This window comes from Cupressus sempervirens, chromosome 8 (assembly GCF_028749045.1).
Source record: "Cupressus sempervirens isolate cs-2001-9-10 chromosome 8, ASM2874904v1, whole genome shotgun sequence".
NCBI classification, from domain to species: Eukaryota; Viridiplantae; Streptophyta; class Pinopsida; order Cupressales; family Cupressaceae; genus Cupressus; species Cupressus sempervirens.
The window spans coordinates 582,727,342-582,871,520 of NC_143125.1; the positions used below are offsets into that span (position 1 = coordinate 582,727,342).

General features: G+C 36.6%; 1 pseudogene; it reads right to left on the bottom strand.

Moving 5' to 3' along the window:
• Positions 1-28,122: 28,122 nt before the first annotated feature.
• On the bottom strand, positions 28,123-97,253 carry LOC149543772 (uncharacterized; annotated as a pseudogene).
• Between the last annotated feature and the right edge of the window lie 46,926 nt (positions 97,254-144,179).

A 144,179-nucleotide genomic window follows, 5' to 3' on the forward strand; every position in this document is an offset into this window, starting at 1 on the left:
GTGATTGCTTAGTAACCACTGACATTTGTCCAAAGGACTTGGTAGCAACTATAGAACTTGGTGACAACTGAAATACTTGGCAAACACTAATAGTTGTACAATAAGCTCGGTAGCTATGTACAATCTAAATAAGTGAGTGTCACTAATAACAAACTTGACTGATATGTCATCAATCTCCCTCTTTGGCATTAGTGACAAAAACACTTATTAGCCAAAATTAAATTCAAAAAGTTTCCTGAATACCTTGACTTTGTGATACTATCTCGATAGAGTATAATATTTTTGAGATTTTTCAAAATTGATTTTGTAAGCGATATATCTATACATGGTAAGGCTCCTTCATACAGTATATTATACAACTTCTTGCTATATACAATATATCTCTCTGTATGTAACATACTCCCCCATTGATTTTTCAACTTATTGCATAATCTCCCCCATAACATATGACTTTCTCTAGACATATCTTTTCTCCCCCTTTTTGACATTAATGCCAAAGATTTATTCTATTTATTTACATAGTAACCCCAAAATGAGATAGAAAATCTAAATGTACCTTGAGAATAATTTCCAAGGTGTTATCTCAATTGTCTTGTAGGATCTTGCATGTATGAAGTGCAATCTGAATTTATGCTAACAATTCTACCATGTGATCTGTAATGGAGAAATTATTGTCATGGGTGAGAGTTTTTGAGTGTGCAATATGTTTTTGTAGTGCATCCATGATGGAAAAAATCATATTTTGAATATCAATCAATGTGGATCTAATTCTTGCTTCTTGTCTAAGCAGTTATGCTTGCATATCTGACAAAAATCTTATTCTTTGAAAATGTGTAGAGCTTGAACTAGGTTCAAATTGTAGCTGTTGAGCACTAGCTTTCAAATCTTCATCTATTTTGGACAATTTATCCTTTATTTCTTTTGTAAATTCAGAAATATCACAAAGCTTGCCAAAGAGTGATGACACATTTGTACTTGAGATGTTTCTAAACTACCCAAAATTATATAAAGTTCCACTTGATAAATGGCTATCCGCTGAGCAATGTGCTCCAACACTTTATTATCAAACTTCTTCTCTACTTTTTGTACTAACTTATCTTTTCCTTCAGCGTCTTCATTGAATTTTTGTACTACCTCTACTAGCTGATACAAAATTGACTGAGAAGAGTCGACTTCAATACATATGGCCTTTGCCAAAATATTATTTGCATCTTCAATTATTTTTAATTACCTATCTCTCTCCTCTCTTAGTTTCTATTGTTTAGCCTTTTTCTAGAGGAGTTCACCAAATAATTGCATTTGGTCTGAGGTAAGTTTGGAAATTTTCCAGTTAGGTATAACAATTTCCTCATCTGGATCAATCTCTTCCTCTACCTCTTTACCTTTACTCAAAAAAATTGTGCTCAGTTGAACCTTAGGCTCAACTGTACTTACACTTATTTCTTTTGTACCTAGAATAGAAACAATTGTAGATATGCTAGGTCTAGTTGTGAAAATTGATACTGTGCTTATCGAGGGAATATTTATAGAAATACCTGAAGAGTCCAAAATTGGTGTACTCAAAACTAAAGTGCTCAAAGTTCTTAACTCGGTAGATGAAGGAAGAATCTATAGCTCGATAGATGAAGTGGAGGTCACTTCTATTAGTGATGTGTTGAGTTGAGTAGGAGCAAAGAGTGATTGGACGATTGGATTGGCACTAGTGGTCACAATCAAACTTTTTGGGTTTGTCTCTGCAAATGAAGTTGTTACTAGTTTGCTTGGAGAGTGAGGAAGTGAGGCGATAACTACTACAACTATCTTAACTGGATCAATCTCCTTATCATCTAGCTTTGCTTCCTTAGTAGCCTCTTGTCCTTGATCTTCTCCATCTTCTTCATTGTCAAAATGAGTTACTTCTTCAATATTCTCTTATTCACCTTTCTCCTTATCTTCTTCTTCATCATCATCCTTGACATTGACTAGAAAATCACTTGGTTCATGTAACAAGTAAATATTCTTCCAAGTTGCATTCCTTACAACATGCTCAATGTCCTTGATCAAAACTAGACAAGTATTAAACTTTAGATTCAAATTTTCTTCATTTTTCTTCAATGACTCTTTTACCTCAGCATCTGATATGCTTGGTAATAATTGCCTCAAAGTTTGCCCATACATGTCTTTGATAGTTTGCATGGCAAAATCCCATCTTGGCTTTATCTTTTCCAATAACTCATTAGGAATTTGAGAAGTGAACTGGTCTTGTGAGTATTTCCATTTACCCATCTTATCCATTACCAGGTCTTCAATCTGCTTTTGCTCCTCTATTGTCCTAATTTCATATTTTAACGATTTGAAATTTTTTATGCCTACTCTTACTTTCAGATCTTTAGTCTATCTTGGAAGGTGGGTGGAGGTTTTTGGAATACAATGTCTCCTCCTTCCTTGTTAGACTTCTTTCTTGAAGATTTCCTTGTAAAAACTATAGTGGATGGCTTGGCTGGCTTGGTAATAATTACTTTGCCTTTCTTTTTTAGGGGATCTTCTTCCTTAGATTCCACCTCCTTCTCTACTTCCACATCCTCTACTTCCTCATCCTCACCTTTACCCTCAGTTAACAAAAGGGTTGAACTAGATTTTAGTTTTGCAATACTTTTCTTCCCTTTGTTTACTACCTGAGGAAGCTTTATCTCAAGTTCAATCCTAGCCTTTGCTTCATCATATGTTCCAAAATATGCAGCCTTAGGATCAATTGGCTCATTGATAAGAGCTTCAATGATGTCTTTAGTTTCATCAATATTGACCTCATAACCAAGAGGTTTAACCCACACAATTGAAGGCTTAACTGTGTAAATGTATACTTTATCACAATCCACCATAAAACATATATCATCCTTATAATCTTCCACCAATTTCTTGGGGATTCTGAACCTATTGTTCATTTTCTCTTTGAATACATCAAAATAATTATCCATGATACTATTATAATTTTCACCCATCTCTGCAATATACTCATTTATCTGATAAAGCACAGGCACATCTTTTCTCCATACTACAATGCCTTTTGTAGCAAAAAATTTATGAACATAAAAGAATATACAAGTTAATAAGGAACCGAACTTATATGCGTTATTCTTGGAAGTTCTTATGCTTTCCATATTTTTGTTGAATTGTTTCAAAAATAGCTTGGCAAGGTCAAATGATAGGTTGTTCATTACCACCTTGTATGCCAAGTCCACAACTTCACATGACATACTATTTAACCTACTATAGCTATAAATCTTATGTGCAATAACATGAATACCAAACTTCAGTTCCATATCTGAAACATTGCTAATTTTCATTCCCCTTCCATCCTATTCTGTTAGGGTTTTCTTTTCCAACTTGGCCCGACCTAGGGTTTTTGTCATTTTGGCCTTGGCTAGAATTAGGAGGCTAGTGATTCAATGAATCATCTTCTTTGTTATTAACACTAGTTGCTCCAACCACAATTGACCATTATGCACCTTGCTTAGGATAAACCTAATCCATTTGACTTGAAATTCATGAGGCATGTAAGGGATATGTGTTAATCCTTTGGTTTCTAGGTGTTGGTGCTCAGGTTTCAAAACTTCATTAACCCACAGTTGACCTAGGGCATTATCCATTTCTAATTTTCCAATTTCTTGAATAACACACTTGAAATGAGTGCGAATATCATTAACTAGAAGTACCTTGAGAGGGATTCACAATTGCACTCCACTCAAATCTACCTAGTTTTGATGATCGTAGGAGTGATCTTGAAATCAGGTGCTTTCCACTCCACTCCACAAACCAACATGTCAAATCCTTGCTTAACTTTGCTATTGTTGGATGCCATCTTCACTCAGTAGGGTTTGAAGGAATTCAAAAACTATCGCTAGAAATTCACTCAAATCACTTGGAAGCTCTAAAGATCACTCTTTCACAATAGCACTCAAAATATCATGGTAAGAAATGACTTCAATTTCGTGCCTTTTGTTAAAAAAATTCCATAAATTCTCAATAAGAAGGTAGATTGACTGACATAACATTGACAAACTATCATCCACTACGCTTGCATTGAACACTCGATGAAGTCTTCGTGACTTGGTAACCATAAACATCTTTATCACTCCCGACCTTGCTCAGTAGAGTCTATGACCCAACCTCACTCAATAGAGAAGATAACTCGGTAGACACTTGCACTCGGTGATCCCTTTGTATCTAGATATTGATTTGGATCATTATGCTCTTTCCATCTGGAACTGTTTTGGATGTCTTTTTTGATAGCATAGTTCCAGTTTCTCCTTTGAGAACTTAAGCAGAAATGATAGTCACCCAATTCTTGAGTGACTTGATCATAATTAAACTTGGACTTGTATCCTCGGTAGACTTAGGAACCCATTGCTATCGCATATGCTTTCAGATGTTATTAGCTTTTACCTTTTCCTCATTTTCAATTCTACTAGTATTCATGCAGTTCTTGGCAAGATGACCAAGTTCTGTACAAATGCAACATCTTTTAGTAGTGTCTCTTTTCCTCATATGATGTTTTACATAGTTAATTCCAATGTGTCCAAATTCTCCACAATAATGACATTTGCACCAAGTGTTGTAGTCTCAACCAAATATTGCTTTCACAATTTGCTCTACTAGATTCGATACCTTAGTTTTGCATTCTGATGACTTTTGTCTATGTTTCTTACATTTGTGGAATTTGCCTTCAAATCTTGGTTTCTCTTTGTATTCATTCGCCTTATGACCATGTTGATTGCAATTGTAGCACTTTCCATTGAAAATCTATTTTTCCATTGCTCCAACATTTGTTTGATGTATGACCTATCTTACCACAATGATTGCAAGTAGGTTTTTGGTTCTTTTGAGCTCCTTACTTTGATGATTCTCCTTCTTCTATATATCCAGTTCATGCTTTTCCTTTTTGCCTATAAAGGTTTTTCTCATTCAATTGATTCACGTCTGCTTCGGATTTCATCATTTTTTCATTGACTTGCTTCTCAGATTTTAGATCATTTTGTAATCTTTCATTGATTTTCCATTTAGAGTTTAGATCATTCCTCATTCTTTCATTGATTTTCCTTTTAGAATTTAGATCATTCCTCATTCTTTCATTTTCAAATCTTAGGCTCATGATTTCCTCATTTGCATTGGAGAGCTGATCAATAAGGTTTGCTTGCTGAAGGGATTGGTTCTAAATTTCATTGTTCCTTCCATCTATCTCTTTTTTTAATCTTATTTTTATGTTCCATGACTTCACATAACCTTACTGCCTAAATTTCTTGCTCTCTTTTAAGTTTTCTTACTTCTTCTTATAGGGGTCCATTCTTTTCTAGGAGTTCTTTGATTCCTTCATTGGCTTCATCTAAATTGCTTGAATGAAGGTCTTCAATGTGGAGATGATTATTCATTTGAATTGCAAGTTCTTTTCTTCTTTTCAAGGATTAAGAGAGTTTCTCCTTTGCTTTCCTGAGGTGGGCAATGGCCATTTCTAAATCTAGCTTCTCATTATCAATAGCTTTTTCAAGTCTGAATATCTCCATAGCCTTGATCTTTGCTCAAGCTGTTAAGCTTTCTCATGAGAAACACAAAGCTTTGATACCAATTGTTGGAAATATTGAAGACTATGCTAAGTTACTGAGAGGGGAGGGGTGAAAAAGTAACTTCTAGAATTTTAGCAATTCCAACTCTTAATCCAACGATTCAATTAGCATATAATTGATCACATGTAAACTGATCTAATTACATGCATAAGAGACTAAAAACATGAGAGCATTCATAACATTGTGACACAAAGATTTGGTGACCTAGAAACCTTCCAAATAGAAAGTAAAACTGGGGTGGGGATGATACCCACAACTTTAGTACCACAGTATAAAGATAGCTTGTTAAAGCTTACATTGATCACTTCTAATGATCTACCCTGTTAGGAGCAATGAGGACTGCTAGGTCCATCTTGTGAAAGGATTTACAAACATACAATTAAGTATGCACTCGATAAAGAGATTTACAAAAGACTGTTAGGTCTACCTTGTGAAAGGATTTCACTGATCCACTTGTTAGGATGAAACAATAGATGGTCTTTGATCTGTAACTTGGTTTACTGAATGAGATTCCTTTAAGTATCAATCACCTTGCTATGATGGATGTCTTTCCTACTCCTTATACTGCTATAGCCTTTGTAATTCACTCCATCTTCTTTTTTGTAATTTTATTTGCATTTACATCTTCGCATTCTCATACATATACTTTGGATATGATATGATGCATTACATATATATCAATCCAATTATACAAATTACAAAGTCAGCCATAATACAAGTAACCACAAAAATTACAAAGTGGGCCCACATGAAGACACTCAGGTTCTAAAGACTGACTCGGTGAGGTCCTAATACTCAACATCACTATCAATGCTCGACACTGTCATGCACAAGTGGTAGATGTAGAAGCTTGGTTCATATTGATCACTTCCAAGTAGTCTCAAACTTGGTCTACACTAGTGACTCGGTAGATATTGTGAAACTCGTCATATAAATTGGGTCTCTTGAATTACATTGTATGACTCGGTAAACACTATCACTTTTGACTCGGTATAAACTAAGTCACTTGGTTAACACTGGGAAGCTCGGTTATGTACACTTGATTTGTGTCACACTCTAAACCATTCTATTCAAACGATTCCATGAGTTGGAATGCTTGGATGCCGACTTAGAGCTCCCTATCCACGGAGTGCAAAAGAGTATATTTCAAGAATAAGAAGGCTCTCAGATGAGCCTTAGAGCTACTCTTCTTGCTAGTAAACCATGCAATGAGAGGTTCCAAAGACAAGATGCAAGAATGCAAATGTCTCAAGGAGTTCTTCAAGAATGCAATGTAACTAAAGATTAAACTAGAATGAATATAAAAAGTGCAGCTATTCTAAGCATGGATGAGAATGTTACAATCCAAATATTAAGCTATGTGAGATAGATTATTGCAAAACAGAAGCTAAACTAACATGCAACATGAATCTAAGCTAAAATGCTATGGTATGAGAGAATGTAGACAAGAAATAGAAGTTCTCCACAAAGCTCCAAAGAAACCTATTAGAAAACCTGCAACATAACAATATTCAAAATGAGGATTGGATCCTTTGAGGGGGAAAGCTCTCTCCCTTTTAAAGATGTATGGACGGTGGAGATCAAGATGAAGATGGTGGATGATCAACGGTTGAATTCAAAAATAGAAGTGATCCATGTGCACACACAAGTCTACCAATAGAATATAAGTTGACTTGTCACATAAGACAAAAGTCCCACAAGCCTTTTCTTTTTAATTGTAAAATAGAAAAAGGACTTTATGTGTGCACTTTAAGTGGGTTAGAAGAATGGGGTGCTTTGTTTAATTAAAAGGGGACATGTTCTTTTAATCAAATAATGAACTTAGGATAACATAGTCAAACTATAGGTTATAATCAAATAAATTGATTATTAGCAATTTGGTCTAGATAAATGATTAAATTAATTTAGCCAAAATGCTGAGGAGGGGGCTAATAGTCTAGATGACCATTTTTAAGTGATTACATTAGCCCCTCTTTGACAAATGCGTGATTGATCTGGGAACACATTATGTCAAAGAAAATTGAAGCCAAGTAGGCAATGATAGATATAGATATCTGATTCCAAAGAATGAAATGCAGAAATAGATAGCAAGTCCTGAATGCACAGCCTAATAGTGGTAGTACTAAACATTAGGAAGATGATGTTAGGATCTGAAAAAAATTCTAACATCTAGCAAAGTGAATAGATCGAGAGCAAGTGATAAGATCAAACAAATGCTCCTAAGAAATAGATAGCTATAATAATCAGCAATAGAGTATTTCTGCCCCCTCGGGATCGAATCAAAATGAGGTAAGAGGAAGCAGAAACTAGCTAGACATGAGAAAATGAAGATATAGAAATGTCTGATATGACAGATAAATGATTAGAACCCAAGAATGACTATAAGAAACTGATGAAATGCCCCAGTTTGACTAGAGTTGACCTTGAAGGATATAGCATAAAAGTTAGGTCAAATCTAGTAGAAAGATGATTTAGATGTGAAAAGGTGACTAGAAGTAGATATGAAGCATAGAAATGATGAAGACATGAAGAAATGAAGATGCCCTAGTGATAATTCAAAGATTAGACCTTCTTAATATGTCTACAAAAAGATTAAGAGAGAGCTCTCCCCATATGCAAGAATGCAAGACTAAGCTAGAAAATGAACCTAAAATGCAAGCTAATATGAAAAGTGGTTTACCAACAAGAAGTGCATAACATTTAGACTCGTAATTTTATCATTGAGCATTTATTAGGGACATCATGAGATCATACAACCATCACTAGTATAACTATGAGGATATGAATATGATCGATATCAGATAGTTATGTGGAAATCCAATCTAAGCATCAGAGACATGTAAGTCAAGATAACTATGCGATTAGATTCTCTAAGTTTAATTTAGCAAGATTACACATGTATCAAGGCATAAGTGCTAGGATAAACCCCAAGTGCGATCTTGCGAAATAGTCAAGGATGATACATATATAAGTCAAAGTGTTGAATAGGACAAGCACGAATACTTACAACACTATAGACAAACAAAGTATACCCACAAGCAGAAATCAAGAAAACATGCCCCATGCCCCCAATCTTCTAGTCAATGACATCCTTGAAAGACTATTAGGGATGGAACATATAGTAAATAATTTGTCATAGACAACACACAAAGTAGATAAAGATCAGCATAGCTTAGTTGTTTAAGTGTTAAAGTGTGTGTGTGTAAGTCACTTGGCCATTTCTTCAAGACTTGATTCTAATAGTGAGAAATATTGCGACATCGGAGACCATAGGTAAACTATTTGAAAAGTGTTGAAAAACACTTGATGTCAAGGTGGGGAAAGTGTTGAGAAACATTATTTTGTGAGTTGTCAAAGAAACCCTAATGCACAAGAATACCTCAATAGGCTAAGTAACTATGCCCCCGAGAAAAAGACAAGAAACAATTCCAAGCCAGGAAATGTGTAGCGAAGTGGATGATTGAGATTGATAGACATAGGTGCGAGGATTTCAAATAGCGCCTGTTTCTAGGTTTTCACCACTTGACAGATTTTTTATTTTAGGACTTTTTTCAATTTTTTGTATTTTTTTATTTTTGATTTTTTTGGTGATACATCAAAGTGCCTATTGCTAGGTTTTCACTAAGAAGATCTTTTTTTCAAGACATTTTCTGATTTTTAGGATTTTTTTCAAGATCATATATGATTTTTTGAAATTTTTAGATTAATTTAGAGATCACTAGTTCTCAAGAAAGATCACATAATTTTCTTCCAATGTCTAGCAAGGTATAGGACACAATGGAGAAACAAGCCAATGGATAAGAAGAGATGGATAAGAAAGGAGTATGAAGCAAGTAAAAGTGATCCTCAAGGACTGACTCCTCAAGAGTACCCAAGCAAGGGAAAGAGGTGAAATAGTCATATGAAGCATGTTTTGGATAAGCAATGGAAGTAATGAGAAAGATAGCATGTAGGATAAGTGGTGAAGCCAACAAGTGAGATAGCATGAAGTGTGTAGTCCAAAAGAGTAGCCCTGTCAAAAAACCTATGAAAACCATGTTTCATTTATTATGATCAAGACCAAGGGGTCAACTAGATAGGATAGTAATGGGATAGAGCAATAAAAATAAAGCTCAAGATGGAGGCTATTAGGAAATGATAAAGCACAAATAGATAATCTCATGGATAAGATAGCCAATATGCAAAGATAGCTCAACATTGTCAAGATCAAAGAGAGAAGAGGGGATAGATGGATGATGGAAGAATTACGCATGATGCCTATTTGCCAAGTTTTCATCATGGTACTTATCCAAGGTACCACAAGAAGTAGTTTCCACCATAGGAGAAATTTATTTCTCTTTACTTTTGCTACCAAGGTACCACAAGATGTGGTTTTCACCAAGGCACATTTTCATTTTTTTTCTTTTTTCTTTTTTTTCTTTTTTTTCTTTTTTTTTGAATTTTTTGAATTTTTAGAAAGAGCTCAAGCTTTTTGAATGTAGATAGTGCTCCTATAGGAAAGATAAGTCATGATAAGCCAAGACCATAGAAAGGTATGCTCAAAGATGTTGATAGGGTGATGAAAGAGAAATGGTAGTAGCAAGAATATATTGAGGATAAGAGTTCATGTATAGAAAGTAAGTGTAAGCTTTAGAGGATTTCATGAGGGTAGTTGAAATATTGGACAAGATCAACATTGACACACACCTTGAAGGGTATTGGAATGATGGAGGAGTCATGGATGAAATAGCTTGAGATTTAGATGTATGAGGTGGTAGAAGAGATTTGGAAAAAAGTGGAGTGGAAAGCTTTGGAATATTTTTAGAAATATTTTTGGAAGAAGATGGAATGGAAGCCTTTGGAAGCTTGAATGTCAACTTTGAAGTATTTTCAATATTCAAGTCTTTTAAAAGAGACTTGGGAATCCATATAGCTTTAGATTTTCCTTTGGATACTTCAAAACACATTTCTTCAATAATGGGTTTAGGAACCCACATTTTCTTTGATTTAGCTTTTTTAATAGTGGACCTTTGTAGTCTCTTTTGTGCATTTTCCTTCTTAGCATTCACATGTCGATTAGATGGGACATAGTGATCTTCATTTTTCAATGGATTTTTATGTTTATTCTCACTTCCAAAGGACTTGGGATTTGTGGATGAATAAGGATGATATGACTGGTTTAGATGTATAGATGGTTGAAAAGTCATCAAGGATGAGTGTCTTTGTTGATCTTGAGGTATGACAAGAGAGCTAGGAGTGGAAAATGTAGGAGATGGAGGAACATAAGGCTCCAATATGGATGGAAGGTTTGAATGCTTTAGCTTAGATGGATAAGGACCAAGGATAGATTTAGAAGATGCAAAGGGATAGTGGGAAGGGATATCAACATCTTTAGAGTGAGCAACATGGTCAAAGCCATTAATAGACTCATGAGAACCTTTGATAGGAACAACATTTTTAATAGAAGCACTTGAAGCTTGAGCACAATTTTGAAGTGGATGTGGAGAAGTAGAACATGAGGGGATGCTTTGATCTTGACAAGTAGCTTTGGATAACATATGAAGAGAACTTTTCTCATAATTTTCATTAAGCTCAAGGGAGATAATGGAAGTGGTATCTTTGTCATACTTAGGAGGTGGAAAAGACATAGGATATGGAGGGGTAAAATTTTGAAGATGAAAGGGTGCTTGATCTTGATCTTTCTTGACATATATACCTTTTTCTTTTTTAGGGTCCTCTTGACATGGAGCTCCTTCTAAGGACAAGGGAGAATGAAGAGTGAATGGAGTAGTGCTTGGATTAGGCATAGTAGTGCATGAAGGTTGAGGATTTTTAGGATTAGTAGCATGGAAAAGGTTTGTAGCCGAGTGAAGGTTAGCTTGAGTTTCTTTTAGAGGTAGCCCTTGAGGATACACGTAGTCAATGTGGAAAGCATTAGGTTCTTTATTTGATGGAGGCATGTTGGAAAGCTTTGAAGTGTTGGGAGATGCATGAGTGTTGGAAGAAGGGTAATATGTAGTGGAGCCACTACTAGACATAGGTTCATCAACGTAATCTTGCTCAAGAGAAGTATCCTTAGCACATGAGTCACTAGAGATTCTAATAATTCCATTATCCATAAGATCTTGGATTTTATGTTTTAGTTCAATGCAATTTGAAGTACTATTCTCATTATGTTGATGATAAGCACAATAGATATCCAAGAATGGGTTTCCATATGAGCTAGACTTAGGTAACAAGATGATCTTATTGCCAAGAAGTTTTTGCAAAGTGCCATCATAAGAATCTTCCAAGGGAGCAAAAGTTCTATCAATATTATGTCTAGAGTCCTTTTTTTGTTTCTCAAGTGAATGGTATGCATCCATGTCTTCATCATTGTCTTGGTCAAAGATAGGTCCATCATGATATCTTGGAATAGGCTCAAAGTAGGTATCACTTGCTTGTTCTCTAAAGAGGTTTTTAGATCTAGAAGATGAAGACATTTGATGTCTTGAAGTAGAGCATGTAGACCTAGAAGAAGAGGATGACCTCAAAGAAGGTGACTCACATGCATGTAAAGACTTTAAGGAAGATTCATGTAGTGATGCAATCTTCTCCTCTAACCTTTTCTCAAGTTTAAACTTCATTTTTGTCATGCGCTTAGAGAGATGAAGGTAAGAAAGATCATTTGTCTCTTCTAGTTCTTTGTATTGCGCATATAGATCTTGAAACTCTTTAGTGGCATGGAGGATATCATGATCATCTAGATTCAGTTGAAGTTTGGTAGCACAAGGTTTAGATCCCATAGTTTTAGATGCAAAGCCAAGCATAAAATAGTCTAGAAGATAACTTGATGTTGAAACTATAGGAGGTAGAGTGTTCACTTGCCAAGATAGTAGAGAGAGATGAAAGTGACTTGTCAAACAATATGTCCAAAAAACTTACGACATGAATGACTCAAGTCAATAGCTAGGCAAGATGCCCAAATATCCAAATAGATAGAGCAAGAAAGGTGACAAGTGAACAACTCTCCAACCCAAGAGTGTAGTCAAGAAATCAAGGCAACCATTTCAACAAAAATATAACTAGCAAGTGGACATAGACCATGAAGATAGAAAGACCAAGAGCGCTAAGACCAAAGAGCCCCTTTAAGCATGTTCAAAAACTAGAGACATAGCAAATCAAAGTCAAATGATGAGACTCCCCTTAGCAAGAAACACAAGAAAAATGTTAAGACTTGATGCTTTGAGTTGGTTGACAAAGTTTGACAATAGTTGATAGCATAGCAAGTTTGATGTTCAAAAGAAATTTCTTTCCAAGCAAGATAGTGACACATGGAGTAGTCTTCAAACAATCAAGCAAGGGACAAAGAAACCTTGCATGATACAAGCATATCTGAGGTCTCAAAAGAATTCCCTAGAATTATCATCATGTGTATGTTCAAAAGATTTTCACAGGTATACCACATTTGAGAACACATCAAACAATATCTACCTAGAAGTCATGGTTCATTACTCAACAACTTGACCCACACTTGATGCTCCTTTGCCTCACACCAAGTGGTTTCTCACAAGAGATATTGGCTTTTTCATGGAAGTGCCATAAGCACAACCAAGGGAACACATATGGTGAGTGTAAAATCTTGGGGTGATCCGAGTAGTCCACTAGGATCGATCCTTGCACCAAGAAGTTGAGCGGTTAAAAAAGGTAGTTACTAACTTAGGGTGTTTAGATAGGGCTTCCATTCATAGTGTTCCTCTTGCTCCCAACTACGGGACACCTCACCTTGCGATGAGTAACCGATCTCGCGACCACAAGAGTACCTTAAGCATTCTTGCCTAGTGATCTCCCTATGGTCGAAATGCCATAAGTGATCACACTAGGCGAAGACAATCACTATGTCTACCAAGGTTTTGTGTCCTTGATAGCCTTGAGTTTATAGTGGGTTGGAAGAGCCACGTAATTTTCTTGTCCCCACTTGGGTCGTTCCTCTTAGATTGTCCAAGAGCAGGCCCTCTAAAGGATTCTAACTACACAAAAGTGGATCAACTTTCGGAAGTCAAGATTTCTAATTCACCACAAGGGTGAAGAGAATACTCTCCTAGTCCAATCATTTTCTTCCAAAACATGCTAGGAAGATTCAGTTGCCTCTTACTCTTGAAACCAAATGGTAAGTCAAGATTTCTGATTCACCACAAGGGTGAAGAGCATACTCTCCTATCACCAAAAGATCCCAATTGTAAGTTTTAATGTACCTAAAAATAAACAACTAGTATATGCCACACATGTAAAAGTAAAGAACAAGAAAAATTGAGTTTTTATGCATTAGGCAGCCCTGCAAACAATCGTTAGTAGCCCTTGTGCATTTGAAGCTTTGACATGCGTTCTTTTTATGCAATGTTTCAATTTTTTTCACAAGGATGACAACCTGCAATCACAACTTATTAGCACCACAAGTTAGTGTGAAATAACATAAAAAAATAAAATAAAAAGTGGTTAGTTGCCTCAAATATCTAAATTATCTTCCAATTAAGTGTATGCAAAGAAAGGGTAAACTAATCACAAATGCTCTCATTTTTACTCTTTGCTTTTGATCTAGTCAACAAGATTAGACTTTTTTGCTATTATTTATGATTCAAAAATAGAAATGAAAATAAGAGACCCCTACTAAAAATCAGAGATCTTTTTAAAAATGCAAGAAATTCAAAAAAATCTCTTTATTTGCTCCCTAGAGACCGATTTTGTCAAAACAGGCCAAATTTATCAAATCGAATTTTTGGTCCCTAATATGATCTCAAAAGTCAAAACACAAAGAGAGTACCCCTCTTAGAATTCAAAAAAATTTCTGAAAATATAATTTTTTTCAAAAAAGACACTGATTTGCGACCAAAAATGACTTTTTATGAAAAATAAAGAAAATATTATAACTCATGTAAATCATGTCAAAATTCTTTGAAAATTAGACTGAGACATGTTGGACACATATTAAACTTGTAAAAATAATTTTAGAACTAAACTCTAAGCGGTTTAAAAGATATGATCAAATTTTTAAACCAACTAGATTTTTGGCCTTCAAACTAATCTACTTATAGGTTGGCCTTAAAACCAAAGTGATAATTCTAAAAAAGCATTTGATTAGAACCAATATGCTGCTGTAAAAAATTAGAGATAAGAAATGAAAGCAAATAGAGCTAAAAATTTGATTCAAGCCTCACGGTGGGTGCCAAAAATGTACACTTGATTTGTGTCACACTCTAAACCATTCTATCCAAACGATTCCATGAGTTGGAATGCTTGGATGCCGTCTTAGAGCTCCCTATACATGGAGTGCAAAAGAGTATATTTCAAGAATAAGAAGGCTCTGAGATGAGCCTTAGAGCTACTCTTCTTGCTAGTAAACCATGCAATGGGAGGTTCCAAAGACAAGATGCAAGAATGCAAATGTCTCAAGGAGTTCCTCAAGAATGCAATGCAACTAAAGATTAAACTAAAATGAATATGAAAAGTGTAGCTATTTTAAGCATGGATGAGAATTTTACAATCCAAATATTAAGCTATGTGAGATAGATTATTGCAAAATAGAAGCTAAACTAACATGCAACATGAATCTAAGCTAAAATGCTATGGTATGAGAGAATGTAGACAAGAAATAGAAGTTCTCCACAAAGCTCCAAAGAAACCTATTAGAAAACCTGTAGCATAACAATATTCAAAATGAGGATTTGATCCTTTGAGGGGAAAAGCTCTCTCCCTTTTAAATATGTACGGACGGTGGAGATCAAGATGAAGATGGTGGATGATCAATGGTTGAATTTGAAAATAGAAGTGATCCATGTGCACACACAAGTCAACCAATAGAATATAAGTTGACTTGTCACATAAAACAAAAGTCTCACAAGCCTTTTCTTTTTAATTGTAAAATAGAAAAATGAATTTATGTGTGCACTTTAAGTGGGTTAGAAGAATGGGGTGCTTTGTTTAATTAAAAGGGGACATGTTCTTTTAATCAAATAATGAACTTAGGATAGCATAGTCAAACTATAGGTTATAATCAAATAAATTGATTATTAGCAATTTGGTCTAGATAAATGATTAAATTAATTTAGCCAAAATGCTGAGAAGGGGGCTAATAGTCTAGATGACCATTTTAAAGTGAATACAAGTTAACACTAGACTCACATGACATACATCACGAACTCGATGAACACTGCATAGCTCGGCTTGCATTGGTAAACTCGACATACACTGAGATGCACCGTTTACACTGTTGATCTTCACTAAAACTGTGACTACTTAGTAACCACTGAGATTTGTCCAAAGGACTTGGTAGCAATTGTAGAACTCGGTGACAGATAAAATACTTGGCAAACATTGATAGCTGTACAATAAGCTTAGTAGCTATATACAATCTGAATAAGTGAGTGTCACTAATAAAAAACTTGACTGATATGTCAATAGAGAGAAGAGAAAACTAATTATTATAAAAATAAGTTATCCTATAGAGATGAAAAAAATATTATAAAAGATGACATATGTAAATTGTTTTGAAAGTTAGAAGAGAAGAGGACATCCTTAGAACTAAAAGAAAGAGGTTCCATATTAATTAATGCATTACTGATGACATAAATTTTTGGGACTGGTGGGGGATGGTTTTTTGATGCCCCTACCTCTATCAATCATGAGGTTTATAAATATTTATTAAGGAAATTGTATTGCAGGTTTATCATGGTAGTGGGTCATTATTTGAGAGGAAAGGGAAACATCATGACCCTAATCTACCTAAGATGCATGTTGGCAAGCCATAGATGGAGCATGTTGGTGTTCATTATATTGTGAAGCAACATGTAGAGGTTGATACACTAGGAACCATTAGTGATCTAACTTAGAGTATCATTCTTTGTGACACTCCTTCAATTGAGGAAGATCCTTGTTGGTCTAGATGAGGTCATATTACCAGTAATGTTGATCTTTGTGCTCATTTGGCACTATCGACAAAGATGATGAAGATGATGTCCTAATGATCTTTGACTACCTCAATGTATATTTGGATTTTAAAAAGAAATTGTATAAGGTGTTCTAATGGCTTTAGTGAACTCAACTTTAGGAACATCAGCAACATTTTGGTTGAATTTAATACCTAGGTAAGTGCACCAAGTTGTGGTGCCAAAACGGGGGTATAAGTGGACACCTTTTTCCTGAAATCTGCAAATTTTGAACTTCAACAAGAATTTGAAGATAGTTACGCTCAAAATTTTAAGATATGACAAAAAAAAAAGTCGTAGTCCTTTTAATGAATTTTTTAACTAGACACATCCCAAAAACGTGAAATATATGTGTGCTCCCCCTAGAAATAATTGAAAACTAATCTAAAATTAAAAAGAAAAATTTTCAAAGTGTGTAGAATGGAGTCTAGTTTCTGAAAAACTAAGTTGTTGAAAAATTTGATGAACGAGCTAAAATCTATAGCCCAATTAGTACATGGTGGTTTTTGACAAAAAATGAACATACATTCAAAAGAAATTATAGATGAAAGGTTTGAAATAGTTCAAATTAAAAATAAATCATATGGTTAGATAGCTAACACAGAGACCTATAATGCTATGTAACCTGATCTTATCGATACCCAACCACGAAGAATCTTGAAGGGGAGCACACAAGAAAAAGCAATCATTTTTGGTATGTTTGTTGGAAAACACATCTCAAACCTATTTATAAACTCCAAACCTATGGGTTGGATCTCCAAGGCAAAACCAAGCCTTAGGCTTGGGTTTAATGCAAAGCTTTCAATAGTGTGTGCGCCCTATAGTGCGCACACGCTATTTAACTTTGTGTTAAGTAGCATGTACTCACTATAGTGCATATGTGCTATAGGGCACATGCACTATTAACACCTAAATTACAAAACAGAACTAGGTGGGGGGCAGGGGAATAGCTATGTGTGTGTGTGAGAAAGATAGAGAGAAAGTATGGGATGGGAGAGGGGAGAGAGTACAAGATGGGAGAGATAAAGTGAGAAAGAGTAAAGGTGGCAAAGAGAGTATAGGATGGGAGAGAGAGGAAGTGTGAGAGAGTAGGGGTGGTAGAGAGACTACAGGATGCAAGAGAGAGTAGGGGTGGCAGAGAAAGTATAGGATGCGAGAGAGAGTAGGGGTGGCAAAGAGAGAGTGCAAGATAGGGGAGAGAGGAAGTGTGAGAGAGTAGGGGTGGCAGAGAGAGTACAAGATGTGAGAGAGGGTAGGGGTGGCAGAGAGAGTATAGGATGCGAGAGAGTAGGTGTGAGAGAGAGTAGGGGTGGCAAAGAGAGAGTGTAGGATGGGGGAGAGAGATTAACAGTAGGGGATGGGAGAGAGAGGAAGTGTGAGAGAGAGTACAGGTTGGGAGAGAGAGATTGAGAGTAGGGGATGGGGGAGAGAGAGAATAGGCAGTGGGAGATGGAGTGGGAGAGGAAGAGTGAGAGAGAGGAGAATGGGAGTGCATGTGTGTGAAAGAGAGAGAGTATGGAATGGGAGAGGGGGAAGATAGGGTAGCTCGAGAGAGAGTAGGGGATGGAAGAGAGTGTAGGCGATGGGAGAGGGAGTGGGAGAGGGAGAGAGAGGGGGGATAGAAATGTGTGTAAGAGAGAAAGAGAGAGAGAGTAGGGGATAGGAGAGAGTGTGAAAATGTAAGAGAGAGTAGGGGGTAGCACAGAGAGAGTAGAGAGGGGGAGAGAGAGAGTGAGAGTGAAAGTGAGAGTGAGTAGGTGGTGGGAGAGGGAGTGGGAGAGGGAGAGCGAGTGAGAGAAAAAGTAGGGGATGGGAGAGGAGAGAGGGGGGATGGGTGTGTGCATGTGAAAGAGAGAGAGTAGGAAATGAGAGAGGGGAGAGAGAGATAGAGAGAGTAGGCAATGGCAGAGGGATGGGAGAGGGAGGGAGAGAGTGAGAGAGAGAGAGAGAGAGAGAGACATAGTAGGCGGTGGGAGAGGGAGTGTGAGGGAGAGAGAGGTGGAATGAAAGTGTGTAAGAGAGACAGAGTAGGGGATGGGAGAGAGTAGGCAATGGGAGAGGGACTATGAGAGAGAGAGAGGGGGGAATGGGAATGTGTATTTATTTACAAGAGAGATAGAGTAGGGGATGGGAGAGAGTGTGAGAGTTTGAGAGAGAGTAGGAGGTGGTAGAGAGAGCTCGTACGGGATGGGGGTGAGAGAGAGAGATTAGGGGATGGGAGAGAGTGTGAGAGTGTGACAAAGAGAGCTCGTATGGGATGGGAGAGAGAGAGAGTGAGATTCCAAGATGAAAGAGCGTGAGAGAGAGTAGGGGATGGGAGAGAGTGAGAGTAAGGGATGGGAGAGAGAGAGAGAGAGTAGAGAGGAAGAGAGAGAACTTGAGAGAGAGATAGTAGGCGGTAGGAGAGGGACTAGGAGAGGGAGAGGGAGAGAGATAAGGGGGATGGGAGTGTATGTGATAGATGTAGAGAGTAAGAGATTGGAGAGAAGAAGAGTGGGGGGATAATAGTGTATGTGTTTATGAAAGAGAGAGAGTAGGGGATGGGAGAGAGTGTGAGAGTAGGGGGTGGTAGAGAGAGAGTATGATGATGGGGTAGAGAAAGTAGCTGGGAGAGGGAGAGAGAGAGGAGGGATGGGAGTGTGTGTGTGTAAGAGAGATAGAGTAGGGGATCGGAGAGAGTGTGAGAGTGTGAGAGAGTAGGGGATGGGAGAGGAGAGAGAGAGTAGGGGATGGGGGAGAGAAAGCAGGCAATGGGAGAGGGAGTGGGAGAGGGAGAGAGAGGGGAGGGATGGGAGTGTGTGTGTAAGAGAGACAGAGTAGGGGACGGGGGAGAGAAAGTAGGCGGTGGGAGATGGAGTGGGAGAGGGAGAGAGAGGGGGGATGGGAGTGTGTGTGTAAGAGAGACAAAGTAGAGGATGGGAGAGAGTGTGAGAGTGAGTAGATGGTGGCAGAGAGAGCTCATACAATATGGGAGAGAGAGAGAGAGTAGAGAAGGAGAAAGAGAACTTGAGAGAGAGAGATAGTAGGTAGTAGGAGAGGGAGTGGGAGAGGGAGAGGGAGAGAGATAGGGGGGATGGGAGTGTGTGTGACAGATGTAGAGAGTAGGGGATGGGAGAGAAGAGAGTGGGGGGATACGAGTGAGTGTGTTTGTGAAAGAGAGAGAGTAGGGGATGGGAGAGAGTGTGAGAGTGTGAGAGAGAGTAGGGGTGGCAAAGAGAGAGTACGGCGATGGGGGAGAGAAAGTAGGCAGTGGGAGAGGGAGTGGGAGAGGGAGAGGGAGAGGGGGAATGGGAATGTGTGTAAGAGAGACAAAGTAGGGGATGGGAGAGATTAGGGGATGGGGGAGAGAAAGTAGGCAGTGGGAGAGGGAGTGGGAGAGGGAGAGAGAGAGGGGGTATGGGAGTGTGTGTGTAAGAGAGACAGAGTAGGGGATGGGAGAGAGTGTGAGAGTGAGTAGGTGGTTGCAGAGAGAGCTCATATGGGGATGGGAGAGAGAGAGTGTGAGATTAGGGGATGGGAGAGTGTGTGAGAGAGTAGGGGATGGGAGAGAGAGAGTGAGAGTAAGGGATGGGAGGGAGAGAGAGAGAGAGAGAGAGTAGAGAGGGAGAGAGAGAGAGATAGTAGGCGGTAGGAGAGAATGTGAGAGTGTGAGAGTAGGGGGTGGCAGAGAGAGAGTATGACGATGGGGAGAGAAAGTAGGTGGTGGGAGAGGGAAAGAGAGAGGGGGGATGGGAGAGAGTGAGAGAGAGTAAGGGATGGGAGAGAGTGTGAGAGAGTAGGGGATAGGGGAGAGAAAGTAGGCAGTGGGAGAGGGAGAGAGAGGGGGGGGATGGGAGTGTGTGTGTAAGAGAGACAGAGTAGGGGATGGGGGAGAGAAATTAGGTAGTGGGAGAGGGAGAGAGAGAGGGGGGGATGGGAGTGTGTGTGTAAGAGAGACAGAGTAGGTAGTGGTAGAGAGAGTTCGTACAAGATGGGGAGAGAGAGAGAGAGAGAGAGAGAGAGAGAGAGAGAGAGAGAGAGAGAGAGAGAGAGAGTAGAGAGTAGAGAGGGAGAGAGAGATAGTAGGCAATAGGAGAGGGAGAGGGAGAGAGAGAGTAGGAAGAGAGAGAGGGTAGGGGATGGGAGAGAGTAGGGAGGATGGGGAGTGATGTGTTTTCACATAGTGCGTATGCACTATGTGAAATCACCTAAAAACGGTCAAAAAACAAATTTGGGGCCCATTTCATCCATTTTCTGCTTTTGATCTATTATGCACTCTATTATTCCATTAGTACGCAAAGTAGAATGCATGGAACAAAAAAGTTCATGGTGCATTGAAAACTCCACATTATAAATGCAACAAGTACTTCAAATATTAAGAGGTACACAAAAAAAATGGCTTCAAGGCTTCAAGATTCCTTTGTGATATTTGTAGTATTAGATGTTTCTCGCACAAAAACTTGAACAACATTGTTTGAATCTCCTCCAAATGATTATTAGGGTGTTAGGTGTAGTCTCAAATGACAATTCTCAATTTCAAGACATCCTTCACATTTGGTGACACTCTTGAGTTAGATTGCCAAGAAAATTGAATTTGATCCTTCATAGCATTAATAAGTTTCATATCACAATGTGAAAGTCATACATAAAAATAAAGTTTTATGTATTTAATATCATACATAAACATATCTAATTTAATGTCATACATGCACGTACCTAATTTAATGTCATACACGAACATATCGAATTTAATGTCATACATGAACAAACATATAATATAAAATGATAACCAATAATGTCATGTACATTAACAAACACATAATATATTATGATAACCAATAATGTCGTATATGAACAAACATATCATATATTAACCAATAATGTCATAAGTCGAATAATGTTATACATCAAATATAGAATGTCATATACATCAAATGTGTATCAAATATGTCCATTGATGCCTATATATATACATGTCTAGATCAACTATATCTTTTCCTTCCCACGAGGGGAAGGAAAAAAGTCTCTCGACGTCCTCTGCCGTCGTGTTGATGGAGATGGTGGAGATGATGGGGTCCTCCTAACATGCTCACTTGACCTCTTGTTGAGGCTCTTCTCCAACTCCAACTGATACAAAGAAAGTAGATATGAATCAATATTTATTATACGTTGAAATCAAATATATGTACACACAAAATCAATTATTTTCTTACCGCCATCAAATAGTCACTCTATAAGTCCACCTCGAATGCTCATGGCTGATCAGGCATGACAAGACCCTACAACAATTCAATAAATATAATCACTTATAAATAACATTAGAAATTTTGAGACTAACTATTATAAACAACAACTAAAATGAAGAAAATTCTTTCATAGCTTCGTCAATGGCTATGAGCTAGCCATAGCTGCGGCCACTCCACTATCAATAGAATGTCGCAGATGAGGAGGTGTGTCTGACATCATGAGCTACATGTCATACAATACACATTACATCTAACATAAAACATGAAATAAATATAATCAAATGAATTAAATTAACATGAAACAACTGTACCTATGTGAAGCTCGTACGATGTCTATTCTCCGAGTCCATAGTAAAGGTTGAGGGTCCTGTGGAGAACTGATGCACATGCATAATTTTTTTTGTCAATCCTTAATATGATTACATAATAAATATATGTATTAATTAAAATGATTAAATCGATACATACCTCTGGACTCGTGGAAGGGACAAAAAATGGGCCTGGAGGATCGTTGCTAGGCCCAACAACACTTTGACCCTGAATTTTGAACAATGTCAATAGATGCAAATTAATTAATGATTCACTATACATATGAAATGTGATCAAATTAGTAAATTATAATTGTAATTTACCTGTGTGTCAATGCCAAATGTTTCGTTCAGGAACTGATCGCTAACAAGCCCATCATTCGCACCATCTCCAGCATGAGTGCCAAATGTGCATAGGGATCTGCATGAAGTGCACATGTGACCACAATGCATAGAAGGCTCCCCCTCAACTAATGAGCTCATGGAATGGATGAGGGTTTGCGTCAAAGCATTAATTGTCCCTAGAGCGCTGGCCTCTACATGTTCCTTCACAACTGAAGGAATAGTCACATGCTCACGTTGTGGCTTGACCACAGGTGCCCTAACTACATTAGGGTCACGATGTGCGATGTGCTCCCGGCCTCTCAAATGATGACCCCCCACCTCTACCCTAGGAGTCTAATATATCAAAATAATTGGGGATCTCCCCAAGGACAAACTCACAATATAATTTCTTCAAAAAATACATGGGGACCTCGTGATTGTTCCAAGGAGGGGCATCAAAAACCATCCACCATCTATCCCAAAAATTATTTCTAATAGCATCGTGTACGCACCAATAGATGGGGAATCATTTAGTACCCTCTCTATTAGTATTTTGCTCACCGGGTTTTCTAAATAATGCACATATACTACCTTTTGGTATTTCTTTTTTTTTAACATCTTCATATGACAATTTATTTGCATAAAATCTTTTTTGTTCATCCCTCTCAACCCGTCAAATATCTAACTGACCAATAACTGAGGCTATTTGGGTGTTAATGGATTCAAGGGATGATGCCAATTGAGCCCTCATTGGATTGGTTTGTCCGAATTCTTTCAACCAAGCAATGAGTCTTTCTAATTCAATTTTGCCTCTCACTATTTCATTTATTATATTTTCTTGTGTGCCTGGCGGAGGTCTTGCAATTGGTTTGGGTTGTGGAATTTTTTGTTCTTCTTGAGGGTTTTGGTTTTGAGGTTCTTGTGGATTTTTCAATTGATTATGGACATTTCCTGATAAAAAATCAATTGAAATCCAAATAAATAAACAAATCTAAATGAAATTTGTAAAACCTACAAAACAATATTAAAAACCTAAAAAACAATATGAAAAACATATCAAGTAATGCAAAGTTAGGTTTATATCACTTATGGCGTTGTTGTGGGTGCGCTTGTGGTCTTGGAATTCATCGACGAGAAGGCATTTTGGCAAATGATGGTGAAAATGTTAAGTTTTCAACTAGCGTACGCGCTGCTCACTATAGGAGTAAAACAAAATACTGATGAAAATGATGGGCTATGGGTCTGCAGCCCATCATATATACTTTTTTTGTTTTGGTAATAGCACGTACACGCTATGGCTCAGGTTACCCAAGCCATAGCGCGTGCACGTTATAGCGCGCACGCACTATTTAAAATAGGAAAAAAAAACTACTTGTCACCTTTTTGGCACCACAACTTGGGGCATATGCCCACCTTCAACCGAAGATGATGTGCCTTAAAAGTGAGATGTGAAAGATTGATTATCATCAATTGCTTATGTTGATGGTGTGCCTTCAATATGACATGAAGATTTACGTACACCGTCAGACATAGAACATGATGTAATGGTTTGACTCCAATATTAGATGATGGTGTTCAACATGATATGACAGTGTGACTTGAACTTGAGAAATCATAGATAAATTTTCGCATTTCAATTATCTTGTTGAATGTAGGAATCTCATTCATCATCTTTATCTTTCTAATTTTAATTCTCTATTTCTTTCTATTGATGGTTCATATACGTCATCTAAAGACAGTTCTTCATCAATGGAGCACAATTTTTTTTCACAAAATAGTCTCATCCTAGATCCCTTTTATTTTCCAAATCTCTCTCATGTTCTTCCTAGTGTTAAATGTTTTATTTTTTCCCTTAGTATTATGATGATTTTTTCATATCAAACCATTTAAACATACCAATTATAATTCAAATAGATAATACAACTTGTGGTATTATAATTTCAATATATTACAACATCTCAAATTAGAAATTAAAATTCTAACATGTCAAATTAGAATAGAAAAGACTCTTTACTCACATTTTCCATTTGAAAAAGATAACACTTATCTCAATTGATCAACTTGGATGATGAATAAATGGATTTCCCATAGCAACATAGTTTAGCACTGAAAAGAATGGTGAACAATGATAGAATATTGTGCTTTGTGATCTCCAACACTATGAGAAGTGAGTTTTTGTCTAATATATTGCACAAAAAAAATAGTAAAACATAGAATGTGGACATTCTTTGATAGTAAACTAACTTTATTAATTTTTTGTATTTGAAATAGTGTGATTGCACTATAGAAAAATCATGCTATAGAGCTTGATCAAACTCTCTCTCTCTCTCTCTCTCTCTCTCTCTCTCTCTCTCTCTCTCACACACACACACACACACACACACACACACACACACACACACACACACACACCAACCCCCCCGCAACCCACCCAACCATTTGGAAGTAGTGCTATTAGAATCTAGATGGAAAAAATATTGTTGAAATTTTATTTTGTATTTTCCTTTTTCTTTGAAGCATAAGAATAAAATGTATCATTTCTTTGGTATTTATCAAGAAATGGAATTATGTCATTATTTCATTATTGGCGGAGGAAAATGATTCTAGGTTTGTTATCTTGTTTGAGGAGTGTTAGTTCAATATATTTAGGGGGTGTATGTAATAAAAAAGATACAAGCATAAATTTTGACATTTTGTTTTATTGGAGTAACCAAACTATTTTCTCTATCATTCTCGCCATCAAGATGAATCACATTACTATTAATAAATCTTGTATTTGACGTTTGAATAGCATAAAATATATGTAATGTGTTTGTTAACTTTATGAAATTGTAGGGAAAAAAACACTCATTATAGCTCCTAGATAGCCTTTTAGAGAAATAAAATAGATTGATGGAATTAAGTTTGATCAAATTATTGGGAAGGTTTAAGAAGAACAATCACCTTTGTAAGATTTGTAAATTATTTAGGATCTCAATATTTAAACAATACAAAATTAGATGTGGAAGATATTTGACTGGAGCAAGATTTATATTCTTTCTTGATATTTCTATTTTTTTGTTGGCATTTGGAAGTGTTGGACGATATAGGGGAGCCCTCATAATTCTAACAATTAAATTCTATTATTGAAGCTCAAGATTTTTGATATACAAACCCAAATTCTACCATATAAATATTGGAAGCTAATTCCATACTCATTAAGAGACTCTATGTGTCTTGTATTATATTTACTAAATTGGTTAGTTATGTCTAAGTCCATACGAACTCATAAATGTGGTACAAAAGTGTTGGTTAGCTTGTCAACACAATGGATCAAAGTATGAGTTAGGGACTATAGGTATATAAGGGAATAGTCCTTAGGATTCATAAGAACATGAATAATTTAGATAGGACTTTATCTTCATATTTAACATCTAGACATGTATCATTATAAACCACTTTTTCCACAATTTAACTCAAAAATAGATAAAATAAAGTCAATGGGCCACAGGTGTGTAACAATTTCACATTCAAACATTTACAATGTGAAGATTTGAATGTAATAGAGTTAGAATTGCAATTCTGTTTTTGAATTTACAAAGTTATTTCACTTGTATATTGAGGGTTTAGAATCACATGAGAAGCATGTCTAGAATGAAGGATGTCTAAAAAGAGTAAGAGTTAACATATTTATAGTTAGACAGAGTTATTAAATGATGACAAGGAGGAATGATAGAAGAAATATTAGCAGAAAATGTATATAAATATGAGTATCTCAAACCATATTTAAACTAAAAACTCTACTTCGGAGATAAGTCATCATATTGAATACCATCATTAATTTTACACATGATATATACATCTATAAAAACAATTATTAAACTTGTTTTGACCAAACATGTACATCATATATTTCGACTTCTTTGAATATTATCGAATAATTTATATGCTGGAATATATCTACAATATTCTATAATATCAGAATTACTAAGAATGTGTGATAATATTTTGCATAAATGTCTACTAGTATCGTTGCATCTACCCCTCACAATATTTCTCCATCCTCTATGTTTGCTTTTTGTTCATAACCTACTCCCGTTACATGACAAAGCTTCAGCATATCTATGTAATTATAAATACTGTAGTCAGCATGTTCCATCATATTACTTTGAAGGATTTCCACGAAACTGTTTGCTTGTTTTGTTAATGACTCAAATTTGGCACATCCTCCAACCCTAACATGGAATTAAATAATTTTCAGAGATGTTTTTATCAAACAATTGGGATGCCTTATGTACTTACACTTTGTACCTACAATTGCTGCATGCACGTGAAGCAGGGCATTTGCAGCTACAAGATCTGAGGGTAATCATACTCTGTTTCGTTGCTCCCATTTTCGGACAGGCTGCGCAAAGTATAGCAAAGTTCGGCATTTATACCTGACAATTAAATCCGGTACAAACATTTTAAATGATTTCATTTTGGACAAGAGCATTTTGTGCATATCTTGCAGTCCACGCATTCCATGAAGCCATATTTATGTGAAGAATCAGATCGAGCAGATCGGTTTCCTTGACTTGCCTTTGCTTCCACATTTTTCAGAAATGCCTACCAAAATATTTCCAACTGATATTTGAAAATAATCGTCTTTCTATTCTGGTTCGATAGAGGCCTATATTCTATTTAGAAACTCCCATTGTCATTGCTATAAAACAATTATTGGGTCAGAATGTGAAGCAACAGATAATTTATCTGAACATTCCATCCGTTTGATGTCAGGCGAGAATAGATGGAATACAAAATTAACAGCGACCTGCTAAGAAACAGACACTGACGGCATTAACGGGCCCACATCCACCACCTCAGCAGTCAATCCAGCTTCGAGTGTGCCGGTTAAGCCCGGCCATTTACGAGAGGTTCTTTAAGAAGTCGTTCCGGGCCCTTGGAGATACATCATGGGGTATTTAGTGAGTGAGATTTATGATCATTGATGAAGTATGAAGCAATCACAGATGCTATTGACAACATTTCTGTTAGCCCAATCTCAGGTTTGTTGGCTACTCTTTCTCGCACTAAGATTGCGGGCAAGAAAGGATGGATGAAAAAGTCTTGGAATCTATTCGAAAGTAATAAAAGTAAGAACAATATGGAGGCTCTCTGGACCTATCTGGGTGCTAATGAAGATCTGTTTTGTCCAAATCAAATGTCAAAGAATATTAGTGTTATGAAAATAGATAAAATGTTAAAAGGTCCTGGATCTTCTGGCGAATTCTAATGGTTCATAAAGAATCCATTAGAAATCAAGTCTTGCTGAGTGCAAGGCTCCAACTACAGATCTGAACCCTCTATCAATGATGTTACATTTGATAATTAGTAGTTAAATAAAGAGGTAGAGATTGAAGCAGCAACTGTGTAAAACTACTTTTCTAATTGTTTAATCTAATCGGTATAATAAATAATAAATTTATTAGCAACGTAATGCATTATACTAACAATTAGAAGTAAGTGCTGAGAAATATTTGTAATTAAAATATGTATATTCTTTCTCAAAATTCTAGTCTTATATATAGATAGTTTCTTCTAGAAGAGATTCACATACATAGTTTGAAGATGCAAATGATGCCGCTACAATGCTCTTCTTCTACAATATTCAATGTGATTTGCCACAAGTTTTGCAAGGTCTTCCTACTACTACAAAATCTAGATTTAGAAATGCATCTCCAGTTGTATTGTTCATGAAGTAGAAGCACTATCTTGAGCTGAGATCTATGATTTGGCTTTGGGTAACCTTTTCACTCCTGGAAAACAAATCAGAAAAGCTAACAACAACTTCATCCACCATGTTGACATATCTTCTTCACCATGCTTTCCTTGCACAAACAAGAGCAAACAATCCCCAAAATCCAACGGCAAAGGAAGCCATACAGCTAACATACCAATACCAGGAATCCTCTGTTCCCTCTTCAGCTTCATCATTCTCAATTTTTACAGCTGGAATGATGCTCACTGATCTTGGGCATCTGTTACCAAGTGGAAAGCAACAAAGGCAGGGGTCTCCATAGAAATAAGCAGCATTGAATGTGAAGAACTGACCATCCGTTGGAAGCTTGCCACAAAGCTTGTTGTTGGAGACGATTAAAATAACTAAGAAGTGAAGAAGTTGCAGCTCGACTGGAATCTTGCCTTCCAGTTTATTGTAGGAAAGGTCTAATGACTCCACTTACTCTAGCATTTCCAATGTAAGGGGAATTTCTCCACTAAGATTGTTCCTGGAGATTTTGAGGATATGTAAAGCATTAAGTGCACCAATTGTTGAAGGAATGATACCTGACAGCTGATTTCCAGAAAGGTCAATGCATGTTACAAGTAACAAAATGGAATCCACATATACCAACTTGGTTTCTTTGTTGGTGACTGAGATCTCTTCCTTGTAATAAGTAGGTGTGCCATTTTTAGATTCTACTGTTGAGCTTCCAACTTCAGCCATTCCTGTGGCTAACTTCTCTATCTCCGATGGGATGAATCCAGTCAAACTGTTTTGTGACAAATCTAAAACATGAAGATGACTGAGATTGGCCAATTGAGGTGGAATAGATCCTGTAAACATGTTTTTCCTCAATACAAGTATCATCAACAGAGACAATTTTGATAGCCAAGTTGGCAACTCTCCAGACAAGAAAATAGTTCCAGCATCTAAGATCTATAAATTAAAACAGTTTTAAAGACTCTGTGGCAATTTTCCCCTTAGCATGTTGTCATGCAAATGCAGCGTCTGTGTTAGATTGTGGTGACTGATCAGGAAAGTACTGTACATACTTCATAAATAGTGGGGTTCAGGGCATCGCCCCGAAAAAAAATTTTTTTGGAAGTAGCCGACATGGTAGCCGACATATTATGGCCGACATATGGCCAACATGTTATAACCCTAAAGCGGTTTAATACTTGTATAAAAAGGGCTTAGGGTTGGGTATTTTTTATGTGTGGTGATACGAAATTGGTTCTTGCGGCGGTATTGAGCTGTAAGGGATTACGGATTGTAATCAGGTTGTAATCACTGGATTGTAATAAGATCGGACTTGCTGTTTGGTGGACGTAGCCCAAGGATTGGGTGAACCACGTTAAATCTTGGTGCCTTGTGTTCATTTCTGTTTGTTCTATTATTTTTGTTATTGGTTATATTTGCATGTAGTTTTTATTTCTGTCCGTGGTTTATCCTAACAATCTGGAGTTGGTATAGCCTTCCCATTGTGGATGGTATCTCCCCTTCCAAACCAGTATTTGCCAGGTTCAATCTTGTTAAAACTGAACAATTGGTTATGCTGGATGGTATCTTACTAGATAATCTATTATTTGAGAGATCTAAAACCAGAATTCTAGGAATGAGCACGCCAATTTGGCCTGGGATAACTCTGGTGAAGCCATTGTGAGAAAGGTCCAAAACTTGCAGGGACGAGAGTTGAGAAGATCCATAATGCAATAAGAGGCACATAGGCTGATAAGGAAAAGTTAATAAAAAGGTTCTCTACTCTTAGGGAGATTTTGTCACCTAAGATCAGCATTTTGTAGAGGCAATTGAAGGAGTGCCTTGCAACAAAGGCCTCCTATGATAAGGCAAGGGAAGAGGACCACTCAACCTGTTATTACTCAGATCTAGGGTTAACAACGTTACATTCAAAATTGGAGGAAGATGACCTTGTAAGTTATTGTATGATAAATTAAGATAGTTGCTAGTTTTTGTGAGAAATATTAAAACATCAAACTCACAACCTAACCCTAAAAATCTGCTCCACAAAAACTATTACCGAGTGATAAATTTTGCTCAATAACCAAAAGAAAATAGGTGGCAGGAGGGGTTACCGAGTGAGCTCGGTAAACACACAATTCGGTAACCAAAGGATACCGAGTGAGCTCGGTAAATGAAGAGCTCACAACTCGGTAACCAAAGAGGGTGTGATTACCAAGTGAACTCGGTAGGCAAAGCGATTATCGAGTGAACTCGGTAGCCACAGGAGAGTGGAGCTCGGTAGATGAAGACACCCAGTGAACTTGGTAGACACTACAAAGAGGAGGCTGGTAGATGAAGGCACTGATTGATTTCGGTAATGACTATAAAATTAAAACTCAAGCTAAAGAGAAAACCGAGTGACAGACTTCCAACGTGAATGATTTCACCATTAAAACTAGAGACCCAAAGCTTGAAATATTCAACAATAAACTTCACAAATACAATGAACAAGAAGCAATGGAATCACGTATGCCTGCTTACTTACTATTCAACTTGGATTCAAAATATTACAAATCTAGGAGCATTCGGCTTCAACCAAAAAACCCTAAAGTAACCCTAAACTTATAAAACTTCAAACTTTAAACTTCAAACTTGCAGCTCTAATGGCTGCATACAATAACACCTACAGCAATCATTGCTTCAACAGGATATATGAAACAATAAAACATTCAACTTACAAAATGACAGGAAGAAGCACGTGCAACTGCAAGCATGCTAACGATTCCTTCTGCCTTTGCAACAAACTGATCTGCTGATCACCTTTTGTTTTCTTTCTCTACTCTACAACTTCTCTGCTTTGCTGAACTCTCTTTGTCTCAACTGACTCTAGGTCGAATGAATCTAATCATTCCTTTTGTCTTCAGCAAAATTATTTTCCCTCTCATTTTTTATTTCAAAATCTCACCTGCCTGAAATAAATTTTTTGAACGTTCAGGGTAGTAGGTGGGCATTTGGCTCCAAGGAGAAACAACCAACCACAATTAATATTTCAACACTCCCCCTTTATCCCAAGCCAAAAAAACAAGGATCACTACTGATCCAAATCAACTACACCAAGACACTCTCTTAGGAGTACAAAAGTCCTAATGCCTAATGGCTTGGTAAAAATGTCTGCTAGCTGCTGCTTAGACTTATAAAATTCTATTTTGATATCCCCATTTTCCACCAACTCCCTGATGAAGTGATATCTGGTCTCTATATGTTTGCTTCTCCCATGGAAGACTAGATTCTTGGACAATGCAATTGATGAGATGTTGTCACAATAAATTGTGGTTCCATCCTCTTGCCTTTCATTCAAATCTGTCAAGATTCTCCTCTACCAAATAGCCTAACATGTTGTTGGATTTGCTGCTATATATGAAACATATATTCGAAAGTGCTCTTCCTATCATCTAAGCTTCCAGCCCAATCACTATTTGTGTAACCAACCAACTTGAATTCATCATTTGTAGTATACAAAATCTCAAATCCCTTGGTACCTTTCACATACCTTAGGATCTTTTTTTTCGCTTGCCAATGGGAATCTTTTGGTGTTTCCATAAATCTGGAAATCAAACTTACTGCATGCATTAGGTCTGGCCGAGTTGTAGTCAAATACATTAGACTTCCAACCATACTCTTGTATAGTGTTGGATCCACTCTCTTGCTAGAGTCTTCCTTGCTCAACTTCAGACCTACTGTTGTTGGTGTGGGGGTTGCTTTACTGTTTTGCATTTTGAATCTCTCCAAGATCTACCCTGCATACTTTTCTTGAGAGATGAGGATGCCATCATGCATTTGTTTTACTTCTATGCCTAGAAAGTATTTCAAGAGACCAAGGTCTATCATTTCAAATTCACTTTCCATGACCTCTTTGAACTCACCAATTAGAGCCTTGTCATTACTAGTAAAAATTAAATCATCTACATACAAGACAACAATCAACACATTACCATTTGTTGTCTTGATGTAGAGAGTAGGCTCACCATTGCTTTTGCTAAAGCCATTGCTCATCAAATATGATTCAATCCTATTGTACCATGCCCATGGAGCTTGCGTGAGCCCATAAAGAGCTCTCTTCAACCTATATACTTTATTCTCTTCACCTGCAACTTCATAACCAGGTGGCTGCTCCACATATACTTCTTCCTTCAATACACCATTTAGGAAGGCGAACTTCACATCCATTTGGTATACCTTCCATTTATGCTAAGCTGTAATTGCTATGACAGCACACACGGTTTCCATTCTTGCAACTAGGGCATAGGTCTCATAATAGTATCTACCATACTGTTGTTTGTAGCTCTTGACTACCAGCCTTGCCTTATGTCTATCAATTTTTCCTTCAGCATTGCATTTGGTCTTGTAGACCCATTTCACTCCAATCATTTGCTTCTTGGGAGGCAAATTAGTTAGCTCCCATGTTTCATTTCTTTCTATAGCATCTATTTCCTCATCCATGGCCTTACACCATTTCTTCTCCTTAATAGCTTCTTCAAAATAAATTGGATCACTATGAGAAAATAATGCAAAATTAACACTCTCATCATAATCTTCATACCTTTCATCTTGGTATATCTCCCTAAGACTCTTGGTCTTTCTTGGTAACAGGGAGGAGAGTGTGGGATTAGAATCTTCACTATTGTTGCTTGGCCTTGACACTCGGTCATGCCTAGAGGAGCTCGGTAATGACTGAGGCTGCTTACCTTTCCTTCTATTTGCTCCTTCTTCTTGCTGTTCATCAACATCCTCTTCACTCATAATTGGCACTTTACTTAAAGTGCTTGGTGATTCATCAATTTGTCCATACCAAGACTGATTTTCAAGAAATTCCACATCTCTTGAAAGCATCATCTTGTTGTTCAATGGGTCATACAATCTATATTCCTTTGACTCTGGGTTGTACCCTGTGAAAATGCATTTCACACCTTTATCATCTAATTTTTGCCTTTTCTCTTTAGGCACATGTGCATATGCTACACATCCAAACACCCTTAGGTGTTCAACTTTCCATCTTCTTCGTGACCATGCTTCCATTGGAATTCTGTCACGAATAGCCTTTGTAGGACACCTATTAATTAGGTAAACTGTTGTTGCCACAACCTCTCCCCAAAATTCAGTTGGGAGACCTTTCTCTTTCATCATGCTCCTTGCCATTTCAACAATGGTCTTGTTCTTTCTTTCAGCCACTCCATTCTGTTGTGGTGTATAGCTGGCTGTGAGCTCCTCCTTTATGCCATGAATCCTGCAAAAATTTACAAAAGAATTGGAGGTATACTCCCTCCTCTATCTGATCTAAGGACCTTGATATAATGTCCACATTCTCTTTCAGCCTGGGCTTTAAATTCTACAAATTTATCAAATGCTTCAGATTTGTTCTTTAAGAAATACACCCATGTTCTACGATTGAAATCATCAATGAATGTCATGAAATAAGTACTCCCCCCAATGGAAGTAACTTGCGTAGGACCGACTAGGTCAGTATGTACTAACTCTAATGGAAATCTAGCCCTCCTAGAATTTCCAGAATTAAAAGGAAGCCTATGTTGCTTACCCAAAATACAAGCCTCACACTTGTCACATGAATTTCCTATTCATGGCAAACCTTCTACCATTCTTTTATTTGACAAAAAATTTAAACCAGCATAGCCAAGATGACCATACCTGAGGTGCCATAGCCATGAGGGGTCTTTAGTCACACTCCTTAGAGCTGATTGTGTGGGAGGTGCAGCACTAACTTGAGATGAGAAACATGTGTCAATCCTCAAGAGAAATATTCTATTTTTTGTCATTTGAACTGCTGCAAGTAGGTTCTTGCTCCCATCCTTTTCTTAAATGATACACATGTCATTCTCCATCAGCACTTTGTATCCATTTTGAATGAGCTGACCAATGCTCATCAAATTGTGCTTCATACCAGGGGCGAAATACACATTTTGTAATTCCCTCTTCTCACCTTTCTTGGTACGGACCATAATAGATCCTTTGCCCACAACTGGTAGGGTTCCATTGTTACCCATCTTAATTTCTGATTTGAAACTCTTGTCAATGAATGAAAAAAAGGTTTCATTACCACTCATGTGGTTGCTACATCCACTGTCGAGTTACCAAACCTCAGGGCTTCCTTCTTCACCAACATTACACATGATGAAGGCAGCAGCATTGGGTCCACTTCCCATATTCACATCAGCCACATTTGCTTGTCCTAATTGATCATTCAGCTTCTTCCAGCATTCATTTGCATAATTCCCATATTTATGACAGTAGTAGCATTTTACATTACTCTTATTTGAGTTGTAGTTTTTCTTACCTCCTCTTGAAGTATTTTGTGAGCCACTTGCTCCATTTGCTCTTCCTGAGCTTTCTGCTACAACATTTCTTTGTCCTCCATTACCTCGGCCTCTGCCTCTGGAGTTTCTACCTCAGCCATTCCTTCCTCTCCCTCTTCCTCTTGGATTTGACTGAGCCTTGAAAGCTTTCTCTTGGGAAGAAGAAGATGTGGATCTATTGATCCTATGCTCATGGGTTTGAAGTGTACCCATTAACTCATCCATTGTCAAAACAGTGAGGTCTTTTGTCTCTTTTATGGTCATGACCAAATTGTCATATTTATGAGGTAAACTCCTCAATATCTTTTCCACTATCCTCTACTCTTGATAGTCTTCTCCATTTGACTTCAGCTGGTTAATCACATTGGAGGTCCTTGAACTAAAGTCTGCAACTAATTCATTCTCCTTCATCTGAAGGTTCTCAAACTCCTCCTTACATTCTGTAGCTTTACAATATTGACTTTATCAGTCCCCTTGAAGTTTGTCTCAAGGATATCCCATGCTTCCTTTGCATAATTTACTGCTGCAATCTTTGGGAATACTATCTCTGTCATTGCTGCTTCAATCAAACTTAATGCCTTAGCATCCTTCCTCCTTGACTCTTTCAAATGAGTCTTCTGTGCATTTGTGAGGGCAGCATACTGAGTTGGATCAATTACATCATTGAATCCATTGACCACAAACTCCCACAAATCATTTGTAACCATAATGGTCTTCATCTTCTTTGCAAATGTATCATAATTTTGTCCATTAAATGATGGTGGTTGTTGCCATATCTTTCCTGCATCTCCTGCCATGATAAATATCCCAGAAAACAAATTCCCTAACTCACTGTGGATGTGGGGCCTCAAAGCTTTGATACCATGTGAGAAATATTAAAACATCAAACTCACAACCTAACCCTAAAAATATGCTCGACAAAAACTATTACCGAGTGATAAATTTTGCTCGGTAACCAAAAGAAAATAGGTGGCAGGAGAAGTTACCGAGTGAGCTCGGTAAACACACAACTCGGTAACCAAGGATATCGAGTGAGCTCGATAAATGAAGAGCTCACAACTCGGTAACCAAAGAGGGTGTGATTATTGAGTGAACTCTGTAGCCAAAGTGATTACTGAGTAAACTCGATAGCCACAGGAGAGTAGAGCTCGGTAGATGAAGACACCGAGTGAACTTGGTAGACACTACAGAGAGGAGCCCGGTAGATGAAAGCACTAATTGAACTCGGTAATGACTATAAAATTAAAACTCAAGCTAAAGAGAAAACCAAGTGACAAACTTCCAACGTGAATGATTTCACCATTAAAACCAGAGACCCAAAGCTTGAAATATTCAACAATAAACTTCACAAATACAATGAACAAGAAGCAATGGAATCACATATGCCTGCTTACTTACTATTCAACTTGGATTCAAAATATTACAAATCTGGGAGCATTCGGCTTCAACCAGAAAACCCTAAAGTAACCCTAAACTTATAAAATTTCAAAATTTAAACTTCAAACTTGTAGCTCTAATGGCTACATACAATAACACCTAGAGCAATCACTACTTCAATAGGATGTATGAAACAATAAAACATTCAACTTACAAAATGACAGGAAGAAGCACGTGCGACTGCAAGCACAACAATGATTCCTTTTGTCTCTACAACAAACTGATCTGCTGGTCACCTTTTTATTTCTTTCTCTACTCTGCAACTTCTCTACTTTGTTGAACTCTCTCTGTCTCAACTGACTCTAGATCGAATGAATCTAATCATTCCTTTTGTCTTCAGCAAAATTATTTTCCCTCTCATTTTCGATTTCAAAATCTCACCTGCCCGTAATAATTTTTTTGAATGTTCAGGGTAGTAGTTGGGCATTTGGCTCCAGGGAGAAATAACCAACCATAATTAATATTCCAACAGTTTTGAGATCCCAAAGCCAGGATGGAATGCTTCCAACAAGACTATTGTTAGAGAGATCCAAACCCAGTAACCTATGTTGTGTTGAGAGAAATATAGGGATGGAACCTCTAATGTTACATGAAGCCAAACCTAATACTTTAAAGTGGATTTTGGGTACCCAATGAGGATTGAGATAAACAGTCAAGTGATTGTAGGATAAATAAAGGCGAACAAGGTCAGAGGAATTGTTAAAAACTTGAAGAGAGAAATTGCCTTGTAGACTGTTAGAATTGAGATCAATCAATTGTATGTGAGAGAGATGTCCTAAAGACATAGGAATGGCACCATTTAACTAATTAGATTGCAGATAAAGTTTAACGAGTGGTGTATATCCATCAAACCAGTAACGTATGTTGCCAATCAATTGATTGTAGGACAGATCCAGAGTTGTCAACATAGAAAGCCAATGAAATGAGGGAGGAATTTGTCTTGTCAGAAAGTTATTCCAGAGTATGAGTTTCTCAAGGAGAGTCGGATTGCCATCAGAGGCAGGAATGGGCCCATTAATTTTTGTTCCTACAACCGTAAGAAGTGTGAGCAAGGATAAATTTCCAATGTAAGGCGGTATATTTCCTCTTATATTCCACCCTGACAAAGTAAAGAGAGTGAGACGTGACCACCCGCTGCCTAAAATTTTATTGATATCTCCACTTAGGAATTCATTGTGAGCCATTCGCAAGTATGTCAAATGAGGCAAAGTTGAGAGAGTGAGGGGGAATGGACCACTCAAATTGTAGCTATCAAAACTAAGTGATTCTAAACTAGTCATGTTTCCTAACCACGCAGGAAGCAGTGATGAAAAGTTGTTGCCATGAAAGTCAAGATACATGTGTGAGGGATGTGAGGTTAAGAATAGTAGTGGGAATTGGGCCTGAAATTTGGCAGTTACTCATGTCAAGGATTCACAAATTATGAAGTGCAAAGATGTAATTCCCCAAGTCTTTACCACTACTATTTAGGGTCATATACTTCACTGACAAATATTGTAAATTTGGTAGACTCTGCGCCCACTCTAAACTCGACCAACATTTGCATTCATTCTTCTCTATCATGGAAATATTCAAATATTGGAGGTTGGAGAGATTCCCCAGCTGCAATGGAATCTCACCTTCAAAATAATTGTTTCCCATGCCGAGATGCTTGAGTTCTCTGAGTGTTGATATACCTGGATCTAAAACACCAGCAAAGTAATGAAACTATAATCTCTTTGAGTGTGCACTAAAGTTATTGTGTACAACTTTTGAAAGACTGAATTGAGTAAATATTTGCAACATAAATTCTTTGAATTGAGTTAATTTCATCATGGGAATGATAAAATTAAGGAGATTAGAGTATCCCAATTGTTAATAACATGATTTCCTTTAAGAGAAGAAGTGTGGATCCCAAAAAATTTAGGGCTAAAGATTAATCTCTGTTAGTCAGCTACGAAATCATTTCAAATATCCCATCTTTTTTAAGCTAAATGTTTGACCTCATAATCATATTGATGTGAAAATCTAATGATTTTAAATAGAATCTATTTTTAACATTAATTTGTCCAAAAAACCTCAAAATACCTGCAAGTATAACACCAGTGAGAGCATTGGAGCTCATATCCAGATATTCCAATTTCTTTAACTTGAACAAAGGAGTGAGAGTGTGAGTTGATGTTTTTTTAACGATCAAATTTGAGAGGTGCAATTGGGTGACATGAGATGTGAGATTGCTGCATTTAACTCCATTCCATTCACAACATTTAAACCCCTTCCATGAGGCCCTGTTTGGTTGGGGAAGATGAATTTCTCTCATAACCAGGTTATCTCATAACCAGGTTTTCAAAAACCTGGTTATGTATTTTAGGAAGATAGTTGGACCGTTTGGCTGACACAGAAGATGAATTTTCAAATCCATATTCTGCGTTTCGTTGCCAATTTAGAAATTAGAATTGGAACGGAATATGACTGGGAATATCTTTTTCTTGCGTTTGGTTGTTCATTTTCGAATTGGAATTGGAATTTGATGTAAATTTTTTTAATCTTATTTTATTAGTGAAACACAAGGATTATAATGAGTAAAGTATTAATATTTATGATTTAATTTATTTATAATTAGACTACATTATTATTATTTTTTATTCTTGAATATTCACAGTTTTATTTTGTTAGTCAAGAATAAATAAAATGATTATTATTTTTATTTTAATTCTATTTATTAGCAAAGAAAAGTATAAAAAATCATACTTGCAATCATTTGTACAAAGTTATTTTTTGTCCCATTGTTGGAAATTGTGATCATATATATTATATATTTTTGAAAAATTATGTAAGACAAATTTATTGTCAAATTGAATTTATTGTCAAGTTCATCTGAACTTCATAATTGTCCAACTCAAACTCAAACTCAAACCTTGTGACTTAGTTGCTAAATATGTGTGTGTTTCTATCCTCCCTCTATCCCTCCCTGTGTTTGTGTTCATCCACGTGATTTGGCAGAAGGATTGGACACAATAAATGTTGTTTATGCAGATGAATTATTGCCTACACTATATGAGAATTCTCGCATCTCTCAGGACCAGTTGCCGACACAAAGATGGATTGTGAGGCGTGTTGTGGCTCTTGGTCAATATCTTCAGAATCCATTGGTCATGGTTGCAACATTATGTAGTCCTGGCAAAGAAATATTATTGTTGAAGCTTCATTCACTGGAACATTTCCTTACTCCAGATGAAAAGTATGAAGCTGTTGAGCAGGTAATGGTTACAACAACCAACTGTAGAGGCTATGAAGCAACTTGTCTTTATAAATGCTATTGGTTTTTTTAAGGGTTAGAGGGACTGGACAAGTAGCGTCTGAAAACCATGTTATGGATCCATTGGATGATACTAGAATTCATCCAGAGTCATATGAACTTCCCAAGAAAATGGCTAAGGATGTATATTGTGAAGAAGTTGGACATGATATAGATGATATGGATGAGGAAACACAAGAAATGGTTGTTGAGCATGTCAAAAAATATCTTGATCTGTTACATGCCCTTGATATTGATGAACATGCTAGAAGTGTGGAGCAACAGACATCCAATAAAAAGCAGGAAACCCTTGTTGACATAAAGAGTGAATTGTTACATGGATTTAAGGATTTGAGATAGCCATATAAAGAGCCATCCCAGGATGAGGAATTTTATCTGTTGATTGGAGAAAATGAAGAGACCTTGTCAGTGGAAAAAATTGTCCAAGCAATAGCCCGCAGACTCCAAAATCATCGTATAATTTGTGATCTGGAATCAAGCTTGACAAGAATAATATTGAAAGAGGAGCTTTCTGATGATCTAGATATAGATCCTATAGAAAAAATTGCCAAAGGCAGCATCCTTCCCTGTTGGGTGAAAACTATGACAAAAGTGAAGTACCTAGTTGAGTTAACTTGCAAAGGGAGTTCACTGAAGAATGATAACTATCAAGGTGAATAGGATAAGGATAAGGAGGTTAAGGATCCATATTTTGTGAAAGAGGATTCCATTTTACGAAGTGAACAAGAGAATGAAACCATTAAGTCCCTAGCAGATAAAGAGCCAGGGGAGAGTATTATCCATCCAAGCTTGAAAGGGCCTACTCACTTGATTCTAACATTGAAAATATTCAATGGAGTTTATGCACACAAGGATATTGTGGAGGGAGGAAAAGACCAAAAGGATTTTGCTAGCTATCTTCGACTTGGAAAATGCTTTCAATTGGGGAGGAGACATTTGAAGATCTTGATGAGGTCATAGATAGATATATATTCAAGAGAGCATAGGGTATGTGCAGGATCATGGTGTGCCAAAAAGTGGCGATGTGAAAAAAATAGAGTTTGAAGATGCCTAAAAGCGTTTCAAATCCCGCTCTGACTTTTTTTCACCTATCCAGGAACCAAACTTGGAAGGTAAGGCCGAGCCTTATCGGATATCCGATTTGACATCGGATATTCGATAATTAGAGTAATAATATTATAGCAATATTATTATTATAATAATTATTATTATAATATAATAGTATGATATATTATTTAATAATATTATTATTATTTAATATGATATATTATTTAATATTAATATTTAATACATGATATTATTATTATTTAATATAATATTATTATTATATTAAATAATAATATTATTAATAATATTATTATTGAATATAATAATAATATTATTAAATAATATTAATAATAATATTATTATTATTATTATTTAATATAATATTATTATAATATTATAATCGTATAATATTATACTATAATAATAATATTATAATGTATTATATTATAATAATATAATATAATATTTAATATATTATAATTTATAGTAATGTAATATAATATATATATATAAGATATAATATAATAATAAAAAGTAATATATTATAATATTATATATAATAAAAAAGTATAATATATTATAAATTATAATATTATTATATAATATAATATTTTATATTATAAAATATAGTAAATTAATATAATATATATAAAATATAATATAAAAATATATAAAATGTAATATAATGTAATATATATTATATGTTATATGTTATATATTATATGTTATATTATATATTATATATTATATGTTATTGCGGCCATATCAGATATCCAATGTTATATCGGATATCCAATATAATATTGGATATCCGATACCTGTGCATAGGATAAAATAAAATCACAGACCCGCGGGCCCTCATTTCACATTAATTTGGGGCCAGTATTACCATTATCCATTGGATATCAGATACAAGATCGAATATCAAATATTCAGGTATGTTTTTTTTTTCCCAGTCATTTTTAACCTAAATTCAATAGATTTTAGGATGATTTTGTTTGTTTTAGTTGAATCTAGGGTTTTTTTGACAAAAATGGTTGAAATTTAGATTTTTTTTAAATATATATTATGTTTTGCAATTCAATAGGAATGGTTGATCAGAATGATGACACAGAGGCACAGAATAATATTCCTTGTAACCCACCACCAAATGATCCAATACCCCCACAAAATCATCCACCAAATGATCCTCTACCTCCTCAAAACCCTCCTCGAATCAAGGATTTGATAAATGAAAATCTCATCGAGTTGAGAGGTTTGCATAGAACATATAATAATGTACCTGCACTGGCTCCTATGTTATCCACGTTCAACACCATAGTGGATAACATTGAAACCCTTACGAACCAACAAAATACTGCTCTTCGTTGGTGTGATGAAATGCATCAGATGTTTGATGATGGTTTGGATTATGATGAGGTTGCGGCCCTCAACATAACCAAAGATGATTTGGCTAGCCTTTTTGCTAACCCGAAAATGGGTATACCGGTTGACCCAAAAAAATCCAAACTATCGATTAAGTGGTGTACAAATGACGCCATACGTGCAAATTTTTGGGATCGTTGGTGGATGGTCTTTGATATCCCTCCACATGGCAATTTAGACATACCATTTTATTTCCTTAGAAAATTATATGCAGAATTTGTGTTGAAACTTAAAGTGAACTATTGGACCATGAAGCCCAACATGGGCTTAGGACTAGGAGCTCCTCAGGATAGACCCTCTTCCCACCGGAAGAAACTTGGCTCTTTTGTCCCCCCCACTGATATCTCCCCCACTCCTCGAGTGCAGCATCCAAATATTATGGCAGAGGCTATCTCTCAGACCATCAGAGTCATTCATAGGCTGAGTAGCCTAATGATATCTCAGGTTAGGTCAGTCATGCCTCCTCGTGTTGATGATGTTGGTGCCAGTTCATCATCGACTAGCTCATCACATGTTTGTGTGCCTCACACTTGCATTACATACAAGAATATTTTCCTGGGTCCCAAAGGTGATCTTCTTGAGTATCATTTTGTATTAGACAAGGATACACCAGACACACGTGCAGAGGCTACATACCCTGATGCAAGAGAGGAGGGGAATGGAGAGGCATGGACTCCTTCGGTGTCAGTACGTGTATACATTTTTTTGTTATGACATATGCGATTTAAAGTTAATTTTTATAATAGAGTAATTTTAATTTTTAAGCCATACTGACTTTTACATGTATGTGATCTTCATTCATGTTTAGTTGATGACCGAGGAGGAGCTCAGACAGATAGACGATGCTACACTCTCGGCTATTTCATTTGGCCTTGAGACATCTACGGTACATTATGTTGTGTTTGCATTTTTTTTTCTATTTGATATTGTAGCATATATGGTTTCTAATCTTTCTTTTATCTTGCAGATACCACCTGCCCCGGTGGGACAAAGTGCGGGGGATGAGCCAGCATGCACTGACAAAGGAAAGGTAATTAGATGTTTTCTATTTGATTAAATATCGATGCATTCTTGTAAAATGTTTGTGGTAATCCCATTTAATTACATTCTTTATTGTATATAGGGTGTGGCTATTGGCGATGAGCCTGTACAGATTCGGCGTCCTAGATCATTAGGGATTTCCATTCACACAGAGAGCCCCATTGTATGTATAAGTATCATTTATTGTTTATTTTTCTTATTGATGCAGAGGAAAGTATGATTGTTGTTCTGTACAATTTCTATGATTTTTTCCATAGCAATAATGATTCATGTCTTGCATATGTTCATTACAACTTAAATAGGCTTATATGCACCTGTCCAACCGACCAAGTTGGTTACAAAGGTTTATTTAATCAAACAAATACCAAATTACTACTTTCCCTCCAAAACTAATATGACCGTTTGAATTTGAAATTCAAATTTCAAACTATAGTTTTTATGCATTCCCTAACTTTATAAACTATTCCATTGACTCAAAATTGGTCATATGGATTTATTAAATGCAACTAAGTATGAAACTATCCTAAGACTACCCTATATGGCTCTTTTGGCCATTTTACATCATGTTGCCCTGAGGTCCTTACTAGGACTTTTATGACTTTTGTCTTTCAAAGTACATTATTGGTTTTAATATATCCCAATTAACAATCAATGATGTCTTTGATCCTCTATCTTCATCTGGTACCAAGGCTCTCTTAGATGATTTAATAGGTGCCCCTGCACCAAACACCCCACCTTCAAAGCAACTCTTGTCCCAAGAGTTAAGGGGTACTATCTTCTTTCCTCCCATCCTTCTAGAGGGATGTTTGCAACTTTGCACTTGCAATGTATTACCCTGCACACCTGCATACAAATCATTAGGAACAAAAAGCATTTGATCCTTGTTACCAGTCATGGTAACCTTACTGCCTGTTGATTGTGAATAGTCATGTTTTATCCTTGACAAAGGCTGAATAACTTGTTGTCTGAGGTCATGCTGACCCTGTCTCTTATCCTCCATGGATATGTTCACTTCTTTGTTCACTCTTGTCACCAAAGGACACCATACTATTCCTATCATCACTCCTTTTGTTGTCACTATCTACTTGTAAGCAAAATTCTGAGTTTTGTCTTGAACAATCTCATCCTTCATAACCAAAAGAGATGGCTTCAGTGGCAGATCTGTCATATCATGTTTACTCTCTCTCTTCTCCTGCAAGTCCACAAACTCTTTCTTGCCAAAACAAATAACTCTTTCCTCATCATGACCAGTCAAAGGATTTAGCTTAAACTTCACACCATCTTTGTGTACTATATAAATATTTGATAAGCCAAAATGAATAGTGTTCCTTGAGGCTTGCAAAGGCCTTCCAAGGATTACATGGTAGCATGTCATTAGAATGACATCATGTTAGAATTAATAAACTTTACTTGGTTGTATTTATTTATTTATTGGGATAAACCAAGGTATCCCTTATGTATTATTTATTCGTCCTCTAGTCCACATGTAAAGGACATGTCATTCTTGTCCTATTGTCCACTTCTGAGGACAACTCATTTTTTTATTTCCTTTAATAAAGAAAATAGATATTCCTCTTTAAGAGGAACTTGACACTTTGCACATAGCTTTTATAAATGTGGCATTCATAGAAATGGGAGTTACACATGAAAAGACATGCAACTCCTTTCTCATCTCTTTAAAAAAGGTGCTTTTGTCTCTCATTTTCATCTAGTCTCCATTATTCACATCAAGTTTTTGATGCTATTGTAAATGAGCTATTTTGCTCCATTTCTTCTCTCTCTCTCTCACATTCTTAGGCTTTTGCCTCGTTCATAATACTCACAAGGGGTTTTCTTTACTTTCCCCTTATCAAATCTTTGTCTCTTGTGTTGCTTCCTCTTTGGTATTGCTCCATTGATCTTGTATCATTTGTATGGTAAAACTCTTTTTGCTCTCTTGGATTAAATCTATTATTTCATGCTATTTCATTTTATTATATTTTATCATTTCAATCACTTTTTCTTACATGGTATCAGAGCTACTAGTCCTTCTTTTAAGCTTGTGTGAAGGGTTCATTAGAAGAGCTTGATATTGTGAAGATCTTGAAGTTTGAAATATTGAAAGTCTTATCTTATTCTTTTGCAGATTTTCTTCTTTCTTATTTATTCTAACCTCCTTTAGAAGGCTTGCCGCCAAAGGATTCTTTATTTTTGATTTTTTTTATTGTATCTAACCCTATTTCTATTGCAGGTTTTTTAAGTTTTTTGAAATTCAATTTTTTTTTTCTATTTTTTGTTTTAGAAAGGAAAGTACAGTAGTTCGTATTTTTCTTATATCTCATAATCTATGATCTGGGTTTGGTTGAAATTTTAACAGCATTTAGAAGACATAAAAATGAAAAAATTCTTTAAATTTTATTTGTATCAGAATAGTATTGCAAAATTTATTGTACTAAATGTACAATATTATTTGTTTTTCAAGTTTTAAGATAGCAGTTCGTATTTTTATGATATCTCTCAATCCGTGATCTGGCTTTGGCTGAAATTTAAACAGCATTTAGAAGACATAAAAATGAAAAAAATCCTTTAAATTTTATTGAAAATAGAGTTAAATTAAAAAATTTATCGCTCTCTGTGTGTAACATGTTTTTTCAATTTTTCAAATTTTTATTTTTCCTGTTTCTTCAATCTAACCATTGGTTTTGCAGGGAACATTTTAGTTTTTAATTTTGACTCTCTAAATCTCTTAATAATTATTTAACATTCTTGTGGATAATAAGTCTCACTTTTTTATTTCAAATCTATTATTTAAATTTTAAACGTAATTTTTAAAATCATGTCAACTTTAATTCCAGAAATCAAGTTAAATAACTCAAACTATCATGCTTGAAAAACTCATCTTTCGTTTATATTTCGTTTTAAGCATATTTTAGATGTTACTGCTGACCCTTCTGTAGTTCCTGGTACCTCAGCTACACAAGATGAAAAAATGCATGGAATACTAAAAATAAGGAAGCCTTTGGCCTCATTGGTATATCTCTTAACCTAGATTTATATGTTCTAATTTCTCATTGCACTAATGCCCATGAAGCTTGGAATATTTTAAAGCAAACGTATGACAGGCCATCTGAATCATGCAAGATTCAATTGCAAGACAATTTGGAAGACTTGAGGTATATTGATTTCAAATTCATGGATGAATTTTTACTTAAATTTGATTATATTAAAAGTCAACTAATTGGATTAGCTGTTACTCTCACTGATATTAGATTAATTACCATTATTTTAAAAAAATGTCTTCCTAGACAATTTCAACAATTTATTACTAATGTTCATTCTCAACTTGTTGTTCCTACTTTGTCTACTCAATTAACTTATAGTATTTTTTAAAATTTGTTACGTCAAGAAGCTAAGTTGTTACAATTTGGTACTCTTAGATCTAATGAACATGCTTTTGTGTCTAAAAGTCAAAATTAGAATTTCAAATCTTCTAATAATGATTTTCCCAATACTTATAATAATAATAATCACAATAATCATCCAAATACTCATCGTAATAATACTCATCCTAATCAATCTAACAAAAAACCTCACTGTACTTATTGTGGGAAAGATGGTCATGTAACTAATAATTGTTTTAAAAAATAAAAAGATAAGCAACTTATGAATAACAATAATCAAAACTCTCATCCATCTCGTCATGCTTTTACTATTAGTTACAATGTTCCTAAAAATTTAGAATGGATTATTGATATTGGTGCATCTCAACATGTTACTTTTTATAAAGAAGTGTTTGATTCTTTAAAACTCGATCCTTCTAATATTTCAATTCAATTAGCTGATAATCATAGTTGCAAAGTTGAAGGATTTAATAATGTTAGTATTCCAAATGAAAAATTACATGATGTCCTTTATGTTCCTGAGTTGAAATACAATCTTCTTTCTATTGTAAAATTATGTCAAAATTACAAAGTTGAGTTTCATAGGGACATGTGCTCTGTTATTGATCTTAACACTAATGAAGTTGTTGCTAAGGCTAAGTTAGGTGATGATAACTTATTTAAATTTTTTGGGTTCACCTCTTGTAGACTCTCTTTGCACAAAGATATTTCTTTTAATATGAAGCATGAAAGGCTCACTCATTTGAAAAATGAGCATATCTTATCTAATATGATTGACAATTTACCTCCTATTGCTCCATCTAAGATTGCATGCACTAGGTGCATGAGTGAAAAAATACAAAATATCAAAGGTTATCAAGCTTATAAACCTATTACTAACAAAGTGCACATAGCACGAAATATTTGTCTTGCAGGAAATGGTGTGCATGATTCTTCTAATGCTCAAAATGAACAAATTCATGAAAGCAGAATTATGTTAGTAGAGGACCAACCTCCTTCTCTAAACCCTACTCCTCATATATCTACCTTTATTCCTCCTATTCTTTCTTACAATGGTAATGGTAATGATGCATTTATAGATCACGGTAATAATGCTAATATTGATAATGCTAATAATGCTAATGTTGAAACAAATGATGCATTCATACATCACGACTCTTCCTCTAGTGATAAATTTGTTAAAAGAAAAAATAAATGGTTTCAAAAAGTACTTAGTAAAAGAGATCAATTTTTAGAATGGGTGGACTTCAACCTAGGAGGATTAATTACTGCAAATATTGTTTGATGATAATAATTCTTTTTCATCATCTTTGGCATTTCTCTTTAGTATGTTGCCTAGAAATTATGTTCTATATATGATCTTAATTTTATTTGCATGATTTCATACCATGATAGTTTAGGTATATTTATTCATGTGTATATATGGGAGCCCACATATATATCCTGATAAATATACAAATTATTGTGTCTCTTGTGACTTATCAAATATGAGTGCATTCTTTATTTCACATAGGTAAATTTATTTTATTTATTCTTTGAGATTATGAGTTATTATACACTATTTCTTTCAATATTTATTTTGTTCTACTGATTGGCACATAAGTACTGTTTATGCTTTTCTAGCATCATTCTATTGCCATATTGGCACTTTATGATTAATACCATTTATTATTGGAGTTTCCCTCCAATTTTAGTTAAATTTGACCCATGTTGAAAGCATTTTACTCTTATTTGAAGGCAATTAATTGTTAATACTCATACTCCTCCCCTTTGATATCTTTGAAAACATGTCATATAATGTTATGTATACTTCTTTGCTTAAATCATGAGTCATGCAGGTTATGGATTGATCACCCATTAACTTGCAGTAAAATGACTTATTAGTGGACTGTCTATATCCACGTGATTGTAGCATTGTTGATGTTGGATTCATTAGCTAGCCTTTTTTGTGGTTTTTTCTTGAGAGTTTTGATAACATATTTGTTCTTTGCAGTATATGATTTATCTTGATTTCTTTGCGGTACCAAGTTACACTTATATTTACTCTATGAGAATTTACTTATACATAAAAAGTTTCTAACTTGAATATAAGATGAAATTATCTTTGTGGATAGTTGCCTTTGTTTCTATGTTTCAAGTAATCCATCAAGGCACATACAAGATATCATTATTCGTTGTACAGATCCTATGCCACATGAATCCACTTGAAGATGTAACACACTTGAAAAATTATCCACTTCTCTTGGCTCTTCAATGATGTACCCATGATAATAAGAGGCTTCTTTCACAATGAAGATATTTCAAAAAATCAAGTTGTAATATTGTAAATTAGTTTTGACAACATCTCTTCAAGTAAAGATTAAAGGGGGGTGTTAGAATTAATAATCTTTCCTTGGTTGTATTTATTTATTTATTGGGATAAACCAAGGTATCCCTTATGTATTATTTATTTTTCCTCTAGTCCACATGTAAAGGACATGTCATTCTTGTCCTATTGTCCACTTTTGAGGACAACTCATTTTTGTATTTCCTTTAATAAGGAAAATAGATATTCCTCCTTAAGAGGAACTTGACACTTTACACACACCTTTTATGAATGTGGCATTCATAGAAATGGGAGTTACACATGCAAAGACATGCAACTCCTTTCTCATATCTTTAAAAGAGGTGCTTCTCTCTCTCATTTTCATCTAGTCTCCATTATTCACATCAAGTTTTTGATGCTATTGTAAATGAGCTATTTTGCTCCATTTCTTCTCTCTCACACATTCTTAGGCTTTTGCCTCATTCATAATACTCACAAGGGGTTTTCTTTGCTTTTCTCTTATCAAATCTTTGTCTCTTGTGTTGCTTCCTCTTTGGTATTGCTCCATTGATCTTGTATCATTTGTATGGTAAAACTCTTCTTGCTCTCTTGGATTAAATCTATTTCATTTTATTATATTTTATCATTTCAATCACTTTTTCATACACATCACATATAACTTGATTTTTATATTCTCCTATAGAGAAATCCACTATTGCTTGCTCCCTTACAACAATATTTTGTGCATCATTGACCCAAGGTGCCCTATATGGTCTATCAATAGGATACTTCTTCAATCCTAGTTTATTTACCATTTCATAAGACACTAAATTATCAAAGAAACCAGAGTCTATTATCATCTTACAAATCTTACCATGGCTCATGCAATTTGTCCTGAAAATGGATGGTCTGGTCTCCTTTTGCTGCTGCATTTGTGGTCCTCTTCTCACCATCAAAGATTCTCCTTTAAGTTTAGGGTCTGCATTATCGTACTTCTTTTCTTCCTCTTCTCCTTGGGTCAAGGTGACTCTCCTCTCCTCCTTCCTGAAATCCACACCTTTCTCAGGGCACTTGTAGGATTGATTGCTTACTCCTCCACATGTGAAGCATTTACCTGTGAAAACACTATTACCTCTTCCACTTCCAAATCTTCCTCCCCTGAAACTTCCTCTTGTCTCAAATGTAATCTCTTTTCCTTTATCTTTTTCTTGATTGTTTGAAGTCTCACACTGACTTCTTACACCTCTTCCTCTCATTTTTCCACCTCCTCTCTAATTTGCTTGCCTCTCATTCTTTCTTTTCAACTTCTCCTTTGCCCGGATTGCCAACTGAAAACATTCTCCAAGTGTCCTTGGTACATTCAATCCTATTTCATCTTGAATATTGTACTTGAGGCCATTAATGTATCTAGCCATCTTCTCATCTTCATCTTCCAGTTCTCCCCTAATACTCAAGGTATGGAATTGCTGAGTATAGGACATGACATCCATATCCCTCTATTTCAAATTGTTCCTTCTTATCTTTATTTGGATTGCTAAATCAGATGGCAAGAATTGATTTCTCACCATGGTCTTCATTCTCTCCCAATCTAAAATCTTATTCAATCCCCTTTTGATGCAGAGTCTGCAGCAACTACCTTTCACAAGCCAATAAATGGTTGTCACAATCCAACTTAGGATTCTAGGACTTCTCACAAGTCCTCTTACCCACTTCGGGTATACTCAACCTCCAAGCCAAACAAGGAAATCCCACTTCAAAAGCCTCACCAACTATCACCAGAAATGGAGACAATCATGGACATACTATTCCAACCCAAAATCATCAATTTGTTTGGTTCCACCAAACTCTCAACACACCTTTGCACTTCTAGGCCTACAAACCTTGTAGCCTTCCAATTAGCTTCTTTGCACTTTTCTCCCAATATCCCTTAATAGCATAGGGACTTCTCCATAGGTCCAAACACCCTTCTTGGCACCTACTAAGAATCCAAAAGATTTTGGGCTGATCTTGCTCCAGCACCCTCCAAACTGCTTCTTGGTACCTAGGCCTAGTTGATCAAGTTAGGCTAGAGCTTCAAGGAAGAATGGGCAAGGTGGGTTCCCAAGACCCAAAACACTGAAGGCAATCTCCAACACACTCAATGCATCCAACTCCAGCACTCAAACTGATTAGAAGTGCCTACAACCATGACTGTCACCAATTACCTTGCAAAAACTGGTCAAGCACATGGGCTTGCTTGACCTAGGGCCGACTTGGAAAAATATTTTCCCTTCTCTCCAAGCCTCCAACCTCTGGAATTATGTTTCCTAGTCTCCTAACTTGCATATCCCTTAGTTTCAAAGGGTACCACCAATGGGAATGCAAGTTAGGGATGCATTTGTGGAAGGGTCTAGGAAATAAGGCTTTTCAGACTACCTTCTACTAAAATGCAAATAACTTTTAAACCCCAACTCCTTTTTGAGTAAAACCAAAACCAAAAGTTTCCTAACTCACCCCTACAACTATTTCATACACTTAGCAATCATAAAAGTTCTGTATAGATCCGTACCAGCGTAACAGTCGAGTGATTACCAGTAAATTTCCATAAAATTGAAGTTTTTATTGTTTTTTCTCCAAACCACCGTACACTCTGATCTCCCCCTTTCAACTGAGATCACATATGACATATATAAAGGTCTACATGACTGTTGGAACAACCATATAGGTGTTCCCAACCATAAAACAAACAAACAACCACTTTTTCCTAATACTATTTAGACTCTAAATACCCTATTCTAAGGCCTTTTGGTCCCATGGAGTCACTTGGTTTATAACCACACCAAAATTCTCATGGGCCTTACATGTGCCTTTATTACAAAACATAGACCAACTTGTAAAATATGGATCAAACCTTTATTCTAACTTCCTAATCTACTTGAATCCTCGCTTTCATGGAGTGGCAAGTTGTCCGACAACATAGATACTTGTTCCCCCCTGCCACATAGGTTAGGTGCCCTACACCACCTTTCCTCTCTCTCATTCTAAACACTAGTCCACCAAGTGAGTGATGTTCTTCTCAGTCCTTCTTTTGCTACTTTTACCTTCTTATCTGCCTCTATGTCTTCAAGATCAAAGTAGTTCTCAAAGGCCTCTATCCACCCTAACACTTCTTCACTATCCATTTTACCCTGGTATATTGGAAAATCAATATGGTTCTTCCCACCATTACCTTGTACTGCCTTAATGATTCTCATAAATCTCCTTTCTTCAGGATCATTTTTTGTCTCATGCTCTTGCCTTGCATTACCAACCTCTTCTTCTTCATGGTTCTCTCCATGATTTCTTCCTCTAACCTCTTCTCCTCTAGGTTCTTGCCTTTCCTTTTCTAAGGATTCTATCCTTGCAATAAGCTGCAGCCTCTCTCTTCTCATATGTCTTTCTTCCCTCACTCTAGATGCTTCAAGTTCTCTCCTCTCTCTTTTCTCTCTTGCCAACTCTTCTCTCAATTCTTCAAGTTCTCTAGCCATTTGATTTTTAGGAGGCATTTTTACAACAATTTTTCTTCCTTCCCAAGGGCCAACTCACTGATTCTCTGTCTTTCCTCACCAAGAAATCTCTGGACACCACTTATGTACCTTTCAACTCTGGGACACACAAGGAGGAATTAGACACTCCAAGGCTTCAACAAAGGGACCAGCACACTAAGGATGACAAAGACTCCTATGATGACAAAACCTACAACTTATCTACTCCCAAAAGAGCTTGTTGATTCTCTAATACCATTTGATGCAGAGGATGGAGTATCTAACCAAAAACTTGCAAATTCAAGCACAATATGGACCCAACCCCTATGTTTCAATGGTGTTGCCAAATGCACACAATGCCACCAAAGACTCCAAACTTGGATTTACATTCACCAAGTGTTTCCTCCACCTCTAAAAACCTTTAAAAACTTCAACCAACATGTTTCTAAGGTTTCCAAACCCACAAATCTTCAGTAGATACAAAAGAGACCAGTTTTTCCCTTTACTAGGCTATTCTCTTCTTTGGATCAACAGACCCTATTTTTTTTCTTTTTTCTCCCAAACTTTCCAAAACACAAAGAAAATAAACTATCTTTTCAGATACCCTTTTTTTATTTTTATAACATATCCAAAAATTAGATATCACTCCTTTAGAAAGATTGTATGAAACAGGGCAGTTTGTCTCAGAATTGGGCCTAATTAGACCACTTCTACAAAGCAAGTACCCTTCAAACTTGCAATCCGACTTAATCCTTTTTAGTAGTCTCTATTAATGATCTAAATCAAATTATTTTCAAGATTATAGCTCTTGATCACACTCCTAAACATCCAAACTTCAAAACCCTCCTTAAAATGGCTTAAAAACCAAGGCCTGCTTGTTCAAACCCCAAAACTCAATTCTAGAACTTCTCCTTCAGCATTCACAATGCATTTACATATCTAAGATGATATTACCACTCATTCCAATATTAGAAAGCACTTACAAAACAAAGGATTCTTCAAGTTGCTCTTGAAAACCACACACTTTCATTCAATTTTTTGAGACAGTCCGTACAAATCTGACCCTCCAGGCTGTAGAATCACAATTTATAAGTTTCAAGGGATGGTTAGTAACCCCCTCAACCACCTCCAATCAGTTTCATTTGTTGACTCTTCATAAAATTTAAATTATGGAGTTTCCCTCCAAAAAACACATAACCGTTACTATTCAAATTTTTAACTATTAAACTATGCTTTTAATGGGCTTATTGAACGTTTTGACTTGTCTAGTGACAAGATATGATCATGACAACCTAGATGAACCTATCAAATGACTCATCTACCATATGAAATACTAAAATCCTATCTCATGCCCAATTACAACTTTTTTCCACATATGAGTCCAACATTATAACTTTTTATGCTTCCATGAGCCATAATTGTTGCAAGGATTGCCCAATTGACTTCAAGAGATGCTCCATGACCTCTGTAATGCCTTGGATCTTCAATGTTCCCTTGATAAGCATGGGATGCTCCTGCATCACTTATCTTCATAAATAAATTCAAAACTAATTTCCGTGAAATTAACAACTACTATTTTGTATCTCATAGGAGACTCCTATTGCACATGAGGTTCGACGGGAGAGTTATGTAAATTTGATGATGCAGCCACTCTCTCCTCAGGCGGAGCCTACAATAGTAAGTTTTAGTTTGAATTTATGATTAAATATGTTATAAATTTAGCATTGATGAGTTATAATGTTATAGTTTAAATTGTAGATTGATGTGACAAACATATTTGAACATATACAGCCCACAATCAGCGAGGTACCATCATTGTCGATGGTATACGAGAGGACTCCTAACCGGCGCAGGAGGTCGACAAGAGAGGTATTTATTATGAAATTTTGATAGTATAAATCTTCATTACAAAAAATATCATTATGCATTTGAGTAATTCAATGTTAGATATAAAGAATCATATAAATTTAGTAGTCTAACTTTTGATTTTCCTTTTTTTTTTATGTAAGAGGCATCTGATCCACCTAGTGCAGCGAAGAGGCTGCATTTTGATCATCCACCAACACCCTAGGATAATATAGTTGTCGTAGGATGCATCATGAGACATTTTGAGATGGCATATGCCACATTGTATATAGAAACATTGATATTATACACATTCTGATGACATGATCAGCTTATTTTGTATATGGATCTATGTATTTTGATATATATTTGAGTACTTTGTCTATGGATACATGATCTTTGATATATATTTGTGTAAAATTTTGTCTATGGATACATGTATTTTGATATATATTTTTGTCATTTATGTGCACAATGATATACATATTAATTTAGTATGTAGTAATGTTCAATTTATCGTGGATCATGTGTATTGTTCATGTTTATGGAATATCATTAGTTTTGATTATGTTTGTTATATTCGATTCAAATGCAATAATTTTTGAATAACATTTTAACAACCTTCATTATCAAATTTGGATGCAATGTATAATTTGAAGTGCTATCATAACATAAACACACTTGTTAACATCCTACACAAGGTTCAGATAACCCCAAATCTGATTTTAAACTCCACCTTCAACCTTGAAACTAACTCTTGTCTTCAAATCTAATCTCAACATAGTTAATGACTCCACTCCTCAACCATGGTTTATATTCTAAATGACCAAGTCATTCATAGATTCATAATCTTTGATAACTAGCACTTCACTTTGTTACTATCCTCATACTACAACTTTTCAATTTCAACAAAACCTCAAAATATATCAACTTAAGAGACTTGATTGGACAGTTCATCGATAGCCCTCATGAGCTCCTAATTATTTTAAGCCTCAACATCACCGTCTTGTAGCATTCAACGGTTCATCAATAGCCCTCACAAGCTCCAAGTTATGACCCTCGAAAGATCGACCTCGAAATGTACTTAGAGCACCTTGGAGACTCCTCGGTACGGGGTGCCTACGGATGATGGATGGTCTCTATGGCTGGAACAAGGGTGTCACAAGGGTTCACCTGCCCACCTAGAGCTAATGGCGCTGATGATTCAATGCTAAGATCAGCGGTTTCAAAGTTACGTTGTGGTGCACCTATGAACTGAGGCACATTGCGAGTTTTGGCATCGAGCGAGATCATTGTGCCAAATCCAAATGGAATGTGATCTCTCAAAAATGAGATAGGTTATTTTAGGCCTTAGCATCTTCGTCTTGTAGCATTCAATAGTTCAACAATAGCCCTCACGAGCTCTGAGTTATGACCCTCGAAAGATCGACCTCGAAACGCGCTTAGAGCACCTTGGAGACTCCTCGGTACGCCCACAGATGATGGATGGTCTCTGTGGCTGGAACAAGGGTGTCACTAGGGTTCACCTGCCCACCCAAAGCTAATGGCACTGATGATTCGAACGGTTCTAGCCATTAGAAGTTAGATTTTGAAAAGTTGTCAAGAAAACTGCAAAAGTTGCTAAGCAACTTTTTGCAATTTTTGCAATTTTTGCACTAAGACAAGTTTTATTACAAATTTGTTTGCAAATGGACTCTAAAAACTCCTAGGGACCCTAAAATGTTCTAAAAATCCAGACTTACCTAAAAAACATGGAATTTATCAAAAATCCACTTTATTGGACAAATTGATAGCCAAGGCTTATAGTTGCACAATGGGCTCTTATGTCCATTACAAATGTGGATGGTCACAGGGAGATCATTAGATCTATCCCTAGACCTTATTACATCAAGACAAGAAAAATTATTAGGTGCTTTGCACTAGTGTTCCATGTATTGATGTGATAAAAAAGTGCATAGAATGGTTAGTGATTGTGCATACCTCATGTATGTGTTACTTGATTTATTTATTTTGGATGAGATTTGGTTGGTATGTGATCGATTAACAAGCTTTCTAGTGTAGAGGATAGGGTGATGGACCCAAGTAACCACCCAAAATGAGCAAGATTGTGGTTGTGTTCCTAGTGACCCTTCTAGGTCTTGATAGGCAAATCCCACAAACAGTCAACTCTAGGATGTTTTTAGGCTTTAATAGGTTTTTTCTAGCCTATCTAACATGTTCCAAACATCATCTTCAAGTTTCAACACCTCTGGAGCAAAAATGCATAGCAAGCCAAAATGTTGTCAATGATAATTTTCAATTTCTATAACAGCAGCAAGGTAAATTGGCAGATATCTGTTGATTTTCCCAAGTGACTCTCTGAACCAATGACCTTTTCAAGTACCCTTTATCCTTATACAAAACATATGTCAAGATTGGATGGCTTCCTTTGGCAAAAATCAAAGTTTCTTCACAATGACCCTATCTTTAATAATGAAACAACTAGAGCATTTACAAAGCAACATATAGCAATACTTAATGTATGGACTTCAAACTTTGTATAGGCTCATCAAATGCCTTCAATTAGATGATTGCACAATCAATTTCAGTCTATGGCTTCATTAGCCCCAAAAGCCCCAAATCATGCATTCAAAACCCTTGTTTCTAGGGTATGCTCAATCTCCCAAGTATAATGCCTTACTTGACCAATTCAAGTTATAGACCTCTATGTTTTAACACCATAAACAAGATTCAACTCTCAAATCCTACCCTCATTAAGGAAAATCATTCCCACTATGACTGTCCCCTCAATTTCCCTCTTATTTTCACTATGTTAGGGCTTGGTGGCCACCTTTTATTGTAGTTAGATGATGAATTCATGGGTAGAAATATTTATCCATGTTAGAGATAGTCTATACAATGATAAGGTATAGGTCGTACCAACACAAATGAGCCATAGGGGTAGATTAGAGATAGTTTCTTATTTAGATGCATTTAATTTGTGTACAACTAATCCATGGGATGGAACCTATAGTGCTAACATGTCTGACTAACCCTTAATATGCAAGATGAATGAAGATCTATAGGTTAAAGTGAAGAATATGCAAGTTTGAGAGGTGAAAGGATTGATTTGGGTACCTAAATGAGTGCTAACTGATACACAAACGTACATTTGGTTGAATGAGGTATACTTTTTATTTGATAACCTTTGAAGATAAGTTGAATGAATGGTGAATCCTGAAGATAGCACAATGGAAGAAAGGATCAAGCCAACTCCTACACAACCTTCAAGGAGATAGGAGAACTAGATACCGAACTAGGGTACACACACAAAACAAAATAAGATACACACAAGAATATACACAAACCAAGAAATGCCATTTTCATTCCCAAGCCTCACAATGACCTACAATTGTCAATAATGGACTGCTTCAACAAAACAACAATAAAAACCATTTTATCAAGCTTGCACAATAGACCACTCTAAGGGCCCAATAAATAGAGTGAAGGTGTGGCAAACTCAAGTGGAGAAGCCAACAAATCACCAAGTATCATGCCTTCACAAGGCTTCAAATTCCAAAAAAACAATGCCATGCCTTCACAAGGCTTCAAGATGCACATAAAATTCTTTTCACAAATTCTCCCCTTATCACCCCAAGTGTCAAATAAGTTGTGGTACATGGAGACCATACTTCATTCTTTTTCCCTCTTCCCTCCAAGGGAAGAGACTCTACACTTATGGGATGGCCCAACTAGCACCTTCACTCATAAGGCCACTACTTCCCTCCCAAGCGTGAGTGATGCCTTGAACACCCATAAAAACACACAAAGAAGAAAACAACACCCATAACAATCGACAAGAATAAAAAAACCACAACAACACATAAGGAAAAATGATGAGAAACAAATGTCATCCAAACTACCCATTATAGGAAAGCAACAACATTTACAATACCAATTTTGCAGTAAGAACATCAGTTACACAACATGAGAAGAGAACCAACCTTGGTCCAAGTTATGGAAAGATGGTTGATGAAGAGCTCCCTTCCAATTCTCCAAAATTCTTTAACTCCTAAGCTTGTCTCCCAGATCTTCCAATTCTCCAAAATTCTTTAACTCCTAAGCTTGTCTCCCAAAGTTGGAGAGTGGGCAATGATTTTTCCAACCATGGAGAAAACCCCTAAAAGAGATCCACACATTTCCTATAATCCTCTTGGTGAAAGTGTGAGATCTCATTGGTCACTCTTCCCAAACCCTTACAACTTCTAAGTTTAGAAACTAGAAAAATGGCTTTATAAAGGAAAAAGTCTTTGCACAAAAATGAAAGGTTGTCTAACCAAGGTCATGCTTCCAAAAGTTGATTTTCATCCATCTTGGAAAACCAACTTTAGGGAGGCCTCTCAAGTCAACTAAGGGTTATCCTGTTGTTAAAATTGACCCTTATCGTAGGTATACCAAGCAGGCTTGGTAAAACAGGCCTAACTTAGCCCTAGGTGCTCATATGACCCTCCGAAAACCCAGCTAAAAATTACATACAAATTTCTAGATATTTGACCCATCCTAAGGCTCTCTAACCAAGTGGAGATCATATGGGAAGTCTAATAGGATAATATGGTCAAGGTAGGGTTCACATTTTCTTTTGGTGGACATGTCACACATACACATCACATATGTCCAGTGGTACCACAATTACACATTACAACACACATGGCATTGTCCACCTAGGAGTTACACATTTACAACTAATAATTAACAACTACACTAATTCAACAATACATGTAAGAATAAGACACTATTAAAAATGAGGTCTTGTCTCTCAATATACACAACCTTGGCTAACTATTTCACTTAAGTTTGGTTCTAATTCTCCAAATTTAATTCCATGGGTTTCCCTGCACAACTCAACTCAAGTATTAGTAGTCCAAGAAGTTCTATATAAACTCTTCGATACTTTCTCAAGATGACTTATAGCATTTTAGGTGCACATTTTTCCAACAAGACAAGGAATTGTGCATGAGATTCTCCTTTTTCACTGGTGATGCCATGAGAATTGTTCACATGTCTGAGCAAAGTGACCTTGCTCATACCAAAATGGGAGAGTCATGTGAATAAATAGATGAAAAATTTAAGAACTCAAGCGGAGGATTTAGGGAGTGTGTGTAGCATGTAAAAAATTTCAAGGTTTCCCTATTTATGAAGGACATGAATATGGTTTTTGGGTGAGAATTTTGATAAGTTTTTTCTAGTAGGAGTGAAAATTCCGGTCACTCTTTCATCTGGGTTTTCTCTCCTTTTCTTTTCCTCCATCTAGATACCCTACTTTATGATTTCAAGATTGTTTATTCCTTTGAATTTTAGTATAGAATATGATATGCCTCTTTTTTGGTGCTAATCATGAGCCCAATGGATTTTAGTATCCAGTAACTATTTAGGTTGGATACAAAGTAAGGTGAACATAAACTTGTAAAAGTCAATTATCCAGTAAAATCCTCATATCCTTTGCTATGCATCTCTGTCAAGATAGTCAAATTCATAAAATAGTAAAACATTGTAATTTAACAATCAACAACTAATTTTATCATATCACGGCTAACATAATGGTTCACTTGAAAAATTAAAAATCATACATAGTTTCAACCATGGAACCACTTCTTGACCTAATACAATTTGCATCTACTATTTTATTAATGCTTATTTCATGTCCTAGAAACCATATGCATATAGCATGTATATATATGATGGTAAACATCAAGTAGCAGATCTTAGCATTTTCTCACCACCTCTATTTTATCAATTCATAACTCACCCAATAGAATAAATTAACACCGTTCTAAGGAATTCCCACCTGAACTTACATGTACATGTAAGTGACTATTGAGTATCAATGTCTAATAACATTTTAGCATAAACATTTGCATTAAATACCTTCACAAACTTTCATGTTTCATCAACACATGACCCATAGTTCATTTTCACAAAATAAATTCCACATAATTTACCTATAAGATGAGTATATAACACCCGTCATAACATAATTTCCAATTCAAGATAGAGTCAAAGCTCAAATTGCATTCTCATAGGACCCAAAACACTACAAAAGGTTTCTAGACTTACCTTCCACAAGTACGACCCAAAACCACATGCACCCAATTCAATGCAAATATGACAACCTCCCTCAAAATGGGCATAATGAGGATTTTGTTGTTAGGAGTTACAATTTTTATTGCAAATTTGCTTGTAAATGGATTCCACAAATGCCTAGGGACCCTACTATTGTTATAAAGACCTAGATCACCTAGAAAACATAGAGATAACAAAAAATCCACTTTATTGGACCAATTGATGCCCAAGGCTTATAGTTGCACCATGAGGTCTTGTATCCATTACAAAAGTAAAAATAATAAGTAAAATATACAATGGAAACCTCACACCATAAAAAGTAATGAAATGCATTGATAAGACTTGTAGTAAAAGGCTTACATGTACTTGTAATCATAAAATCACTTTTTCTTTCAATGCCTCATTGCAAATGAGTGTTCAAACTTATTGACACATTCCCCAAATTATTTTTTAAGAAATCAAGTATTCTAATTGTTCATCTGTTTCCTAGATTTTTCTTATTTGATTAGTTTGATAAAAATAGTTTTAATAATCATAATGTCAGCTCTATGTCAAATAAGAAAAAAGCCAAACTTGTAATAAGATATCTACAAGAAATTATCTTTCATATAGTTATAAATGCTCTTAAAATTGTCCTTATAGCCTTGTATCACATGCAAATATGATTTGCAAGAACTTGTTCAATATCTTCCTCTTATAATTCCTTACAAAGAACCTACCAAAATACAAATTAGAATGTGCAACTAATTTAACCTATCTTTTTCATTATTACAAAAACCATATACAAAAAAAGTTCACATTTTACATCATAATACATCATAAATCTTAGGAATTTTCCCCAATACCACCCCCCCACTCTTCATGATGTACCTACATTCCAATGTCATAAAAAAATTAGTAACTTATTGTATTAAACAAGATAATCATCAGTTCATTGAATCATTATGAAGAAAATAACATAAGAAGTAAATATACCTAGTTGAGTGTTCCAATAGGGTCCTCTCTCTGTTTTAGGGTCTCCAGTAGGGCTTCATGATCAACATTAGCAATAGTAAAAAGTTCTTTTACTTTTGGTCTTCCTTGATGCTTCAAAAACTTTACATTTGTTGCTATAATAAGATGTGAATATATGAGAATTATTTTGTGCTTCTGATAGTCTTCGAATGTAGGAATTTTGTTCCTTCAAACTATGTATGTTCGTAGCCATGTTCTAGTGACAACCACTGAACCAGTAGGATATGTGAATCCATCATCATCTGTGATTGGTTATGCAAGTTTTTTTTTACCTCTTACACAACGTGCTAACCAATAATCAGATTTCTCATCATTCCCTTGTAGTGAAACCAATGCAAAGACATGTCATGGCTGAAGTAGATATGATAGATGGTTATGCTCAAGTGAACTTTCCATGTCATCATTTTTTATAGAGGATATGATAGACAATGGAGTAAGATAATGTGGAGCCCATGTGTCCACCCACTCACTTGAGTCACAGTGATCCCAATCACACTAAAAACAACTAGGACAAAAGCAAGCTAGCTATCATGTCCAAATGGTTCATGTACTAGAATCAGAGCTCCGAAATGAATGCATTTTTGATGAGTCTCTCACTATACCACAATCTAATCTATCAGCTATGGACCCTTCCTCAACCAACCAAAAGAACCTGTGTACCACTGAATCAAGAGTCTCCCCCTGTGATAATGCTAAACTACACCAATCAACAATGCTACAAGCATCAAGAAGCTCTACTGCTAAAATCTTCAGTTGCTCCTTGACTAGAGCTCTCTTCACACATGCCTCCGCTCCAACATGTTCCCCTTTTCCATGGCCAGACTCAAAAAAACTCCAAATATGAGGCATCCCTCTCTACGTGCATCCTACACAACCAATAAAACATGCGAGCATTCTTGAATTGACCTGTACAGTTATTTGACCAAATGATATGTCTATCCATAGAAATTGCATGCTCATGTAAGAAATCAAAATAATTTTCAAAAAAATGTTGCACAAACTCGTGAGAGTGAGATCTATCATCACTCATATAAAAATGATACTCTCTAATAATCTTTTGATTATCTTCTGCACTATCAGGGGCATGTCTATATGTTATGTGAACAAAAATAGCTATCTAAATAGAGTTGTAATACTAAGATTGTGTCTCATTTTGAGGTTGTAATGTGTAGTTCTCAGAAAAATCAACAACTGATATAATAGTGCCAATGGAAAAAGTCTCCTTGTACATTCTAGATTGTTCATCCAACCACTGAGACCTGTGACTATGTCTTGCATACTTGTAAAAAAGATGTGCCTTGAAATCTTCAATAAAACTAGCCACACTAATATCTTTTCCAACCAATTCACATCTAGAGCTCTCACCTCCACTCTTCAATGTGTAATTCACCGTTTCATATACCTTTTTTTTCACTATTTTCTTTCCAAGATCTTGTTCGTACCTCTCATGGAAACATGTGTCAAACTTGGATAAGCCACCACATTCTGAACACTTTTCATTTAAGAAAGCATTTCTATAAAAGAAACAACCATCAACTCTACGACATAAAAGTTGATCTAGCAAGTCTTTTGATGATTTTTGAAGCTCGCTAGCACCACAATCTTTCAACATTTCTTTACTATGCAAAGTAGAATGGATGGAGCGTAATAGTTCATAGTGCATAGAAAACTCAACATGATATTTGCAACAACATGTATTTCAAATTTTGAGTGGCACACAATAAAATGGCTTAAAAGATTCAAAATCCCTTTGTGATATATGAAGACTTGGATGACTCTCTCTAAATTGTTTGAACAACATATTTTGAGTTACCTCCAAATAGTGTTTAGGATGTGGCGTGCGGTCTCTGATGCCAATTCTCAACTTTAACACGTCTTTAGCATTGGGTGATACTCGTGAGTTAGAGTGCCAAATTTTATAATTTCTTCCTTCACATCATCAGATAGCTTCTTATCAAAACGTGGAATTCTCCCACCAAATGCCCATGTTTCATTTTGAAGAAGATCGTCAATTTTCTCTCGTCGACTAAGTGCTCTTCTCAAAGTAGTACGATTTAGATTCAAATCAATACAAGTTTGTCTCATATATCTACCCTTTTTCAAATGATGACTTACCATCGAGGTTGTAATAACCCTTCGAGTAGCTCTGTTATCCTTCTCCCTATTATTTTTCCCAATGCTATTGAGAGCACTGAAAAGATTCTTCACAATAATGGTATTTCTTTCCAACTTTTTATTGACACGAATCTTCAATTTGGAAAGAATAGGTCTCATCTTTTGCATCTTTAATAAGTGCATGAAAATCTAACATTGCTCTACCACTGTCTTGTTGCCGAAAAACATTTGATATAGTCTTGAAGCCCATAACCGAATGGTTCTTTCTAATTTTTTCCCTTCCAAACTAGTAATAATCATTTCATCATTTTCAATTATCCATTTTGGTGTTTTAGAACCTTTATGTCAATTATATTTAGGAGATATGTAACGTTCTTGTGCATTAAGTTCTTGTGCATTGTCATGTTTGACATGATCAATTATGCAATTTGGATTATGACTTGGTAGCATTTCATCTTCAAAATTTTCATTCTCTAAATTTTCAATTTCGGCATTATCATTTTCAATAGGTACATTTTCATTCCCCATTTATACATACTCATTATCTGAGTATTTGATTTCACCTTCGACTAATTCATCGTCAACTTCACTGTTATTTAGCATACCTTATCTTTTTCTTCGGTGTTCCATTTTGTCTCTTTCCCTATATGCCGCAATGTCTTCATTGGATATCTTCCTTTTGCGTTTATCCTTTTGACAACTATTGCTCCCCATTGAGATGAAAAATTTGAACACCTAAGGTTATATTTTCAAATTTTTTTCAATTGGTTCTGCCCCAAAATGCACTTTTTTGCAAAACCCATGAAAAAAGAATAGAAAAAGTGATGTTGTCGGGTCTGCAAGGACAGGAATATGTTGGAAACTGGTGCTAGGGAAAATCAAATATTTGATTTGAAATCAGATATCTCATTTAAAATCGAATATCCGATCCTTTCCAATGAGATTTAAAGGGAAAATAGCCTTTGTTATATTAGTATTAATATTAGAAAAATAATTAGAGGGAAACCGACTTTGGTTTATTAATATTAATATATAGTATACATATTATTATTATACCTATAATAGTATTCTTATTATTACTATAGATATAATAGTATTAATAATTAGTGTTTATTTATATTATTATTATTATTATTATGCTACAATAGTATTAATATATATATTAATACTATGCCATAATAATATTAATATATATATATATATATATTATTATAGCTATAATAGTATTATTATTATTACTATAGATACAATAGTATTAATAGTATATAAAAATCTCATTATTTAATGGGTCGTGGGGAGTCATAGATCACCCTATAGCCCCCTTTGACTCATATAAACGATTCGAATATGTCTTAGGGGTCTTAGGACCCCTAGGGACATATGTTGTCGTTTAATAGGTCAAAAGGGGCCATAGGGTGACCTATGACCGCCTTTGACCCATATTACCCATTCAAATATGTCCCTAGGGGTATGTCGTCACTTAATGAAAAATGACCCTACGGGTCCTAGGACCCCTAGGGACATATGTCATCATTTAATGGGTCAAAGAGGATTATAGGTCACCCTATGACCCCCTTTGACCCATATGACCCATTCGAATATGTCCCTAGGGGTCCTACGACCCCTATGGACATATGTCCTCATTTAATGGGTCAAAGGGGGTCATAGGTCACCCTATGACCCCTTTTGACCCATATGATGCATTCGAAAATGTTCCTAAGGGTCCTAGGACCCCTAGGGACATATGTCATCATTTAATGGGTCAAAAGGGGATCATAGGCTGACCTATGAGTGCCTTTGACCCATATTACCCATCTAAATATGTCCCTAGGGGTCCTAGGACCCCTAGAGACATATGTCATCATTTAATGAGTCAAAGGGGGTCATAGGCCACCTTATGACCCCCTTTGACCCATATGACCCATTTGAATATGTCTGTAGGGGTCCTAGGACCCCTAGGGACATATGTCATCATTTAATGGGTCAAAGAGGGTCATAGGTCACCCTATGACCCCCTTTGACCCATATTACCCATTTGAATATGTCCCTAGAGGTCCTAAGACCCCCTATGACCCCCTTTCACCCATATGAATAATTCGAATATGTCCCTAGGGGACTTAGGAGCCCTAGGGACATATGTCATCATTTATTGACTCAAAAGGGGCCATAGGGTGACCTATGAATGCCTTTGACCCATATTACCCATTCAAATATGTCTCGAGGGGTCCTAGGACCCCTGGAGGCATATGTCATGGTTTAATAAGTCAAAGAGGGTCATAAGTCACCTATGACCCCCTTTGACCCATATGAACGATTTGAATATGTCCATAGGGGTTCTAGGACCCCTAGAGACATATATTGTCATTTAATGGGTCAAAAGGGGTCATGGGTCACCTATGACCTCCTTTGACCAATATGAACAATTTGAATATGTCATTGTTTAATGGGTCAAAGGGACCCATATTACCCATTCGAATATGTCTCTAGGGGTTCTAGGACCCTTAGAGACATTTGTCGTCATTTTATGGGTCAAAGAGGGTCATAGTTCACCCTATGACCCCCTTTGACTCATATTACCCATTTGAATATGTCCCCAGGGGTCCTAGGACCCTTAGAGACATATGCCATCATTTAATGGGTCAAAGGGACCTATGACCCCTTTTGACCCATATTACCCATTCAAATATGTCCCTAGGGGTCCTAGGACCCCTAGGGACATATGTTGTCATTTAATGGATCAAAGAGGGTCATAGGTCACCTTATGACCCCTTTTGACCCATATGACCTATTTAAATATTTCCTTAGGGGTCGTAGGACCCTTAGGAACATATGTCATCATTTAATGGGTCAAAGAGGGTCATAGGTCAACCTATTACGCCTTTTGACCCATATGACCCATTCGAATATGTCCCTAGGGGTCCTAGGACCCCTATAGACATTTGTCGCCATTTAATGGGTCAAAGGGTGTCATAGGTCATCCTATGACCCCTTTTGACGCATATGACCCATTCGAATATGTCCCTAGGGGTCCTAGGACCCCTAGTGACATATGTCATCATTTAATAAGTCAAATAGGGTCATAGGTCACCCTATGACCCCCTTTGACCCATATGACCCATTCGAATATGTTTGTAGGGACATATGTCATCATTTAATGGGTCAAACAGAGTCATAGCTCACCCTATGACCCCCTTTAACCCATATGACCCATTCGAATATGTCCCTAGGGGTCCTAAGACTGCTACGGACATATGTCATCATTTAATGGGTCAAAAGGGGTCATAGGTCACCTTATGACCCCCTTTGACCCATATGACCCATTCGAATATGTCCTTAGGGGTCCTAGGACCCCTAAGGACATATGTCATCATTTAATAGGTCAAAGAGTGTCATAGGTCACCCTATCACCCCCTTTGACCCATATTACTCATTCAAATATGTCCCTAGGGGTCCTTGGACCTCTAGCGACATATGTCATCGTTTAATGGGTCAAAAGGTGTCATAGGTCACCCTATGACCCCCTTTGATTCGTATGAACGATTTGAATATGTCCCTAGAGGTCCTAGGACCCCTAGGGACATATGTCATCATTTAATGGGTCAAAGGGGGTCATAGGGTGACCTATGCCCACCTTTGACCCATATTACCCATCCAAATATGTCCCTAGGGGTCTTAGGATCCCTAACGACATATGTTGTCGTTTAATGAGTCAAAGGGTGTCATAGGTCACTTATGACCCCCTTTGACCAATATTACCCATTCAAATATGTTCTTAGGGGTCTTAGGACCCCAAGCGACATATGTCATCGTTTAATAGGTCAAAAGGTGTCATAGGTCACCCTATGACCCCCTTTGACCCATTAAACATGACATATGTCCCTAGGGGTCCTAAAACTGCTACGAACATATGTCATCGTTTAATGGGTCAAAGGCGATCATAAGGTGACCTATGATCCCCTTTGACCAATATTACCCATTCAAATATGTCCCTAGGGGTCCTCAAATATGTCCCTACGGGTCCTAGGAACCCTAGGGACATATGTCATCGTTTAATGGGTCAAAGGGGGTTATGGGTCATCTTGTGACCCCCTTTGACCCATATTACCCATTCGAATATGTCCTTAGGGGTCTTAGGACCCTTAGGGACATATTCAAATCGTTCATATTACCCATTCAAATATGTCCCTAAGGGTCCTTGGACCCCTAGCGACATATGTCATCATTTAATGGGTCAAAGGGTGTCATAAGTCACCCAATGACCCGCTTTGACCAATATGAACGATTCGAATATGTCCCTAGGGGTCCTAGGACCCCTAGGGACATATGTTGTCATTTAATAGGTCAAAGGGAGTCATAGGGTGACCTATGACCGCCTTTGACTAATATTACCCATCCAAATATGTTCTTAGAGGTCCTTGGACCCCTAGAGACATATGTGATCGTTTAATGGGTCAAAGAGTGTCATAGGTTACTTATGACCCCCTTTGACCCATGTGAACGATTCGAATATCTCCCTAAGGGTCCTAGGACCCCTAGCGACATATGTCATCATTTAATGGGTCAAAGGGGTTCATAGGTCACCTATGACCCCCTTTGACTCATATGAACGATTCGAATATGTCCCTAGGGGTCCTTGGACCCCTAGAGACATATGTCATTATTTAATGGGTCAAAGGGACCTATGACCCCTTTTGACTCATATGACCCATTCGAATATGTCCCTAGGGGTCTTAGGACCCCTAGGGATATATGTCATCATTTAATGAGTCAAAAAAGATCATAGGGTGACCTATGACCCCCTTTGACCCATATTACCCATTTGAATATGTCCTTAAGGGTCCTAAGAACCCTATGGACATATGTTGTCATTTAATGGGTCAAAGGGGACCCATATGAACGATTCGAATATGTCCCTAGGGGTCCTAGGACCTCTAAGGACATATGTCATTATATAATAAATCAAAGGGGGTCAAAAGGGGTCATAGGTCACCCTGTGACCCCTTTTGACCCATATTACCCATTCAAATATGTCCTTAGGGGTCCTAGGACCCTTAGGGATATATGTCATCGTTTAATGGGTCAAATGGACCTATGACCCCCTTTGACCAATATTACCTATTCAAATATGTCCCTAAGGGTCCTAAGAGCCCTAGAGACATATGTCGTCATTTAATGGGTCAAAAGGTGTCACAGGTCACCCTATGACCCCCTTTGACCCATATGAACTATTCGAATATCTCCATAGGGGTCCTGGGACCCTTAGAGACATATGTCCTCATGTATTGGGTCAAAAGGGGTCATACGATGACCTATTATCGCCTTTGATCCATATTACGCATTCAAATATGTCCCTATGGGTCCTAGACCCCTAGAGACATATGTCATCGTTTAATGGGTCAAAGGGAGTCATAGGTCACCTATCACCCCCTTTGACTCATATGAACGATTCAAATATGTCCCTAGGGGTTCTAGGACCCCTAGAGACATATGTTGTCATTTAATGAGTCAAAGGGGGTCATAGGTCACTTATGACCCCTTTTGACCCATATGAACGATTCAAATATGTCCCTAGTGGTCTTAGGACCCTTAGATACATATTTCATCGTTTAATGGGTCAAAGGGGGTCATAGGTCACGCTTTGACCCCCTTTGACCCATATGACCCATTCGAATATGTCCCTAGGGGTCCTAGGACCCCTAGGGACATATGTCGTCATTTAATGGGTCAAAATTTCTCATAGGTCACCCTATGACACCCTTTGACCCATATTACCCATTTGAATATGTCCTTAGGGCTCTTAGAAACTTTAGGGACATATGTCATCATTTAATGGGTCAAAAGGGGTCATAGGATGACCTATGACCCCCTTTCATCCATTAAAGGATGACATATGTCTTTAGGGGTCTTAGGACCAATAGAAAAATAAATTTTAATAGCGTCTATGAGGCCAAGCAACCTATGGGACCATATGCATGTTCTTTCCCATGTTATCCCGCTTGCCATGCATTTGCACCAAGATACTAGCTACCTTATGTGGGACATATTTGAATCATTCATATGGGTCAAAGGGGGTCATCGGTCACCCTATGGCCCCCTTTGACTGATATAAATGATTTGAATATGTCCATAGGGGTCCTAAGACCCCTAGGGACATATGTCATCGCTTAGTGGCTCAAAGGGGGTCATAGGTCACCCTATGACTCCCTTTGACCTATATTACCCATTCGAATATTTCTCTAGGGGTCGTAGGACCCCTAGGGACATATGTCGTCATTTAATGGATCAAAAGGGGTCATAGGTCACCTTATGACCCCCTTTGACGCATATGACCCATTCGAATATGTCCCTAGGGGTCCTAAGACCCCTAGAGACATATGTCGTCATTTAATGGGTCAAAGGGGGTCATAGGTCACCCTATGACCCCTTTTGACCCATATGACCCATTCGAATATGTCCCTATGTGTCCTAGGACCCTTAGGAATATATGTCATCATTTAATGGGTCAAAGGCGGTCATAGGTCACCCTATGACTCTCTTTGACCCATATTACCCATTCAAATATGTCCCTAGGGGTCTTAGGACCCCTAGCGACATATGTCATCATTTAATGGGTCAAAGGGGGTCATAGAGTGACCTATGACTGTCTTTGACCCATATTACCCATCCAAATATGTCCCTAAGGGTCCTAGTACCCCTAGCAACATATGTCATCATTTAATGGGTCAAAGGGGGTCATAGGTCACCTATGACTACTTTTGACCCATATTACCCATTCAAATATGTCTCTAGGGGTCTTAGTACTCCCATAGACATATGCCATCGTTTAATGAGTCAAATGGTGTCATAAGTCACCCTATGACACCCTATGACCTGTATGAACGATTCAAATATGTCTTTAGGAGTCTTAGGACCCATAGGGACATATGTCATCGTTTAATGGGTAAAAAGGGGTCATAGGGTGACCTATGACTACCTTTGACCCATATCATCCATTCAAATATGTCCTTAAGGGTCCTAGGACCCCTAAGGACATATGTCATCATTTAATGGGTCAAAGACCTATGACCCACTTTGACCCATATGACCCATTCAAATATGTCCGTAGGGGTCCTAGGACCCCTAGGGACATATGTCGTCATTTAATGGGTCAAAAAGACCTATGACCCCCTTTGATCCATATGACCCATTCGAATATGTCCCTAGGGATTTGAGGACCCCTAGCGACATATGTCATCGTTTAATGGGTCAAAGGGTGTTATAGGTCACCCTATGACCCCCTCTAACCTATATGAATGATTCGAATATGTCCTTAGGGGTCCTAGGACCCTTAGGAACATATGTCATCATTTAATGGGTCAAAGGGGGTCATAGGGTGACTTATGACTGCCTTTGACCCATATTACCTATTCAAATATGTCCTTAGGGGTCCTAGGACCCTTAGGGACATATGTCATCATTTAATGGGTCAAAGGGGGTCATAGGTCATATTATGACCTCCTTTGACCCACTCGAATATGTTCTTAGGGGTCCTAGGACCCCTAGAGATATATGTCATCATTTAATAGGTCAAAGAGGGTCATAGACCACCTTATGACTCATTTTTATCCATATGACCCATTTGAATATGTCCCTAGGGATCCTATGCCCCTAGGGACATATGTCGTCATTCAATGGGTCAAAAGGGGTCATAGGTCACACTATGACCCCCTTTGATCTATATGACCCATTCGAATATGTCTCTAGGGGTCCAAGGACCCATAGGGACATATGTCATCATTTAATGGGTCAAAGAGGGTCATAGGTCACCTTATGACCCATTTTCACTCATATTACCCATTTGAATATGTCCCTAAGGGTCCTAAGACCCCTAGGGACATATGTCATTATTTAATGGGTCAAAGGGGGTCATAAGTCACCCTATGACCCCCTTTGACCCATATTACCCATTCAAATATGTCCCTAGGGGCCCTCAAATATGTCCCTAAGGGTCCTGGGACCCCAAGGGACATATGTCATCGTTTAATGGGTCAAATGGGGTCATAGGTCACCCTGTGACCCCCTTTGACCCATATTATCCATTCGAATATGTCCCTAGGGGTCCTAGGACCCCTAGGGACGTACTCGAATCATTCATATATGTCAAAGTGTGTCATAGGTCACCCTATGACCCCCTTTGACCCATATTACCCATTCAAATATGTCCCTAGGGGTCCGAGGACCCCTAGCAACATATGCCATCGTTTAATGGGTCAAAGGGTGTCATAGGTCACTATATGACCCCCTTTGACTCATATGAATGATTCGAATATGTCCCTAGGGGTCTTAGGACCCCTAGGGACATATGTCATCATTTAATGGGTCAAAGGGGGTCATAGGGTGACCTATGACTGCCTTTGACCCATATTACCTATCGAAATGTCTTTAGCGGTCCTAGGACCCCTAGAGACATATGTCGTCGTTTAATAGGTCAAAGGGTGTCATAGGTCACCTATGACCCCCTTGGACCCATATGAACGATTCGAATATGTCCCTAGGGGTCTTAGGACCCCTAGCGACATATGTCATCATTTAATGTGTCAAAGGGGGTCATAGGTCACCTATGACCCCCTTTGACCCATATGAACGATTCGAAAAGGTCCCTAGGAGTCCTAGGACCCCTAGCAACGTATGTTATCATTTAATGGGTTAAAGTGACCTATGATCTCCTTTGATCCATATTACCCATTCGAATATGTCTCTAGGGGTTTTAGGACCTCTAGGGACATATGTCATCATTTAATGGGTCAAAGACGATCATAGGTGACCCTATGACCCCCTTTGACCCATATTACCCATTTGAATATGTCCCTAAGGGTCCTAAGTCCCCTAGGGACATATGTTGTCATTTAATGGGTCAAAGGAGGTCATAGGTCACCCTATGACCCTCTTTGACCCATATGAACGATTCGAATATGTCCCTAGGAACAAATGTCATCATTTAATGGGTCAAAGGGGGTCATAGGTCACCCTGGGACCCCCTTTAACCCATATTACTCATTCGAATATATCCCTAGGACCCCTAGGGACATATGTCATTGTGTAATGGGTCAAAGGGGGTCATAGGTCACCCTATGACCCCCTTTGACCTATATTACTCATTCAAATATGTCTCTAGGGGTTTTAGGACCCCCAGAGACATATGTTGTCGTTTAATGGGTCAGAGGGTGTCATAGGTGACCCTATGACCCCCTTGGACCTATATGAACGATTTGACTATGTCTCTAGGGGTCCTAAGACCCCTAGGGACATATGTCATTATTTATTGGGTCAAAGGGGGTCATAGGGTGACCTATGACCACCTTTGACCCATATTACCCATTCAAATATTTTTCTAGAGGTCTTGGGACCCCTAGAGACATATGTCATCATTTAATGGGTCAAAAGCGGTCATAGGTCACCTATGACCCCCTTTGTCCCATATGAACGATTCGAATATGTCCCTAAGGGTTCTAAGACCCTTAAAGACATATGTTGTCATTTAATGGGTCAAAGGGGGTCATAGGTGACCTATGACCCCCTTTGACCCATATTACCCATTTCAATATGTCCCTAGGGGTCTTAGGACCCTTAAGGACATATGTCGTCATTTAATGGGTCAAAGGGGGTCATAAGGTGACCTATGACCCCCCTTGACCCATATGAACGATTCTTAGGACCCCTAGAGACATATGTCATCTTTTAATGGGTCAAAGGGGGTCATAGGTCACCCTATGGCTCCCTTTGACCCATATGAATAATTCGAATATGTCTTTAGGGGCCTTAGGGACATATGTCATTGTTTAATGGGTCAAAGGGGGTCATAAGTCTCCTTATGACCCCCTTTGACCTATATTACCCATTCGAATATGTCTCTAGGGCTTCTAGGACCCCTAGAGACATATGTCATCGTTTAATAGGTCAAATAGGGTCATAGGTCACCCTATGACCCCCTTTGACCCATATTATCGATTCGAATATGTCCCTAGGGGTCCTAGGACCCTTAGGGACATATGTTGTCATTTAATGGGTCGAAGGGATCTATGACCTTTTTTGACCCATATTACCCATTCGAATATGTCCCTAGGGGTCCTAGGACCCCTAGAGACATATGTCATCATTTAATGGGTCAAAAGGGGTCATAAGTCACCCTATGACCCCCTTTGACCAATATGAACGATTCAAATATGTCCCTTAGGGTCCTAGGACCTATAGGGACATATGTCGTCATTTAATGGGTCAAAAGGGGTCATAGGTCACCCTATGACCCCCTTTGACCCATATTAACCATTGTAATATGTCCCTAGGACCCCTAGGAACATATGTTATCGTTTAATGGGTCAAAGGGGGTCAATGGTTGACTTATGACCCCCTTTGACTCATATATATTAATAACATACATATTAATATTATATCTTATATCTTTACATTACGTTATTATATATATATCTATATATATATATATATATATATATATATATATTAAAATACATCTTTACATAGTAATATAAGTGAAATAATTTATAAATCATAAGCTATAACGTTTAAACCCAATTTTTCCTTTGAAATGGGTTGGGATTTGAAATTTTCCACCCGAAGCATATCGGATATCGGATTTGAAATCAGATATCTGATTTGGAATCGGATATCCAATTAGGCTTGGTATTTACCAAGCCTATCCGGTCAACCCAAAAGACGTGTTTGAAGAGGGTTTTAGTGATACTCAGACTTTGAGTAGCCATCTGACAATGTTATTTTGATCGAAATTGAATGAAACGAAAAGAGTTTTGTAATATCGCTCTTTAGATTCCATCAATAGAATTTTTGTCAAATTCTGAGTTTGATTTCTGTCAAATTCTGAGTTTGATAAGTATTTATTAGTTAATTATCAATGAAGATTATTGAAAAGTGTTGATTGACATACTAATTGAAAAATAGCTATAACTTTTAAATGGTATAACATTTTTTAAATCTAAAAGTTGTCACATTTTATACTTTTCCTAGTATAAGAACAAAAAATAATAATTTAAAATTGGTAAAATTTTCTATTAGGGGTGGTCAGACACGAGACTTTTTTTTTCCAAAAAAATTTTGGTAGAAAATTCATATTTAATTATTTATTTGGAATAAAAATACCGAAAAATATGCATCACATCCGGGTATGAGTCTACTTTTCATATCTATAATTATACTAAAAAAATATTATGATTTGATTTTGATTAAGGTGGTTAGACATACACCTACTTTTTATTTTTGCCTTGAAATTTTTTTAGTATTGCATTAAAATTCAAACTTTTGACCAATTAATTATTTTTTTCTCCTAATAAGGCCTAGTAGTTTAGAAACTACATTCAATTTCCTACAGATTATTTTCTTACAACTTTTTGATATAAAGTCCATAATCACTTCAAAATTATGTGTCAAGTTTACATAAACCTGATTTGCTGATTTTTCACTACCACTTAAGGCCAAAGTTTGGTACACCATGATCCTGCACATACCCGATAAGATATTTCAATATTCTGTTCTACTGTTTGGTGAGTAATAATACACACATCAACAGATACCTTTCTACAGATGCAAGAACACACAAGCTCCTCTCTCTCTCTCTCTCCCTCCCTCCCTCCCTCCCTCCCTCCCTTCCCCCTTCCTATCCTACACTCTTTGCCCATCTATGTATCTCTCTCTTTTAATAAATTTATTAAGTTAGTTAATTATTCAACAAAATATGCAACTAAAATTTTATGTGAAATATTATATGGAAAAAATATACCATTTTACATTCACATACATTAAACATTTGATGATAACTTTAACAAGAAAAATGATGCTTTGTCAATAATTGCTCTTAAAAAATGTGGAATTTTGGCTACATAGATTTTACATGCGATTTTAAAAAAAAGATCATGAAAATCATTAATCATATAAATCATATTTTAACATCATGAAATTTTGATAATGAATTTCACATAATTACTACAATATGAAAACTTGCTAACTAGATCACATATCCATGAACAATATGAAAACTTGCTAACTTGATAGAACAATATCCATGATCTGAATGGTGGTGTGAAAACACACCGTTAAATATGAAAACACTAAGAAATCCACAATGTATGCCCTTATGCCCCACATTCAACGGAAACCCTCTCATGCTGCTCAATCTTCCCATTACTGTATGTATTGTTAGATGGTCAATCCTGCATATATGAACTAAACATGCTTGAAAAATTAAAACTTGATTTTTTTTTAATGGAATACACCAAGGAGTGGCATCAAAAATATTGACCGTTTACAAACACAGTAAACAATCATCAGATAGCTCATTTTTTATCAGCATGTGTGGTCTTGTACTATCAGAAAATCAAGAGCAATAAAAAAAAACAAGAGAAAGAGACTTTATCAATACCATTGACAATCTTGTCAAGAAGCACGTACATAGGAAACCAAATTGTGGAAAAAAAAAACAAGAAATTTAAAAAATATCCAAGCAAATTAGGAATATACATATAACATGGGACAAAATCATGACTGTACAATCATCTACCAGAAATCTTCAATACTTTTGATAATCTTGTCAACGAGAACATACATAGAAAATCAAATAGGAACAAAAAGACAAAAAATAAAAACATATGCAAGCAAATTAGGACTATAGATATAACATAGGACAGAATCATGAACTATACAATCATCTAGCAAATCACATTTCTATATGCTTTCAAGTTCTACAATTGAGCATTCATCATTTGCCACTCCTTGTGTATTCCATGTATGTATGGTTCAAATATAACTCTAATTAACAATGCAATGAACAACTATACCAAACATTTACGAAATCATAAACTACGTGTTGTGAGAGATCAATGCAATATCATTAAACAAAGCCAACTAACCATCTAGAATTATTTCGCATGCCAATTGTGATGTCCCCTTCTAGCTAGAGACATCACTTTAGCTGGTGATTAGCCTATCAGAGACCCTCGTAGGCTAATAAGATTGGATAGAGGGTCACCTTGGTGTGGAGATCCTCCAAGGACCAGAGCAGAGTACTCTTCTGGGTTGCCAGAGTTTGTTTATGATGAGTTTTCCTTTGAGTTTGGCTTGGTCAGGGTATTTTTAGCAGTTTTGGAGTTATAAAGATAGACCCCTGCTATTTTTAGAAAAGGGGTATGGTCATATGCAGTTCTATCATGTTAGCTCCCAGTCCAAACGACATTCAAAAATGTTGAGTAATAATGGAGATATTAATGTTTATTTAGTTAAAATAAACATTATTGGTTTTGAGCCTATATTGTTAAGTTATAATATATAACTTAAGTGAGGGTCATGATATCATAAAAGGGGCCATTGTTTCAATTAATTGTGGGTCCAAGCTTATGGAAAAATTAAAAGGGGTTTTCTAAGTTTTAATGTAATAACATTTTTTATGTTATTATTATATCTTTTATCCCACATTGAGCGTGGAGAGTCATTCTGGAGTTGAGGAGTCCTTATAAACAAACCTTGTCTTCCTTCAAGAGGAGGTTATGAGAATTGCTTAAAAACTTTGCCTTGTGAAATTTCTTGAAGTTGTGGCAACAAGGGTTTCTACAAGTTTAAGAAGAATTCAGACTGTGGAGAACGTAGTATCTTCAGAGTTGATGCAATTTGAGGGTGTGAAATATCACTTGAATTTTGCCTGTGAGTTGACTTCATTCTGGAGTCAATATTGTGTTTCAGTAGGGAAAAAGTGGATGAATCTGTTTACAGGTTGGAAGGGGTTATAACAGCAGCTACAGTGCTGTGAACAGTATAGCACTACAGTGAATTAAAAATCAGAGATTTAATATTGTGATTTTTGATAGGCGCTGCCCAAGGAGGAAGCAACCAGCAGCATGGTTGCGTATCGGAGACAAAAATCAAGTTTTTTTTCAACTATTAATGATAATGTTTTTAATGTATGCTTCCAGCAATAAGTATTGTACAAACATTAGGAGCCATCTGAATAAATGAATTTGATTAGCATTATAATCAGATTTGAGTTATAATTTGAGGTAGATTAGTTTTCAATATTTGTATTTTCTTCTCATCAACTCAAAAACCCAAAAATAGCTTAAAACATTCAAAAACAAACCAAAAGCGATTATTACACCCAGGAAAACAAACAGTGATCAGCATAGAGCCTATTTGGGGTTCTTACATTGGTATCAGAGCCTTATTCCTGCCATCCTGAGGGTTTGGGGAGTCATATGCAGCCACCGAAAATTGGACCACACAGGTACCATACTCGTAGGAGAGCTCTGATTGAAAGAGAACAGTTACAGGAAATAGGAAATATGGAAGAGAGGCATGATGGTAGTCCACTTAGAAATAGGAGGAATAATGATGATCAGGATACCAGAGAATTCTACCGTGCTATGGTTATAGGGCAGCAGCAGATGGCACAGGCATTACAGGCACTCACTACTATGGTAGAAAGGATGAACCCACCTGTTAGACAAAATGGGGAGCCGGGAGAACAGGGAGATAACAGGAGTGCTACAGGTAATCAGAGACCACAACGGACCCATTCCAGAATAGCTGATAGGCCTACACGCCCTACATTTGTTCCGGAGGAGCCAGAAGAAGCTCCGGTAGAGGAGGCGACAGGAGACCCCATATTCGCAGATGCACTCATGGCTGCAAATGATGAATGGGAATTATTAGCTCCACAGGTTTGGGAGAGGATGACCTTTGAACACTTTGTAAATTAGAGGAGAGAGCATTACAGGTCACTCAGACAAGATAGGAGGCCTAGAGGTCAAAATAGTGAGCTGAAGAGGGCTACAGGCAAGCTTACTATGCCTACATTTGATGGGAGTGGTAAGATGACAGCTCAAGCTTGGATTCATAAGCTTGACACATTTTTGGCACTGAGGCCAATGACAGAGATTGAAGCTATCAAATATGCCACCTTGCATTTGGAGGGAATAGCACATGATTGGTGGTACCGTGGTATGGTAACACTTCAGCATAACCAAGTGACAGAATACCAAGACTTCGTGGATAGGTTGGTTGAAAGATTTAACAAGAAAGATCCAGAGATTTACTTCCGAGACTTAGCATAGCTGAAACAAACAGGCAACTTGGAGTATTTCATTGGTGAATTTCAGCGGTTGGCAGTCATGGTGCCAAACATTTCAGAGCATAGATTGATAGTTCTTTTCATTGAGGGCCTATCCGAACCACTGAGAGGTTGGATAAAGGCATTTGATCCTATTTCTTTACAGGAAGCGATGAGAAAGGCAAGAAGTATGGAACATGCAGTCCCAACAAACAAATTTCAGTCCAAAGGAGCATCTTCTAGTAAGGATAACAAACCATTTTATAAAAAACCAGAGAGGATTGATTTTAAAATTGATTCTAAAGATAAAACTCCAGCACCTTTTGACAGGGAAACATTAAACGATTTGAGGAAGAAAAAATTATGTTTCTACTGTAAGGGACCCTATGATGCAAACCATGATTGTCCTCTTAGGCCAAAGGGAAAAGCTAACAGAGTTATGTGGGCATACTATGTAATGTCCCCATTTTAGCAGTTGACCAAGTGTGTGCGCGTTAGCCTTGTTCTACATGGTCCCGAGGGCTAACGAAGGGTTTAATGGGATCTTGGAGTGTTTTGGCCTAGTCATTTCCAGTTTGGGCCAAAACGAAGTTGATTTACTTAGTTTCAGGCATACTTACTATTTTTAGTAAGTCGACAGGACACAGTGTATGTCAATTTTTGTGATTGGACTCTATACTCCTCGGTGAGAGCTTTTCGATGAGCTATCACTCGCATTATTCGGAGTCCGATTGCTAATACATTTTAATGCCTGAAGTTTTATTAAAGTAACGTCTAATTTAATTGTAAAATATTAAAGTGTTACTTTAATATATATTTTATGGTGATGTGTACCCAAGGGAGACATAAGGGGTATTTTAATATATGTTTTATATTACACATATTTTATCCCACATTGCCCATATGAGTTGAGGGGACCTATGGGAATAGAATAAAAGGAAGCATTTGTGGCTTCATTAGACAGGTTGAATATGAGAAGAAATTGGTGTGTGAGTTGCAGCTTTGTTTTCGGCATTTGAGGATGTCTATCCTCTCTTGTAACATTCTAGACGTCATTCCCTTGGGGTTTGGCCTTTGGAATTCTTTCTTATTGGCTTCATTATCAGGTAGTTTAGTTGCATTTCCGGCTACAGGCAGATTTGATATTTTGCTCATATCTTCTTCACTACTTGTCCGACGCTTATGCGGCTTGGAGGGAATGGTATTATGAAGGTAGTGGACTGATTGGAGGATAAAGTATTGTAGCAGCAAGTTCGTAAGCATGGGCTAGAGTATTATGACAATATTGCTGAAGTAATTAGTGAGTTGATAAATCTGCTATGTATTTGATTTTATGAATTCTGAAAATAACATTTTATTAGCAGCAGTTCATTTCCACTTTGCATATCATTGTAGTTGCTTTCTTGTTTATGTTGTATGATACCAATTCCATGCACGAAACACAACAAACAATAAATGTTTGATTTCCGGAATTATAAGGGGTTTAAAACATTAAACAAAGAAATAAGAAGCTGAATGCAAACTGTTTGACATAATTCCTTTCAGCAATTTGGTTTAGTTTTTTGGGACATCCAGGGGTGCCCATTACAGTGGTATCAGAGCTTCCTTGCAAAGTCTTTCATAAAGTTATAACCGGTGGGTGCCCATTACAGTGGTATCAGAGCTATAAGTCCTGCCATCCTGTGGAGGTCTTATAGGGAATTTGGAACAGCCGGATAGAGGGAAAAAGTAAGTAAAAAAAACACAGGCTAAGCATTTATGTTTGAGCATGCGACAGGGGTCTTATAATTTCCGCGATACCAGAGCAAGACAAAATAGGATTTCAGACTTGCAAAGCAAACAGTCTAGTACATCCGTGCAGGGGGACATTGAATTCAACCATACAGACACAGAGGAGATATTCTGTGATCAGGACAATAATATGGGTGATCGAGATGACAGGAATACAAGATTAGGCGGAGGCAGAAATGCTGGTCCAGATCAAGGGGAGGTACTGTTCTGACAGTTACTGGATACATTAGAGCAGGGGCAGCGTATGCAGCAGGAGCAGAATAGGCGAATGGACATGATATTGCAGCTCATGGCTAGACTGATGGGTGTCAATATTAATCTAGGTGATGCCAACAACAGAAACAATAACAACGAGGGAAACAATAACAACGGGGGAAACAATAACCATGAAGGCCAAGGCAACAACAATGGTCCTGAGAATAACATTAATGGTAATAATGGACACGGAAACAATGGGAATGAGGCTGATAACTTTAGACACGTTGCACGCCCAGCATGGACTGTGAGCTCGAGACCTCTTCTACCCACCTTTCCACCCAGAGATCCGGTTTGTAAACGAACCGTAGATTACCGAGTTACAGGATCAGTTCAGGAGGGACTGGGAGGCTAGTGGACCAGAGTTTCAGGCGGATATTTCTCTTAGAGATTATATGGAGTTGAGGATGAGACACATGCCTAAAGCAGGAGGGAGGAATCAAAACTTTGAGCTGAGGAAGAAAGTTGGAAAACTTTCTTTACCTTATTATGATGCTTCAGGGAAGATGACTACACGAGCTTGGGTGCAGAAGGTAGATACATACTTGCAGCTTAATCCTATGCCTGAGGAGGAGGCTATCAAGTATGCGGCTATGCACTTGGATGGTGTTGCACATGAATGGTGGCATCATGGCATGGTGACTTTGGGGCATAATCAGATTACATCTTATGAGGAATTCACTGAAACATTGATTGGGAGATTTGACACTAAGGATCCCGAGTTACATTTCAAGGAGCTAGCACAGTTAAAACAGTCAGGTTCTGTGGATGCTTACATTGCTGAGTTTCAGCGCTTGTCTGTACTTGTTACTAATATCTCTCCTAGGAGATTGGTGGTGTTATTTTGTGATGGTCTTGCTGATCCATTACGAGGTTGGGTGAAGGGACATGATCCACTCACATTAGCTGAAGCAACTAAAAAGGCACGAGATTTAGCCCCTTCGGTATACAAAGGAAAAAACCATTCAACAGATTCTTCCTACCGCAAGGACAAAGACAAAAAATCATTTCAGAAAGAGTACAGCAAACCCAAAGAAGGATCAAAAGGACTAGACAATGAAACCTTGAATGAACTTCGAAAGAAGAAGCTGTGCTTCCATTGTAGAGAGCCTTGGGACTTATCTCATAAATGTTCTCTCAAGGCTAAGGCAAATCAAATGGAGTATTTTTCAGCAGAAGAGTCAGAGTCAGAAGGGGAGGATCAACACTCCGATTCAGATGAGGGTAACACTATAGAGGAGAGCAACATTCCTAAGGATGATAGATCGTTGGCACGCTTGACAGGGGCCCAAAAGGCAATCACATTTAAGGTCAGGGGTACTATCCAGGGGCAGAAAGTGATATCTCTTATTGACACTGGGGCTACACATAACTTCATAGATGCACAGTTGGTAGCCAGGAGAGGGTTACAGACAGAGGAGCATGATGGGTTTAGAGTCATGGTGGCTAACGGTGATAAGTTATTATGCACTCGGAAGATATCTAATCTTCGCATCAGGTTTGGAGATGGCTACGAGTTGGAAGATGAGTTCTATGTTGTGGACATGGGAGATTATGATGTCATCCTCGGCATGACATGGATGGCTTCACTAGTTGAGTTCACACTCAATCTAGCGAAATTGGAGATGAGATTCCAGCATGAGGGGAGAACTGTGGTACTTAGAGGGCTTTCAGATGGAGGTTGCAGAATAGTGTCCTTGAGGAGAATGCAGAGACTTTTTCGTCATGATGACATAGAGTGGGCGGCAGAGTGCCACATTATGCCAACTTCACCAGAGCCACAAGAAAAGAGTCATCCACTAGATGTCCAAAAGATACTTGATAGACACGCTAAAGTATTTAGCAATATTCCTCATGGGGTTCCTCCTGACAGAGGGATGGAACATGTTATTGAGCTCGAGGAGGGAGCCAAACTAGTTATGATTACTCCATATCATCATCCTAAGAAACACAAGGATGAGATAGAGAAGGCGATTAAGGATTTGTTGGAGATAGGGCATATCAGGCCCAGTAAGAGCCCTTTTGCTTCAGCAGTAGTATTGGTAAAGAAGAAGGATGGGACAATGTGCATGTGCATCGATTACAGGGCACTGAATAAGAAAACAATTAAAAACAGGTATCCCATTCCTAGGATTGATGAGCTGATTGATGAGTTGCATGGGGCATGCTTCTTCACCAAAATTGATTTGCGATCCGGATACCATCAGATCAGGATGAGAGCAAAGGACATTGAGAAAACAGCCTTCCGATGTCACTATGGCCACTTTGAGTTCATGGTTATGCCATTTGTTCTAACCAATGCACCTGCTACATTTCAAAGTTGTATGAACCAGGTATTCAGGAAGCAGCTGAGGAGATTTGTCTTGATCTTCTTTGATGACATCTTGGTCTTCAGTAAGACCTGGGAGGAGCACTTACATCATCTGGAGGAGGTGTTATCTATTCTGGAGAGAGAGTCATTGTATGCCAAGGAATCTAAATGTGAGTTTGGCATGACTGAGCTCCTTTACCTGGGGCATATCATTAGTGCAGATGGCATTCGGGTTGATCCCGAAAAGATTAGAGCTATTGTAGAGTGGCCTACTCCCACAAACCTTACACAGCTTAAGGGATTCTTTGGTTTATGTGGTTTTTATAGAAGGTTTGTTAAGGGATTCTCACAGATTGCTACACCCTTGACAGATCTTACCAGGAAAGGAGCCTTCGTGTGGACAGGGGCAGCACAGAGGTGTTTTGAGCATTTCAAGCAGGTAATGTCTTCATGTCCAGTTCTAGCTCTACCGGATTTCACAAAGCCTTTTGAGCTTCATTGTGATGCATCAGATGATGGGATTGGAGCAGTATTGATGCAAGAGAAGCATCCCATTGCATTCGAGAGTAGGAAGCTCCGAGGAGTTGAGAAATGTTATTCTGTCTATGACCGGGAGATGTTGGCCATAATGCATGCATTGGCCAAATTTTGATCATATTTGGTAGGTGGACGTTTTTTGATCAAGACTGATCACAACAGTATTAAATACTTCATGAGCCAGCGTGATCTTAATGATTGGCAACAAAAATGGGTGACTAAATTGCAGGCTTATGACTTTGACATAGAGTTTGTCAAAGGTAAGAAAAATGTGGTGGCTGATGCCTTATCTCGGAGACCTCACTTATGTGCTCTGGCAGAGATTTCAGGAGATTGGAGAGATCAGATTATAGCAGAGTATGTCGGAGATGCTTGGGCTTCTGGATTGATTTCAGGTACCATACAGGATGATCGCTATGAGGTGATAGATGGATTGATCAGAGTTCAGGACAGGGTTTATTTGATTCCGTCATCACATTTGAGAGAGGCGATATTGAAGGCATTTCATGATGCACCCACAGCAGGACATCCGGGGGTCTTCAAGACCTACAGGCAGATCCGAGAGCAGTTTTCATGGAAAGGGCTCAAGGATGATGTTCAGAGGTATGTCAGGGAGTGTATGGTTTGTCAACAGAATAAGGGAGAACACACATTTCCTGCAGGTTTATTACAGCCCTTGCCCATTCCCGATAGGAAATGGGAAAGTATTTCGATGGACTTCATCACTGGTTTACCACGAGTGCAGGGAAGGGATTGCATCTATGTGGTGGTGGACCGCTTGATGAAGTTTTCTCACTTCTTTGCTATTCCGTCCACTTACATAGCAGCACAGGTGGCAGATCTTTTCTTTAAAGAGATATTCAGGTTACATGGGCTGCCCAGATTCATTGTCAGCGATCGGGATAGTAAGTTTATGAGTGTTTTTTAGCAAGAGTTGTTTAGGTTGTGTGGTATAGATCTTACACCTAGCACTAGTTATCATCCGCAAACAGATGGGCAAACAGAGATTGTGAATAAATGGGCGAAAGGATATTTGAGGAACTATGTAACTACACAACAAAAGGCTTGGATCAGATGGTTGCATATGGGAGAGTATTGTTATAACACCACTTATCATATGTCCATCAAGATGACTCCTTTCATGGCACTCTATGGTTATGAAGCACCTAGCTTCGTGGATTTAGTTTTGGGGGACAGTAGAGTGCCCAAAGCCAAAAAATTATTGCAGGATAGTCAGGACATCCTGAAAGTGCTCAAAGAGAATATACAACAGGCCCAGAATCAATAGAAATTTTATGCTGATCAGCACCGAATAGAGCGTAGCTTCGAGGTAGGGGATATGGTTTACTTGAGGCTACAACCATATAGATAGTCATCGCTCAAGAAGAGCGGAGCTAAAAAGTTGAAACCTAGATTTTATGGTCCCTACACGGTGATTCGCAAAGTGGGCAAAGTCGCCTATGAGCTTGAGCTTCCAGAGGGCAATCGAGTGCACAATGTGTTTCATGTGTCTAGGCTTAAGAAAGCCATTGGTCAGAGTGTAGTGCCTTCTGTAGATTTACCCCCTTTGGATGAGGAGGGGAAGCTTGTGTTAGTACCTGAGGCTATTGTGGATACCAGAGAGAGGAAGCTTAGAAACAGGATAGTGAAGGAGTATTTGGTCAAATGGAAAGACTTGCCGGAGGAAGATTCTACATGGGAGAGTGAGCAGGTTATTCAGCAGGCTGGACTGAGGTTGCTTCAGGACAAGCAATTTCAAGGGGGGCAGACTGTAATGTCCCCATTTTAGCAGTTGACCAAGTGTGTGCGCGTTAGCCTTGTTCTACATGGTCCCGAGGGCTAACGAAGGGTTTAATGGGATCTTGGAGTGTTTTGGCCTAGTCATTTCCAGTTTGGGCCAAAACGAAGTTGATTTACTTAGTTTCAGGCATACTTACTATTTTTAGTAAGTCGGCAGGACACAGTGCAGGTCAATTTTGGTGATTGGACTCGATACTCCTCGGTGAGAGCTTTCCGATGAGCTATCACTCGCATTATTCGGAGTCCGATTGCTAATACATTTTAATGCCTGAAGTTTTATTAAAGTAACATCTAATTTAATTGTAAAATATTAAAGTGTTACTTTAATATATATTTTATGGTGATGTGTACCCAAGGGAGACATAAGGGGTATTTTAATATATGTTTTATATTACACATCTTTTATCCCACATTGCCCATATGAGTTGAGGGGACCCGTGGGAATAGAATAAAAGGAAGCATTTGTGGCTTCATTAGACAGGTTGAATATGAGTAGAAATTGGTATGTGAGTTGCAGCTTTGTTTTCGGCATTTGAGGATGTCTATCCTCTCTTGTAACATTCTAGACATCATTCCCTTGGGGTTTGGCCTTTGGAATTCTTTCTTATTGGCTTCATTATCAGGCAGTTTAGTTGCATTTTCGGCTACAGGCAGATTTGATATTTTGCTCATATCTTCTTCACTACTTGTCCGACGCTTATGCCGCTTGGAGGGAATGGTATTATGAAGGTAGTGGACTGATTGGAGGACAAAGTATTGTAGCAGCAAGTTCATAAGCATGGGCTGGAGTATTATGACAATATTGCTGAAGTAATTAGTGAGTTGATAAATCTGCTATGTATTTGATTTTATGAATTCTGAAAATAACATTTTATTAGCAGCAGTTCATTTCCACTTTGCATATCATTGTAGTTGCTTTCTTGTTTATGTTGTATGATACCAATTCCATGCACGAAACACAACAAACAATAAATGTTTGATTTCCGAAATTATAAGGGGTTTAAAACATTAAACGAAGAAATAAGAAGTTGAATGCAAACTGTTTGACATAATTCCTTTCAGCAATTTGGTTTAGTTTTTTGGGACATCCAGGGGTGCCCATTACAGTGGTATCAGAGCTTCCTTGCAAAGTCTTTCATAAAGTTATAACCGGTGGGTGCCCATTACATACTATGAAGAATCAGAATCAGATAATTCAGATCAACAGTCTGATATAGAGGAAATAGATGGTGAAAAAGAGGAAGACAAGGCTGAAAACTTATCTAAAATGGAGTCCAAGGATGGGGAAGGAGATGGGAAACTTAGGGAAGCTCGTCTCACTAGTATTAAGCAAGAAGGGTCATTCCGGATGAGAGGAGTACTCGCTGGACAGCGAGTCATAACCTTGGTTGATACATGTGCCACTCATAATTTCATTGATGCTAGGATGGTGGAGAAGCGTGGCATACAAACAAAGGAGTTTGGGGGAATTAGAGTGAGGGTAGCGAATGGCTATGTCCTCAAATGTGATCGTAGGATCACTGGACTCCCATTGAAAGTTAATAATTATGACTTTAAGGCAGATTTTTATGTTGTACCTATGGGAGATACAGATATAGTTCTTGGGATGAGTTGGTTGCACGATATTGGTGAGTTCACTCTTAACCTCAAGGAGATGGAGATGAGGTTTAAAGTGAATGGGAAGACACATATTCTTAAGGCAATCAGGGACAGTGATCTCAGGATGGTCTCTTTTCATAGAATGGCTAGATTGATTCGACATGATTAGGTAGAGTGGGCAGCAGAGTGCATGTTGATGCCATCACAAGAGGGACAACATAAGATTGAATATCCTCTTGATATTCAAGAGCTTAGAGTTAAACACTCTATAGTGTTCAGTGACATTCCACCAGGTAGACCACCAGATAGACGTATTGAGCACATCATTGAGTTAGAGGAGGGGGCTAAGCCCATCATGATTACACCTTACAGGCATCCGAAGAGGTTGAAGGATGAAATTGAGAAAACCATAAAGGAGTTACTTGCTATGGGCCACATTAGACCAAGTAAGTCTCCTTTTGCTTCTTTAGTGGTGTTAGTAAAGAAGAAGGATGGGACATTGAGGATGTGCATTGATTACAGAGTGCTTAATAGGAAGACGATTAAAAATAGATACCCCATTCCTAGGATCGATGAGTTGATAGATGAGCTTCATGGAGCTTGCTTCTTCTCAAAGATAGATTTGAGATCAGGTTATCACCAGATCAGAGTTAGAGAGCAGGATATCGAGAAGATAGCCTTTAGATGTCATTGTGGCCATTTTGAGTTTGTAGTTATGCCATTTGGGCTAACTAACGCACCTGCTACTTTTTAGGCAACAATGAATAGGGTTTTCCATCCTCAGTTGAGGAGATTTGTACTTGTCTTCTTCGATGATATCTTGGTATATAGTAGATCTTGGGAGGAGCACTTGGTTCACCTGGACACGGTGCTGGGTATATTAGACAGAGAATCCTTGTATGCAAAGGAGTCGAAGTGTGATTTGGGCATGACAGAGTTGTTGTACTTGGGTCACATCATCAGTGTAGAGGGCGTGTGCATGGTTCCTAAAAAGATTCGTGCCATTGTGGAGTGGCCTTCACCGGTGAACCTTACACAGTTGAGGGGCTTTCTAGGACTATGTGGTTTCTACAGAAGGTTTGTGGATGGATATTCCAGGCATGCGGCACCCTTGACAGATTTGATGAGAAAGGGAGCTTTCTTGTGGACTCTTGAAGCACAGGAGTGTTTTGAGAAATTTAAGGGGTTGATGACTTCTTGTCCAGTGTTAGCATTACCAGATTTCAGCAAACCTTTTGAGCTACATTGTGATGCTTTCAGAGAGGGCATTGGAGCGGTGCTTATGTAGGAGAAGCACCCTATTGCTTATGAGAGCAGGAAATTGAGAGGGCCAGAGCGGAGCTTCAGCATATATGATAAGGAGATGTTAGCCATTATGCATGCTTTGGCCAAATTCAGGCAATATTTGGTAGGTAGCAAATTTTGTATCAAAACCGACCATAATAGCCTAAGACACTTTTTGGGGCAGCGAGATCTCAATGATAGGCAGCAAAAGTGGGTGAGCAAGTTACAGTCCTATGACTTTGACATTACATATTTTAAGGGGACACAGAATGTAGTTGTTGATGCCTTATCACGTAGGCCCCATTTGAGCTTACTGACAGACATATCGGAGGATTGGAGACACTTGATCCTTACAGAGTATGCAAAGGACACTTGGGCAGTTGGATTCATAGATGGGACTATTCAGGACAACAGATACACCCTTGTGAATGAGCTCATCATTTACAAAGGATGAATATTTTTGGTCCTAGGATCAGTAGTGAGGAGGGTGGTTTTGAAATCTTTTCATGATTCACCTATGGTAGGATATCCTGGTTTCTACAAGACATACCGACAAATTGGAGAGCGATTCACATGGAAAGGGCTCAAAGCAGAGGTACTTCAATATGTTAGGGAGTGTCCCACTTGCCAGCAGAATAAGCAAGAACACTCCTATCCAACCGGTTTACTTCAGCCACTTCCGATTCCTGATAGGAAGTGGGAGTGTTTGTCTATGGACTTCATCACAAGACTACCTAGAGCCCAAGGCAGAGACTGCATATATGTGGTTGTGGATCGCCTTACGAAGTTTGTACACTTCTTTCCGATCACTGCTACATACACTGCTACACAAGTGGCAGAGTTGTTCTTCAAAGAGATATTCAGATTACATGGCTTACCTCAGAGCATTATAAGTGACAGAGACAGCAGGTTTATGAGTCACTTTTGGCAGGAGCTATTCAGGTTGTGTGCGACAGATCTCACTCCGAGTACTAGCTACCACCCTCAGACAGATGGTCAAACAGAGATAGTAAACAAATGGGTGGAGGGATATCTCAAAAATTATATAGCAGGGCAATAGAGGGCATGGGTAAAGTGGATTTATCTTTGTGAGTATTGCTACAATACCACTTATCACATGTCTATTCAGATGTCACCCTTTATGGCCCTGTATGGGTATGAGGCACCCAATTTTATGGATCTGCTTTTGAGTGATAGTAGAGTGCCCAGTGTAGGTGATTTTTTACAGGAGATTCAAGACCTTGTTAAGACTCTCAAGGATAATCTAACTAAGGCACAAAATCAGCAAAAGCAGTATGCAAATCAGAAGAGGACTGAGTGGACTTTTGAGGTTGGAGACATGGTGTATCTTATGTTGTAGCCTTACCGTCAATCCACTCTCAAGAAGAGTGGTGCCGAGAAACTCAAGCCACGATACTATGGTCCATTTAGGATTATCAGGAAAGTGGGAGAGGTGGCTTATGAGTTAGACTTGCCGGCGGAGAGCAAGGTGCACAATGTTTTTCATGTGTCACGCCTCAAAAAGGCGCTAGGGCATCATATTGTGCCTTCTACAGTACTACCACCCCTGGATGATGAGGGAAAACTAGTTTTGATACCAGAGGCTATCATTGATTTTAGAGAGAGGAACTTGAGGAAACATACCATCCGAGAATATTTGGTGAAGTGGAAGGATTTGCCGATAGAGGATGCTACTTGGGAGAGCGAGGAGATTTTACAGCATCCAGAGTTGAGATTGCTTGAGGACAAGAAATTTCAAGGAGGGCAGACTGTGATGTCCCCTTATAGCTAGAGACATCACTTTAGCTGGTGATTAGCCTATCAGAGACCCTCGTAGGCTAATAAGATTGGATAGAGGGTCACCTTGGTGTGGAGATCCTCCAAGGACCAGAGCAGAGTACTCTTCTGGGTTGCCAGAGTTTTTTTATGATGAGTTTTCCTTTGAGTTTGGCTTGGTCAGGGTATTTTTAGCAGTTTTGGAGTTATAAAGATAGACCCCTGCTATTTTTAGAAAAGGGGTATGGTCATATGCAGTTCTATCATGTTAGCTCCCAGTCCAAACGACATTCAAAAATGTTGAGTAATAATGGAGATATTAATGTTTATTTAGTTAAAATAAACATTATTGGTTTTGAGCCTATATTGTTAAGTTATAATATATAACTTAAGTGAGGGTCATGATATCATAAAAGGGGCCATCGTTTCAATTAATTGTGGGTCCAAGCTTATGGAAAAATTAAAAGGGGTTTTCTAAGTTTTAATGTAATAACATTTTTTATGTTATTATTATATCTTTTATCCCACATTGAGCATGGAGACTCATTCTGGAGTTGAGGAGTCCTTATAAACAAACCTTGTCTTCCTTCAAGAGGAGGTTATGAGAATTGCTTAAAAACTTTGCCTTGTGAAATTTCTTGAAGTTGTGGCAACAAGGGTTTCTACAAGTTTAAGAAGAATTCAGACTGTGGAGAACATAGTATCTTTAGAGTTGATGCAATTTGAGGGTGTGAAATATCACTTGAATTTTGCCTGTGAGTTGACTTCATTCTGGAGTCAATATTGTGTTTCAGTAGGGAAAAAGTGGATGAATTTGTTTACAGGTTGGAAGGGGTTATAACAGCAGCTACAATGCTGTGAATAGTACAGCGCTACAGTGAATTAAAAATCAGAGATTTAATATTGTGGTTTTTGATAGGCGCTGCCCAAAGAGGAAGCAACCAGCAGCGTGGTTGCGTATCGGAGACAAAAATCAAGTTTTTTTTTCAACTATTAATGATAATGTTTTTAATGTATGCTTCCAGCAATAAGTATTGTACAAACATTAGGAGCCATCTGAATAAATGAATTTGATTAGCATTATAATCAGATTTCAGTTATAATTTGAGGTAGATTAGTTTTCAGTATTTGTATTTTATTTTCATCAACTCAAAAACCCAAAAACAGCTTAAAACATTCAAAAACAAACCAAAAACAATTATTACACCCAGGGAAACAAACAGTGATCAGCATAGAGCCTATTTGGGGTTCTTACACCAATCGTGTGAATGCCAATGAAATGAACAACTAAACTATGTATTGACCAATGCCAATCATGCCAATGAAATGAATGACTAAACTATGCATAGATCAAGTATGTATACATATGCACATACATGTATGTACATACATACGCACATACATACATATGTACATACATGTGTACATACATACGGATGTACATACATACATACGCACATACATACATACATACACACATACATGCATGCTTAGCAAAATAGTAAAAATGTGCTCAGTAATGATTTCCAATATAGTGTTGTAACAGATCAATGCAATACCATTAAACAAAGCCAACTAACCATCTAGAATTATTTCACATGCCAATCGTGTGAATGCCAATGAAATGAACAACTAAACTATGTATTGACCAATGTCAATCATGTCAATGAAATGAATGACTAAACTATGCATAGATCAAGTATGTATACATACATACATACATGTGTGTACATACATACGCACATACATACATACACACACACACATACATACATACATGCTTAGCAAAATAGTAAAAATGTGCTCAGTAATGAGTTCCAGTATAGTTTTGTGAGAGATCAATGCAATGCATAGATCAAGTATGTATACATACGTACATACATGTGTGTACATACATATGCACATACATACATACATATGTATGTACGTACATACATGTGTGTACATACATACTGTTTGTTTCAAATCTATTTAGAAAAATAGTCAATATGTGCTCACTAATGAATTCCAATATAGTGTTGTGATAGATCAATACCAGTGAAATGGACAACTAAACTTTGTAACAGTTTCTTGCCAGTAATGAGTTCTAGCATAGTGCTATGAGAGATGAATGAAATACCATATAAATAGAGCCAAGTCATAAACTATGTACACAGATCAATGACAATCATGGCTTTTATCTAGACATAATCAATATGTGCTCAATAATGAAATTTACAAGTATATCACTAGCTTTTATCTATACATAGCTGACCTATACATAGTTTATCATGGTTCTATTTCTATCTGCTATCTCCTTAGCATAGTCAATAGATGTGGTAACTATTTGTTTCAAATATATGTAGCAAAATAGTCAATATGTGCTCACTAATAAATTCTAGTATGGTGCTGTGAGAGATCAATACTAGTGAAATGAACAACTAAACTTTGTAACAATGTCTAGCTGTTTGTGTCAAATTTGTTTAGCAAAATAGTCAATATGTGCTCAATAATGAATTCCAGTATGTGCTCATGTGATTACCTATATATATCATAGTGCCAATCATAATAGCAAAACATGGCAATCATGCTTTTATCTATACATAGTTGACCTATACATAGTTTATCATGGTTCAAATCTGTTTAGCAAAACAATCCAATATATGATGTAACAATTTGTTTATAATCTGTTTAACAAAATAGTAAATATATGCTCACTAATGACTTCTAGTATAGTGCTGTGAGAGATCAATGCAATACCATTAATCAAAGTGAATCATGCCAATGAAATGAACAACTAAACTATGGATATATTAAGTATGTATAGATCCATGCAAAATCATTTAGCATACTTATGAGGTCATAAACTATGTACAGATCAATGCAATACCATTAAACGCAACCAACCCATAAACTATGTATGGATACATGGAAGATCAACGAAAATCATGGCTTTTATATATACATAGTTGACATATACATAGTTCATCATGGTTCAACTCTGTTTAGCAAAACAGTCCAATACATGCTATAACAGTTTGTTTAGAATCTGTTTAACAAAATGGTAAATATATGCTCACTAATGATTTCTAGTATAGTGTTGTGAGAGATCAATGCAATACCATTAATCAAAGTGAATCATGCCAATGAAATGAACTAAACTATGGATATATCAAGTATGTATAGATCCATGCAAAATCATTCAACATACTTATGAGGTCATAAACTATGTACAGATCAAGGCAATACCATTAAATGCAGCCAACTCATAAACTATATATGGATACATGGAAGATCAATGACAATCATGGATTTTATCTATACATAGTTGACATATACATAGTTTATCATGGTTCAAATCTGTTTAGCAAAATAGTCCAATACATGCTGTAACAGTTTGTTTAGAATCTGTTTAACAAAATAGTAAATATATGCTCACTAATGACTTCCAGTATAGTGATGTGAGAGATCAATGCAATAACATTAATCAAAGTGAATCATGCCAATGAAATGAACAACTAAACTATGGATATATCAAGTATGTATAAATCCATGCAAAATCATTCAACATACTTATGAGGTCATAAACTATGTACAGATCGATGCAATACCATTAAATGCAGCCAAATCATAAACTATGTATGGATACATGGAAGATCAATGACAATCATGGCTTTTATCTATACATAGTTTATCATGGTTCAAATCTGTTTAGCAAAACAGTCCAATACATGTTGTAACTGTTTGTTTAGAATCTGTTTAACAAAATAGTAAATATATGCTCACTAATGACTTCCAGTATAGTGTTGTGAGAGATCACTAATTAAATAGTCAAAATGTGCTCAATAATGAGTTCCAATATAGTGATGTGAGATCAATATAGTTTCAGTTTAGTGCTATTAGAGATTAATGCAAAACCATTGAATAGAGTAATCATGCAACATAAGTCATTACAATCTAGTCAGTAGCTGAAATAGCTAAATGGTACCAAATGTCATTGCAATCCACTCCACTCTCTCCGCCTCATCCATCATCAAGAACCATTTGGCTCTTTCACATTGAAGCACAAAGGTATCATGTGCTTTCACAAAAATTGCTCGACTCAGTTCAGGGACAGCTTTGAGAGCAATATATGCAGCACTCAAAATATTATCATCTTCAGATTTATCCACTTTTACAATCTGAGGCTTATCGAGGCCATCTTTCAGTTCCTTCATAGTTTTGCATATCACATCCAATGATGTAGACAAAGATGTCTTCTTCCTCTTTCCCCTTCTTGATGATGATGGTGGAGGAGTCCCTCTAGCACTTGCACTCGACTGATTGGAATGATATAACTCTTCATCAATATATGGTTGGTTGTCAAGAGGTGTACCACAATTGGTAACATCCTCATCAAGAAGGTTAAATGCATCGTTCATAGGGTGCCCTTCTTCAGCATCAAGGGACGTTGTAGATGTGAACCCTTCAGTAATGTCATTACCGACAATTACAGCCAACTCATTGAAATATTGGAAAGGTGACCTCTTATACATTTTTGCATTTTTGAATTCTCTCCTCTACATGTAAGCATTAATAGATGGATTACATTGTAAGTTTTTCATTATTAAAATAAGAAGGGAAAATTTCTTCAATGAAAAGAGTACAAAGATCATCCTACCTTCAAAAGGTCATCCCACACTGAATCCTCAGCATCCACAGTTTGAGTTTCTTCATTCCAAGCTAACCCACTTGTATTTTTCAAATCCTTCATTACTTTATAATCTACTTTCCATGTTTTCAGCTTATTCTTAAAATGATCTCGTGGCAGATTGAAGTTCATCACTACATTGAATGTCCTCTATATTGCAGTCCACGCCTCTTTTTTAAACCCACCTTCACCTTTTCGTCCGAGATGGACATGTTCGAGGAGCAAGTCTAGAAACTTGCATTCCATTGATTTTGTCCACATTTTCTTCCTTGAAGAAGAAGATTTGTTTCTCACAGTGAGGGATCCATCTATATCACTCAAAGTAATGGGAGAACACATCTAGTTCACATGATCAGATCCGTACATGCTCATCATGAGCTCGGTATATGCCATTGTGTACTCCTTCCTGTATTTCATTTAAATTTGAAGGTGAAAATCTTTAACTATCAATTTGTAATACGTCATAATGGAATGAGGCTAACATATTGAATAGGTAAACGTATTATGATTTAAAGTAATCATACAACTAAAATTAAAAGTTATTTCTCTTTAAATTTAAATGGAATGCAACAATTAGTAACATAAAAAAAATAGGATTTTCAACTAATTCGTTGTTCTCTTCTTACTAGTAGGTTTATGATCTTCATCATTTGGTACTCCTTGCTATATTTCATTTAAAATTGAAGACGAGAAACTTTAAATATCATTTTTTAATACATCCTAATGCAATGAGGCTAACATTTAATAAACTTGAAAGCATTTAATTGAAGATGATACATATTTTAAGCAATAATTGATGATAACACATCAACATCAAAAAAACTACCAGCAAGACAAAATGGTGATATCAATGGCAAGTAAATAGTCATGAGCCCCATTATGAAGCATGTTATTGTACTTTCTCAATGCAAAGATGTATAATAATTGTGCTTTCTTGCATTTAAAACAATGTAATCTATATTTCAAGTTGGATTGTGTATTGCAGATATGATCAACAATTTTTGTACATAATGTAGGTGTGAAATTGAAAGTTAATATTCTTTTTATTTAATTAGAATGTGGCAAGGACTGATATCAGAATAAAGAAATCACACACCATCATTGTATATGCATACATCAATTTAATCATATAAAGCAATTGCCTTCTAATAAATCATTTATTCTCGAGATCTATAATCTTCCCACATCCTATTTGCTATATCTTCTCGAAATTGGGCCCACTCATTTCTATCCTCCTAAGACAACCCATATGTCTCAAGCAATGGTACCTCTATCCCATCACGATCATCTTCCTCTTCAATAGCTTCTTCCAATGGAAGGCCATCCTCTATCATAATGAAATTGTGAAGTATGCAACATGCTAAAACAATATAGGATTGTGTCATGATATCATAAGACGTTGCATGTCTTAAGATTGGAAAACACTACTTTAGAATACCAAATGTACGTTCTATTCCATTTCTAAGAGAGGAGTTTCGATGGTTGAACAACTCATGTGCAAATTTTATTGGGTTTTCTCTTGACCACTCTTTCAAGTGGTAGCATGTACACCGATAAGGAGCGAGAAATCCAAGTGCATTTGGATATCCAACATCCACGAGATAATATTTTCCTACATAAAGAAAGTATATTGTCAATACTTGAACCATTTAGCATAACCTTGAGTATATTAAAATGTGATTTGGCTTACCAGGGGGAACTACAAGTGGATCTGATTTGGATAGAGTTGAGGCTAGAGTATGACTATCTGCAGTAGAGCTTTCCCAACCAACAAGGCAATATTGAAACTTACAATCAAAGGAGAAAACACCCATAACATTTTGTGATAGGTTCCCTTTTCTATCACGATATTTACCCTGTATGTCGACATCGAATCACACTGGAATATGGGTTCCGTAGATGGCTCCAATGCAATCCTGTGGGATATGATACACTGATCAAATGCATGCTCAAGTAATAATAAGATAAGGACAACATTCTAGACAATAAACTTGTAATGATGTGTGATTTACCTTGAAGAATGGTTCAAAAAAATCCTTCCCACTAATTTTGGGAGGAGTGCTTGGACCAGGTGGTATGAAGTAATCTTTGTGAAGGGCTAAGACAACCATCAAAACCTTGTGGAAGTACTGACTGACTGTCTCTCCTGAGTGCCCAAAGTTATGGGCAATCTTGCGATTCCTTAGATTGTGCCCAAGGGTGTGGAAGAACATCACTAGTTGTTCCTCTAACTTCAAGTGGATCGTATCTCACAAGCTTCCTTTCAACCTCAAAATATGAGCTAGAGAAAATAAGGCTGCCCTACTCATCCGAATCTGATCATGACAATCCACCTCATTCGAATGAATAATGTCTCTACAAAAGGAATTTCCTTTTCTTATTCATTTACCCATTTGACTGCCTTCTCGGGCTACTAGTACTTTGGCTATGCCAACAAAAGCAAAATGAATTATGAGAATGCGGGTGTATGTGGTCTTCCTAACTATGCTTCCTTGGACCTCTATACTCTCCATAGGATCCATCAGTGACCTAAAAGGTGGACACTTTAAACACTATCAGTTATGAGCTATCAACTATCAACTATCAAGATACAACATGATTATTTGCTAGCCTCATTGCATTAAGAATTCAATTATTTATTCAAATACAACAAGGAGTACCAACTACTGAGGATCATAAGCCCATAACGAACAAATTACAATAATGTGTCATTCTACTCCATGTAATCTATCTATACCAATGAAAGCATAATACTGATTCCATTTGTCTATATGTATACACACATATATGTGTATATGTATGTGCACACACATGTATGTATGCATGTACGTACACACACACATGTATGCATGTATGTACGTACACACACATGTATGTATGCTCAACCCCCTTCCATGAAGGAAATAAACCCCCAACCCCAGCATTGAAGCTCAGCAGAATAAGCCTTTCCTGAGGTAGGCATTGAATATTGTTACAGTTGCAACATATGATAGCACTGCTCCAGCTCATCAAAAGCAACACCCATCTGTATTTCTCCATCCTAACAATTTCCAATCAGCTGCCAAATATAACAAACATTGAATGAAAGGAATGATAAAATAAGATAATTTCAAATGTAGAAACTACACCATACAAGAAAACAGAAGACTGAAATCGGGCTCTACATCGACCAACAAGAGATGGGAGTTTAAAATGGGATTGCAATGTTTTGGAAATACATGAGTACTGAAAATTCCAAGAAAATGACAAGGTGGCAATTATTTTCCAACATGAACAAAAAGCCTTCTTGATGGTAAGCAAATAAAGAAAATTACTTTATCCAACTGTATTAAAATTGAGCATTATTTTCAAAAGCAAAGAACCGGATTCAAATTAAAGAATGTGGACAGGTTCAATACAAATTTAGTGTGGAGGCCCCCCGACAAGAAAAATACACATGAAGAACCATTTGGAGGTCTCCTAAATACTTTAGGCTCCTAAAAATCCATTGAGAATTAAATCACTCAACATTTCACTGATTTGAAGTTTGGCATACAACCGTCAAATGATTTATAAGGCATTTTATTGTCTCAATTGATTTCTTGGTCTTAATTGCTTTAAGAGTTATCCAAGATTCCCCACGCAAGAGCACATGATTGCAATAAGTGAAAATTTCTATTAGTTGGGCCCCAATTTAAACACAAGTTTGACACTCTTTCTTCCTTTCCACTAGAATTTGATGTGATGAGTTCAATTTTACTTTGGTCAAGGTCAAGCCTATCAATCTTCGACCTTTAGGATTGCATCTACAGTCATTTCAACTACATGATCGTTTGTGATGTTGCACATGTTTCCCAATGGAATTAGAGATTCCCCTGAAATTTTGTTCAAACTTTTTCAATAGCATATTGTTATCTTTTTTCATTGATGATTATAATAATTGACTAGAGAGGGACCTGAAGTCCCAACAATTCAATGAGATGGACAGAATGGAAGAAATTTGCAGAACTCATGCACCTTCTCATCAACTTAGCCAACTTTTCTAATTACCGGTTGGCATGTTGCATCTCCATAGCCATGCAAACATCTAAACAACAAATAAGAAAAGTTAAGGGAAAGAGTTAGTAGTTTAGGAACGCGGCTATCCTCCTTACAAATTGCATCATTGACTAAATTTCAATAAAATGAAAACAAAATGAAATTTTATAAAAAATTGAACATTTGATTTTCATGATTTTGATCAACAAAATTTTTGAGTCTAAAAAAGAGTCATGTTTGACTTTAGCATTCTAATTTTGAGCTTCTAAAATAAATCTGATATGGCAATATAAATTATTACTCATATTTGTGAAAATGATGCTATATGATTGATTATTTTTTAGAATTAAAATGGATGGATAAAACTATATTGTTATTATTATTATTGTGCATATATAATTTATAATGTATATGAAACTTAAACAACTTGTACTTCCTATGACACCTTAATGTGAGAAATTGATTAAAAATAAGTGCCTCCAAGAATATCTCTAAGTATTATATATAATCATCATTTAACAACAAAGTTCATCTCAAAATTCTGAAGACTAGTTAAAATTTAGAAAATACTTTGAAATTATATATATGAAAAGAGTTAAAAATGGAGAAATAGGTAATGTGTATAATGCAAATATATAGAAAATTGTTAAAGTAATTAATGCTAAATAATTTGATATCAATAATTATTATTTTATTCTATTAAAACAAAATCTAAAATTTAAAGTTTAATTAGATATTTTCATTTAGAAAAAGTGTGAGTATGTGAAAATGATGATACTAATAATTATTTATTTTATTTATTATAAGTAATCTTGATGTTTATCAAAGAAATTAAATAATAATATTAAATTATTTTATTATTTTTTATTTTTTATATTATATAAATCTTTAATATCATTAAAAAATATTTTTATATAAATATATTAAATAAAAAATATAATATAACTTTATCTAATGTAATAAATAATAACTACTATAATAGTTATAATACAACATAGAGTAATTGTTAAAAAAAATGTAATGTCATATATAGTATTTTTGTAACTCCCCACTAAAAATTAAAAAGGGCAGCATAACAATTAAAGGAAAAAATATTTTTAAAAAATTCAACATTGAAATGAATCACATAAATTCAAATATTATTTCATCTAACAAGTATGCATAGATACATGTCCACTTTCACAAATTTTAAGTATTCATTATATCAAGCTTTTACATATATATTTTAAATTTGTATCCTCAAGGAGTTTAACCTATACACATCAAGGTAATAACATAGTCATGATACATCGACATGAAGCTACACAAATAGATATGAAGAATTGTTGAAACACATATGACTACACGAACAAGAAGTTGCATGAGGAAGCATGTATAGTGAAACATTAACATACAAGGCTCTCAAACAACTTAAAAAATACTTAATGGATGAAATATTTTTCACCCAACCATGTGGAACCTTGTGACCCACTCTCTAGAGATAGGAGATAACACAAGGCCCCACACCAAGCTCAAACACATACAAGGAAACATCATAAGTAATCCCATCCAATAAGAGAAACACAAGGGTAGCCAACATAGTACTAGAGAACCAACACAAAAATCTCCTATACAAGAGGTGAATCTAAAACAAATACAAGGGTACTACTCTCCAGACCTAGTACCTAGGGGGGCACCATGTAGAAATGATCACCTCATTGAGCCAAGCGTCTCTTTTCCAGATCAATGCCTCATAGATGACCAGACATTCTCAAATCATCCTCATAAAGGAGCACATGCATACTCTAGGCATGGGTGAGGTACCATTATCTTTTATTAATGTAGAATCCCAAACCCAGTTAATTTTAATTAGTTATCACTTGATTAAAAATCCACAATGGGTTACCCAAGATTAACCACTTTGGGCTTTGACCCCCACTACGAGCCACCTTTGACACTATGTATGTATAAAAACCCTCTTATGTGTTAAGAATATAGCTTCATCGGATTGAAGCATTCATATCATGAATAATGATAAATGCATATTTAAGTGTGATGTCACACACACACACACACATATATTAATATCTATCATTGTATACTATAAATGTCCTTAACTAATCTGTATCAACAAAGTTAATAAATTGACATTTCACATTGGTTGTAATTAAGAGGAGTCATGATTATGAATGGGTGTGACTCCCCGTGGCAAGTGCCATGAAGGAAGTCACAACCATTCATAATCATGACCCCCTAGCGTTATACTTATATCTCTAATTGTTGTAGGAGAATAAAATCAATAACCAAGGCAATGTATATTCTTTAGCAGTCATTGATATATCCTTCCTTCAGTTTGAATAATCTACACTTTAAGTATGTCCTTCATCAATTCTCTATAATAGTAGAGAAATCATATAAACATTCGATCCACATTATCAGCAAGGAAAGGAAATGTGTAAAAGAATCACAAAAGACATTGCTAATTGTTCTTCAAATGTACAAATTTATCCTCTAGAAAAGATCCACAATTAACATGGCATCAGAGCTTAACTAGAGAAAATCAAAATTCAGAATTGTTCTTTGCCTTATAGAAATCAAACTCTATCCAAATCAAAATGGTGAATGGAATCAAAGTAGAAGATCAATTGGAAGGGGCTACAAACTTCTCCTCGTTGAAAATTTGAATTATAGGCTTACTTGAAGAACACAAATTGGAGTCTTTTATAGAAAAAGACATTAAGATGCCTAAAGAAGAATTAGAAAAAATAACTTGGAAAACATGAAATAATAAAGCTAAGAAGATCATAATTGATGATGTAAGAGATCACATACTTCCATCCATAGCAAGATTGAAAATACCATATGAAATGTTTAAAACTATAAAAGACACTTTTGAAATAAACAATGCAAGAAAAATACTATCATTAAAACATCAACTCTTGAATATAAAAATAAATGTAAAGGAGATTCAATGAAAATTTATTTTTTAAGAATCGTTGAGATAAGAGACCAACCTGCCACTATTGGAAACAATACAAATTACGCAGAACTTACGCTAATTTCTCTAAGAGGCCTACCTATATCATGGGAACCTTTCATTCAATGTGTAAGTCATCTCTCTCTTCCAAAGTTTGATCAACTCAAGAATGAATGCATTCAAGAAGAATCTTGGTTAATCTCTAGAAGAACCTACACAAATCAAGAAAGGAATATTCAAGCCTTACATACCAACAACAAAGGGAAGAAGACGAAATTCAAATCTAAGAGATGAAATAATTCTCAATACCACAAAGAAAAGAATCTATCCAAAGTTCAATGCTATCGATGTGATAAATTTGGTCACATCTAAAGGGATTGTCTTGAAAAAAGGAAAATTCAAGCTACCATATTAGAATCTCATGAAGTGGAAAATCATCTATTCTATGTAGCCTTGTCAAGTGAATTATATTCAAGTAATAATATTCGGATAATAAATAGTGGACCTTCAAGACACATAACTAGATTCAGAAATTGGTTTGAAACATTCAAAGAGTATTGCATAGAAGAAGTCACAATTGGAGATAACTCCACTCATCTAGTAAAAGGAATTGGGACTTGTTTCTTACAACTAAAATCAGGAGAGACTCTTTTACTAAAAGATGTATTATTTATACTAGGGACAAAAAGAAACCTAATTTCTATTGCTGGCCTAGCAGACCAAGGATATCGTGTCTCTTTCAATGAGGATAAAGTATTACTATGGACCTAAAATTCCAATATTAAGAATGCCATCAACATAGGATCAAGAATGGAAGCTTGTAAAAATTAAACATTAAATAAAAATATCAAGCACTAAATCATGCAGTCCATGATAATTCAAATGAACTTTGGCATAGAAGATTAGGACACTTTGGCTTTAGTGCTCTTCCTACTATAGGGAAAATCTCTACAGGTATACCTAATCTCAAAACTGATCATATTAGCATTTTTAAAGGGTGTTCTCTAGTAAAAAATAAGAAAGGATACTTTTCTTTAAGTAGAAACAAGTTAAAATTTGCACTAGAACTTGTACACATTGATTTGTGTGGACCCATGTCAACACCTTCACTCAGGGGGTTATTGTACCATGCAACCTTCATTGATGATTACTCTAGGAAATCTTGGATATACTTCCTAAAATTTAAAGAATTTAATGATGTCTTAAAAAAATTAAAAGAGTTTAAAGCCCTAATGGAAAACCACATTGGAAAGAAAATAAAAACATTAAGATCAGATAACGTAGATGAATACACATCTAACATCTTTAAAGAATTTTGTATTTCTATATGGATTAAGAGGGGGACTACAATACCTTATTATCCTAAACAAAATGGGGTTATAGAAAGAAAATGTAGAACTATTATAGAAGCAAAAAAAGGCACGATTCATGATCAAAATATCCCTTTGTCTTTTTGGGCTAAAGTAGCAAGTACAACAGTTTACATTCAAAATAGAAGCCTACTTGTAACATTACAAAACATAACTCCTGAAGAAGCCTTCACAAGAATCAAACCACATCTTAGTCTTCTAATAATTTTTGGTTGTCCAATCTACAATCACATTTTGAAAGAGAAAAGGTCTAAACTTGAACCTTCCAAAAAGAAAGGAATATTTTTCGGCTACAATGAAACAACTAAGGGATATATAGTATATATTCCAAGACAATAGTTTGTTGAAATCAGTACGGATTTTTAGTTTGATGAAGAAATCACTTTCAAAACATCCTTAAACAAAGAAGATGAGGAAGTTGAGAATTAGAGAAATTTCATTATATAGGATAATTATAATACTTAGAATTAGAGGGAGAATGCTATAGAAGATAATTCAATTGGAAATCTGAGGGAGAGCCTTTCCAAAGACAGAGACACACCTACATCTAACATTGAGAATGATGACATTTTAAATCATAGGAAAAAACCACTATGAGAAAGGAAAATGATTGAAGAAAACAATGTGGAACCAAACAAGGTCTCTAAAGAAAATAAGAAAACAAGAAATCAAAATTTCTATGTTTCTTTATTGCCAGAACTCACAAAAACATAACCAACTAATGTAGAGGAAGCCTTAAAATATCAAGCATGGAAAGACACAATGGTAGAGGAATATCAATCTATTCTAAAGAATAATGTCTGGGATATTGTTCCTAGACCTAAAGATAAATCAGTCATATCCTCAAAATGGTTGTTTAAAATCAAGTACGCACTTGAAGGAAGCATTGAAAAATACAAAGAAATATTTTTTGCAAGAGGTTTTTCTCAAAAGGCCAAAATTGATTAGGAAGAAACTTTCACTCTACTTGCATGTTGTACCTTAGTAAGAATGATAATTGCCACTGTTACATCCAAAGGATAGAAAATACATCAAATGGATGTAAAGATAGCCTTCTTAAATGATATCATTAAAGAAGAAGTATATATAGAAAAACCAGAAGGATTCATGACACATGATCAAAAACATTATGTATGTAAACTAAAGAAAGCTCTCTATGGGTTGAAGCAAGCTCCTAAGGCTTCAACTCCAAGGGCTTCGTATGAGAGAATAGACAACTATCTTCTCAAATTGGGTTACTCCAAGAATGAAGCTGTTTTGAATATATACTTCAAAATATCTAATAATGACATGTTGATACTCATTCTTTATGGGGTATGTGCACCAAGTTGTGGTGCCAAAAAGGTGAGACCATTTTTTTTTTTCTAATTTTCAATAGCATGTACACGCTATAGTGCATATGCACTTTTAAAAAAACCCAATTTTTATAAATGGGCCGCATACCCACAACCCATTCATTTTAACCTTTTTTTGCTACTTCTCCTTGCTAAAGTGCATATGTAGATTACATTCAAAAAAAATTTCTACCACCTGCCTTGCCAATATGCCTCCTCGCCATCGAAGATCGAGATCACGAGCACGCCGTATGTTATCTATCTTTCTTTTTGCCTTGTTTGATATGTTTTCTATATTATTTTGTAGGTTTTTTTCAATTTTTTAAAATTTTTTTTATTTATTTAGATTTCAATTGATTTCTTATCAAGAAATATCAACAATGAACTATTAAATCCCCAAGAAGGTCAAAACCAAAACACTCAAGATGATCAAAACCAAAACCCTCCACAAGAAGAACAACAAATTTCGCAAACTGAACCAATTGCAAGACCTCCTCATAGCACACAAGAAAATATAATAAATGAAATAGAAAGAGGCAAGACTGAATTAGAAGGACTCATTGGTCGGTTGAAACAATGGACAAACCAATCCAATGACAGCTCAATTGGCATCATCCCTCAAATCCATTAAGATCCACATAGCTAATGTTAGTGGTTAGTTAGATGTTTGGCAAGTTAAGAGGGAGGAACAAAAAAGATATTATGCAAATAAATTATCATATCAAGATGTGGGTATGTGCAAGATCATGGTGCGCCAAAAAGTGGCGATGTGAAAAAAATAGAGTTTGAAAACATCTAAAAGTGCTTCAAAATCCGCTCTGATTTTTTTTCACCTATCCAGGTACCAAACCTGGAAAGTAAGGCCCAAACCTTATCAGATATCCAATCTCATATTGATATTTTATATCGAATTGGATATCCAATACTGGCAACAAAAAAATTGGAGGGAAAAATGAATTTGTGAGATATATGACTAATTTGAGTTATGAAATATGTAAAGATATAATATATAATCTATAAATATATAGTATAATAACGTAACTATTATATATAATATAATATATAATATATATATAATAACGTAATGTAAAGATATAATATATAATAATATATTATGTTATTATTATTATAATCTATAAATTATATATATATATATATATATATATATATATATATATTAATATACACATATATGATTATTACACTATATTATTATTATTTTTACTATATTATTTCTATTAGAATCATTTATATGGGTTGAAAGGGTTCACAAGATGACTTATGACCCCTTTTGACACATTCTATGATGACATATGTCCCTAGGGCTCGACATATTAGAATCGTTTATATGGGTCGAAGGGGGTCACAGGACGACCTATAACCCCTTTCGATACATTCTATGACAACATATATCTCTAGGGGTCCTAGGACCACTACGGACATATTATAATCGTTTATATGGGTCAAAGGGAGTCATAGGATGACCTAGGACCCCTTTCGACACATTCCATGATGACATATGTCCCTAGGGGTCCTAGGACCCCTAGGGACATCTTAGAATCATTTATATGGGTCGAAAGGGGTCAGAGGATGACCTATGACCCCTTTTGACACATTCCATGATGACATATGTCCATAGGGGTCTAAGGACCCCTAGGGACATATTAGACTCGTTTATATGAGTCGAAGGGGGTCATAGGTCCCTTTCGACACATTCCATGATGACATATGTCCCTAGGGGTCCTATGGCCCCTAAGGACATATTAAAATCATTTATATGGGTTGAAGGGGGTCATAGGATGACCTATGACCCCATTCGACACATTCCATGATGACATATGTCCCTAGGGGTCCTAGGACCCCTAGGGACATATTAGAATCATTTATATGGGTCGAAGGGGGTCATAGGATGACCTATGACCCAGGTTTCCACCTATTCCATGATGACATATGTCCCTAGGGGTCCTAGGACCCCTAGGGACATATGCCATCATGGAATGTGTCAAAAGGGGTCATAAGACCATGATGACATATGTCCATAGGGTTCCTAGGACCTTAGGGACATATTAGAATCGTTTATATGGGTTGAAAAGGGTCATAGGTCCCTTTCAACACATTCCATAATTACATATGTCCATAGGGTTCCTAAGACCCCTAGGGACATATTAGAATCATCTATATGGGTTAAAGGGAGTTATAGGATGACTTATAACCCCTTTCGACACATTCCATAATGACATATGTCCCTAGGGGTCCTACGACCCCTAAGGACATATTAAAATTGTTTATATGGGGCAAAGGGGGTCATAGGATGACCTATGACCCCTTTCGACACATTCCATGATGACATATGTCCATAGGGGTCATGGACCCCTACAGACATATTAGAATCATTTATATGGGTCACAGGATGACCTCTATTCCCTTTTGACACATTCCATGATGACATATGTCCCTAGGGGTCCTAGGACCCTTAGGGACATTATAATAATTTATATGGTTCGAAGGGGGTCACAAGATGACCTATGACCCCTTTCGACATATTGCATGACGACATATGTCCCTAGGGGTCCTAGGACCCCTAGGGTGATATTAGAATTATTTATATGGGTTGAAAGGGGTCATACAATGACCTATGACACCTTTCGACACATTCTATGATGACATATGTCTCTAGGGGTCCTACTACCCCTAGGGACATATTAAAATTGTTTATATGGGTCAAAGGGGGTCAGAGGATGACCTATGACCCATTTCGACACATTCCACTAGGACCCCTAAGGACATATTACAATCATTTATATAGGTCGAAGGGGGTCATAGGATGACCTATGACCCCTTTTGACACATTCCATGATGATATATGTCCCTAGGGGTCCTAGGACCCCTAGGGACATATTAGAATCATTTATATGGGTCAAAGGGGATTGTAGGATGACCTATGACCCCATTTGACACATTCCATGACTACATATGTCCATAGGGGTCCTAAGACCCCTAGGGACATATTAGAATCGTTTATATGGATCAAAGGGGGTCATAGGATGACCTATGATCCCTTTCAACACATTTCATGATGACATATGTCCCTAGGGGCCCTAGGACCCCTAAGGACATTAGAATCATTCATATGGGTTGAAGGGGGTCATAGGGTGACCTATGACCCCCTTCAACACATTCCATGATAGCATATGTCCCTAGGGGTCCTAGGACCTCTAGCGACATATTAAATTCATTCATATGGGTCGAAGGGGGTCATAGGTTGACCTATGACCCCCTTCAACCCATTCAAGGACTCCAAGGGACATATTGTAATTGTTCATATGGGTTGAAGGGGGTCATAGGGTGACCTATGACCCCCTTCGACACATTCCATGATGACATATTAAAATCATTAATATGGGTCAAAGGGGGTCATAGGGTGACCTATGACCCCCTTCGACACATTCTATGATGACATATGTCCCTAGGGGTCCTAGGACCCCTAGGGACATATTAGAATCATTAATATGGGTCAAAGGGGGTCATAGGTTAACCTATGACACCTTTCAACCCATTACATGATGACAAATGTCCCTAGGGGTCCTAGGACCCCTAGGGACATATTAGAATCATTTCTATGACCCCCTTCGACACATTCCATGACAACAGATGTATTAGAATCGTTCATATGGGTCAAAGGGGGTCATGGGGTGACCGATGACCTCCTTCGACACATTCCATGACGACATGTGTCCCTAGGGGTCCTAGGACCCCTAGGGACATATTATAATCGTTCATATAGGTCAAAGGGGGTCATAGGGTGGGACCCCTAGGGACATATTATAATCGTTCATATAGGTCAAAGGGGGTCATAGGGTGACCTATGACCCCCTTCAACCCATTCCATGATGACATATGTCCGTAGGGGTCCTAGGACCCCTAGGGACATATTAGAATCATTCATATGGGTCAAAGGGGGTCATAGGTTACTTCGACACATTCCATGATGACATGTGGCCCTGGGGGTCCTAGGACTCTTAGGGAAATATTAGAATCGTTTATATGGGTCGAAGGGGGTCATAGGGTGACCTATGACCCCCTTCAACACATTCCATGATGACATATGTGCCTAGTGGTCCTAGGACCCCTAGAGACATATGTGAATTGTTCATATGGGGTTGAAGGGGGTCATAGGGTGACCTATGACCCATTTTGTCACATTCCATGATGACATATGTCCCTAGGGGTCTTAGGACCCCTAGGGGCATATTAGAATCGTTCATATGGGTCGAAGGGGGTCATAAGGTGACCTATAACCCCCTTCAACCCATTCCATGATGACGTGTGTCCCTAGCCCAAGGGACATATTAGAGTTGTTCATATGGGTCGAAGGGAGTCAAAGGTTGACCTATGATCCGCTTTGACACATTTTATGATGACATGTGTCCCTAGGGGTCCTAGGACCCCTAAGGACATATTAGAATCTTCATATGGGTTGAAGGGGATCATAGGGTGACCTATGACCCCCTTCGACCCATTCCATGATGACATATGTCCCTAGGGGTCCTAGGACCCCTAAAGACATATTAGAATAGTTCATATGGGTCGAAGGGGCTCATAGGGTGACCTATGACCCCCTTCAACACATTCCATGATGACATGTGTCCCTAGGGGTCCTAGGACCCCTAGGGACATATTAGAATTGTTCATATGAGTCGAAGGCGGTCATAGGGTGACCTATGACCCCCTTCGACACATTCCATGATGATATGTGTCCCTAGGGGTCCTAGGACTACAAGGGACATATTAGAGTTGTTCATATGGGTCGAAGGGGGTCATAGTATGACCTATGACCCCTTTTGACACATTGCATGACAATGTATATCCTTAGGACCCCTTGGGACTCATTGGAAATGCGTTGAAAGGGGTCACTAGGGGCCTTAGGGACATATGTTGTCATATGGGTTGAACCATGATGACATATGTCCCTAGGGGTACTAGGACCCCTAAAGACATATTAGAATAGTTCATATGGGTTGAAGGGGGTCGTAGGGTGACCTATGACCCCCTTCAACACATTCCATGATGACATGTGTCCCTAGGGGTCCTAGGACCCCTAGGGACATATTAGAATCGTTCATATGAGTCGAAGGCGATCATAGGGTGACCTATGACCCCCTTCGACACATTCCATGATGATATGTGTCCCTAGGGGTCCTAGGACCGCAAGGGACATATTAGAGTTGTTCATATGGGTCGAAGGGGGTCATAATACGACCTATGACCCCTTTCGACACATTGCATGACAATGTATATCCTTAGGACCCCTTGGGACCCATTGGGAATGCATCGAAAGGGGTCACTAGGGGCCCTAGGGACATGTTGTCATGAAATGTGTCAAAATGATGCATTTTATGACAATATTATATTTAATAATTATATAGTATTGTATATTTTAATATAATAATAATATATTCTTAGATTATATAACAATAATAATCATATATGTTACTAGATTATAGATTTAATAATAATAACCATATATATTATTATATATAATAATTTAGTGATATAATACTACTATATATATTCAATAATAATAATAATAATATATCATATATATCACTATATTATATTTAGTTATAATAATAGTAATTATATTTATAGCTATATTATATTTAATAATAATAATCATACATATTACTATAATGTAATAATAATTATAATACTATATAATAATAATATTAATGTCCACACTTTCTCGAAATAAATTTCCCTCTAAAACAATCTAAAGTTTCCCTCTTAAATTTATTTCCTCTTAAATTTCTCTCCCTTCAAATTTAAAATTGAAAAAAAACCCCCCTCTCAAATTTCCCTCCAAATTGGTGTGTAAAATTTATGAGCCTAATCAGATATCCAATGAGGCCTGGTATTAACCAAGCCTATTCGGTCAACCTAAAAAAGGTGTTTGAGAAGGGTTTCAGTGACACTTAGACTTCAGGTAGCCATTTGATAATGTTATTCTGATCGAAATTGAATGAAACAAAAGGGTTTTTTTATATCACTCTCGAGATTCCATTGATATAATTGCAGTCAAATTCTGAGTTCGATAAGTATTTATTAGCTAATTTTCAATGAAGATTATTGTAAAGTGTTGATTGACATATTGCTTGAAAAATAGCTATAACTCTCAAATGGTATAACATTTTTTAAATCCAAAAGTTTTGTCACATTCTATGCTTCACCTAGTATAAGAAAAATAAAAATAAAATTAATTTTGGTAAATTTTCTATTGGTTAAGGTGGTCAGACATGGGAGTTTTCTTTTTTGAAAAAGTTTTAGTATAAAATTCATATTTAATTATTTATATAGAATAAAAATACCCAAAAATATGCATCACATCCGGGCATGAGTCTACTTTTTATATCTATAATTATATTAAAAAAAATTATCATTTAATTTTGATTAAGGTGGTCAGACATACACCTACTTTTTATTTTTGCATTGAAATTTTCGTAGTATTGCATTAAAATCCAAACTTTTCAATTATTTTTTTCTCTAGATAAGGCCTAGTAGTTTATAAACTACATTCAATTTCCTATAGATTATTTTCTTACAAATTTTTGATATAAAGTACATAACCACTTTAAAATTATGTGTCAAGTTGACATAACCCTGATTTGCTAATTTTTCACTGCCACTTAAGGCCATAGTTTGGTACACCATGATCCTGCACATACCCATGTTTAAAAAAAAGATATACCAAAAGGTAGGATATGTGAATTATTTAGAAAACCTGGTGAACAAGATACCATTAGAGAGGGTACTAAATGGTTCCCCATCAATTGGTGCATGCATGATGCTATTAGAAACAATTTTTGGGATAGATGGTGGATGGTTTTTGATGCCCCTCCTTGCAATAATCATGAGGTCTCCATGTATTTCTTAAGAAAATTGTATTGTGAGTTTTTCCTTGAGGAGATCCCTAATTATTTTGATATATTAGACTCTTAGGGTAGAGGTGGGGCGTCATCGTTTGAGAGGTCGAGGGCATGTCATGACCCTAATGTAGTTAGGGCACCTATGGTCAAGCCATAGGGTGAGCATGTGACTATTCCTTCAATTGTGAAGGAACATGTAGAGGCCAATGCTCTAGGGACAATTAGAGCTTTGACGTAGACCCTCATTCATTACACAAGTCCATTAGTTGAGGAGGAACCTTCTGCACATCGCGGTCACATGTGCACATCATGTGGATCCTTATGCACATTTGGAAGTCATGTTGAAGATGGTGCGGATGATGGGCTAGTGACTGATCAGTTCCTAAATGAGACATTTGGCATTGACACATAGGTAAATTACAATTATAATAAATAATTTGATCACATTTCATATGTATAGTGAATGACTAATTAATTAGCATGTACTGACATTGTTCAAAATTCAAGGTTAGAGTGTTGGCAGGCCTAGTAGTGATCTCACAGCCCCATTTTTTGTCCCCTCGATGAGTCCAAAGGTATGTATTGATTTAATCATTTAAATGAATACATATATTTATTAAGTAATCATATGAAGGATTGACAAAAAAATTATGCATGTGCATCAGTTCTCTACAGGACCGTCGACATTCGCTACAGAATCTAAGCCTAGACATGATACGAGCTTTGTAGAGGTACATTTGTTTCATGTTAATTTAATTCATTTGATTATATTTGTTTCATGTTTCATGTTACATTTAATGTGTGTTTTATGACATGCAGCTCTTGACATCAAAGACTCCTCCTCATCTCCGGTAGTCCGTTGATCATCTAGTGGTTGTAACTATGGCTAGTTCACAACCATTGACTGAGGTATGAAATATTTTTTTTGGTTTTAGTTGTTGTTTATAATAGTTAGTATTGAAATTTCTAATGTTATTTATAAGTGATTATATTGATTCAATTGTTGTAAGGTCTTGTCACACTTGATCATCCACGAGCCTTCGAGATGGACTTGTAGAGTGACTATATGATGGTGGTAAGAAAATAATTAATTTTGTGTGCATAATAATTATTCATTGATATCTACTTTGTTTGTATCAGCTCAAGTTAGAGAAGAGCCTCAACAAGAGGACAAGCAAGTGTGTGAGGAGGGCCCCATCATCGCCACCGTCTCCCTCCACACGACAACCAAAGGCCTCTAGAGATTTGTTTCCTTCCCCTCATGGGAAGGAGAAGATATAGTTGATAGACATGTACATGTATAGGCATCAGCGGACATATTTGTTAGATTTTATGTTAGTGGACATATTCGATATACATTTGATGTATATATGACATTTTATATTTGATGTATGACATTTATTTGATGCATGGAATTATTAGACTTATGACATTATTGGTTATCATTTTATATTATATTTTTGTTCATGTATGACATTAAATTAGATATGTTCGTGTATGACATTAAATTAGATATGTTTCTGTATGACATTAAATTCAATACCTAATCAATTCGAAACTTTGATAGAATATTGATTAACAATAAACTTTATCACTATTTAAGCATAAGTTTATCATTTCCAATATGTCATCGTCATATGATTTATGATCTTGTTCATATTTAAAGTTTTCCTTCTCTTTTATTTGTTTATCAAGCTTAATTCAATACCTAATCAGTTTGAATTTTTTATACAATATTGATTAGCAATAAACTTTATTAGTGTTAAAGCCAAAAATTTATCATTTACAATTTATGTCATTGTCATATTGATTTATGATCTTCTTGTTCATGTTTAAAGCCTACCTTCTATGTTATGCATCTAAACATTTATCATAAATTATTATTACAAACATATAACAAATCTAAAACTGAAAACAATACATTGCATTAATTCCAAGGTTTAGTTATGATGTAGAGCCTAATAGGATTCTCAAGGTTTCAATAATTCCATATGTTAGATCTACCATCATAGAATACCAATTGTAATGGGCACTCACATGTATTCCAATGCATATATTTCCTTATATGCACAATTGGTCAATGTTGTACCTTATAGAAGATAGAATTTTATAGGTAGAATGATGCAGAGGTTAGGGTACAATAAGCATAATGCTGATGTCAATCCAACAAGATAGATTATACAACCAAACTTCTATACCTTGACACAACAATAACACTAAGGGATCATCATTAATCCATACAACTTTACACTAGCAAACTTGGCTTCACACCCATGAATGGTGGATTCTCACAAATAAGGTTGATCAACATGTTAAGGGGTTCATCCCAACACTAAAACCAAGGAATCATGGCCAAACAACAACCCAAACATGAATTTCATAACTCTGTCCTCATAATGCAGCATCTTGGCTACTAGCACTTCAAAAGACAAATTAGGAAACAAGTACCATATCTTCCAAAAGACCTCAAGAACTAATTAGCATTCCAAGTACCCTTAATTGAGTTTGTTATATCCCCAAAAGGGCATGTGCTGAAGCCATTTACAAGCCTTCCAAAACTAGACTATTATACAGGCATAATTGCCCCAATTAGGTCATCTTAACAAAGGAAGTACCAAAAATCTAGTGAGAAAGACCAAACCAATGCATCCAATAATTAGGTTAGGACAAGGGAAGACAGATTTGAAAGTTTCACTTACTAGTTCAAACCCTAAGGCATGCAAATTAGAAAATTTTGTACAACCACCATCTGCTTCAGCCTAGAAACCACCAAAATCTTAATGTATATTTGACAACCTCCCATTGCACCAAAAATTAGAATTTTCCAACGGTGGAAATGGGAGAAATCAATATTCTTTTCCAAAACCCTAGGTGGTTAGGGTTTGAAAGCAACTTTTATAAAAAATCTTATATCTCCAACGTCCTAGCGAATCAAGGGCTCAGAGTAGGCTCATTGGAAAGGTGACTTTGCAGGATTCAATAAAAAATAACTCTCAAGGCCCCCTAATTCGTACAGTCTATACAATGCACAAAAAAGGAATCTTTTTACAAGAAAAATGATGGTTTCTTTATTGATTTCAAAGAAAAGTACAATCTATGTCTTCCACCCACCTGTAAGGGCTTATAAAGATCTTCCTCCAACTGTTCCAATCAATTTTCAAAGGTTGTGACCATTGAAGGGAGCCATTACAAACAAAAATCCATATTATTGCATAAATGTTGCATTATTACCCTAGTTATGAAACTTATTTTTCTTTTTATGACTTTATAAAGACTTCTAAAGATCCTAACACCTCCAATGACTTCTAACAATACCCTAGGAGACTGCTAGACCCCTGTGACCTCATGAATCCACTAATTTATAGAAATACCAAAGTCGTTCAAGGTTTCACATAATAGGGTCTAAATGAAAGAAAGCCTAAAAGCAACCAAACATGCTAAAAAAAAGTTTGAAAAGGCCTAGAAGACCTTAAAACTATTCATTTTGATGGGAGAAGACCTTATGACTCCTTGGTTTGATGGGGTGCTCTTGCACCATAGAATTACTCAATCTTGTACTACACTAGATAAGATGTTCTCTATTATGCATAATGTTTAGCTTTCGCATTGTTTATAAGAGTTTTTCAAGGTTGGGAACCCCTTCAACATCCTTTGTATGGTTTAGAGGTAATTTCATTGTGGGAAAGGCTTATGTGAGGGAATGAGCCTCGTGATTTTGGCATTTACATAGAAGAAAAACTTGCTTCTTCAACTCCTTACATTCAACTCTTCATTGAAGTTAATCTTATAGTACTGAGAATAACTGCTACAAATTCCTAGGAGCCAAGGGACCCTGAACCTATGCTACATTTTCTAGACACATAGGAGAAGTTACTACATGCTTTAGTACTTCATAACATTCTGGATCATATAGTGACACCCAAATTAATAACAACAGTAGATAGTTGGGATCCTCGCAAGGAGACTGTGCCAATACATGCATGGTCACATCCTTGGCTTCCATTTTTGGGCCATCCTATGGAACCTTTATGTCCAACCATTTGTTATAAGTTGGGGAATGTACACGTAGGTTTCTTATGGCTCATTAAGTGCATCACTTCTTGAGATTTTACTTCAACCCAAGATCATGTCATATTTTCCATATTTTTCCTCATTTATGAGTTGGGGATGAGAGTGTCAATAATCTCATAAAGTCCTCCAAAAGTATCCACAATAAACTTTTAACTAGCTTGGTCTCATTTAATGGCTACTGGTCAACAATTGGAAGCTCAACATGAATCCATTAACCAATCCAAATGAATTTGACCAACTAAATATATATAAGTAACGCTTTCTTATGATTATAAAATGATTAAAATTACACACAAGTATTTGTTTTAGTTTTATTCTATTTAGTATTGATACTAACTTTTTGTACATTATTGCTAGTGAAACAAATAATAAAGCAATCAATTCAACAATATGTGATTTCTAAAACAACTTCTTAGGATGAAACATTAAAGAAAATAATTCCTTGTTGTTAACAAACTAATATATAAAATAATTTATATGGTAGGTTTAGTCATCAATAGTTTTTCATCATTTTTTAAAGAATTGTAAAGTATTTATATGTGTTGCCAAATGGTAAGAATTACCTTCGAAAAAGTTAACCACAATTCAAATGTGCTACAAAATCAATAGAAACAAATGAAATCAATTTTGAACTACCTAAAGGCAAGACAAAGAAATTTAACTTCTAATTCCCTATCTAAATGCAAAGAGCTATTATCATTCATTCATTATGTTTGGGCATATCAAAATATTATCCTAGAAACAAAAATATGATCCATCCCACAGCAACTTGTGGACTCATACTTTTTGCAATTAAAGGAGGAGAAGAACTTTGAAGAGGAATACTTTTATGGCATCATGTTGAGACAATTATGATGCAACTGGTTCCTAGTTCTTTGAATCTAGACTATCTTGGTGTTTCACCTATGCTAAATACAACCAACCTTTAGCCCTAATGTGAGTGGAAAAAGATGACATCACATTTTTTAATGAGAATTGGACAAACATGCTCCCACAAAATTTCCCAACTTCCACCCCAAAATTGGATGAATATTTTTAATGCTACACTTATGTTGATCCTAGAACTTTGAAAAATAGGGTGTATGTAATAGGATTCTCAAGATTTAATGAAATATTAATGAAGCAAAGATGTAACTACTACAAAGGTTTAAAAAGTTGTTCATCACACTCACTATTGTTGCCTTGAATATTTTCCTTTCATCTCATTCCTTCATAATGCCCTTACCTTATGCATTGATTATCATTAACGTTGTCTCTATAGTGATGCATTGATTATTCCTTTGTAAAATCTCATAATGTTGCAAAATAGTGATCTCTATCATTCCTTTGATAGTTTTGACACAATCTTATAAACCTATGGCACATTAGAATTGTACCATATTAAGCCTACCTCTAATAAACCCTCAAGATCGTGAGTTATGATGAGGAGGAAAAGTTATGAGCCCTTTATAATCTTATCCTTCTACACATCACACCATGTTTTCTCCATGATATTTTCAATGTGGGGGAGATAAATAGAAACTTATGAACTCTTGTAAGCCCCTTAAAGTGTCATTATCTTTGTTAGGGACATTTTGGTTTGGCATGCCCGAGAATGTTTGAGCGCTCAATGGGATGGGAAGAGGTTGGGGCTAGTGTTTACCTAGTCACTCAAAGCTAACAGAATAGACAGTTTGATCCCAGGAGGAAAGGTGAGAGAGATTTGGTAGTTGGCAACTTTGTACTAGCCAACACTACAAGTTTTAGCATCACCTAAGATGGCATCGTAAAATCAAAACAGAGTAAGATCTCCAAAAAGTGAGAGAGGCTACTATAGGTCTCTACAACATGGTCTTATAGGAATTGGAATCACATCCATACCTCACATGAGCTCTAAGATATGCCCCGTCAAAGATCATTTCCCTATGGCATTTAGTGACCCTTAAGGAAATTTTAGTTCTGTGTACTCAAAAAATTTCAAGCACTGAACGAGATGGGACAAGGTTGGTGATGGGGTTTACCCAGCCACTCAGAGCTAACGGAGCAAAAAATTTGATCACATGACAAAAGGTGAGAGAGATTTGGCAGTTGGCAACTTTGTACTAGCCAACACTACAAGTTTCAGCATCACCCAAGATGGCATTGCAAAATCAAAATAGAGTATGATCTCCAAAAAGGGAGAGAGGTTAGTGTAGGTCTCTGTGACATGGTCTTATAGGAACAAGAATCACATCCATACCTCACACGAGCTCCGAGATATCCCCTGTCAAAGATCGCAGCTCTATGGCATTTAGTGACCCTTAGGGACATTTCGGTTCAGTATGCCCGAGAACGTTTGAGCACTGAACTAGACTCGAAGAGGTTGGGGATAGGGTTTACCTAGCCACCCAGAGCTAACGGAGCAGACAATTTTATCCCACGATGAATGGTGAGAGAGATTTGGTAGTTGGCAACTTTGTACTGGCCAACACTACAAGTTTTAGCATCACTCGAGATGGCGTCACAAAATCAAAATGGAGTATGATCTCTAAAAAGTGAGAGAAGTTATTGTAGGTCTCCACAACATGGTCTTATAGGAACTAGAATCGCATCCATACCTTGCACGAGCTCCAAGATATGCCCCGTCAAAGATTGTAGCTCTATGGCATTTAGTGACCCTTAGGGACATTCTGGTTCGGTGTGCCCAAGAACGTTTGAGTGCTTAATGGGATGTGAAGAGGTTGGGGCTAATGTTTACCTAGCCACTCGGAGCTAAGGGAACAGATAGTTCGATCCTAGGAGGAAAGGTGAGAGATATTTGGTAGTTGGCAACTTTGTACTGGCCAACACTACAAGTTTTAGCATCACCCGAGATGGTATCACAAAATCAAAATGGAGTAAGATTTCAAAAGAGAGAGAGAGAGAGAGAGAGAGAGAGAGAGAGAGAGAGAGAGAGAGAGAGAGAGAGAGAGAGGTTACTGTAGGTATCTGCAACATGGTCCTATATGAATTGGAATCACGTCCATACCTCGCACGAGCTTTGAGATATGCCTCATCAAAGATCATAGCCCTATGGCATTTAGTGACCCTTAGGGACATTTCGGTTAGCATGCCTGAGAATGTTCGAGCACTAAACAGGATAGGACAAGGTTGGGGATAGGGTTTACCCGACCATTTGGAGCTAATAGAGTAGACAGTTGGATCCTATGATGAAAGGTGAGAGAGATTTGGCAGTTGGCAACTTTGTACGAGCTAACACTACAAGTTTCAGCATCACCCAAGATGACATTGCAAAATTAAAATGGAGTATGATCTCCAAAAAGTGAGAGAGATTATTGTAGGTCTTTACAACATGGTCCTATAGGAACTAGAATCACATCCATACCTCACAAAAGCTCTAAGATATGCCTCATCAAAGATCACAGCCCTATGGCATTTAGTGACCCTTAGGGACATTCTAGTTTGGTGTGCCCGAGAACATTCGAGCACTCAACAGGACGGGATGAGATTGGGGATAGGGTTTACCCGACCACCCAGAGCTAACAGAACAAACACTTCGATCCCATGACCCTTTTTCCACTAAGTTGCAAATTTGAGAAACTTTTACAAGGAATCCCCAATCACAAGGAAAACCTATCACAAAGACAACTAATCACTAGTTGCTCTTAAGGGTACCACAAGGCTTATTTGACACTAAACCCCACAAATAAAAATAATGATGAGGGGTGACTTCCAAGCATGGAAGGGGTCTATTTAGGTCCAAACTAACATGAATCCAACATTAGATTCAAACTATGCAACTTTCATTGGCTAGTTGCTTCAGAAACTCAAGACTAGGCTTGTAGCCTTGAACATGAAAAATCACAAACATTTCCTCACAACCCAAAGAAAAGAATCACTGATTTAAATACCCTTTTTTATTTTATACAACATACTAAAGCCTTGCGATCTCAAGAGAAGTATGCAACAACTGAGTTTTTTAAGGCTCACTTAGGAATATAGGCAATTAGACATCCATTAACAAAGGAAGTACCCTACCCCTTGAGAAAAACTTCAATCCAAAAATTGGAACATGAGGGGGATAATGTAAGATGGTCACATACCAATTTTCAAGCCTTGAAACCTTCTCTGTAGCAAGTTATGGAAGATGTTGCTACAAATTTCTAATATGCACATGGATCTTGCATGCCTAGGGCATCAAGTTTTTCTCTCCAACCTCATTATTTTGATCTAAAAAAGAAAAGAACATAAAACACATTGTCCTAACTCAGATTCCACCAAGGGTCATTAATTTCCCATGGTGGAATCTCAAGATATGAGGGAAAATAGATGAAACCCTAGGTAATGGCACAAAATGGGGACAACAGTTAGTAAAATGGGAATATCTTGAGTTGTAGAGTGAATTAGAACCTCATTCCAAGTGAAACAGAAAGAATATTCACAAAGCTATCCAAACATACTAGATATCCATACTTATATATGATCAACTTGACCAATGAGCTGGTGTTTTTCATGAGTTCGAGTATAATAGTTTATCTTTTGTTATGATTGAGCTTGATATTTTAGTATTCTTGTTGATTAGTATTGAAAATGATTAGTGTTAGTGTTGATAAGTGGTTGTGACTATTGGAGGACATCTATTTAAGGTTTCCACAAGAGGAGAAACCCATTGTATGGATGGGTGAACAACAAACATTGAATAAAACTCATAATTTCTACCTTTTTCTCTGTTGTTTCAATTTGGTATAGCCTATATGGATTGGTAGGAGTGAAATTTTGGTATGGTTGGATAAAGGATTGAGTTAGTGTTCTATTGTATTTGGTTTGAAGTCTTTATCTTATCTACAACAAAAGTTACATCAGTTTTTGTAGAGGTTGGTCAGATTTACACTAAATCTGAGGGTTTCTTCAAGATGACCTCCTAACTTGCAATTCCACTGTGGGATTTCAATGACACTTTGGGGAATGCAAGTTAAGAGAGGGTAATTCAAGATGGTAGAGGTTCAGAACTGTAGGTATAGGTTATCTATTTTTTACCAGCAAGCCCTAGACTAAACATTGTTATATGTCTAGTCTAGATTTGAACAAGAAAGAAGGTTCAAGCTTCCAAACTGATTGATTTGACCCAGGTGAAGGGTGTAGGAGGATTAATTGGATGTGAAGAAGAGTTCCAAAGGGTGGAGTCAGGTCTATGAAGCCATTTACTCATACTTCCTTTGTAACCGAACCTAATATGGCCAATTAGGTCTATGACTCAAAGTGGGCGTTAGTTGGTGCTGGAATAGAGTTAGAGTGTGATCTTTTGAAATATCTAAAAGGTGGTTAATGTTAGTGTAGTTTTTTATTTTTCCTATTTTGCTAAGTTTTTCCTACACTTTTAATAATCTCACTTAGGTTAATAAAGCATGTCTTATTAGGTGAATGGTTGTGAGGTGTCACCTTCCTACATGTGAGCATCCATTAGCTATCTTGGGAAGATACTTTGCTATCTTTAGTCCGATAGATGGTTGCTCCTCATTGGTTGGTGTTGCCACCTCCTCCCTCTTCCTAGCCTATATAAGCATGCTACTTGGCTTGTATTTGGATCTCTTGTTTTTGCATCCTCTTAATGCTATTTTGCTTCCAGCATTTGCATTACTCTCTTGGAGACTAACTCTATGATGCTATTTTGATTTTGTATCATTTGCATTCATAGTTTAGATATTTATTCTTTGCACTGGTTTTCTGGGTTATTAATCTTATCAGATTCTAACATGGTATCAGAGCTTTTCTATGTGCAAGAGTAGATTTTAGTTTCTTTATTTGAGAGATTTGGGGGGGGGGGGGGGGGGGCTAATAAAATTTATTGTAGTTTTTTGAAAAACGAAGTATGCTCTTCTCTTGCATCTTTGGATGATCCTGAGAATCAGAAAAGTTTTGACAAAAATGATTTTTCTCTGGGGTTTCAATCTCAAATCTGACAACCAACTTGCATATTTGGAGTTTTCAATTAGTATTGCAAGTTTTAGCATGCCATTGATGGACTTAGGAAGCTGATCCAGCATTTGCATGTCATATTTTGGTTGCTGGGGTCGGTTTTTGATTTTTGGAACCATTTTTTACTGTTAAAGGCATCTAATTTACACTACAGCAGCATCTTCTGTACATCAACAAAAAAAATGCTTTCTGGGTTTTGTTTGCAGCCCCAAAAAACCATCTGGGTATCTTTTAAATTTTTCATGCAAGTTGTATATTTTGCAAAATTGAGCATGAAAGGCTACAGCCATACCCCTCTCCGTTGGCAGTTACAGATTTGAACGTATTTTTCAAATGTCTCATTCTTGCTCATACGGACTCCGATTTTGATAATTCTTATTATGAAATTGGCTATTTTTTTGTGCGTTATCCATTAGTGGAGTTGTTTTTTGATTTTCATGCATGAATTCTTCAAAAATTGCAGATTCTCAGCCGTGACTATGCACAGTTCTCGTTTTGGAAACTTCAGAGGATCATAACTTTCTCATACGACCTCGTATCGAGGCGATTCTTTTTTTGAAAGTGCATAATTTTTCAAGTAGATCGCAATGGTGCTATTTGTTTCCTTGATTATTGTGCCCAAGTTTCACTTTTAGCATATGCTCTTCATGAGGAGGCCCTGTCGGTTTTTCTTCCGTAACTTGAGCATACAGACGTATTTTTTCAATCTAAAAAATGCATCAGAAAGCTGGTTCCGAGATGGAGATGATGGTATAGGTTTTATTGATTTTTCTATTGTTTGGTTGCCTATTTTGGCAGTCAAAGCTAGATGTTCTATTTTTCCTTTTGAGAGCCATATCTCGCTCATTCGAACTCTTTTCTAGGCTCGTCAAATATCGTTGGAAAGCTGATTCTGTGAGTTATTCAGTTGCAGAGGTCTTTTATCCAGATTCTACTCCAGGTTCTTTCTCCTTTGAGTTTTGTACTTTCGCACTCTGGCGGATTACTTGGATTTTATAGGTCCTGGAATCTCTTCTTCTGTTCTTTTGGCTCACTCTTCTTTCTAACTTTTGAGCATTGTATGCTTCTATTCTATTGCATTCCTTTTTTTGTAAATGCACTGAGATAAAGTGCCTACTTTTGCATATCTAGGATCTTGTACACCTTGTGTTTGTTTGTACTCACACTCAGTTATAAAGTGCCATGGGGGGTCATGATGTTTTGCCATTTTGTGCTCATCCACCTTTGTCAAGTGAATTTTTCTTCCACGACATTGGCCCATGCAGTCTGTCGGTGACACTGCCCTTTATCCTATGCTTGTACTTCTATTGCACTATTAGTTTTCCTGATTCTTCTTCTTGCAGATGTTTTTGGCATTGTATTTTAGTGTTCCTGTCACCCCTCTCCCTGTTCAGCATTATGGGGAGGTTCACTTGTTGGCTCTATTGCTTCTTTGGTTCGGTTGAGTGATCTATGTATATAGTTTTTGTTCCTATGTACTAGGCAGATGCAGTGGCTAGGCACCTATGCATTTCGATGAGATGGTTCATCTACTATATAAACACTCATTCATTCCTACCTTTGGAGGTCACCTCTTCGATTGATCAGCTCTTCAAACTTTGTCTTCTCTACCTGGTCATGCACTATTTCAATGGGGGTTCTAACAGTTTCTTCTAACAGTGTTTGTAGCTTCATGCTTCGGAGATGCTTCATGCTCTTTTTTGTTCCTCTCTTTGGGACATTTCCTAGATTGGAGGCTTAGTTTCCTTCATCTAGTTTCTTTTCTTGTATTGGGTACCTGATCAAGCCTTGTTGCCGGGACCCATTTTCCTACTTTCATAGCTTTGCTAGGTTAGCATCCACCTAAGCTTCGCTTATGGGGGGGTGTTAGTGTAGTTTTTTATTTTTCCTATTTTGCTAGGTTTTTCTTACACTTTTAATAATATCGCTTAGGTTAATAAAGCATGTCTTATTAGGTGAATGGTTGTGAGGTGTCACCTTCCTACATGTGAGCATCCATTAGCTATCTTGGGAAGATACTTTTCTATCTTTAGTTCGATAGATAGTTGCTCCTCATTGGTTGGTGTTGCCACCTCCTCCCTCTTCCTAGCCTATATAAGCATGCTACCTGGCTTGTATTTGGATCTCTTGTTTTTGCATCCTCTTAATGCTATTTTGCTTCCAGCATTTGCATTACTCTCTTGGAGACTAACTCTATGATGCTATTTTGATTTTGTATCATTTGCATTCATAGTTTAGATATTTATTCTTTGCACTAGTTTTCTGGGTTATTAATCTTATTAGATTCTAACAGTTAAAGGGTATCTAAAGAGGTGAAAATATAGTGTGGTCCTTTGCAAAGTCGAGGAATTTGACCGGAAAAGCTAGGATTAGCCCTATTAGAAATGCTGGTAACAATTATGCAAATCAGTTGTTGCAGGTTTGAGAACTTTAAAGTTGGGTGTTTTTGAGAGATTAGGTCCATAGAAACCTTTTCTATCAGGAAAGTTGAGTTCTAAACCCATCTAGGGAGAGTTTGCCTTTTTAGGCCTATTGGAGAAGGGGGGTCCCTAATAAGTTGTGATTGATCTAACTTAGTTGAGAACCCTAGGTTTGAGGGTTGGGCATGTAGAGTGGATTCCACTTGCAAGCTAGAATATGGTGGATCAAAGGTCCAAATACAAACTCAATCAAATGCACAATTGAATCTAGTGACCAAAAGTGCCCTCAATAAGTGAAATGGTAAAGTATCCACCAAAAAGTCTTATGATGTGATCCGATAGCCCTAAAATATGAAATCTAAGGTACTTGAATAGGTTTTAGACTTTTTTCAACGGTTTAGAGACCAAAACTTCAATATTCCTCAAACTAGGCCTAATAGCATGCCTTGTAGCCATGCAGCAACACTCACAAGGATTTTTCTTCAACTTTTTCCAAAACAATAGGAAAATAAATTATATATTTGAGTACCCTTTATGGAGTACCTTAACATACCAAAAGAATAGGGTAGGTTTCTTTGGAAGGTATATGACTATTCTCACTATTTCTTAGATTTTTAAGGCCTAATTCTCATCCATTTACAAAGAAAGTACTAATAATTCTAACTTTGAGGCTCCAAATATTTTCATAGTATCATAAATAGGTTCAAATCAAAGTAATATGAAGTCAATTTGACTCCAAGAGGTTTCTTGGTATCAAAGCCCCAAATTGTGCCCTTGAAACCCTTAAATTTAGGGCTTCCTCAATGTCACAATTCCCAAAGTTTCTTGCAATAAATAAATGTTGTAACACCTTGTATACAACATTTCCATACACATTCCATCATAAAATAGTGCCCTTGTTTGGCCAAAAACTCTCTAACCTTCAGCCTATCCTTCAAATTCACTTAGTTTCTTAGTCTTCTTTATGGTGATCATCACATAAATTAACCAAACTTTCATTTCCAAGATTAGTAAGATAATATACATGTTAAATTGATATTATTCATGTCAATAAGATTCCTTTCTATGACAATCAAAGTGCTACATTCATAGTGTCAAATCTATACAAAACTGTATTAAAATCAGATTTTTCAAAGACTGAACAATACCAAAATGATTAATAGTGACTGTAGTAGTATTTTTAGAGCATGAAAGAATTCAAAGAGATGAAATATGAATGATCAAAACATTTTCCAAGGAAATCCAATCAATAAGAACTTTGAATCATACCAAAAAACCCTTTAACTTTGCAAGAAATCAGAATTTTTTTATTCAATTTGTTGTAGCAGTCCCTACCATGGATTCTCTACCATAACAATGGATTTTTGAAACATTTAATAAACTCCTATCAACTACCCCAACTGATCCAAATTGGTTGGATGGTTTAATTTGTCTTAAAACAATAAAGAAACTAATTCCCTCCTAAATGTCCATGACCGTTATAATTTGAAATTTTAAATGTATAACTTTGTAACTTTTGAATTTTTGAAATTGCTAAGTGATGAAACTTTACCAAATCATTTAAATGGACTTATTAACCTATTAAAAAGACTAGTTTATCCTAAGGACCCTAGGACCTAAATTATCCTTATTTAAGGTATGTCTACCTATTTCCATAGATAATAAATGCCCTATAGGTCTTAAGGACTCAAGGTTTATAGAAACACCAATGAGTCTCAAGCCTTTACAAATGGGCTAATATCAACTTGAAACTAGTCCTAACATTCTAAAACATTATAACCTCCATCATGAGCCACTTAGGAAGGTAGTGCTATGAAGGATCACTGCAATGTCTTGTGAAATGCCTTGTATTGTCTTTGTAGAAACTATTTTTAAAGGTGACAGGTATGTTAAGAAATATGAGAAGTTTCCAATACCTATGCATGTTCTTAATATATTTTTGAAGTGAAGCCCGACTCCCAAAGTCTACTAATCAGTGCGTGCACATGATCTCCATGCATTCTGCATTTTTATGATAAATAAGTCAAATGCATACTCAAGTTTAGTTTAAAACTAAAAATGGTATTTTAGAGTTTACATACCAAAGGTTCGTCATTTGAACTCTTTGCACATGTATCTGATGATATCCCTATATGGTCCTGATCTATTATAATGTTTACTTCCTTAGCTCCCTTAGATTTTCTTCCACTTCCATTTGTAGGTGTGTTCATAGATGCAACTTGTTTAATCTTTTTGATTTATCCTCCTTTAATTACAAACCAATATTACAATCACATTAAATGCTGGAACAAAATCAAGAAATACAGTAAAAGTTTTTAACATAGGAACCATTTTATGGAAGAGTAGATTGATTGTCTGTATATTATATATGATTAACACACAATGGTACTTGAACAAAAAGTACTAATAAACATTGAGGATGTGAATTGATAACACCATTTCGCAAATGATTTTGGCATCTCACCCTTTATCACTGTTGCTTCAACTTTATTAGCCCTCTTCTTTTGTGACCTACAAATGAAGAATTAGCATAGTTTATGAAGAGGGTGAATGATATAGTTTGTTCAATTATAAGTAGAGATGGCACCTTAAGTGATGTAGAGGTCAGTAGTCAACTAATTATTTGATGTAGAAACAACTAACTATCCCTTTGCTTTGAAACAATGCCCTTATATCTTCCTCAAGTGTAACTAAAACAACGAGCCTTTTTTTTTTTATATATTTGAATTTTATCAATCAAAAAATGGCTTTAATTTGATATTCAACCCTTATTCTAATACCTTGGTAATGAGCTACCAAATATTGAAACTACACTCAAATCCAATATTTATAAGGATAAGGAAGTATTAGTCTTGTAGCCAAGAAAATGAGCTCAATAAACACTTTTGAGATTGTCATCTCATGATGATCATGGATAAATCATTTCTAGGTTCTCTTGTTTTAGAATATACTAACTATATTTCATATTGATCAACTCTAGAAAGAAACTTATTTGAAAAGAATTATTTTCTATGACACTGCATCAATAATTTAAGAAAGGACACATGAGAGTATCTTGTTTACAAATTTGAACTCAAAACACATAAAGCAATAAAAATTGTAAGAAGGAACAGAACCAAATAAATGTAATATCCTTATTTGTTCTTTTCAGGGCATCTAAAGGACTAATGTCCTACTTGGTTACAAGTAGAGCACTTACTAGTGAACACACCAGGCCCTCTTTGACTAGACCTTCCTCTGCCATTGGATCTTCTACCCTTAAATGTCCCTCTATTAGCAGACTCACTTTCAACATTTGAACCACTAGATACCTCCTAATTTTTATTAAAAGATAAAAGCATGTTAGTCATAATATCATTATTGGTAACAATGTTCCAAATGCAAAGAATTATTTTTTTGAGCTTCTAGCAATGATCAAGGGGCTTACTAAACATGGCTTGATGAATCTTGAAAACTTCTCCCATTGTATCCTTGCTTTCACTAGTTTGAAGTTTCTGGTTACATGCACATAATCATGACTTTACATCACAAAGCATTCAAATTCTAACATTTTTCACGTTCTTTCATTAAACTTTGATCTAAACAAAAAATTCTAAACTTTCACTTATTCAAATGACTAATCTAAAAATGGGTCCTATTAAAGAATCTAATATAAATTCAAATAATGTATCTAGATTCTAAACAAATCAAAACATAAAATCTATGATTTAAACTTATCTCATCACTTACACATCATAACAATATGGTCCACCTTGTCATGTGGATAGTCTTGGGGGAGAGGTTGCAACATTGTATTTGGATCTAATTGATCACTCTTTCTCTCTCTCCCTCTCTCCCTATTCAATCTAATGAACCAACTGGATCTTCTCTACATTTTAGTGTCTCAAGTATTGCCTCATGGTTTGACTCGCGAACTTTCCAAAGAATCCTATTATGTGGTTTTCCACCATATTTTATCAAGTGGACATTTGATGCGACAACAAGGTTTGAATAATGAAGAATCTTCCTCTCTGTTTTCCAATCCTTGAATAACCACAAGTTAGGGTTCTTCATAGAATATCATCTAAGCCATGTGCCAATTACAACCACTGCACTAACATGGTACTCTAAACCTTCACCATCTATAACCGAGTGATCCAATTTTTGTTTGGCTTGGACACAATGACACAAATAATAATCTGTCCCTTCTTCATTGTCTTCAAGTGCAATAACAACAAAAACATAGTCTATAGTGACAAATGTACAAAATGTGGTCATTAATTTAGAAAATACTTAGGTAAAAGTTATAAAGTTACATGTTGAAATTACAAAGATATATAAATATATATATATATATATATATATATATATATATATATATATATATATATATATATATATATATATATATATATATATATATATATATATATATTACCAGGTTGCACTAGACCAGACAAGTGGTCAAAGTCAATAGGCAAATCCATCTGTAACATTTCTAGTGCTTGTGGGGGATGATAGGTGTCAATTGGGTCCAAAACCCGTATATCCCATTTGTCCACCCATTCGGTCAACTCACAATCATCTCAATTTTCCTTTACACATGATGGAAAATAGCATGTCATTTTTCATGTGTGGATACTCCATGAACCTGCATCAAAGCTTCTAAAAGAGTGCAACTCACTAGATCTTGTTAGTGTGCAACAATCTTGATATGGTACAATGTTAGTATTATCTATCAACCAAAAAAATCTACGAACCATAGACTCACCTTACCTAGACCCATTGTAGTGTTACACCACTGGATGATAGATTTTTCATATGTCAATATTGCTCCATCTTTGTACTTTAGTTCTTCACAAGCTAAGGCTCTTTTGATGCATGCGCTTACACCATCATGCTCTCCTTTTCCATGACCAGCCTCTGTAAAATTCCACATATATTGAATTCTACACAACCTGTGCATCCTGCTCAAACAATAGAACATCCATGCATTCTTGAATTGAGATGCACAATTGTCTGACCAAATAATGTGCTGACGATATGTGATGCCCCTATTAGCCAAATCTCTACAAAATAGTCGAAAATAATCCTCTACAAACTCTGTAGAATGTGATTGATCATCGCTGATGTAAAAATGGTACTCCTTCAAAATCTTCCTATCATCCTCTGTACTTGTAGGTGAATGCATGAATGTTATGTGAACAAATATGGAAACCTGTTGAGAAGTATAATACTTTTCTTGCACCTCATTTTGTGGTTGTAGCATGTAGTTCTCTATGACATCTACAATTGAAACAATGGTATCCAGTGGAAACGTATTCTTGCACAACTTGAATTGCAAATCCAGCCATCGAGCTCTATGTGTATGCCTTGCATACTCTTAAATAATATTTTAATGCAAATTCTTCATGAACTCATACACTGAAATCTTTTCAATGACTAAATCACATCTTTTACCCTATTTCCCATCGTTTAGAGCATATGTCACTATCTTAAACTTTTTGTAATCTACTATTTCATTTTCAATTGCATGTGTACTATCCATATGTTGACAAGTTGATAAAAGTTGCAAAGAACCACAAAATAAGCATCTACCTTCCAAGCATGATGTCTTGTAAAATTGTTGGCCATCCCCTATTTCACATAAAATGTTGGATATGAATCCCTTGAAGATCTTGGTGGCTCATTCATGTCACAATCTTGCAAAACAAACTTAGAATGCAAAAATGTACATATATGCCTTAAAACATCAAAATGGTTAGAAAATTCAATATGTATCCTACAACAACAAGTTGTGCGTGTGTGATTTATCTTGACATAAAGAGGTTTACCCATCTCAAAAAATCCTTGACTTATTTAAATTTGACGATTCATACCAATAAATTTTGTAAAAAATTGTGTTTGGCTTGAGTCTAAAAAATGTTTCATATGTGGGTCCCGATTTTGGATACCAATCCTCCTTATTACAACATCTATTTGATTAGGGGAAACATGTGTGTTAGTTTTCCAAAAATCTTCGATCAATGATTTCAAAGCTTCACTAATTTCTTTATCCTTTTGTAGTAGTCTATCGCTAAATGTCCATAACTCATTTTTTGTTGGATCTTACAATCTCTCACGCCTTAGCATTCATCTCCTTAGAGTACCTCTACCAATTTTTCATGTTTTGCTTCTCTTTCTCATAAGTCAAAATTTTTTCATTTGGCTACTTACTATTGTCGATGTAACTACTCATCTTGTGATATTACTATCTTTGGTGCTTGATTTAGAACCCACTTTGTCATAAGCACTCATTAGATTCTTTACAATGCTTTTTTCATTTGAATCATCCATCGTTCTTAGCCCAAGAATCTTCATGATAGGCCTAAATTTCAAATTCCTCATCATTTCAACAAATAATTGACATTGACCTGTAATATTTAATTCTTCAAAAAATAATCTCTACATACAATTAACTTTTCTTTGATAAGTACGCTTGCTAATCTTGTCAAGCATTGATCTCAAAATGTTAGTATCAACATCAATCAAATATTTTGGTCTTCTAAAATGAATTCTAGAAGGTTTTATAATCTCTTCCATTCCCTCAACATTTTTAATATCAACATAAGGTTGAGTGTATTGCGTACCTTGAACTGAAGATGATGTGCCTTGGCAATAAGATGCAAAAGATGGAATATCACCTACTTGATGTGTTGATGTTGTGTCATCAACATGACATGATGGAGTGTGTACATCATCAGATCTACAAATTAGTGTCTCTTCAACATGAAAAGATGATATGACTCCAACATTGGAAGATGGTGTAGCTTCACAATTCAATTTTCTTCTTGAGCGTAATAGTCTCATTCATTCTCTTTGTCTTTCCAATTCTTCCTCTTTGTTTCTTTGTATTGGTGGTTCTTGATCCTCTTCAAAAGTCAATTCTTCATTATTGCTTTGGAATTTTCTTTGTTCACGCAGTAGTTTCATTTTATCTCTTTTAATTGCCAAATCTCTCTCCCTATCTTCATTTGTTTGAGTTTTTGGTTTCTTCCTTGGCATGATGATGATTTCTACATATCAAATTATTCAAACATCTGAATTACTTACAATGTGTAAATTACAAATCATTCAAATACATATAAAAATTATAGTTATTTGAATGAATACACAATATACATCAAACAACTTGTCAAATTTCTAACCATTTCGTAATAATATTTCGTTCAAACATACAAATATCAAAGAATTCACTATATATTGAACAAAATGTCAAATTATAATCAAATATTAAAAAAATATTGCACTAACATTTTCTATACAAAGAATATTAAAAAAGCCTTCAAATCGCGTATCCAATGATTGAATTTGGTGTTTGCTAGCTTCAAGAAGTCTTCAAATAGTGTTTGCTTTGTTGAAACCCATGTTTTCTATTGGAACAATAGAATGCACAATAGACCAAAAGTAGAGAATGGATGAAATGGGACCCAAACTTTCTTTTTTACCATTTTTGGTGATTTGACATAGCGCATATACACTATAAAGCACGTACGCACTATGTCAAAACACATCTCTCCCTATCCCACCATCCCCTATCCCCTACTCTCTCTCTCTCCTCCCTCATCCCCTACTCTCTCTTAGTCTCTCTCTCCTCTCCCATCCCCTACTCTCTCTCTCACTCTCCCTCTCCTACTCCATCTCCCATTGCCTACTCTCTCTCACTCTCCCTCTCCTACTCCCTCTCCCATCACCTACTCTCTCTCTCTCCCATCCCCTACTCTCTCTATCTCACACACTCCCATCCCCCTCTCTCTCAGGCTACTCTCTCTCCCATTCCCTACCCTCTCTCTCTCTCTCTCTCCCCTCTTCCATCCCCTACTCTCTCTCTCTCTCCCCCACCCTGTACTCTCTCTCTCACTCTCCCTCTCCCACTGCCTACTCTCTCTCACCCCCTCTCCTCTCCCATCCCCTACTCTCTAGATCTCACACACACACTCCCATCCCCCCTCTCTCTCTCTCACTCTCCCACTCCCTCTCCCACTGCCTACTATCTCTCTCTCACTCTCACTCTCCCTCTCTAATCCCTGTCTCTCTCCCATCCCCTACTCTCACTCTCTCTCTCCCATACCGCTACTCTCTCTCTCACTCTCTCCCATCCCCTACTCTCTCTCTTACACACACTCCCACTCCCTCTCCCACCACCTAGTCTCTCTCTCCCATCCACTACTCTCTCTCTACCCTCTCCCACTGCCTACTCTCTCTCTCTCTCTCTCTCTCTCTCTCTCTCTCTACTCTCTCTCTGCCACCCCCTATTCTCTCTCACATTTTCACACTCTCTCCCATCCCCTACTCTCTGTCTCTCTTACACACATTTCCATCCCCCCTCTCTCTCCCTCTCCCACTCCCTCTCCCATCGCCTACTCTCTCTCTCTCTCTCCCATCCCCTACTCTCTCTCACCCCTCACCCATTCCCTACTCTCTCTCTTTCATACACATGCACTCTCATCTCTCTCTCACTCTCCCTCTCCCACTTCGTTTCCCACCGCCTACTCTCTCTTTCTCCCATCCCCTACTCTCAATCTCTCTCTCCCACCCTGTACTCTCTCTACCAACCCTACTCTCTCTCACACTTACTCTCTCTTCCATCCCCTACTCTCTCTCCCCTCTCCCATCCCCTACTATCTCTCTCTTTCCCATACCCTACTCTCTCTCACTCTCCCTCTCCCACCACCTACTCTCTCTCTCCCTCTCCCACTACCTACTCTCTCTCACCCTCTTTGCTCTCCCATCCCCTACTCTCTAGATCTCTCACACACACTCACATCCCCACTCTCTCTCCCATCACCCTACTCTCTCTCACACTCTCTCCCATCCCCTACTCTCACTGTCTCTCCCATCTCATTCTCTCTCGCTGCCACCTCCTACTCTCTCTCTCTCTCTCCCATCCCCTACTCTCTCTTACACACACTCCCACCCTCCCCTCTCTCCCTCCCTCTCCCACTCTCTCTCCCACCACCTAGTCTCTCTCTCTCTCCCCTCTCCCACTACCTATTCTCTCTCTCTCTCTCTCTCTCTCTCTCTCTCTCTCTCACTCTCTCCCTCTCTGCTCTCTCTGCCACCCCTTTCTCTCACATTTTCACACTCTCTCCCATCCCCTACTCTCTCTCCCTCTCTCACACACACATTTCCATCCCCCCTCTCTCTCCCTCTCCTACTCCCTCTCCCATTGCCTACTCTCTCTCTTAGGCTACTCTCTCTCCCCCCTCTCCCATTCCCTACTTTCTCTCTTTCACACACATGCACTCTCATCCTCCTCTCTCTCGCTCTCCCTCTCCCACTCTATCTCCCACTACCTACTCTCTCTCTCCCCCATCCCCTACTCTCAATCTCTCTCTCCCATCTTGTACTCTCTCTCTCCCCATCCCCTACTCTCAATCTCTCTCTCCCATCTTGTACTCTCTCTCTCCCCATCCCCTACTCTCAATCTCTCTCTCCCACCCCTACTCTCTCTCTCCCTCTCTCTCTATCTCTCTCTCTTACACACATTCCCATTCCCCCCTCTCTCTCACTCTCCCACTCCCTCTCCCACCACCTACTCTCTCTCTCTCTCTCACTCTCTCTCCCTCTCTACTCTCTCTCTCCCATACCCTACTCTCACTCTCTCTCTTCCACCCCTAATCTCTCTCACACTCTCACGCTCTCTCCCATCCCCTACTTTCTCTCTTACACACACTCCCATCCCCCCTCTCTCTCCCTCTCCCACTGCCTACTCTCTTTCTCCCCCATCCCCTACTCTCTCTCTATCTCTCTCTCCTCTCCCATTCCCTACTCTCTCTCTTTCACACACACATAGACACACCCATCCCCCCTCCGTCTCCTCTCCCATCCCCTACTATGTCTCTCACTTGCTCTCCCTCTCCCACTCCCTCTCCCATTGCCTACTCTCTCTCTCACTCTCACTCTCTCCCTCTCTACTCTCTCTCTGCCACGCCTACTCTCTCACACATTTTTAGACTCTCTCCCATCCCCTTCTCTCTCTCTCTCTCTCTCTCTCTCTCTCTCTCTCTCTCTCTCTCTCCATCCCCCACTCTCTCTTAAGCTACTCTCTCTCTCTCCCCCCTCTCCCATTCCCTACTCTCTCTTTCACACACATGCACTCCCATCCTCCCCTCTCTTGCTCTCCCTCTCCCACCTTTTCTCCCACTACCTACTCTCTCTCTCTCTCCCCCATCCCCTACTCTCAATCTCTTTCTCCCATCCTATACTCTCTCTCTCTCCCCATCCCCTACTCTCAATCTCTCTCTCCCATCCTATACTCTCTCTCGCACTTCCTCTCTCTCCAATCCCATACTCTCTCACTTACACACATTCCCATTCCTCCCCTCTCTCTCCCTCTCCCACTCCCTCTCCCACTGCCTACTCTCTCTCTCACATCCCCTACTCTCTCTCCTCTCCCATCTCCTACTCTCTCTCTCTTTCACACACACCACACACTCCCATCCCTCTCTCTCTCTTCTCTCTCATCCCCTACTCTCTAGATCTCTCACACACACTCCCATCCTCCCCTCTCTCTCCCTCTCCTACTCCCTCTTCCACCACCTACCATCTCTCTCTCACTCTCTCCCTCTCTACTCTCTCTCCCTTATCTCCTGCTCTCTCTCTTCCCTCTCCCATCCCCTACTTTCTCTCTCTACGACCCCTACTCTCTCTCTCTCACTCTCACACTCTCTCCCATGCCCTACTCTCTCTCACACACATACTCCCATCCTCCTCTCTCTCTTTCTCTCTTGCTCTCTCTCTCCCTCTCCCACTACCTAATCTCTCTCTGCCATCCCGTACTCTCTCTGCCACCCCTACTCAATCTCTCACACTTCCTCTCTCTCCTATCCCCTACTCTCAATCTCTCTCCCCCATCTCGTACTCTCTCTTTGCCACCCCTACTCTCTCACACACTTCCTCTCTCTCCCATCTCGTACTCCCTTTTCCACCCCTACTCTCTCTCACTTCCTCTCCCTCCCATCCCCTACTCTCTCTCTCTCTCTCACACACACACACATAGCCATCCCCCCCTTTCTCTTGCTCTTGATTTGCATCTCTTCTTCCTTCTCTATGCACTAATTAGGTCTCAATAGTTTGTGCACACTATAGCACACACATGCTATTGAGACCCAAATTCAAAAGCTTTAAATAGTGCATACGCGCTATAGCATGCACGTGCTATAGGGCATATGCGCTATTCAAAGCTTTGCATTAAAACCAAGCCTAAGGCTTGGTTTTTCCTTGGAGATCCAACCCAAAGGTTTGGAGTTTATAAACAGGTTTGAGATGTGTTTTGCTAAAACATACAAAAAATGATTGATTTTTCTTGTATTCTCTCCTTTAGGATTCCTCATGGTTGGGCATCGATAAGATCAGGTTACATGACATTGTAGGTCTCTATGTTAGCTAAATAACCATATAATTTATTTTTAATTTGAACTATTTGAAGCCTTTCATCTATAATTTCTTTTGAATGTATGTCCATTTTTTGTCAAAAACCACCATGTACTAATTGGGTTGTAGATTTTAGCTTGTTCATCAAATTTTGCAACAACTTACTTTTTTAGAAACTAGACTCCATTCTACACACTTTGAAAAAAAAAGTTTTGATTTTAGATTAGTTTCCAATTATTTCTAGGGGGAGCACACAGATATTTCATGTTTTTGGGATTTGTCTAGTTAAAAAATTCATTAAAAATAATACACATTATAAAATTACCCAAAAAATCTAGGATAAACTACATAGTGTTAAGTAAATTTTGACCAGAGTGATTAAAGAATTTCAAACAAAAGTTAAAATTTTAGGGGGGCCACATTTTGTACTGTGTTATGTTTTTTTGGAATAAACAGTACCACTTTTTGTGGCCCCTTTTTTGAGGACCTAAAACAAAACCATTTGGAACAAAATTAGTAGTTTAGAAACTAGATTCAAAGGACTTTGACTTTTTTTTTTATCATATCTTAAAATTTTGAGCATAACTATCTTCAAATTCTTGTTGAAGTTCAGAAATTGTTGATTTTGAGAAAAAGGTGTCCACGTATACTCCCCTTGTGGCACCACAACTTGGTGCACTTACCCTATGTTGATAACTTGTTGATAACAGTTGTAGATCATCTTATAGTCAAATGTAAACATGATCTCATAGCTCAATTTGACATGAAGGATCTAGGTCTTCTACATTATTTTTTGAGCCTAGAAGTACAACAGAAGGGGAATCACATCTTCCTAAATCAAGAGAAGTATACTATAGACATATTGACTAGATTTGGAATGGATTGTAAGTCATGTTGTTTACTCCAATGGAAACTTATCTTCATAAACTTCAGAGTGAAGTAGCAGAGTCAAAATCACTGGATCCTACTCACTATCGATAAATTCTTGGCTCTCTTATGTACTTAGTAAGCACTCGACTAGATATCTGCTATGCTACAAATGTGTTAAGTCACTTCATGTGTGAACCTAAGAAGATTCATCTAATGGTAGCCAAGAATATTCTAAGGTATCTTTGAGGAACAATTGGACTAGGGCTAAAGTACGAGAAAATTGAGCTGCAAATTCTAGGGTATACTGATTCAAACTGGGTAGGTGATTCTACTAATCGCAAGAGTACAACTAGATGTTGTTTTAGTCTTGGTTCGTCTCTAAAATCTTGGTTTAGCATAAAATAGTCAGTAGTTGCTCAGAGCTCTACAGAAGTAGAGTATATGACAACCTCCATAAGAGCATGTGAAGCATTATGGCTAAGGAAACTCTTATATGGACTATTTGGAAAACCACTAGACTCCATTATAATTTATTGTGATAATCAAAGTTGCATTAAACTATTAGTTAACCCATTTTTTCATAATAGGTCCAAGCACATAGGGATTCCTTATCATTATATAAGAAATATGGTAGACAGAAATGTTATTAAGTTGATATATATCAGCACTGAAGAACAAAATGCTGACATCTTCACTAAACCTCTTGGTAGGTTGAAATCTAAATACTTCAGGGACAAACTTGATATGATCTAAATGTAATTCAATATTTTGTAAATTTTTTTTTGAATATTTAATAAAATCAATATTGCAATATTGTGGAAATGTTGTGGCAAGAAAGGTGACAATCTTTCATGTTGTTAAGGTCACTATTGTAAGGTGATGATCTTAATAATAGTTTGACCTATTGTTATGTGTCTTCTAATGAATGAAACACATAATGATAGATGTATCAAGGTTGATTACATTGGGGTTAAAACCCATGAATGTATTGAATATATTGATATGGTGATTATCATTGCATTCAAATCTAGAATAGATATGAATCATCATAATGGTTGATTCAAGTCCATTACTAGGACGTATGCATTCAATCCTCTTTCTTCTAAGAGGGAGTGTTAAGAATATAGCTACATCAGATTGAAGCCTTCATATCATGAATAATGATAAACACATATTTCAGTATGATGTTGTCACATATATGGGTGAAACCACAATACTAGGTACCACTTTTGGGAAACGAAGGAAATCCCAAAATGGTACAAAATTCGCATGACAAATTTTACATATGTTTACGTGAACTAACTAACCACGTTCATGCGAACATAAAACAATTGAATGTTTGTGCGAACATATTAAGTTTAAACAACGTGTGTTCATGCAAACATATCTTGTTAAAATGTTCACACGAACATGTTTTAACGACGATTTTGAGATAAAAACATCATTTTTACATTTTTCCTATTCATTTTTATGGTGAGGTGGATTTAGTTTGAACATTGGGGTGAACATATGAGACTGGCAGGTGAGCAACGTCACTTTGTGTCCTCCTCTAGATATTAATCGTTGTGTTATTTCAGGTATGTTTATATGTTATTATTTGAATTTTTTAATGTTTTGAAAGCATATTTTCATGTTTATTTAATATTTTTATCATTTATTTATGTTAGTTAATTCTATTAATTTATCATTTGTATATATTTTTTTGTATTTGTTAGTTATATATGAGTTTTATTAGAAAATACATTAGAAATTATCAAAAAACATTAGTGTAGAATATTAGAAAACTATTAATTTAGCATTAGAAAACAAATTTAGAAAGAAATTAGTGTTAAATTAGATAAATATTAGAAAATATTAAAAAACAATAGTCTAGAATATTAGAAAAACATTAGAAAATATTTAAAAATGTTAATCTAGAATATCAGAAAAATATTAATATAACATTAGGAAATAAATTTAGAAAAATATTAGTTTTATCAGAATAACATTAAAAAAAAAATTACATTTATATTAGAAAAACATTAGAAAATATTTTTTAAAAATATTAGTCTAGAAAATATTAGAAAAATATTACAATATATTAGAAAAACATTACAAAATAATAAAAAAACAATAGTGTAGAATAATAGAAAACAAATTTAGAAAAAAATAATTTTATTAGATGAATATTAGTTTTATTAGAAAAACATTAGTTTAATTAGACACAAATTTAGAAAAATATTAGTTTAATTAGAAATAAATTTAGAAAAATATTAGTTTTATTAGAAAAAATATTACAGTTAAATATTAGAAATAACATTAGAAATTATATTTAAAAATATTAGTCTAGAAAATATTAGAAAAATATCAGAAAATATTAGAAAAAATATTAGAAAATATTAGATAAATATTACAAAATATTTTTAAAAATATTACTCTAGAAAATTAAGAAAATATTAGAAAAATATTACAAAATATTAAAGAAAAACATTAGAAAATATTTTCAAAAATTAGTATAACATTAGGAATTTTTTTTTGAAAACTATTAGTTTTATTAGAAAAATATTATTGTTAAATTAGATAAATATTAGAAAATGTTAAAAAAAGAATAGTCTAGAATAGTAGAATATTAGGAAAATAAATTAGGATATCATTAGGAAATATTAGTATTTAACATTAAAGAAAACAAATTAGTATATAACATTAGAAAATATTAGAAAAAGCATTACAAAATATTAGAAAACCATTATAAAACATTTGAAAGAAACATCACAAAATATTAGAAAAAACATTAAACAAAATATTAGAAAAACATTAGTGTAGAAAATTTAAAAATATTAAAACTCTATCTCCAACCCTTTAACCCTAACTCTAACCCTAACCCTAACCCTAACTCAAAATCTAACCCTAATTTCTAACCCTAACTCAAACTCTAACCCTAATCTAACCCTAACTTGAAAAATCTTTAACCCTAATCTAACCTTAGAGTTCCATAACTGAAACCCTAATTTTACGCTAGAACCATAACCCTAATCTAACTAGATAACCCCAACCTAACCCTAACCATAACTAAAACCATGATCTAACCCTAGAACTCAAACCCTAATCTAACCTTGACTAAAACTCATACCCTAATTTAACACTAACCCTAACTAAAGTTAACCTAATCTAACCCTAAAATTGTAACTATAATCTAACCCTAACTGAAACCCTAATCTAAGCATAACCCTAGAATTCAAATCCTAACCAACCCCTAATATAACTCAAACCCTAATCTAATCATAACCCTAACCAAACCCTAATCTAAATCAAACCCTAATCTAATCATAACCCTAGAAATCAAACCCTAACCAAACCCTAATCTAACTTAAAAACCCTAATCTAAATGAAACCCTAATCAAACCCTAGAATCTAACTCAAACCCTAATCTAACCCTAACTAAAACTCAAGCCCTAATTTAACACTAACCTTAACTAAAGTTACCCTAATCTAACCCTAACTTGAAAACACTAGTTCCAGGTAGAATCTAACCCTAACCCTAATCTTACCCTTACTGAAACTCTAATCTAATCATAACCCTAGAATTCAAACCCTAACCAAACCCTAATCTAACTCAAACCCTAATCTAATCATAACCCTAGAAATCAAACCCTAACCAAACCCTAATCTAACTTGAAAACCCTAATCTAAATGAAACCCTAATCAAACCCAAGAATCTAACTCAAACCCTAATCTATCCATAACTCTATCAATGAAACCCTAATCATATCCTAATCTTTAACTCAAACCCTAATCTAAATCAAACTCTAGAACGAAACCCTAATCTAAATCAAACCCTAATCATACCCTAATCCAAATCAAATTGTAATCAAACCCTAATCTAGTCCTAACTAAAAACTCAAACCCTAATCTAGCTCAAACCCTAACCAAACCATAACCAAACCCTAGAATCTGATCGTAACTAAAAATTGAAACCCTAATCTAATCCTAACTAAAAACTTAAACCCTAATCTAACTCAAAGCCTAAAATCTAACTCAAATCATAATCTTTAACTCAAAATCTAACTCAAACCCTAATCTAAATGAAACTCTAATCAAACCCTAAAATCTAACTCAAACCCTAATCTTTAACTCATACCCTAATCTTTAAGTCAAAATCTAACTCAAACCCTAATCTAAATCAAACTGTAATCAAACCTTAATCTAATCCTAACTGAAAACTCAAACACTAATCTTTAACTCAAAACCTAATCTTTAATTCAAATTCTAACTCAAACCCTAATCTAACTCAAACCCTAGAATCTAAATCAAACCCTAATCATGAACCTTAATGTAACTATAACCCTAACCAAACCCTTTAATCTAACTCAAACCCTAACTCTAATTCTAACTCTCATGTATGATATATTGATGTGTTACAGATTAGATGATGTACAAAATTACATCTCTTTGAAATAAAAAATTGTGTACTAGACTGCATGTATATGTATATATGTGTATTTACAATACATTAGCTCCATAATTGTAGATATGACTTCACATGATCAGCCTGCTCATCATCCTGAGGGTGATGAGGCTCCTATTGTGACTCCTACTACAGCTCTTACTACAGTTCTTGTTGTAGCTTCTATTGTAGTTCATGTTGCAGTTCTTGTTGCGTCTCTTGATGTAGCTTGTGGTACTTGTGGTGGCACTCATGGTGGGGCTCGTAATGTGACTCGTGGTGGGGCTCATGTTGTGGCTTGTTGTAGGGCTTGTGGTGGGATTGCTCATGTTGTGGCTCTTGGTATGGCTCCTGCTAGAGGTCCTAGTGTGACTCCTATTGGAGGTCGTGCTACACCTCCTACTGTACCACCTCCATGCATTGATGTCGATACATTATTTGCATTTGCAGAGCAAGAGGTGCAAAGATTAGAGCAATCTATATTGTCCTCCAATGATGGTTTATATAGAGATATATGTGCAACTATATGTAGGAGTTTACAAGATCTCGTTGCTAGATTCAGATCTCATCATTCATTTACCCCTGATGTATTAGTTGTCATATCTAGGGAGCTTAGAGCTAAGATTTTAGGAGATGCATTTTTTGATGACATCAACAGGGTAGTCCCCAAAGATGTCACCAAACAAGATTTATTTCCATCCTACGAGGGTACACAGGGCATGGTGAGAGGTTATCGAGTGATACGGTGCAGAGATCTTGTTCTCGCCAGTATGGTCTATCTGCATTTTTTAGCTGCACATTGTCATTATTCTAGTAATGGTCAGATACCTCTTTATTTTACATAACAATTGTATGTTGAGTTTTGCATGGGGCTCAACATCAACTACTTAGACATTTTAGATTATTACAGATAGGTGTGTGGTCAGATTACAGATCGTGACCAGTATCGTACTGCATAGCGCCAGCCACTTGCAAATGTGAGATAGTTCATTAGACAAAGACTTCCACCCGTGACTCCAACACTAGCACCTATTACAAATAGAGTTGTCATTACTTCCTAGAGGGGAGATAGTATTGGACACATGACATCTACAACTGCTAGTATCACATCTGATTATCTCGGTCACTATATTCACACTCAACGGAGTCATCTAGGTTGAGCATCTTTAGAGGCATCCAGTAGCACTTTAGGTACCTCTACTGATGAGGCATATAGAGTTGCTAGACTACTAGTACTAGGCGATGTTTGTACTCTTTCAAGACAACACACACATATGGATTTAGCATTGTATTTTTTGGAGGATCTGTTTCAAAGTGTCAATTATATTTTTGATACACAGGGGATACCAGCTCACTTGGTCATGGATGCCATTAGACACCATCAAAGCTTCTTAGTTCCACAAGCAGAGACCACACTATTGACAGTCACCACACAACATAGCTCATAGCATTCTACTCTAGGCTCACGACACTCTACAAATGACTCGGGCATACAAGTTGGAGATGTCAGGATCATAGCTAAGGGCCTTGATGATTTGGTGAGTAGTTATGAAGGCTATCTAAGATTGATACTAGTTTGAGCATGGGATTTTCATCATACATGGACATGCTATTCTAACCTGGCACTGATTCTACACCATTACCCAACCAGCTACACACACCACTTCACTCATCATTACTAGTAGTTAGAGATTGTGGCACTAAGGGTGGTTCAGTAGGTGTTGGAGTTACAAGAGATGATGCTAGTGTATTAGGATGGGATGTTGATAGTAGAGGTGCATCAATAGATGATACGATGGAGTCCGATGATCATCTTGCACCTCTTGAGACCAAAATACACACACACACACACACACACACACACACACACACACACACACACACACACACACACACACACACACACACACATATATAATATTTTAAAATATTTTAAAATTTGAAATTAAAAATTTAGTCCAGATTAATTGACAAGTTGAGATTAATTTTTATGATACTTACCCACTTTTACCAATCCAGAGATATGATTATAATCTTTAGAAATCAATGGAATATCATCAAAATTTTCATCATCTTTATCAAATGTATCGGTAACATCAAGTGGTACCGAAATCCATGCACCTGTATATCCACATGTTTGATTGATGCATTCTTGATAGTCTTCATCAATGCAACTGTCACAAAAACATGAGTATTCTCTTGTCTTCAATGTCCAATTGTGATTATTTGTACTCATGATTGAATGTAAGGAACGTGTCTTTTCTATCCTCTTGCAACCATATATGTTTTTCTATTAACACTCAAAAGTTCATTACATTGAAAATATGGATTGTAAATTAAATTTAAACTTCAACAAATTAAAAGATAAAACTTAAAAATAAAAATTTAAAATTTAATTGCATAAAATTTAAACAAATGTACACATCCATACCTGTTATCTCCAAAAAGACTCTATATGGTACTTCTTGACTCGTTGTTGATGATGTCTCGACCTCGTCTGATGCAAAATGTGTCTTACACCATTCAACAACATCATGTGGATCATTTATATGAACTCCCTGATAATTCATTTGATACTTTAGCAGAGCATGTTTGATGCAAAGCTCCAACACCATCATGTTCACCTTTTCCATGCCCACTCTCAAAGAAATTCCATGTGTTTTATATTCTCATTGTGATGATATCTACATAATGCATAAAATGGTCTAGATGATTTGAACTATGCGGCACATCCATCAGACCAAACATACTGTTTATCAACATTTATGTCTCTTTCTTTCAAATAAGAAAAGAACATATTGAAGCAATGTTCTACATAGTGAATGTCATGTTCTTTATCATCACTTATATAAAAGTGTTATTCCTTTTAATGACCTGTGCTTCAACTATACTCTAAACACCATCCAAATCTAACTATGCATGTCTATAAAAAACATGTATCATAATAGCAGCAAATTGAGATTAATTTAATTCAAATTAATTGACAAGTTGAGATTAATTTAGTTCAGATTAATTGACAAGTTGAGATTAATTTTTATGATACTTACCTACTTTTACCAATCCAAAGATATGATTATAATCATCATAAATCAATGGAATATCATCAAAATTTTCATCATCTTTATCAAATGTATCAGTAATATCAAGTGGCACCAAAATCCATACACCTGTATATCCACGTGTTTGATTGATGCATTCTCGATAGTCTTCATCAATGCAACTGTCACAAAAACATGAGTATTCTTTTGTCTTCAATGTCTAATTGCGATTATCTGTGCTCATGATTGAATGTAAGGAATGTGTCTTTTCTATCCTCTTGCAACCATGCATGTTTTTTCTATTAACAGTTGAAAGTACATTACATTAAAAATATGGATTGTAAATTAAATTTAAACTTCAACAAATTAAAACATAAAACTTAAAAATGAAATTTTAAAACTTAATTGCATAAAATTTAAACAAATGTACACATCCATACCTGTTATCTCCCAAAAGATTCTATATGGTACCTATTGACTTGTTGTTGATGATGTCCCGACCTTGTTTGATACAAAATGTGTCTTACACCATTCAACAACATCATGTGCATCATTTATATGAATTCCCTGATAATTCATTTGATACTTTCATAGAGCACGTTTGATGTAAGCTCTAGCACCATCATGTTCACCTTTTCCATGCCCACTCTCAAAGAAATTCTATGTGTTTTATATTCTCATTGCGATGATATCTACATAATGCATAAAATGGTCTAGATGATTTGAATTGTGCGGCACATCCATCAAACCAAACATAATGTTTATCAACATTTATGTCTCTTTCTTTCAAATAAAAAAAGAACATATTGAAGCAATGTTCTACATAGTGAATGTCATGTTCTTTATCATCACTTATATAAAAGTGATATTCCTTTTTAATGACCCATGCTTCAACTGTACTTTGAACACCATCCAAATCTAACTGTGCATGTCTATAACAAACATGTACCATAATAGTGACCTACTTTAATATGATTGAATTGCTTTCTAATGAACAAAGGAATAGTTCTTTGCAAAATCAATGACTAATACAATCATTCCAAGTAGGAAATTATTTTTCAAAGTTTGAAACTGTTGTGCTTGCCACTTTGCAAAAAATGCATGACGAATATAAGGTTGAATCAAATTCTTAAATCTATCCATAAATGTTACAACAGGTAACTCCTCTTCAACATATTCCAACCTTTTTGTCTCTTTCCCCAACTTTGTTTCATTCTTCACATACTTGTAACTTTTGCAATTCAATTTTTTTTGTTATATCAATATTTTCAATTTCCAAAAAAATAGAGCCAATTCACCACATGTTTCACATAATCCTTTGATGCAATT